Consider the following 143,337-nt stretch of genomic DNA (forward strand, 5'->3'; position numbering starts at 1 on the left):
CTGTTCCTACAGCTGATCAATGTTCCTCTCTCTCTGTTCCTACAGCTGATCAATGTTCCTCTCTCTCTGTTCCTACAGTTGATCAATGTTCCTCTCTCTGTTCCTGCAGCTGATCAATGTTCCTCTCTCTGTTCCTGCAGCTGATCAATGTTCCTCTCTCTCTGTTCCTACAGCTGATCAATGTTCCCCTCTCTCTGTTCCTACAGTTGATCAATGTTCCTCTCTCTGTTCCTGCAGCTGATCAATGTTCCTCTCTCTGTTCCTACAGCTGATCAATGTTCCTCTCTCTCTCTGTTCCTGCAGCTGATCAATGTTCCCCTCTCTCTGTTCCGACAGCTGTTCAATGTTCCCCTCTCTCTGTTCCTGCAGCTGATCAATGTTCGTCTCTCTCTGTTCCTACAGCTGATCAATGTTCCTCTCTCTCTCTGTTCCTACAGCTGATCAATGTTCCTCTCTCTGTTCCTACAGCTGATCAATGTTCCTCTCTCTCTCTGTTCCTACAGCTGATCAATGTTCCTCTCTCTGTTCCTACAGCTGATCAATGTTCCTCTCTCTCTCTGTTCCTACAGCTGATCAATGTTCCTCTCTCTGTTCCTACAGCTGATCAATGTTCCTCTCTCTCTCTGTTCCTACAGCTGATCAATGTTCCTCCCTCTCTCTGTTCCTACAGCTGATCAATGTTCCTCTCTCTGTTCCTACAGCTGATCAATGTTCCTCTCTCTCTGTTCCTACAGCTGATCAATGTTCCTCTCTCTCTGTTCCTGCAGCTGATCAATGTTCCTCTCCCTCTGTTCCTACAGCTGATCAATGTTCCTCTCTCTCTGTTCCTACAGCTGATCAATGTTCCTCTCTCTCTGTTGCTACAGCTGATCAATGTTCCTCTCTCTGTTCCTACAGCTGATCAATGTTCCTCTCTCTCTGTTCCTACAGCTGATCAATGTTCCTCTCTCTGTTCCTAGAGCTGATCAATGTTCCTCTCTCTCTGTTCCTACAGCTGATCAATGTTCCTCTCTCTGTTCCTACAGCTGATCAATGTTCCTCTCTCTCTGTTCCTACAGCTGATCAATGTTCCTCTCTCTCTGTTCCTGCAGCTGATCAATGTTCCAATCACTGTTCCTACAGCTGATCAATGTTCCTCTCTCTCTGTTCCTACAGCTTATCAATGTTCCTCTCTCTGTTCCTAAAGCTGATCAATGTTCCTCTCTCTGTTCCTACAGCTGATCAATGTTCCTCTCTCTCTCTGTTCCTACAGCTGATCAATGTTCCCCTCTCTCTGTTCCTACAGCTGATCAATGTTCCTCTCTCTCTGTTCCTACAGCTGATCAATGTTCCCCTCTCTCTGTTCCTACAGTTGATCCATGTTCCTCTCTCTGTTCCTGCAGCTGATCAATGTTCCTCTCTCTGTTCCTACAGCTGATCAATGTTCCTCTCTCTCTGTTCCTACAGCTGATCAATGTTCCTCTCTCTCTCTGTTCCTACAGCTGATCAATGTTCCTCTCTCTGTTCCTACAGCTGATCAATGTTCCTCTCTCTCTCTGTTCCTACAGCTTATCAAAATTCCTCTCTCTGTTCCTACAGCTGATCAATGTTCCTCTCACTGTTCCTACAGCTGATCAATGTTCCTCTCTCTCTGTTGCTGCAGCTAATCAATGTTCCTCTCACTGTTCCTACAGCTGATCAATGTTCCCCTCTCTCTGTTCCTACAGCTGATCAATGTTCCTCTCTCTCTGTTCCTACAGCTGATCAATGTTCCTCTCTCTGTTCCTACAGCTGATCAATGTTCCTCTCTCTCTCTGTTCCTACAGCTGATCAATGTTCCTCTCTCTGTTCCTACTTCTGATCAATGTTCCTCTCTCTCTCTGTTCCTACAGCTGATCAATGTTCCTCTCTCTGTTCCTACAGCTGATCAATGTTCCTCTCTCTCTCTGTTCCTACAGCTGATCAATGTTCCTCTCTCTGTTCCTACAGCTGATCAATGTTCCTGTCTCTCTCTGTTCCTACAGCTGATCAATGTTCCTCTCTCTCTCTGTTCCTACAGCTGATCAATGTTCCTCTCTCTGTTCCTACAGCTGATCAATGTTCCTCTCTCTCTGTTCCTACAGCTGATCAATGTTCCTCTCTCTCTGTTCCTGCAGCTGATCAATGTTCCTCTCCCTCTGTTCCTACAGCTGATCAATGTTCCTCTCTCTCTGTTCCTACAGCTGATCAATGTTCCTCTCTCTCTGTTGCTACAGCTGATCAATGTTCCTCTCTCTGTTCCTACAGCTGATCAATGTTCCTCTCTCTCTGTTCCTACAGCTGATCAATGTTCCTCTCTCTGTTCCTACAGCTGATCAATGTTCCTCTCTCTCTGTTCCTACAGCTGATCAATGTTCCTCTCTCTCTGTTCCTGCAGCTGATCAATGTTCCAATCACTGTTCCGACAGCTGATCAATGTTCCCCTCTCTCTGTTCCTACAGCTTATCAATGTTCCTCTCTCTGTTCCTAAAGCTGATCAATGTTCCTCTCTCTGTTCCTACAGCTGATCAATGTTCCTCGCTCTCTCTGTTCCTACAGCTGCTCAATGTTCCCCTCTCTCTGTTCCTACAGCTGATCAATGTTCCTCTCTCTCTGTTCCTACAGCTGATCAATGTTCCCCTCTCTCTGTTCCTACAGTTGATCCATGTTCCTCTCTCTGTTCCTGCAGCTGATCAATGTTCCTCTCTCTGTTCCTACAGCTGATCAATGTTCCTCTCTCTCTGTTCCTACAGCTGATCAATGTTCCTCTCTCTCTCTGTTCCTACAGCTGATCAATGTTCCTCTCTCTGTTCCTACAGCTGATCAATGTTCCTCTCTCTCTCTGTTCCTACAGCTTATCAAAATTCCTCTCTCTGTTCCTACAGCTGATCAATGTTCCTCTCACTGTTCCAACAGCTGATCAATGTTCCTCTCTCTCTGTTGCTGCAGCTAATCAATGTTCCTCTCACTGTTCCTACAGCTGATCAATGTTCCCCTCTCTCTGTTCCTACAGCTGATCAATGTTCCTCTCTCTGTTCCCACAGCTGATCAATGTTCCTCTCACTGTTCCTACAGCTGATCAATGTTCCTCTCTCTCTGTTCCTGCAGCTGATCAATGTTCCTCTCACTGTTCCTACAGCTGATCAATGTTCCTCTCTCTCTGTTCCTACAGCTGATCAATATTCCTCTCTCTCTGTTCCTGCTGCTGATCAATGTTCCTCTCTCTCTGTTCCTGCAGCTGATCAATGTTCCTCTCTCTGTTCCTACAGCTGATCAATGTTCCTCTCTCTCTCTGTTCCTACAGCTGATCAATGTTCCTCTCTCTCTGTTCCTACAGTTGATCAATGTTCCTCTCTCTGTTCCTGCAGCTGATCAATGTTCCTCTCTCTGTTCCTGCAGCTGATCAATGTTCCTCTCTCTCTGTTCCTCCAGCTGATCAATGTTCCCCTCTCTCTGTTCCTACAGTTGATCAATGTTCCTCTCTCTGTTCCTGCAGCTGATCAATGTTCCTCTCTCTGTTCCTACAGCTGATCAATGTTCCTCTCTCTCTCTGTTCCTACAGCTGATCAATGTTCCCCTCTCTCTGTTCCTACAGCTGATCAATGTTCCCCTCTCTCTGTTCCTACAGCTGATCAATGTTCCTCTCTCTCTGTTCCTAGAGTTGATCAATATTCCCCTCTCTCTGTTCCTACAGCTGATCAATGTTCCTCTCTCTCTGTTCCTACAGCTGATCAATGTTCCTCTCTCTGTTCCTACAGCTGATCAATGTTCCTCTCTCTCTCTGTTCCTACAGCTGATCAATGTTCCTCTCTCTGTTCCTACAGCTGATCAATGTTCCTCTCTCTCTCTGTTCCTACAGCTGATCAATGTTTCTCTCTCTCTCTGTTCCTACAGCTGATCAATGTTCCTCTCTCTGTTCCTACAGCTGATCAATGTTCCTCTCTCTGTTCCTACAGCTGATCAATGTTCCTCTCTCTGTTCCTACAGCTGATCAATGTTCCTCTCTCTCTCTGTTCCTACAGCTGATCAATGTTCCTCTCTCTCTCTGTTCCTACAGCTGATCAATGTTCCTCTCTCTGTTCCTGCAGCAGATCAATGTTCCTCTCTCTCTGTTCCTACAGCTGATCAATGTTCCTCTCTCTCTGTTCCTGCAGCTGATCAATGTTCCTCTCCCTCTGTTCCTGCAGCTGATCAATGTTCCTCTCTCTGTTCCTACAGCTGATCAATGTTCCTCTCTCTCTCTGTTCCTACAGCTGATCAATGTTCCTCTCTCTGTTCCTACAGCTGATCAATGTTCCTCTCTCTGGTCCTACAGCTGATCAATGTTCCTCTCTCTCTCTGTTCCTACAGCTGATCAATGTTCCCCTCTCTCTGTTCCTACAGCTGATCAATGTTCCTCTCTCTCTGTTCCTACAGCTGATCAATGTTCCCCTCTCTCTGTTCCTACAGTTGATCCATGTTCCTCTCTCTGTTCCTGCAGCTGATCAATGTTCCTCTCTCTGTTCCTACAGCTGATCAATGTTCCTCTCTCTCTGTTCCTACAGCTGATCAATGTTCCTCTCTCTCTCTGTTCCTACAGCTGATCAATGTTCCTCTCTCTGTTCCTACAGCTGATCAATGTTCCTCTCTCTCTCTGTTCCTACAGCTTATCAAAATTCCTCTCTCTGTTCCTACAGCTGATCAATGTTCCTCTCACTGTTCCTACAGCTGATCAATGTTCCTCTCTCTCTGTTGCTGCAGCTAATCAATGTTCCTCTCACTGTTCCTACAGCTGATCAATGTTCCCCTCTCTCTGTTCCTACAGCTGATCAATGTTCCTCTCTCTGTTCCCACAGCTGATCAATGTTCCTCTCACTGTTCCTACAGCTGATCAATGTTCCTCTCTCTCTGTTCCTGCAGCTGATCAATGTTCCTCTCACTGTTCCTACAGCTGATCAATGTTCCTCTCTCTCTGTTCCTACAGCTGATCAATGTTCCTCTCTCTCTGTTCCTGCAGCTGATCAATGTTCCTCTCTCTGTTCCTACAGCTGATCAATGTTCCTCTCTCTCTCTGTTCCTACAGCTGATCAATGTTCCTCTCTCTCTGTTCCTACAGTTGATCAATGTTCCTCTCTCTGTTCCTGCAGCTGAACAATGTTCCTCTCTCTGTTCCTGCAGCTGATCAATGTACCTCTCTCTCTGTTCCTACAGCTGATCAATGTTCCCCTCTCTCTGTTCCTACAGTTGATCAATGTTCCTCTGTCTGTTCCTGCAGCTGATCAATGTTCCTCTCTCTGTTCCTACAGCTGATCAATGTTCCTCTCTCTCTCTGTTCCTACAGCTTATCAAAATTCCTCTCTCTGTTCCTACAGCTGATCAATGTTCCTCTCACTGTTCCAACAGCTGATCAATGTTCCTCTCTCTCTGTTGCTGCAGCTAATCAATGTTCCTCTCACTGTTCCTACAGCTGATCAATGTTCCCCTCTCTCTGTTCCTACAGCTGATCAATGTTCCTCTCTCTGTTCCCACAGCTGATCAATGTTCCTCTCACTGTTCCTACAGCTGATCAATGTTCCTCTCTCTCTGTTCCTGCAGCTGATCAATGTTCCTCTCACTGTTCCTACAGCTGATCAATGTTCCTCTCTCTCTGTTCCTACAGCTGATCAATATTCCTCTCTCTCTGTTCCTGCTGCTGATCAATGTTCCTCTCTCTCTGTTCCTGCAGCTGATCAATGTTCCTCTCTCTGTTCCTACAGCTGATCAATGTTCCTCTCTCTCTCTGTTCCTACAGCTGATCAATGTTCCTCTCTCTCTGTTCCTACAGTTGATCAATGTTCCTCTCTCTGTTCCTGCAGCTGATCAATGTTCCTCTCTCTGTTCCTGCAGCTGATCAATGTTCCTCTCTCTCTGTTCCTCCAGCTGATCAATGTTCCCCTCTCTCTGTTCCTACAGTTGATCAATGTTCCTCTCTCTGTTCCGGCAGCTGATCAATGTTCCTCTCTCTGTTCCTACAGCTGATCAATGTTCCTCTCTCTCTCTGTTCCTACAGCTGATCAATGTTCCCCTCTCTCTGTTCCTACAGCTGATCAATGTTCCCCTCTCTCTGTTCCTACAGCTGATCAATGTTCCTCTCTCTCTGTTCCTAGAGTTGATCAATATTCCCCTCTCTCTGTTCCTACAGCTGATCAATGTTCCTCTCTCTCTGTTCCTACAGCTGATCAATGTTCCTCTCTCTGTTCCTACAGCTGATCAATGTTCCTCTCTCTCTCTGTTCCTACAGCTGATCAATGTTCCTCTCTCTGTTCCTACAGCTGATCAATGTTCCTCTCTCTCTCTGTTCCTACAGCTGATCAATGTTTCTCTCTCTCTCTGTTCCTACAGCTGATCAATGTTCCTCTCTCTGTTCCTACAGCTGATCAATGTTCCTCTCTCTCTCTGTTCCTACAGCTGATCAATGTTCCTCTCTCTGTTCCTACAGCTGATCAATGTTCCTCTCTCTCTCTGTTCCTACAGCTGATCAATGTTCCTCTCTCTCTCTGTTCCTACAGCTGATCAATGTTCCTCTCTCTGTTCCTGCAGCAGATCAATGTTCCTCTCTCTCTGTTCCTACAGCTGATCAATGTTCCTCTCTCTCTGTTCCTGCAGCTGATCAATGTTCCTCTCCCTCTGTTCCTGCAGCTGATCAATGTTCCTCTCTCTGTTCCTACAGCTGATCAATGTTCCTCTCTCTCTCTGTTCCTACAGCTGATCAATGTTCCTCTCTCTGTTCCTACAGCTGATCAATGTTCCTCTCTCTGGTCCTACAGCTGATCAATGTTCCTCTCTCTCTCTGTTCCTACAGCTGATCAATGTTCCCCTCTCTCTGTTCCTACAGCTGATCAATGTTCCTCTCTCTCTGTTCCTACAGCTGATCAATGTTCCCCTCTCTCTGTTCCTACAGTTGATCCATGTTCCTCTCTCTGTTCCTGCAGCTGATCAATGTTCCTCTCTCTGTTCCTACAGCTGATCAATGTTCCTCTCTCTCTGTTCCTACAGCTGATCAATGTTCCTCTCTCTCTCTGTTCCTACAGCTGATCAATGTTCCTCTCTCTGTTCCTACAGCTGATCAATGTTCCTCTCTCTCTCTGTTCCTACAGCTTATCAAAATTCCTCTCTCTGTTCCTACAGCTGATCAATGTTCCTCTCACTGTTCCTACAGCTGATCAATGTTCCTCTCTCTCTGTTGCTGCAGCTAATCAATGTTCCTCTCACTGTTCCTACAGCTGATCAATGTTCCCCTCTCTCTGTTCCTACAGCTGATCAATGTTCCTCTCTCTGTTCCCACAGCTGATCAATGTTCCTCTCACTGTTCCTACAGCTGATCAATGTTCCTCTCTCTCTGTTCCTGCAGCTGATCAATGTTCCTCTCACTGTTCCTACAGCTGATCAATGTTCCTCTCTCTCTGTTCCTACAGCTGATCAATGTTCCTCTCTCTCTGTTCCTGCAGCTGATCAATGTTCCTCTCTCTGTTCCTACAGCTGATCAATGTTCCTCTCTCTCTCTGTTCCTACAGCTGATCAATGTTCCTCTCTCTCTGTTCCTACAGTTGATCAATGTTCCTCTCTCTGTTCCTGCAGCTGAACAATGTTCCTCTCTCTGTTCCTGCAGCTGATCAATGTTCCTCTCTCTCTGTTCCTACAGCTGATCAATGTTCCCCTCTCTCTGTTCCTACAGTTGATCAATGTTCCTCTGTCTGTTCCTGCAGCTGATCAATGTTCCTCTCTCTGTTCCTACAGCTGATCAATGTTCCTCTCTCTCTCTCTTCCTACAGTTGATCAATGTTCCTCTCTCTGTTCCTGCAGCTGATCAATGTTCCTCTCTCTGTTCCTACAGTTGATCCATGTTCCTCTCTCTGTTCCTGCAGTTGATTAATGTTCCTCTCTCTGTTCCTGCAGCTGATCAATGTTCCCCTCTCTCTGTTCCTACAGCTGTTCAATGTTCCCCTCTCTCTGTTCCAACAGCTGATCAATGTTCCTCTCTCTCTGTTCCGACAGCTGATCAATGTTCCCCTCTCTCTGTTCCTACAGTTGATCAATGTTCCTCTCTCTGTTCCTGCAGCTGATCAATGTTCCTCTCTCTGTTCCTACAGCTGATCAATGTTCCTCTCTCTCTCTGTTCCTACAGCTGATCAATGTTCCCCTCTCTCTGTTCCTACAGCTGATCAATGTTTCCCTCTCTCTGTTCCTACAGCTGATCAATGTTCCTCTCTCTCTGTTCCTAGAGCTGATCAATATTCCCCTCTCTCTGTTCCTACAGCTGATCAATGTTTCCCTCTCTCTGTTCCTACAGTTGATCCATGTTCATCTCTCTCTGTTCCTACAGCTGATCAATGTTCCTCTCTCTCTCTGTTCCTACAGCTGATCAATGTTCCTCTCTCTGTTCCTACAGCTGATCAATGTACCTCTCTCTCTCTGTTCCTACAGCTTATCAAAATTCCTCTCTCTGTTCCTACAGCTGATCAATGCTCCTCTCACTGTTCCTACAGCTGATCAATGTTCCTCTCTCTCTGTTGCTGCAGCTAATCAATGTTCCTCTCACTGTTCCTACAGCTGATCAATGTTCCTCTCTCTCTGTTCCTACAGCTGATCAATGTTCCTCTCTCTCTCTGTTCCTACAGCTGATCAATGTTCCTCTCTCTGTTCCTACAGCTGATCAATGTTCCTCTCTCTCTCTGTTCCTACAGCTTATCAAAATTCCTCTCTCTGTTCCTACAGCTGATCAATGCTCCTCTCACTGTTCCTACAGCTGATCAATGTTCCTCTCACTATTCCTACAGCTGATCAATGTTCCCCTCTCTCTGTTCCTACAGCTGGTCAATGTTCCTCTCTCTGTTCCCACAGCTGATCAATGTTCCTCTCACTGTTCCTACAGCTGATCAATGTTCCTCTCTCTCTGTTCCTGCAGCTGATCAATGTTCCTCTCACTGTTCCTACAGCTGATCAATGTTCCTCTCTCTCTGTTCCTACAGCTGATCAATATTCCTCTCTCTCTGTTCCTGCAGCTGATCAATGTTCCTCTCTCTCTGTTCCTGCAGCTGATCAATGTTCCTCTCTCTGTTCCTACAGCTGATCAATGTTCCTCTCTCTCTCTGTTCCTACAGCTGATCAATGTTCCTCTCTCTCTGTTCCTACAGTTGATCAATGTTCCTCTCTCTGTTCCTGCAGCTGATCAATGTTCCTCTCTCTGTTCCTGCAGCTGATCAATGTTCCTCTCTCTCTGTTCCTACAGCTGATCAATGTTCCCCTCTCTCTGTTCCTACAGTTGATCAATGTTCCTCTCTCTGTTCCTGCAGCTGATCAATGTTCCTCTCTCTGTTCCTACAGCTGATCAATGTTCCTCTCTCTCTCTGTTCCTACAGCTGATCAATGTTCCCCTCTCTCTGTTCCTACAGCTGATCAATGTTCCCCTCTCTCTGTTCCTACAGCTGATCAATGTTCCTCTCTCTCAGTTCCTAGAGCTGATCAATATTCCCCTCTCTCTGTTCCTACAGCTGATCAATGTTCCTCTCTCTCTGTTCCTACAGCTGATCAATGTTCCTCTCTCTGTTCCTACAGCTGATCAATGTTCCTCTCTCTCTCTGTTCCTACAGCTGATCAATGTTCCTCTCTCTGTTCCTACAGCTGATCAATGTTCCTCTCTCTCTCTGTTCCTACAGCTGATCAATGTTTCTCTCTCTCTCTGTTCCTACAGCTGATCAATGTTCCTCTCTCTGTTCCTACAGCTGATCAATGTTCCTCTCTCTCTCTGTTCCTACAGCTGATCAATGTTCCTCTCTCTGTTCCTACAGCTGATCAATGTTCCTCTCTCTCTCTGTTCCTACAGCTGATCAATGTTCCTCTCTCTCTCTGTTCCTACAGCTGATCAATGTTCCTCTCTCTGTTCCTACAGCAGATCAATGTTCCTCTCTCTCTGTTCCTACAGCTGATCAATGTTCCTCTCTCTCTGTTCCTGCAGCTGATCAATGTTCCTCTCCCTCTGTTCCTGCAGCTGATCATTTCCTCTCTCTGTTCCTACAGCTGATCAATGTTCCTCTCTCTCTCTGTTCCTACAGCTGATCAATGTTCCTCTCTCTGTTCCTGCAGCTGATCAATGTTCCTCTCTCTGTTCCTACAGCTGATCAATGTTCCTCGCTCTCTCTGTTCCTACAGCTGATCAATGTTCCCCTCTCTCTGTTCCTACAGCTGATCAATGTTCCTCTCTCTCTGTTCCTACAGCTGATCAATGTTCCCCTCTCTCTGTTCCTACAGTTGATCCATGTTCCTCTCTCTGTTCCTGCAGCTGATCAATGTTCCTCTCTCTGTTCCTACAGCTGATCAATGTTCCTCTCTCTCTGTTCCTACAGCTGATCAATGTTCCTCTCTCTCTCTGTTCCTACAGCTGATCAATGTTCCTCTCTCTGTTCCTACAGCTGATCAATGTTCCTCTCTCTCTCTGTTCCTACAGCTTATCAAAATTCCTCTCTCTGTTCCTACAGCTGATCAATGTTCCTCTCACTGTTCCTACAGCTGATCAATGTTCCTCTCTCTCTGTTGCTGCAGCTAATCAATGTTCCTCTCACTGTTCCTACAGCTGATCAATGTTCCCCTCTCTCTGTTCCTACAGCTGATCAATGTTCCTCTCTCTGTTCCCACAGCTGATCAATGTTCCTCTCACTGTTCCTACAGCTGATCAATGTTCCTCTCTCTCTGTTCCTGCAGCTGATCAATGTTCCTCTCACTGTTCCTACAGCTGATCAATGTTCCTCTCTCTCTGTTCCTACAGCTGATCAATATTCCTCTCTCTCTGTTCCTGCAGCTGATCAATGTTCCTCTCTCTCTGTTTCTGCAGCTGATCAATGTTCCTCTCTCTGTTCCTACAGCTGATCAATGTTCCTCTCTCTCTCTGTTCCTACAGCTGATCAATGTTCCTCTCTCTCTGTTCCTACAGTTGATCAATGTTCCTCTCTCTGTTCCTGCAGCTGATCAATGTTCCTCTCTCTGTTCCTGCAGCTGATCAATGTTCCTCTCTCTCTGTTCCGACAGCTGATCAATGTTCCCCTCTCTCTGTTCCTACAGTTGATCAATGTTCCTCTCTCTGTTCCTGCAGCTGATCAATGTTCCTCTCTCTGTTCCTACAGCTGATCAATGTTCCTCTCTCTCTCTGTTCCTACAGCTGATCAATGTTCCCCTCTCTCTGTTCCTACAGCTGATCAATGTTTCCCTCTCTCTGTTCCTACAGCTGATCAATGTTCCTCTCTCTCTGTTCCTAGAGCTGATCAATGTTTCCCTCTCTCTGTTCCTACAGTTGATCCATGTTCATCTCTCTCTGTTCCTACAGCTGATCAATGTTCCTCTCTCTCTCTGTTCCTACAGCTGATCAATGTTCCTCTCTCTGTTCCTACAGCTGATCAATGTACCTCTCTCTCTCTGTTCCTACAGCTTATCAAAATTCCTCTCTCTGTTCCTACAGCTGATCAATGCTCCTCTCACTGTTCCTACAGCTGATCAATGTTCCTCTCTCTCTGTTGCTGCAGCTAATCAATGTTCCTCTCACTGTTCCTACAGCTGATCAATGTTCCTCTCTCTCTGTTCCTACAGCTGATCAATGTTCCTCTCTCTCTCTGTTCCTACAGCTGATCAATGTTCCTCTCTCTGTTCCTACAGCTGATCAATGTTCCTCTCTCTCTCTGTTCCTACAGCTTATCAAAATTCCTCTCTCTGTTCCTACAGCTGATCAATGCTCCTCTCACTGTTCCTACAGCTGATCAATGTTCCTCTCACTGTTCCTACAGCTGATCAATGTTCCCCTCTCTCTGTTCCTACAGCTGATCAATGTTCCTCTCTCTGTTCCCACAGCTGATCAATGTTCCTCTCACTGTTCCTACAGCTGATCAATGTTCCTCTCTCTCTGTTCCTGCAGCTGATCAATGTTCCTCTCACTGTTCCTACAGCTGATCAATGTTCCTCTCTCTCTGTTCCTACAGCTGATCAATATTCCTCTCTCTCTGTTCCTGCAGCTGATCAATGTTCCTCTCTCTCTGTTCCTGCAGCTGATCAATGTTCCTCTCTCTGTTCCTACAGCTGATCAATGTTCCTCTCTCTCTCTGTTCCTACAGCTGATCAATGTTCCTCTCTCTCTGTTCCTACAGTTGATCAATGTTCCTCTCTCTGTTCCTGCAGCTGATCAATGTTCCTCTCTCTGTTCCTGCAGCTGATCAATGTTCCTCTCTCTCTGTTCCTACAGCTGATCAATGTTCCCCTCTCTCTGTTCCTACAGTTGATCAATGTTCCTCTCTCTGTTCCTGCAGCTGATCAATGTTCCTCTCTCTGTTCCTACAGCTGATCAATGTTCCTCTCTCTCTCTGTTCCTACAGCTGATCAATGTTCCCCTCTCTCTGTTCCTACAGCTGATCAATGTTCCCCTCTCTCTGTTCCTACAGCTGATCAATGTTCCTCTCTCTCAGTTCCTAGAGCTGATCAATATTCCCCTCTCTCTGTTCCTACAGCTGATCAATGTTCCTCTCTCTCTGTTCCTACAGCTGATCAATGTTCCTCTCTCTGTTCCTACAGCTGATCAATGTTCCTCTCTCTCTCTGTTCCTACAGCTGATCAATGTTCCTCTCTCTGTTCCTACAGCTGATCAATGTTCCTCTCTCTCTCTGTTCCTACAGCTGATCAATGTTTCTCTCTCTCTCTGTTCCTACAGCTGATCAATGTTCCTCTCTCTGTTCCTACAGCTGATCAATGTTCCTCTCTCTCTCTGTTCCTACAGCTGATCAATGTTCCTCTCTCTGTTCCTACAGCTGATCAATGTTCCTCTCTCTCTCTGTTCCTACAGCTGATCAATGTTCCTCTCTCTCTCTGTTCCTACAGCTGATCAATGTTCCTCTCTCTGTTCCTACAGCAGATCAATGTTCCTCTCTCTCTGTTCCTACAGCTGATCAATGTTCCTCTCACTGTGTTCCTGCAGCTGATCAATGTTCCTCTCCCTCTGTTCCTGCAGCTGATCAATGTTCCTCTCTCTGTTCCTACAGCTGATCAATGTTCCTCTCTCTCTCTGTTCCTACAGCTGATCAATGTTCCTCTCTCTGTTCCTGCAGCTGATCAATGTTCCTCTCTCTGTTCCTACAGCTGATCAATGTTCCTCGCTCTCTCTGTTCCTACAGCTGATCAATGTTCCCCTCTCTCTGTTCCTACAGCTGATCAATGTTCCTCTCTCTCTGTTCCTACAGCTGATCAATGTTCCCCTCTCTCTGTTCCTACAGTTGATCCATGTTCCTCTCTCTGTTCCTGCAGCTGATCAATGTCCCTTCTCTGTTCCTACAGCTGATCAATGTTCCTCTCTCTCTGTTCCTACAGCTGATCAATGTTCCTCTCTCTCTCTGTTCCTACAGCTGATCAATGTTCCTCTCTCTGTTCCTACAGCTGATCAATGTTCCTCTCTCTCTCTGTTCCTACAGCTTATCAAAATTCCTCTCTCTGTTCCTACAGCTGATCAATGTTCCTCTCACTGTTCCTACAGCTGATCAATGTTCCTCTCTCTCTGTTGCTGCAGCTAATCAATGTTCCTCTCACTGTTCCTACAGCTGATCAATGTTCCCCTCTCTCTGTTCCTACAGCTGATCAATGTTCCTCTCTCTGTTCCCACAGCTGATCAATGTTCCTCTCACTGTTCCTACAGCTGATCAATGTTCCTCTCTCTCTGTTCCTGCAGCTGATCAATGTTCCTCTCACTGTTCCTACAGCTGATCAATGTTCCTCTCTCTCTGTTCCTACAGCTGATCAATATTCCTCTCTCTCTGTTCCTGCAGCTGATCAATGTTCCTCTCTCTCTGTTCCTGCAGCTGATCAATGTTTCCCTCTCTCTGTTCCTACAGCTGATCAATGTTCCTCTCTCTCTGTTCCTAGAGCTGATCAATATTCCCCTCTTTCTGTTCCTACAGCTGATCAATGTTCCTCTCTCTCTGTTCCTACAGCTGATCAATGTTCCTCTCTCTGTTCCTACAGCTGATCAATGTTCCTCTCTCTCTCTGTTCCTACAGCTGATCAATGTTCCTCTCTCTGTTCCTACAGCTGATCAATGTTCCTCTCTCTCTCTGTTCCTACAGCTGATCAATGTTTCTCTCTCTCTCTGTTCCTACAGCTGATCAATGTTCCTCTCTCTGTTCCTACAGCTGATCAATGTTCCTCTCTCTCTCTGTTCCTACAGCTGATCAATGTTCCTCTCTCTGTTCCTACAGCTGATCAATGTTCCTCTCTCTCTCTGTTCCTACAGCTGATCAATGTTCCTCTCTCTCTCTGTTCCTGCAGCTGATCAATGTTCCTCTCTCTGTTCCTACAGCAGATCAATGTTCCTCTCTCTCTGTTCCTACAGCTGATCAATGTTCCGCTCTCTCTGTTCCTGCAGCTGATCAATGTTCCTCTCCCTCTGTTCCTGCAGCTGATCAATGTTCCTCTCTCTCTGTTCCTTCAGCTGATCAATGATCCTCTCTCTCTGTTCCTACAGCTGATCAATGTTCCTCTCTCTCTGTTCCTACAGCTGATCAATGTTCCTCTCTCTCTCTGTTCCTACAGCTGATCAATGTTCCTCTCTCTCTCTGTTCCTACAGCTGATCAATGTTCCTCTCTCTGTTCCTACAGCTGATCAATGTTCCGCTCTCTCTGTTCCTGCAGCTGATCAATGTTCCTCTCCCTCTGTTCCTGCAGCTGATCAATGTTCCTCTCTCTCTGTTCCTTCAGCTGATCAATGATCCTCTCTCTCTGTTCCTACAGCTGATCAATGTTCCTCTCTCTCTGTTCCTACAGCTGATCAATGTTCCTCTCTCTCTCTGTTCCTACAGCTGATCAATGTTCCTCTCTCTCTCTGTTCCTACAGCTGATCAATGTTCCTCTCTCTGTTCCTACAGCTGATCAATGTTCCTCTCTCTCTGTTCCTACAGCTGATCAATGTTCCTCTCTCTCTGTTCCTACAGCTGATCAATGTTCCTCTCTCTGTTCCTACAGCTGATCAATGTTCCTCTCTCTCTGTTCCTACAGCTGATCAATGTTCCTCTCTCTGTTCCTACAGCTGATCAATGTTCCTCTCTCTCTGTTCCTACAGCTGATCAATGTTCCTCTCTCTCTGTTCCTGCAGCTGATCAATGTTCCAATCACTGTTCCTACAGCTGATCAATGTTCCCCTCTCTCTGTTCCTACAGCTTATCAATGTTCCTCTCTCTGTTCCTACAGCTGATCAATGTTCCTCTCTCTGTTCCTACAGCTGATCAATGTTCCTCTCTCTCTCTGATTCTACAGCTGATCAATGTTCCCCTCTCTCTGTTCCTACAGCTGATCAATGTTCCTCTCTCTCTGTTCCTACAGCTGATCAATGTTCCCCTCTCTCTGTTCCTACAGTTGATCAATGTTCCTCTCTCTGTTCCTGCAGCTGATCAATGTTCCTCTCTCTGTTCCTACAGCTGATCAATGTTCCTCTCTCTCTGTTCCTACAGCTGATCAATGTTCCTCTCTCTCTCTGTTCCTACAGCTGATCAATGTTCCTCTCTCTGTTCCTACAGCTGATCAATGTTCCTCTCTCTCTCTGTTCCTACAGCTGATCAATGTTCCTCTCTCTCTCTGTTCCTACAGCTGATCAATGTTCCTCTCTCTGTTCCGACAGCTGATCAATGTTCCTCTCTCTCTCTGTTCTTACAGCTGTTCAATGTTCCGCTCTCTCTGTTCCTACAGCTGATCAATTTTCCTCTCTCTCTCTGTTCCTACAGCTGATCAATGTTCCTCTCTCTCTCTGTTCCTACAGCTGATCATTGTTCCTCTCTCTGTTCCTACAGCTGATCAATGTTCCTCTCTCTCTGTTCCTACAGCTGATCAATGTTCCCCTCTCTCTGTTCCTACAGTTGATCAATGTTCCTCTCTCTGTTCCTGCAACTGATCAATGTTCCTCTCTCTCTGTTCCTACAGCTGATGAATGTTCCTCTCTCTCTGTTCCTACAGCTGATCAATGTTCCTCTCTCTGTTCCTACAGCTGATCAATGTTCCTCTCTCTCTGTTCCTGCAGCTGATCAATGTTCCTCTCTCTGTTCCTAGAGCTGATCAATGTTCCTCTCTCTCTGTTCCTACAGCTGATCAATGTTCCTCTCTCTGTTCCTACAGCTGATCAATGTTCCTCTCTCTCTGTTCCTGCAGCTGATCAATGTTCCTCTCTCTCTGTTCCTGCAGCTGATCAATGTTCCTCTCTCTCTGTTCCTACAGCTGATCAATGTTCCTCTCTCTGTTCCTACAGCTGATCAATGTTCCTCTCTCTCTCTGTTCCTACAGCTGATCAATGTTCCTCTCTCTGTTCCTACAGCTGATCAATGTTCCTCTCTCTCTGTTCCTACAGCTGATCAATGTTCCTCTCTCTCTGTTCCTACAGCTGATCAATGTTCCTCTCTCTGTTCCTACAGCTGATCAATGTTCCGCTGTCTCTCTGTTCCCACAGCTGATCAATGTTCCTCTCTCTCTCTGTTCCTACAGCTGATCAATGTTCCTCTCTCTGTTCCTACAGCTGATCAATGTTCCTCTCTCTCTGTTCCTACAGCTGATCAATGTTCCCCTCTCTCTGTTCCTACAGCTGATCAATGTTCCTCTCTCTGTTCCTGCAGCTGATCAATGTTCCTCTCTCTGTTCCGACAGCTGATCAATGTTCCTCTCTCTCTCTGTTCTTACAGCTGTTCAATGTTCCGCTCTCTATTCCTACAGCTGATCAATTTTCCTCTCTCTCTCTGTTCCTACAGCTGATCAATGTTCCTCTCTCTCTCTGTTCCTACAGCTGATCATTGTTCCTCTCTCTGTTCCTACAGCTGATCAATGTTCCTCTCTCTCTGTTCCTACAGCTGATCAATGTTCCCCTCTCTCTGTTCCTACAGTTGATCAATGTTCCTCTCTCTGTTCCTGCAGCTGATCAATGTTCCTCTCTCTCTGTTCCTACAGCTGATCAATGTTCCTCTCTCTCTGTTCCTACAGCTGATCAATGTTCCTCTCTCTGTTCCTACAGCTGATCAATGTTCCTCTCTCTCTGTTCCTGCAGCTGATCAATGTTCCTCTCTCTGTTCCTAGAGCTGATCAATGTTCCTCTCTCTCTGTTCCTACAGCTGATCAATGTTCCTCTCTCTGTTCCTACAGCTGATCAATGTTCCTCTCTCTCTGTTCCTGCAGCTGATCAATGTTCCTCTCTCTCTGTTCCTGCAGCTGATCAATGTTCCTCTCTCTCTGTTCCTACAGCTGATCAATGTTCCTCTCTCTGTTCCTACAGCTGATCAATGTTCCTCTCTCTCTCTGTTCCTACAGCTGATCAATGTTCCTCTCTCTGTTCCTACAGCTGATCAATGTTCCTCTCTCTCTGTTCCTGCAGCTGATCAATGTTCCTCTCTCTCTGTTCCTACAGCTGATCAATGTTCCTCTCTCTGTTCCTACAGCTGATCAATGTTCCGCTGTCTCTCTGTTCCCACAGCTGATCAATGTTCCTCTCTCTCTCTGTTCCTACAGCTGATCAATGTTCCTCTCTCTGTTCCTACAGCTGATCAATGTTCCTCTCTCTCTGTTCCTACAGCTGATCAATGTTCCCCTCTCTCTGTTCCTACAGCTGATCAATGTTCCTCTCTCTGTTCCTGCAGCTGATCAATGTTCCTCTCTCTCTGTTCCTTCAGCTGATCAATGTTCCTCTCTCTCTGTTCCTTCAGCTGATCAATGTTCCTCTCTCTCTGTTCCTGCAGCTGATCAATGTTCCTCTCTCTCTGTTCCTTCAGCTGATCAATGTTGCTCTCTCTGTTCCTACAGCTGATCAATGTTCCTCTCTCTCAATTCCTTCAGCTGATCAATGTTGCTCTCTCTGTTCCTACAGCTGATCAATGTTCCTCTCTCTGTTCCTGCAGCTGATCAATGTTCCTCTCTCTGTTCCTGCAGCTGATCAATGTTCCTCTCTCTCTGTTCCTTCAGCTGATCAATGTTGCTCTCTCTGTTCCTACAGCTGATCAATGTTCCTCTCTCTGTTCCTACAGCTGATCAATGTTCCTCTCTCTCTGTTCCTACAGCTGATCAATGTTGCTCTCTCTGTTCCTACAGCTGATCAATGTTCCTCTCTCTGTTCCTACAGCTGATCAATGTTCCTCTCTCTGTTCCTACAGCTGATCAATGTTCCTCTCTCTGTTCCTACAGTTGATCAATGTTCCTCTCTCTCTGTTCCTACAGTTGATCAATGTTCCTCTCTCTGTTCCTGCAGCTGATCAATGTTCCTCTCTCTGTTCCTGCAGCTGATCAATGTTCCTCTCTCTCTGTTCCTACAGCTGATCAATGTTCCCCTCTCTCTGTTCCTACAGTTGATCAATGTTCCTCTCTCTGTTCCTGCAGCTGATCAATGTTCCTCTCTCTGTTCCTACAGCTGATCAATGTTCCTCTCTCTCTCTGTTCCTACAGCTGATCAATGTTCCCCTCTCTCTGTTCCTACAGCTGATCAATGTTCCTCTCTCTCTGTTCCGAGAGCTGATCAATATTCCCCTCTTTCTGTTCCTACAGCTGATCAATGTTCCTCTCTCTCTGTTCCTACAGCTGATCAATGTTCCTCTCTCTGTTCCTACAGCTGATCAATGTTCCTCTCTCTCTCTGTTCCTACAGCTGATCAATGTTCCTCTCTCTGTTCCTACAGCTGATCAATGTTCCTCTCTCTCTCTGTTCCTACAGCTGATCAATGTTTCTCTCTCTCTCTCTGTTCCTACAGCTGATCAATGTTCCTCTCTCTGTTCCTACAGCTGATCAATGTTCCTCTCTCTCTCTGTTCCTACAGCTGATCAATGTTCCTCTCTCTGTTCCTACAGCTGATCAATGTTCCTCTCTCTCTCTGTTCCTACAGCTGATCAATGTTCCTCTCTCTCTCTGTTCCTGCAGCTGATCAATGTTCCTCTCTCTGTTCCTACAGCAGATCAATGTTCCTCTCTCTCTGTTCCTACAGCTGATCAATGTTCCGTTCTCTCTGTTCCTGCAGCTGATCAATGTTCCTCTCCCTCTGTTCCTGCAGCTGATCAATGTTCCTCTCTCTCTGTTCCTTCAGCTGATCAATGTTCCTCTCTCTCTGTTCCTACAGCTGATCAATGTTCCTCTCTCTCTGTTCCTACAGCTGATCAATGTTCCTCTCTCTCTCTGTTCCTACAGCTGATCAATGTTCCTCTCTCTCTCTGTTCCTACAGCTGATCAATGTTCCTCTCTCTGTTCCTACAGCTGATCAATGTTCCTCTCTCTCTGTTCCTACAGCTGATCAATGTTCCTCTCTCTCTGTTCCTACAGCTGATCAATGTTCCTCTCTCTGTTCCTACAGCTGATCAATGTTCCTCTCTCTCTGTTCCTACAGCTGATCAATGTTCCTCTCTCTGTTCCTACAGCTGATCAATGTTCCTCTCTCTCTGTTCCTACAGCTGATCAATGTTCCTCTCTCTCTGTTCCTGCAGCTGATCAATGTTCCAATCACTGTTCCTACAGCTGATCAATGTTCCCCTCTCTCTGTTCCTACAGCTTATCAATGTTCCTCTCTCTGTTCCTACAGCTGATCAATGTTCCTCTCTCTGTTCCTACAGCTGATCAATGTTCCTCTCTCTCTCTGATTCTACAGCTGATCAATGTTCCCCTCTCTCTGTTCCTACAGCTGATCAATGTTCCTCTCTCTCTGTTCCTACAGCTGATCAATGTTCCCCTCTCTCTGTTCCTACAGTTGATCAATGTTCCTCTCTCTGTTCCTGCAGCTGATCAATGTTCCTCTCTCTGTTCCTACAGCTGATCAATGTTCCTCTCTCTCTGATCCTACAGCTGATCAATGTTCCTCTCTCTCTCTGTTCCTACAGCTGATCAATTTTCCTCTCTCTGTTCCTACAGCTGATCAATGTTCCTCTCTCTCTCTGTTCCTACAGCTGATCAATGTTCCTCTCTCTCTCTGTTCCTACAGCTGATCAATGTTCCTCTCTCTGTTCCGACAGCTGATCAATGTTCCTCTCTCTCTCTGTTCTTACAGCTGTTCAATGTTCCGCTCTCTATTCCTACAGCTGATCAATTTTCCTCTCTCTCTCTGTTCCTACAGCTGATCAATGTTCCTCTCTCTCTCTGTTCCTACAGCTGATCATTGTTCCTCTCTCTGTTCCTACAGCTGATCAATGTTCCTCTCTCTCTGTTCCTACAGCTGATCAATGTTCCCCTCTCTCTGTTCCTACAGTTGATCAATGTTCCTCTCTCTGTTCCTGCAGCTGATAAATGTTCCTCTCTCTCTGTTCCTACAGCTGATCAATGTTCCTCTCTCTCTGTTCCTACAGCTGATCAATGTTCCTCTCTCTGTTCCTACAGCTGATCAATGTTCCTCTCTCTCTGTTCCTGCAGCTGATCAATGTTCCTCTCTCTGTTCCTAGAGCTGATCAATGTTCCTCTCTCTCTGTTCCTACAGCTGATCAATGTTCCTCTCTCTGTTCCTACAGCTGATCAATGTTCCTCTCTCTCTGTTCCTGCAGCTGATCAATGTTCCTCTCTCTCTGTTCCTGCAGCTGATCAATGTTCCTCTCTCTCTGTTCCTACAGCTGATCAATGTTCCTCTCTCTGTTCCTACAGCTGATCAATGTTCCTCTCTCTCTCTGTTCCTACAGCTGATCAATGTTCCTCTCTCTGTTCCTACAGCTGATCAATCTTCCTCTCTCTCTGTTCCTACAGCTGATCAATGTTCCTCTCTCTCTGTTCCTACAGCTGATCAATGTTCCTCTCTCTGTTCCTACAGCTGATCAATGTTCCTCTCTCTCTCTGTTCCTACAGCTGATCAATGTTCCTCTCTCTGTTCCTACAGCTGATCAATGTTCCTCTCTCTCTGTTCCTACAGCTGATCAATGTTCCTCTCTCTCTGTTCCTACAGCTGATCAATGTTCCTCTCTCTGTTCCTACAGCTGATCAATGTTCCGCTGTCTCTCTGTTCCCACAGCTGATCAATGTTCCTCTCTCTCTCTGTTCCTACAGCTGATCAATGTTCCTCTCTCTGTTCCTACAGCTGATCAATGTTCCTCTCTCTCTGTTCCTACAGCTGATCAATGTTCCCCTCTCTCTGTTCCTACAGCTGATCAATGTTCCTCTCTCTGTTCCTGCAGCTGATCAATGTTCCTCTCTCTGTTCCGACAGCTGATCAATGTTCCTCTCTCTCTCTGTTCTTACAGCTGTTCAATGTTCCGCTCTCTATTCCTACAGCTGATCAATTTTCCTCTCTCTCTCTGTTCCTACAGCTGATCAATGTTCCTCTCTCTCTCTGTTCCTACAGCTGATCATTGTTCCTCTCTCTGTTCCTACAGCTGATCAATGTTCCTCTCTCTCTGTTCCTACAGCTGATCAATGTTCCCCTCTCTCTGTTCCTACAGTTGATCAATGTTCCTCTCTCTGTTCCTGCAGCTGATCAATGTTCCTCTCTCTCTGTTCCTACAGCTGATCAATGTTCCTCTCTCTCTGTTCCTACAGCTGATCAATGTTCCTCTCTCTGTTCCTACAGCTGATCAATGTTCCTCTCTCTCTGTTCCTGCAGCTGATCAATGTTCCTCTCTCTGTTCCTAGAGCTGATCAATGTTCCTCTCTCTCTGTTCCTACAGCTGATCAATGTTCCTCTCTCTGTTCCTACAGCTGATCAATGTTCCTCTCTCTCTGTTCCTGCAGCTGATCAATGTTCCTCTCTCTCTGTTCCTGCAGCTGATCAATGTTCCTCTCTCTCTGTTCCTACAGCTGATCAATGTTCCTCTCTCTGTTCCTACAGCTGATCAATGTTCCTCTCTCTCTCTGTTCCTACAGCTGATCAATGTTCCTCTCTCTGTTCCTACAGCTGATCAATGTTCCTCTCTCTCTGTTCCTGCAGCTGATCAATGTTCCTCTCTCTCTGTTCCTACAGCTGATCAATGTTCCTCTCTCTGTTCCTACAGCTGATCAATGTTCCGCTGTCTCTCTGTTCCCACAGCTGATCAATGTTCCTCTCTCTCTCTGTTCCTACAGCTGATCAATGTTCCTCTCTCTGTTCCTACAGCTGATCAATGTTCCTCTCTCTCTGTTCCTACAGCTGATCAATGTTCCCCTCTCTCTGTTCCTACAGCTGATCAATGTTCCTCTCTCTGTTCCTGCAGCTGATCAATGTTCCTCTCTCTCTGTTCCTTCAGCTGATCAATGTTCCTCTCTCTCTGTTCCTTCAGCTGATCAATGTTCCTCTCTCTCTGTTCCTGCAGCTGATCAATGTTCCTCTCTCTCTGTTCCTTCAGCTGATCAATGTTGCTCTCTCTGTTCCTACAGCTGATCAATGTTCCTCTCTCTCAATTCCTTCAGCTGATCAATGTTGCTCTCTCTGTTCCTACAGCTGATCAATGTTCCTCTCTCTGTTCCTGCAGCTGATCAATGTTCCTCTCTCTGTTCCTGCAGCTGATCAATGTTCCTCTCTCTCTGTTCCTTCAGCTGATCAATGTTGCTCTCTCTGTTCCTACAGCTGATCAATGTTCCTCTCTCTGTTCCTACAGCTGATCAATGTTCCTCTCTCTCTGTTCCTACAGCTGATCAATGTTGCTCTCTCTGTTCCTACAGCTGATCAATGTTCCTCTCTCTGTTCCTACAGCTGATCAATGTTCCTCTCTCTGTTCCTACAGCTGATCAATGTTCCTCTCTCTGTTCCTACAGTTGATCAATGTTCCTCTCTCTCTGTTCCTACAGTTGATCAATGTTCCTCTCTCTGTTCCTGCAGCTGATCAATGTTCCTCTCTCTGTTCCTGCAGCTGATCAATGTTCCTCTCTCTCTGTTCCTACAGCTGATCAATGTTCCCCTCTCTCTGTTCCTACAGTTGATCAATGTTCCTCTCTCTGTTCCTGCAGCTGATCAATGTTCCTCTCTCTGTTCCTACAGCTGATCAATGTTCCTCTCTCTCTCTGTTCCTACAGCTGATCAATGTTCCCCTCTCTCTGTTCCTACAGCTGATCAATGTTCCTCTCTCTCTGTTCCGAGAGCTGATCAATATTCCCCTCTTTCTGTTCCTACAGCTGATCAATGTTCCTCTCTCTCTGTTCCTACAGCTGATCAATGTTCCTCTCTCTGTTCCTACAGCTGATCAATGTTCCTCTCTCTCTCTGTTCCTACAGCTGATCAATGTTCCTCTCTCTGTTCCTACAGCTGATCAATGTTCCTCTCTCTCTCTGTTCCTACAGCTGATCAATGTTTCTCTCTCTCTCTCTGTTCCTACAGCTGATCAATGTTCCTCTCTCTGTTCCTACAGCTGATCAATGTTCCTCTCTCTCTCTGTTCCTACAGCTGATCAATGTTCCTCTCTCTGTTCCTACAGCTGATCAATGTTCCTCTCTCTCTCTGTTCCTACAGCTGATCAATGTTCCTCTCTCTCTCTGTTCCTGCAGCTGATCAATGTTCCTCTCTCTGTTCCTACAGCAGATCAATGTTCCTCTCTCTCTGTTCCTACAGCTGATCAATGTTCCGTTCTCTCTGTTCCTGCAGCTGATCAATGTTCCTCTCCCTCTGTTCCTGCAGCTGATCAATGTTCCTCTCTCTCTGTTCCTTCAGCTGATCAATGTTCCTCTCTCTCTGTTCCTACAGCTGATCAATGTTCCTCTCTCTCTGTTCCTACAGCTGATCAATGTTCCTCTCTCTCTCTGTTCCTACAGCTGATCAATGTTCCTCTCTCTCTCTGTTCCTACAGCTGATCAATGTTCCTCTCTCTGTTCCTACAGCTGATCAATGTTCCTCTCTCTCTGTTCCTACAGCTGATCAATGTTCCTCTCTCTCTGTTCCTACAGCTGATCAATGTTCCTCTCTCTGTTCCTACAGCTGATCAATGTTCCTCTCTCTCTGTTCCTACAGCTGATCAATGTTCCTCTCTCTGTTCCTACAGCTGATCAATGTTCCTCTCTCTCTGTTCCTACAGCTGATCAATGTTCCTCTCTCTCTGTTCCTGCAGCTGATCAATGTTCCAATCACTGTTCCTACAGCTGATCAATGTTCCCCTCTCTCTGTTCCTACAGCTTATCAATGTTCCTCTCTCTGTTCCTACAGCTGATCAATGTTCCTCTCTCTGTTCCTACAGCTGATCAATGTTCCTCTCTCTCTCTGATTCTACAGCTGATCAATGTTCCCCTCTCTCTGTTCCTACAGCTGATCAATGTTCCTCTCTCTCTGTTCCTACAGCTGATCAATGTTCCCCTCTCTCTGTTCCTACAGTTGATCAATGTTCCTCTCTCTGTTCCTGCAGCTGATCAATGTTCCTCTCTCTGTTCCTACAGCTGATCAATGTTCCTCTCTCTCTGATCCTACAGCTGATCAATGTTCCTCTCTCTCTCTGTTCCTACAGCTGATCAATTTTCCTCTCTCTGTTCCTACAGCTGATCAATGTTCCTCTCTCTCTCTGTTCCTACAGCTGATCAATGTTCCTCTCTCTCTCTGTTCCTACAGCTGATCAATGTTCCTCTCTCTGTTCCGACAGCTGATCAATGTTCCTCTCTCTCTCTGTTCTTACAGCTGTTCAATGTTCCGCTCTCTATTCCTACAGCTGATCAATTTTCCTCTCTCTCTCTGTTCCTACAGCTGATCAATGTTCCTCTCTCTCTCTGTTCCTACAGCTGATCATTGTTCCTCTCTCTGTTCCTACAGCTGATCAATGTTCCTCTCTCTCTGTTCCTACAGCTGATCAATGTTCCCCTCTCTCTGTTCCTACAGTTGATCAATGTTCCTCTCTCTGTTCCTGCAGCTGATAAATGTTCCTCTCTCTCTGTTCCTACAGCTGATCAATGTTCCTCTCTCTCTGTTCCTACAGCTGATCAATGTTCCTCTCTCTGTTCCTACAGCTGATCAATGTTCCTCTCTCTCTGTTCCTGCAGCTGATCAATGTTCCTCTCTCTGTTCCTAGAGCTGATCAATGTTCCTCTCTCTCTGTTCCTACAGCTGATCAATGTTCCTCTCTCTGTTCCTACAGCTGATCAATGTTCCTCTCTCTCTGTTCCTGCAGCTGATCAATGTTCCTCTCTCTCTGTTCCTGCAGCTGATCAATGTTCCTCTCTCTCTGTTCCTACAGCTGATCAATGTTCCTCTCTCTGTTCCTACAGCTGATCAATGTTCCTCTCTCTCTCTGTTCCTACAGCTGATCAATGTTCCTCTCTCTGTTCCTACAGCTGATCAATCTTCCTCTCTCTCTGTTCCTACAGCTGATCAATGTTCCTCTCTCTCTGTTCCTACAGCTGATCAATGTTCCTCTCTCTGTTCCTACAGCTGATCAATGTTCCGCTGTCTCTCTGTTCCCACAGCTGATCAATGTTCCTCTCTCTCTCTGTTCCTACAGCTGATCAATGTTCCTCTCTCTGTTCCTACAGCTGATCAATGTTCCTCTCTCTCTGTTCCTACAGCTGATCAATCTTCCCCTCTCTCTGTTCCTACAGCTGATCAATGTTCCTCTCTCTGTTCCTACAGCTGATCAATGTTCCTCTCTCTCTCTGTTCCTACAGCTGTTCAATGTTCCTCTCTCTCTCTGTTCCTGCAGCTGATCAATGTTCCTCTCTCTGTTCCTACAGCAGATCAATGTTCCTCTCTCTCTGTTCCTACAGCTGATCAATGTTCCGTTCTCTCTGTTCCTGCAGCTGATCAATGTTCCTCTCCCTCTGTTCCTGCAGCTGATCAATGTTCCTCTCTCTCTGTTCCTTCAGCTGATCAATGTTCCTCTCTCTCTGTTCCTACAGCTGATCAATGTTCCTCTCTCTCTGTTCCTACAGCTGATCAATGTTCCTCTCTCTCTCTGTTCCTACAGCTGATCAATGTTCCTCTCTCTCTCTGTTCCTACAGCTGATCAATGTTCCTCTCTCTGTTCCTACAGCTGATCAATGTTCCTCTCTCTCTGTTCCTACAGCTGATCAATGTTCCTCTCTCTCTGTTCCTACAGCTGATCAATGTTCCTCTCTCTGTTCCTACAGCTGATCAATGTTCCTCTCTCTCTGTTCCTACAGCTGATCAATGTTCCTCTCTCTGTTCCTACAGCTGATCAATGTTCCTCTCTCTCTGTTCCTACAGCTGATCAATGTTCCTCTCTCTCTGTTCCTGCAGCTGATCAATGTTCCAATCACTGTTCCTACAGCTGATCAATGTTCCCCTCTCTCTGTTCCTACAGCTTATCAATGTTCCTCTCTCTGTTCCTACAGCTGATCAATGTTCCTCTCTCTGTTCCTACAGCTGATCAATGTTCCTCTCTCTCTCTGATTCTACAGCTGATCAATGTTCCCCTCTCTCTGTTCCTACAGCTGATCAATGTTCCTCTCTCTCTGTTCCTACAGCTGATCAATGTTCCCCTCTCTCTGTTCCTACAGTTGATCAATGTTCCTCTCTCTGTTCCTGCAGCTGATCAATGTTCCTCTCTCTGTTCCTACAGCTGATCAATGTTCCTCTCTCTCTGATCCTACAGCTGATCAATGTTCCTCTCTCTCTCTGTTCCTACAGCTGATCAATGTTCCTCTCTCTGTTCCTACAGCTGATCAATGTTCCTCTCTCTCTCTGTTCCTACAGCTGATCAATGTTCCTCTCTCTCTCTGTTCCTACAGCTGATCAATGTTCCTCTCTCTGTTCCGACAGCTGATCAATGTTCCTCTCTCTCTCTGTTCTTACAGCTGTTCAATGTTCCGCTCTCTATTCCTACAGCTGATCAATTTTCCTCTCTCTCTCTGTTCCTACAGCTGATCAATGTTCCTCTCTCTCTCTGTTCCTACAGCTGATCATTGTTCCTCTCTCTGTTCCTACAGCTGATCAATGTTCCTCTCTCTCTGTTCCTACAGCTGATCAATGTTCCCCTCTCTCTGTTCCTACAGTTGATCAATGTTCCTCTCTCTGTTCCTGCAGCTGATAAATGTTCCTCTCTCTCTGTTCCTACAGCTGATCAATGTTCCTCTCTCTCTGTTCCTACAGCTGATCAATGTTCCCCTCTCTGTTCCTACAGCTGATCAATGTTCCTCTCTCTCTGTTCCTGCAGCTGATCAATGTTCCTCTCTCTGTTCCTAGAGCTGATCAATGTTCCTCTCTCTCTGTTCCTACAGCTGATCAATGTTCCTCTCTCTGTTCCTACAGCTGATCAATGTTCCTCTCTCTCTGTTCCTGCAGCTGATCAATGTTCCTCTCTCTCTGTTCCTGCAGCTGATCAATGTTCCTCTCTCTCTGTTCCTACAGCTGATCAATGTTCCTCTCTCTGTTCCTACAGCTGATCAATGTTCCTCTCTCTCTCTGTTCCTACAGCTGATCAATGTTCCTCTCTCTGTTCCTACAGCTGATCAATCTTCCTCTCTCTCTGTTCCTACAGCTGATCAATGTTCCTCTCTCTCTGTTCCTACAGCTGATCAATGTTCCTCTCTCTGTTCCTACAGCTGATCAATGTTCCGCTGTCTCTCTGTTCCCACAGCTGATCAATGTTCCTCTCTCTCTCTGTTCCTACAGCTGATCAATGTTCCTCTCTCTGTTCCTACAGCTGATCAATGTTCCTCTCTCTCTGTTCCTACAGCTGATCAATCTTCCCCTCTCTCTGTTCCTACAGCTGATCAATGTTCCTCTCTCTGTTCCTGCAGCTGATCAATGTTCCTCTCTCTCTGTTCCTTCAGCTGATCAATGTTCCTCTCTCTCTGTTCCTTCAGCTGATCAATGTTCCTCTCTCTCTGTTCCTGTAGCTGATCAATGTTCCTCTCTCTCTGTTCCTTCAGCTGATCAATGTTGCTCTCTCTGTTCCTACAGCTGATCAATGTTCCTCTCTCTCTGTTCCTTCAGCTGATCAATGTTGCTCTCTCTGTTCCTACAGCTGATCAATGTTCCTCTCTCTGTTCCTGCAGCTGATCAATGTTCCTCTCTCTGTTCCTGCAGCTGATCAATGTTCCTCTCTCTCTGTTCCTTCAGCTGATCAATGTTGCTCTCTCTGTTCCTACAGCTGATCAATGTTCCTCTCTCTGTTCCTACAGCTGATCAATGTTCCTCTCTCTCTGTTCCTACAGCTGATCAATGTTGCTCTCTCTGTTCCTACAGCTGATCAATGTTCCTCTCTCTGTTCCTACAGCTGATCAATGTTCCTCTCTCTGTTCCTACAGCTGATCAATGTTCCTCTCTCTGTTCCTACAGTTGATCAATGTTCCTCTCTCTCTGTTCCTACAGCTGATCAATGTTCCTCTCTCTCTGTTCCTTCAGCTGATCAATGTTGCTCTCTCTGTTCCTACAGCTGATCAATGTTCCTCTCTCTGTTCCTACAGCTGATCAATGTTCCTCTCTCTGTTCCTGCAGCTGATCAATGTTCGTCTCTCTCTGTTCCTTCAGCTGATCAATGTTCCTCTCTCTGTTCCTGCAGCTGATCAATGTTCGTCTCTCTCTGTTCCTACGGCTGATCAATGTTCCTCTCTCTGTTCCTGCAGCTGATCAATGTTCCTCTCTCTCTGTTCCTTCAGCTGATCAATGTTCCTCTCTCTCTGTTCCTTCAGCTGATCAATGTACCTCTCTCTCTGTTCCTACAGCTGATCAATGTTCCTCTCTCTGTTCCTTCAGCTGATCAATGTTGCTCTCTCTGTTCCTACAGCTGATCAATGTTCCTCTCTCTGTTCCTACAGCTGATCAATGTTCCTCTCTCTGTTCCTACAGCTGATCAATGTTCCTCTCTCTGTTCCTGCAGCTGATCAGTCTTCGTCTCTCTCTGTTCCTTCAGCTGATCAATGTTCCTCTCTCTGTTCCTACAGCTGATCAATGTTCCTCTCTCTGTTCCTGCAGCTGATCAATGTTCCTCTCTCTGTTCCTACAGCTGATCAATGTTCCTCTCTCTCTCTGTTCCTACAGCTGATCAATGTTCCTCTCTCTGTTCCTGTAGCTGATCAGTGATCCTCTCTCTCTGTTCATTCAGCTGATCAATGTTCCTCTCTCTCTGTTCCTACAGCTGATCAATGTTCCTCTCTCTGTTCCTGCAGCTGATCAATGTTCCTCTCTCTCTATTCCTTCAGCTGATCAATGTTCCTCTCTCTCTGTTCCTACAGCTGATCAATGTTCCTCTCTCTGTTCCTGCAGCTGATCAATGTTCCTCTCTCTCTGTTCCTACAGTTGATCAATGTTCCTCTCTCTGTTCCTGCAGCTGATCAATGTTCCTCTCTCTCTGTTCCTACAGCTGATCAATGTGCCCCTCTCTCTGTTCCCACAGCTGATCAATGTTCCTCTCTCTCTGTTCCTACAGCAGATCAATGTTCCCCTCTCTCTGTTCCTACAGTTGATCAATGTTCCTCTCTCTGTTCCTGCAGCTGATCAATGTTCCTCTCTCTGTTCCTACAGCTGATCAATGTTCCTCTCTCTCTCTGTTCCTACAGCTGATCAATGTTCCTCTCGCTGTTCCTACAGCTGATCAATGTTCCTCTCTCTCTCTGTTCCTACAGCTGATCAATGTTCCTCTCTCTGTTCCGACCGCTGATCAATGTTCCTCTCTCTCTCTGTTCCTACAGCTGATCAATGTTCCTCTCTCTCTCTGTTCCTACAGCTGATCAATGTTCCTCTCTCTGTTCCTACAGCTGATCAATGTTCCTCTCTCTCTGTTCCTTCAGCTGATCAATGTTCCTCTCTCTCTGTTCCTTCAGCTGATCAATGTACCTCTCTCTCTGTTCCTACAGCTGATCAATGTTCCTCTCTCTGTTCCTTCAGCTGATCAATGTTGCTCTCTCTGTTCCTACAGCTGATCAATGTTCCTCTCTCTGTTCCTACAGCTGATCAATGTTCCTCTCTCTGTTCCTACAGCTGATCAATGTTCCTCTCTCTGTTCCTGCAGCTGATCAGTCTTCGTCTCTCTCTGTTCCTTCAGCTGATCAATGTTCCTCTCTCTGTTCCTACAGCTGATCAATGTTCCTCTCTCTGTTCCTGCAGCTGATCAATGTTCCTCTCTCTGTTCCTACAGCTGATCAATGTTCCTCTCTCTCTCTGTTCCTACAGCTGATCAATGTTCCTCTCTCTCTCTGTTCCTACAGCTGATCAATGTTCCTCTCTCTGTTCCTGTAGCTGATCAGTGTTCCTCTCTCTCTGTTCCTACAGCTGATCAATGTTCCTCTCTCTGTTCCTGCAGCTGATCAATGTTCCTCTCTCTCTGTTCCTTCAGCTGATCAATGTTCCTCTCTCTCTGTTCCTACAGCTGATCAATGTTCCTCTCTCTGTTCCTGCAGCTGATCAATGTTCCTCTCTCTCTGTTCCTGCAGCTGATCAATGTTCCTCTCTCTGTTCCTACAGCTGATCAATGTTCCTCTCTCTCTCTGTTCCTACAGCTGATCAATGTTCCTCTCTCTGTTCCTACAGCTGATCAATGTTCCTCTCTCTCTCTGTTCCTACAGCTGATCAATGTTCCTCTCTCTGTTCCGACAGCTGATCAATGTTCCTCTCTCTCTCTGTTCCTACAGCTGATCAATGTTCCTCTCACTCTCTGTTCCTACAGCTGATCAATGTTCCTCTCTCTGTTCCTACAGCTGATCAATGTTCCTCTCTCTCTCTGTTCCTACAGCTGATCAATGTTCCCCTCTCTCTGTTCCTACAGCTGATCAATGTACCTCTCTCTCTGTTCCTACAGCTGATCAATGTTCCCCTATCTCTGTTCCTACAGTTGATCAATGTTCCTCTCTCTGTTCCTGCAGCTGATCAATGTTCCTCTCTCTGTTCCTACAGCTGATCAATGTTCCTCTCTCTCTGTTCCTACAGCTGATCAATGTTCCTCTCTCGCTCTGTTCCTACAGCTGATCAATGTTCCTCTCTCTGTTCCTACAGCTGATCAATGTTCCTCTCTCTCTCTGTTCCTACAGCTGATCAATGTTCCTCTCTCTCTCTGTTCCTACAGCTGATCAATGTTCCTCTCTCTGTTCCTACAGCTCATCAATGTTCCTCTCACTCTCTGTTCCTACAGCTGATCAATGTTCCGCTCTCTCTCTGTTCCTACAGCTGATCAATGTTCCTCTCTCTGTTCCTACAGCTGATCAATGTTCCCCTCTCTCTGTTCCTACAGTTGATCAATGTTCCTCTCTCTGTTCCTGCAGCTGATCAATGTTCCTCTCTCTGTTCCTACAGCTGATCAATTTTCCTCTCTCTCTGTTCCTACAGCTGATCAATGTTCCTCTCTCTCTCTGTTCCTACAGCTGATCAATGTTCCTCTCTCTGTTCCTACAGCTGATCAATGTTCCTCTCTCTCTCTGTTCCTACAGCTGATCAATGTTCCTCTCTCTCTCTGTTCCTACAGCTGATCAATGTTCCTCTCTCTGTTCCTACAGCTGATCAATGTTCCTCTCTCTCTCTGTTCCTACAGCTGATCAAAGTTCCGCTCTCTGTTCCTACAGCTGATCAATGTGCCTCTCTCTCTCTGTTCCTACAGCTGATCCATGTTCTTCTCTCTATCTGTTCCTACAGCTGATCATTGTTCCTCTCTCTGTTCCTACAGCTGATCAATGTTCCTCTCTCTCTGTTCCTACAGCTGATCAATGCTCCCCTCTCTCTGTTCCTACAGTTGATCAATGTTCCTCTCTCTGTTCCTGCAGATGATCAATGTTCCTCTCTCTGTTCCTACAGCTAATCAATGTTCCTCTCTCCCTGTTCCTACAGCTGATCAATGTTCCTCTCTCTGTTCCTACAGCTGATCAATGTTCCTCTCTCTGTCTGTTCCTACAGCTGATCAATGTTCCTCTCTCTGTTCCCACAGCTGATCAATGTTCCTCTCTCTCTGTTCCTACAGCTGATCAATGTTCCTCTCTCTCTGTTCCTACAGCTGATCAATGTTCCTCTCTCTGTTCCTACAGCTGATCAATGTTCCTCTCTCTCTCTGTTCCCACAGCTGATCAATGTTCCTCTCTCTCTGTTCCTGCAGCTGATCAATGTTCCCCTCTCTCTGTTCCTACAGCTGATCAATGTTCCTCTCTCTGTTCCTGCAGCTGATCAATGTTCCTCTCTCTCTGTTCCTTCAGCTGATCAATGTTCCTCTCTCTCTGTTCCTTCAGCTGATCAATGTTCCTCTCTCTCTGTTCCTTCAGCTGATCAATGTTGCTCTCTCTGTTCCTACAGCTGATCAATGTTCCTCTCTCTGTTCCTGCAGCTGATCAATGTTCCTCTCTCTTTTCCTACAGCTGATCAATGTTCCTCTCTCTCTGTTCCTTCAGCTGATCAATGTTGCTCTCTCTGTTCCTACAGCTGATCAATGTTCCTCTCTCTGTTCCTACAGCTGATCAATGTTCCTCTCTCTGTGTTCCTTCAGCTGATCAATGTTGCTCTCTCTGTTCCGACAGCTGATCAATGTTCCTCTCTCCGTTCCTACAGCTGATCAATGTTCCTCTCTCTCTGTTCGTACAGCTGATCAATGTTGCTCTCTCTGTTCCTACAGCTGATCAATGTTCCTCTCTCTGCTCCTACAGCTGATCAATGTTCCTCTCTCTGTTCCTACAGCTGATCAATTTTCCTCTCTCTCTGTTCCTACAGCTGATCAATGTTCCTCTCTCTCTCTGTTCCTACAGCTGATCAATGTTCCTCTCTCTGTTCCTACAGCTGATCAATGTTCCTCTCTCTCTCTGTTCCTACAGCTGATCAATGTTCCTCTCTCTCTCTGTTCCTACAGCTGATCAATGTTCCTCTCTCTGTTCCTACAGCTGATCAATGTTCCTCTCTCTCTCTGTTCCTACAGCTGATCAAAGTTCCGCTCTCTGTTCCTACAGCTGATCAATGTGCCTCTCTCTCTCTGTTCCTACAGCTGATCCATGTTCTTCTCTCTATCTGTTCCTACAGCTGATCATTGTTCCTCTCTCTGTTCCTACAGCTGATCAATGTTCCTCTCTCTCTGTTCCTACAGCTGATCAATGCTCCCCTCTCTCTGTTCCTACAGTTGATCAATGTTCCTCTCTCTGTTCCTGCAGATGATCAATGTTCCTCTCTCTGTTCCTACAGCTAATCAATGTTCCTCTCTCCCTGTTCCTACAGCTGATCAATGTTCCTCTCTCTGTTCCTACAGCTGATCAATGTTCCTCTCTCTGTCTGTTCCTACAGCTGATCAATGTTCCTCTCTCTGTTCCCACAGCTGATCAATGTTCCTCTCTCTCTGTTCCTACAGCTGATCAATGTTCCTCTCTCTCTGTTCCTACAGCTGATCAATGTTCCTCTCTCTGTTCCTACAGCTGATCAATGTTCCTCTCTCTCTCTGTTCCCACAGCTGATCAATGTTCCTCTCTCTCTGTTCCTGCAGCTGATCAATGTTCCCCTCTCTCTGTTCCTACAGCTGATCAATGTTCCTCTCTCTGTTCCTGCAGCTGATCAATGTTCCTCTCTCTCTGTTCCTTCAGCTGATCAATGTTCCTCTCTCTCTGTTCCTTCAGCTGATCAATGTTCCTCTCTCTCTTTTCCTTCAGCTGATCAATGTTGCTCTCTCTGTTCCTACAGCTGATCAATGTTCCTCTCTCTGTTCCTGCAGCTGATCAATGTTCCTCTCTCTTTTCCTACAGCTGATCAATGTTCCTCTCTCTCTGTTCCTTCAGCTGATCAATGTTGCTCTCTCTGTTCCTACAGCTGATCAATGTTCCTCTCTCTGTTCCTACAGCTGATCAATGTTCCTCTCTCTGTGTTCCTTCAGCTGATCAATGTTGCTCTCTCTGTTCCGACAGCTGATCAATGTTCCTCTCTCCGTTCCTACAGCTGATCAATGTTCCTCTCTCTCTGTTCGTACAGCTGATCAATGTTGCTCTCTCTGTTCCTACAGCTGATCAATGTTCCTCTCTCTGCTCCTACAGCTGATCAATGTTCCTCTCTCTGTTCCTGCAGCTGATCAATGTTCCTCTCTCTCTGTTCCTTCAGCTGATCAATGTTCCTCTCTCTGTTCCTGCAGCTGATCAATGTTCCTCTCTCTCTGTTCCTTCAGCTGATCAATGTTCCTCTCTCTCTGTTCCTTCAGCTGATCAATGTTCCTCTCTCTCTGTTCCTACAGCTGATCAATGTTCCTCTCTCTGTTCCTTCAGCTGATCAATGTTGCTCTCTCTGTTCCTACAGCTGATCAATGTTCCTCTCTCTGTTCCTACAGCTGATCAATGTTCCTCTCTCTGTTCCTGCAGCTGATCAGTGTTCGTCTCTCTCTGTTCCTTCAGCTGATCAATGTTCCTCTCTCTCTGTTCCTGCAGCTGATCAATGTTCCTCTCTCTCTGTTCCTACAGCTGATCAATGTTCCTCTCTCTGTTCCTACAGCTGATCAATGTTCCTCTCTCTCTGTTCCTACAGCTGATCAATGCTCCCCTCTCTCTGTTCCTACAGTTGATCAATGTTCCTCTCTCTGTTCCTGCAGATGATCAATGTTCCTCTCTCTGTTCCTACAGCTAATCAATGTTCCTCTCTCCCTGTTCCTACAGCTGATCAATGTTCCTCTCTCTGTTCCTACAGCTGATCAATGTTCCTCTCTCTGTCTGTTCCTACAGCTGATCAATGTTCCTCTCTCTGTTCCCACAGCTGATCAATGTTCCTCTCTCTCTGTTCCTACAGCTGATCAATGTTCCTCTCTCTCTGTTCCTACAGCTGATCAATGTTCCTCTCTCTGTTCCTACAGCTGATCAATGTTCCTCTCTCTCTCTGTTCCCACAGCTGATCAATGTTCCTCTCTCTCTGTTCCTGCAGCTGATCAATGTTCCCCTCTCTCTGTTCCTACAGCTGATCAATGTTACTCTCTCTGTTCCTGCAGCTGATCAATGTTCCTCTCTCTCTGTTCCTTCAGCTGATCAATGTTCCTCTCTCTCTGTTCCTTCAGCTGATCAATGTTCCTCTCTCTCTGTTCCTTCAGCTGATCAATGTTGCTCTCTCTGTTCCTACAGCTGATCAATGTTCCTCTCTCTGTTCCTGCAGCTGATCAATGTTCCTCTCTCTTTTCCTACAGCTGATCAATGTTCCTCTCTCTCTGTTCCTTCAGCTGATCAATGTTGCTCTCTCTGTTCCTACAGCTGATCAATGTTCCTCTCTCTGTTCCTACAGCTGATCAATGTTCCTCTCTCTGTGTTCCTTCAGCTGATCAATGTTGCTCTCTCTGTTCCGACAGCTGATCAATGTTCCTCTCTCCGTTCCTACAGCTGATCAATGTTCCTCTCTCTCTGTTCGTACAGCTGATCAATGTTGCTCTCTCTGTTCCTACAGCTGATCAATGTTCCTCTCTCTGCTCCTACAGCTGATCAATGTTCCTCTCTCTGTTCCTGCAGCTGATCAATGTTCCTCTCTCTCTGTTCCTTCAGCTGATCAATGTTCCTCTCTCTGTTCCTGCAGCTGATCAATGTTCCTCTCTCTCTGTTCCTTCAGCTGATCAATGTTCCTCTCTCTCTGTTCCTTCAGCTGATCAATGTTCCTCTCTCTCTGTTCCTACAGCTGATCAATGTTCCTCTCTCTGTTCCTTCAGCTGATCAATGTTGCTCTCTCTGTTCCTACAGCTGATCAATGTTCCTCTCTCTGTTCCTACAGCTGATCAATGTTCCTCTCTCTGTTCCTGCAGCTGATCAGTGTTCGTCTCTCTCTGTTCCTTCAGCTGATCAATGTTCCTCTCTCTCTGTTCCTGCAGCTGATCAATGTTCCTCTCTCTCTGTTCCTACAGCTGATCAATGTTCCTCTCTCTCTGTTCCTACAGCTGATCTATGTTCCTCTCTCTGTTCCTGCAGCTGATCAATGTTCGTCTCTCTCTGTTCCTTCAGCTGATCAATGTTCCTCTCTCTGTTCCTGCAGTTGATCAATGTTCCTCTCTCACTGTTCCTACAGCTGATCAATGTTCCTCTCTCTGTTCCTACAGCTGATCAATGTTCCTCTCTCTCTGTTCCTACAGCTGATCAATATTCCTCTCTCTGTTCCTACAGATGATCAATGTTCCTCTCTCTCTGTTCCTACAGCTGATCAATGTTCCTCTCTCTGTTCCGACAGCTGATCAATGTTCCTCTCTCTGTTCCTACAGCTGATCAATGTTCCTCTCTCTGTTCCTGCAGCTGATCAATGTTCGTCTCTCTCTGTTCCTTCAGCTGATCAATGTTCCTCTCTCTGTTCCTGCAGCTGATCAATGTTCGTCTCTCTCTGTTCCTACAGCTGATCAATGTTCCTCTCTCTGTTCCTACAGCTGATCAATGTTCCTCTCTCTGTTCCTACAGCTGATCAATGTTCCTCTCTCTCTGTTCCTTCAGCTGATCAATGTTCCTCTCTCTGTTCCTGCAGCTGATCAATGTTCCTCCCTCTGTTCCTACAGCTGATCAAAGTTCCTCTATCTCTGTTCCTACAGCTGATCAATGTTCCTCTCTCGGTTCCTACAGCTGATCAATGTTCCTCTCTCTCTCTGTTCCTACAGCTGATCAATGTTCCTCTCTCTCTCTGTTCCTACAGCTGATCAATGTTCCTCTCTCTGTTCCTACAGCTGATCAATGTTCCGCTCTCTCTCCTTTCCTACAGCTGATCAATGTTCCTCTCTCTGTTCCTACAGCTGATCAATGTTCCTCTCTCTCTCTGTTCCTACAGCTGATCAATGTTCCTCTCTCTCTCTGTCCTACAGCTGATCAATGTCCCCTCTCTCTGTTCCTACAGCTGATCAATGTTCCTCTCTCTCTGTTCCTACAGCTGATCAATGTTCCCCTCTCTCTGTTCCTACAGTTGATCAATGTTCCTCTCTCTGTTCCTGCAGCTGATCAATGTTCCTCTCTCTGTTCCTACAGCTGATCAATTTTCCTCTCTCTCTGTTCCTACAGCTGATCAATGTTCCTCTCTCTCTCTGTTCCTACAGCTGATCAATGTTCCTCTCTCTGTTCCTACAGCTGATCAATGTTCCTCTCTCTCTCTGTTCCTACAGCTGATCAATGTTCCTCTCTCTCTCTGTTCCTACAGCTGATCAATGTTCCTCTCTCTGTTCCTACAGCTGATCAATGTTCCTCTCTCTCTCTGTTCCTACAGCTGATCAAAGTTCCGCTCTCTGTTCCTACAGCTGATCAATGTGCCTCTCTCTCTCTGTTCCTACAGCTGATTCATGTTCTTCTCTCTATCTGTTCCTACAGCTGATCATTGTTCCTCTCTCTGTTCCTACAGCTGATCAATGATCCTCTCTCTCTGTTCCTACAGCTGATCAATGCTCCCCTCTCTCTGTTCCGACAGTTGATCAATGTTCCTCTCTCTGTTCCTGCAGATGATCAATGTTCCTCTCTCTGTTCCTACAGCTAATCAATGTTCCTCTCTCCCTGTTCCTACAGCTGATCAATGTTCCTCTCTCTGTTCCTACAGCTGATCAATGTTCCTCTCTCTCTCTGTTCCTACAGCTGATCAATGTTCCTCTCTCTGTTCCCACAGCTGATCAATGTTCCTCTCTCTCTGTTCCTACAGCTGATCAATGTTCCTCTCTCTCTGTTCCTACAGCTGATCAATGTTCCTCTCTCTGTTCCTACAGCTGATCAATGTTCCTCTCTCTCTCTGTTCCCACAGCTGATCAATGTTCCTCTCTCTCTGTTCCTGCAGCTGATCAATGTTCCCCTCTCTCTGTTCCTACAGCTGATCAATGTTCCTCTCTCTGTTCCTGCAGCTGATCAATGTTCCTCTCTCTCTGTTCCTTCAGCTGATCAATGTTCCTCTCTCTCTGTTCCTTCAGCTGATCAATGTTCCTCTCTCTCTGTTCCTTCAGCTGATCAATGTTGCTCTCTCTGTTCCTACAGCTGATCAATGTTCCTCTCTCTGTTCCTGCAGCTGATCAATGTTCCTCTCTCTTTTCCTACAGCTGATCAATGTTCCTCTCTCTCTGTTCCTTCAGCTGATCAATGTTGCTCTCTCTGTTCCTACAGCTGATCAATGTTCCTCTCTCTGTTCCTACAGCTGATCAATGTTCCTCTCTCTGTGTTCCTTCAGCTGATCAATGTTGCTCTCTCTGTTCCGACAGCTGATCAATGTTCCTCTCTCCGTTCCTACAGCTGATCAATGTTCCTCTCTCTCTGTTCGTACAGCTGATCAATGTTGCTCTCTCTGTTCCTACAGCTGATCAGTGTTCCTCTCTCTGCTCCTACAGCTGATCAATGTTCCTCTCTCTGTTCCTGCAGCTGATCAATGTTCCTCTCTCTCTGTTCCTTCAGCTGATCAATGTTCCTCTCTCTGTTCCTGCAGCTGATCAATGTTCCTCTCTCTCTGTTCCTTCAGCTGATCAATGTTCCTCTCTCTCTGTTCCTTCAGCTGATCAATGTTCCTCTCTCTCTGTTCGTACAGCTGATCAATGTTCCTCTCTCTGTTCCTTTAGCTGATCAATGTTGCTCTCTCTGTTCCTACAGCTGATCAATGTTCCTCTCTCTGTTCCTACAGCTGATCAATGTTCCTCTCTCTGTTCCTGCAGCTGATCAGTGTTCGTCTCTCTCTGTTCCTTCAGCTGATCAATGTTCCTCTCTCTCTGTTCCTGCAGCTGATCAATGTTCCTCTCTCTCTGTTCCTGCAGCTGATCAATGTTCCTCTCTCTCTGTTCCTACAGCTGATCAATGTTCCTCTCTCTCTGTTCCTACAGCTGATCTATGTTCCTCTCTCTGTTCCTGCAGCTGATCAATGTTCGTCTCTCTCTGTTCCTTCAGCTGATCTATGTTCCTCTCTCTGTTCCTGCAGCTGATCAATGTTCGTCTCTCTCTGTTCCTTCAGCTGATCAATGTTCCTCTCTCTGTTCCTGCAGTTGATCAATGTTCCTCTCTCACTGTTCCTACAGCTGATCAATGTTCCTCTCTCTGTTCCTACAGCTGATCAATGTTCCTCTCTCTCTGTTCCTACAGCTGATCAATATTCCTCTCTCTGTTCATACAGATGATCAATGTTCCTCTCTCTCTGTTCCTACAGCTGATCAATGTTCCTCTCTCTGTTCCGACAGCTGATCAATGTTCCTCTCTCTGTTCCTACAGCTGATCAATGTTCCTCTCTCTGTTCCTGCAGCTGATCAATGTTCGTCTCTCTCTGTTCCTTCAGCTGATCAATGTTCCTCTCTCTGTTCCTGCAGCTGATCAATGTCCGTCTCTCTCTGTTCCTACAGCTGATCAATGTTCCTCTCTCTGTTCCTACAGCTGATCAATGTTCCTCTCTCTGTTCCTACAGCTGATCAATGTTCCTCTCTCTCTGTTCCTTCAGCTGATCAATGTTCCTCTCTCTGTTCCTGCAGCTGATCAATGTTCCTCCCTCTGTTCCTACAGCTGATCAAAGTTCCTCTCTCTCTGTTGCTACAGCTGATCAATGTTCCTCTCTCGGTTCCTACAGCTGAACAATGTTCCTCTCTCTCTCTGTTCCTACAGCTGATCAATGTTCCTCTCTCTCTCTGTTCCTACAGCTGATCAATGTTCCTCTCTCTGTTCCTACAGCTGATCAATGTTCCGCTCTCTCTCCTTTCCTACAGCTGATCAATGTTCCTCTCTCTGTTCCTACAGCTGATCAATGTTCCTCTCTCTCTCTGTTCCTACAGCTGATCAATGTTCCTCTCTCTCTCTGTCCTACAGCTGATCAATGTCCCCTCTCTCTGTTCCTACAGCTGATCAATGTTCCTCTCTCTCTGTTCCTACAGCTGATCAATGTTCCCCTCTCTCTGTTCCTACAGTTGATCAATGTTCCTCTCTCTGTTCCTGCAGCTGATCAATGTTCCTCTCTCTGTTCCTACAGCTGATCAATTTTCCTCTCTCTCTGTTCCTACAGCTGATCAATGTTCCTCTCTCTCTCTGTTCCTACAGCTGATCAATGTTCCTCTCTCTGTTCCTACAGCTGATCAATGTTCCTCTCTCTCTCTGTTCCTACAGCTGATCAATGTTCCTCTCTCTCTCTGTTCCTACAGCTGATCAATGTTCCTCTCTCTGTTCCTACAGCTGATCAATGTTCCTCTCTCTCTCTGTTCCTACAGCTGATCAAAGTTCCGCTCTCTGTTCCTACAGCTGATCAATGTGCCTCTCTCTCTCTGTTCCTACAGCTGATTCATGTTCTTCTCTCTATCTGTTCCTACAGCTGATCATTGTTCCTCTCTCTGTTCCTACAGCTGATCAATGATCCTCTCTCTCTGTTCCTACAGCTGATCAATGCTCCCCTCTCTCTGTTCCGACAGTTGATCAATGTTCCTCTCTCTGTTCCTGCAGATGATCAATGTTCCTCTCTCTGTTCCTACAGCTAATCAATGTTCCTCTCTCCCTGTTCCTACAGCTGATCAATGTTCCTCTCTCTGTTCCTACAGCTGATCAATGTTCCTCTCTCTCTCTGTTCCTACAGCTGATCAATGTTCCTCTCTCTGTTCCCACAGCTGATCAATGTTCCTCTCTCTCTGTTCCTACAGCTGATCAATGTTCCTCTCTCTCTGTTCCTACAGCTGATCAATGTTCCTCTCTCTGTTCCTACAGCTGATCAATGTTCCTCTCTCTCTCTGTTCCCACAGCTGATCAATGTTCCTCTCTCTCTGTTCCTGCAGCTGATCAATGTTCCCCTCTCTCTGTTCCTACAGCTGATCAATGTTCCTCTCTCTGTTCCTGCAGCTGATCAATGTTCCTCTCTCTCTGTTCCTTCAGCTGATCAATGTTCCTCTCTCTCTGTTCCTTCAGCTGATCAATGTTCCTCTCTCTCTGTTCCTTCAGCTGATCAATGTTGCTCTCTCTGTTCCTACAGCTGATCAATGTTCCTCTCTCTGTTCCTGCAGCTGATCAATGTTCCTCTCTCTTTTCCTACAGCTGATCAATGTTCCTCTCTCTCTGTTCCTTCAGCTGATCAATGTTGCTCTCTCTGTTCCTACAGCTGATCAATGTTCCTCTCTCTGTTCCTACAGCTGATCAATGTTCCTCTCTCTGTGTTCCTTCAGCTGATCAATGTTGCTCTCTCTGTTCCGACAGCTGATCAATGTTCCTCTCTCCGTTCCTACAGCTGATCAATGTTCCTCTCTCTCTGTTCGTACAGCTGATCAATGTTGCTCTCTCTGTTCCTACAGCTGATCAATGTTCCTCTCTCTGCTCCTACAGCTGATCAATGTTCCTCTCTCTGTTCCTGCAGCTGATCAATGTTCCTCTCTCTCTGTTCCTTCAGCTGATCAATGTTCCTCTCTCTGTTCCTGCAGCTGATCAATGTTCCTCTCTCTCTGTTCCTTCAGCTGATCAATGTTCCTCTCTCTCTGTTCCTTCAGCTGATCAATGTTCCTCTCTCTCTGTTCCTACAGCTGATCAATGTTCCTCTCTCTGTTCCTTCAGCTGATCAATGTTGCTCTCTCTGTTCCTACAGCTGATCAATGTTCCTCTCTCTGTTCCTACAGCTGATCAATGTTCCTCTCTCTGTTCCTGCAGCTGATCAGTGTTCGTCTCTCTCTGTTCCTTCAGCTGATCAATGTTCCTCTCTCTCTGTTCCTGCAGCTGATCAATGTTCCTCTCTCTCTGTTCCTGCAGCTGATCAATGTTCCTCTCTCTCTGTTCCTACAGCTGATCAATGTTCCTCTCTCTCTGTTCCTACAGCTGATCTATGTTCCTCTCTCTGTTCCTGCAGCTGATCAATGTTCGTCTCTCTCTGTTCCTTCAGCTGATCAATGTTCCTCTCTCTGTTCCTGCAGTTGATCAATGTTCCTCTCTCACTGTTCCTACAGCTGATCAATGTTCCTCTCTCTGTTCCTACAGCTGATCAATGTTCCTCTCTCTCTGTTCCTACAGCTGATCAATATTCCTCTCTCTGTTCCTACAGCTGATCAATGTTCCTCTCTCTCTGTTCCTACAGCTGATCAATGTTCCTCTCTCTGTTCCTACAGCTGATCAATGTTCCTCTCTCTGTTCCTACAGCTGATCAATGTTCCTCTCTCTGTTCCTGCAGCTGATCAATGTTCGTCTCTCTCTGTTCCTTCAGCTGATCAATGTTCCTCTCTCTGTTCCTGCAGCTGATCAATGTTCGTCTCTCTCTGTTCCTACAGCTGATCAATGTTCCTCTCTCTGTTCCTACAGCTGATCAATGTTCCTCTCTCTGTTCCTACAGCTGATCAATGTTCCTCTCTCTCTGTTCCTGCAGCTGATCAATGTTCCTCCCTCTGTTCCTACAGCTGATCAAAGTTCCTCTCTCTCTGTTCCTACAGCTGATCAATGTTCCTCTCTCTCTGTTCCTACAGCTGATCAATGTTCCTCTCTCTGTTCCTGCAGCTGATCAATGTTCGTCTCTCTCTGTTCCTACAGCTGATCAATGTTCCTCTCTCTGTTCCTTCAGCTGATCAATGTTCCTCTCTCTGTTCCTGCAGCTGATCAATGTTCCTCTCTCTCTGTTCCTACAGCTGATCAATGTTCCTCTCTCTGTTCCTACAGCTGATCAATGTTCCTCTCTCTCTGTTCCTACAGCTGATCAATGTTCCTCTCTCTGTTCCTACAGCTGATCAATGTTCCTCTCTCTCTGTTCCTACAGCTGATCAATGTTCCTCTCTCTGTTCCTGCAGCTGATCAATGTTCGTCTCTCTCTGTTCCTACAGCTGATCAATATTCCTCTCTCTGTTCCTTCAGCTGCTCAATGTTCCTCTCTCTGTTCCTGCAGCTGATCAATGTTCCTCTCTCTCTGTTCCTACAGCTGATCACATTTCCTCTCTCTGTTCCTACAGCTGATCAATGTTCCTCTCTCTCTGTTCCTACAGCTGATCAATGTTCCTCTCTCTGTTCCTACAGCTGATCAATGTTCCTCTCTCTCTGTTCCTTCAGCTGATCAATGTTCCTCTCTCTCTGTTCCTTCAGCTGATCAATGTTCCTCTCTCTCTGTTCCTACAGCTGATCAATGTTCCTCTCTCTGTTCCTTCAGCTGATCAATGTTGCTCTCTCTGTTCCTACAGCTGATCAATGTTCCTCTCTCTGTTCCTACAGCTGATCAATGTTCCTCTCTCTGTTCCTGCAGCTGATCAGTGTTCGTCTCTCTCTGTTCCTTCAGCTGATCAATGTTCCTCTCTCTGTTCCTACAGCTGATCAATGTTCCTCTCTCTGTTCCTGCAGCTGATCAATGTTCCTCTCTCTGTTCCTACAGCTGATCAATGTTCCTCTTTCTCTCTGTTCCTACAGCTGATCAATGTTCCTCTCTCTGTTCCTGCAGCTGATCAGTGTTCCTCTCTCTCTGTTCCTTCAGCTGATCAATGTTCCTCTCTCTCTGTTCCTACAGCTGATCAATGTTCCTCTCTCTGTTCCTGCAGCTGATCAATGTACCTCTCTCTCTGTTCCTTCAGCTGATCAATGTTCCTCTCTCTCTGTTCCTACAGCTGATCAATGTTCCTCTCTCTGTTCCTGCAGCTGATCAATGTTCCTCTCTCTCTGTTCCTACAGTTGATCAATGTTCCTCTCTCTGTTCCTGCAGCTGATCAATGTTCCTCTCTCTCTGTTCCTACAGCTGATGAATGTGCCCCTCTCTCTGTTCCTACAGCTGATCAATGTTCCTCTCTCTCTGTTCCTGCAGCAGATCAATGTTCCCCTCTCTCTGTTCCTACAGTTGATCAATGTTCCTCTCTCTGTTCCTGCAGCTGATCAATGTTCCACTCTCTGTTCCTACAGCTGATCAATGTTCCTCTCTCTCTCTGTTCCTACAGCTGATCAATGTTCCTCTCTCTCTCTGTTCCTACAGCTGATCAATGTTCCTCTCTCTCTGTTCCTACAGCTGATCAATATTCCTCTCTCTGTTCCTACAGCTGATCAATGTTCCTCTCTCTCTGTTCCTACAGCTGATCAATGTTGCTCTCTCTGTTCCGACAGCTGATCAATGTTCCTCTCTCCGTTCCTACAGCTGATCAATGTTCCTCTCTCTCTGTTCGTACAGCTGATCAATGTTGCTCTCTCTGTTCCTACAGCTGATCAATGTTCCTCTCTCTGCTCCTACAGCTGATCAATGTTCCTCTCTCTGTTCCTGCAGCTGATCAATGTTCCTCTCTCTCTGTTCCTTCAGCTGATCAATGTTCCTCTCTCTGTTCCTGCAGCTGATCAATGTTCCTCTCTCTCTGTTCCTTCAGCTGATCAATGTTCCTCTCTCTCTGTTCCTTCTGCTGATCAATGTTCCTCTCTCTCTGTTCCTACAGCTGATCAATGTTCCTCTCTCTGTTCCTTCAGCTGATCAATGTTGCTCTCTCTGTTCCTACAGCTGATCAATGTTCCTCTCTCTGTTCCTACAGCTGATCAATGTTCCTCTCTCTGTTCCTGCAGCTGATCAGTGTTCGTCTCTCTCTGTTCCTTCAGCTGATCAATGTTCCTCTCTCTCTGTTCCTGCAGCTGATCAATGTTCCTCTCTCTCTGTTCCTGCAGCTGATCAATGTTCCTCTCTCTCTGTTCCTACAGCTGATCTATGTTCCTCTCTCTGTTCCTACAGCTGATCAATGTTCCTCTCTCTGTTCCTGCAGTTGATCAATGTTCCTCTCTCACTGTTCCTACAGCTGATCAATGTTCCTCTCTCTGTTCCTACAGCTGATCAATGTTGCTCTCTCTGTTCCTACAGCTGATCAATGTTCCTCTCTCTGCTCCTACAGCTGATCAATGTTCCTCTCTCTGTTCCTGCAGCTGATCAATGTTCCTCTCTCTCTGTTCCTTCAGCTGATCAATGTTCCTCTCTCTGTTCCTGCAGCTGATCAATGTTCCTCTCTCTCTGTTCCTTCAGCTGATCAATGTTCCTCTCTCTCTGTTCCTTCTGCTGATCAATGTTCCTCTCTCTCTGTTCCTACAGCTGATCAATGTTCCTCTCTCTGTTCCTTCAGCTGATCAATGTTGCTCTCTCTGTTCCTACAGCTGATCAATGTTCCTCTCTCTGTTCCTACAGCTGATCAATGTTCCTCTCTCTGTTCCTGCAGCTGATCAGTGTTCGTCTCTCTCTGTTCCTTCAGCTGATCAATGTTCCTCTCTCTCTGTTCCTGCAGCTGATCAATGTTCCTCTCTCTCTGTTCCTGCAGCTGATCAATGTTCCTCTCTCTCTGTTCCTACAGCTGATCTATGTTCCTCTCTCTGTTCCTGCAGCTGATCAATGTTCCTCTCTCTGTTCCTGCAGTTGATCAATGTTCCTCTCTCACTGTTCCTACAGCTGATCAATGTTCCTCTCTCTGTTCCTACAGCTGATCAATGTTCCTCTCTCTCTGTTCCTACAGCTGATCAATATTCCTCTCTCTGTTCCTACAGCTGATCAATGTTCCTCTCTCTCTGTTCCTACAGCTGATCAATGTTCCTCTCTCTGTTCCTACAGCTGATCAATGTTCCTCTCTCTGTTCCTACAGCTGATCAATGTTCCTCTCTCTGTTCCTGCAGCTGATCAATGTTCGTCTCTCTCTGTTCCTTCAGCTGATCAATGTTCCTCTCTCTGTTCCTGCAGCTGATCAATGTTCGTCTCTCTCTGTTCCTACAGCTGATCAATGTTCCTCTCTCTGTTCCTACAGCTGATCAATGTTCCTCTCTCTGTTCCTACAGCTGATCAATGTTCCTCTCTCTCTGTTCCTTCAGCTGATCAATGTTCCTCTCTCTGTTCCTGCAGCTGATCAATGTTCCTCCCTCTGTTCCTACAGCTGATCAAAGTTCCTCTATCTCTGTTCCTACAGCTGATCAATGTTCCTCTCTCTCTGTTCCTACAGCTGATCAATGTTCCTCTCTCTGTTCCTGCAGCTGATCAATGTTCGTCTCTCTCTGTTCCTACAGCTGATCAATGTTCCTCTCTCTGTTCCTTCAGCTGATCAATGTTCCTCTCTCTGTTCCTGCAGCTGATCAATGTTCCTCTCTCTCTGTTCCTACAGCTGATCAATGTTCCTCTCTCTGTTCCTACAGCTGATCAATGTTCCTCTCTCTCTGTTCCTACAGCTGATCAATGTTCCTCTCTCTGTTCCTACAGCTGATCAATGTTCCTCTCTCTCTGTTCCTACAGCTGATCAATGTTCCTCTCTCTGTTCCTGCAGCTGATCAATGTTCGTCTCTCTCTGTTCCTACAGCTGATCAATATTCCTCTCTCTGTTCCTTCAGCTGATCAATGTTCCTCTCTCTGTTCCTGCAGCTGATCAATGTTCCTCTCTCTCTGTTCCTACAGCTGATCAATGTTCCTCTCTCTGTTCCTACAGCTGATCAATGTTCCTCTCTCTCTGTTCCTACAGCTGATCAATGTTCCTCTCTCTGTTCCTACAGCTGATCAATGTTCATCTCTCTCTGTTCCTTCAGCTGATCAATGTTCCTCTCTCTCTGTTCCTTCAGCTGATCAATGTTCCTCTCTCTCTGTTCCTACAGCTGATCAATGTTCCTCTCTCTGTTCCTTCAGCTGATCAATGTTGCTCTCTCTGTTCCTACAGCTGATCAATGTTCCTCTCTCTGTTCCTACAGCTGATCAATGTTCCTCTCTCTGTTCCTGCAGCTGATCAGTGTTCGTCTCTCTCTGTTCCTTCAGCTGATCAATGTTCCTCTCTCTGTTCCTACAGCTGATCAATGTTCCTCTCTCTGTTCCTGCAGCTGATCAATGTTCCTCTCTCTGTTCCTACAGCTGATCAATGTTCCTCTTTCTCTCTGTTCCTACAGCTGATCAATGTTCCTCTCTCTGTTCCTGCAGCTGATCAGTGTTCCTCTCTCTCTGTTCCTTCAGCTGATCAATGTTCCTCTCTCTCTGTTCCTACAGCTGATCAATGTTCCTCTCTCTGTTCCTGCAGCTGATCAATGTTCCTCTCTCTCTGTTCCTTCAGCTGATCAATGTTCCTCTCTCTCTGTTCCTACAGCTGATCAATGTTCCTCTCTCTGTTCCTGCAGCTGATCAATGTTCCTCTCTCTCTGTTCCTACAGTTGATCAATGTTCCTCTCTCTGTTCCTGCAGCTGATCAATGTTCCTCTCTCTCTGTTCCTACAGTTGATCAATGTTCCTCTCTCTGTTCCTGCAGCTGATCAATGTTCCTCTCTCTCTGTTCCTACAGCTGATGAATGTGCCCCTCTCTCTGTTCCTACAGCTGATCAATGTTCCTCTCTCTCTGTTCGTGCAGCAGATCAATGTTCCCCTCTCTCTGTTCCTACAGTTGATCAATGTTCCTCTCTCTGTTCCTGCAGCTGATCAATGTTCCACTCTCTGTTCCTACAGCTGATCAATGTTCCTCTCTCTCTCTGTTCCTACAGCTGATCAATGTTCCTCTCTCTCTGTTCCTACAGCTGATCAATATTCCTCTCTCTGTTCCTACAGCTGATCAATGTTCCTCTCTCTCTGTTCCTACAGCTGATCAATGTTCCTCTCTCTGTTCCTACAGCTGATCAATGTTCCTCTCTCTGTTCCTACAGCTGATCAATGTTCCTCTCTCTGTTCCTGCAGCTGATCAATGTTCGTCTCTCTCTGTTCCTTCAGCTGATCAATGTTCCTCTCTCTGTTCCTGCAGCTGATCAATGTTCGTCTCTCTCTGTTCCTACAGCTGATCAATGTTCCTCTCTCTGTTCCTACAGCTGATCAATGTTCCTCTCTCTGTTCCTACATTGATCAATGTTCCTCTCTCTCTGTTCCTTCAGCTGATCAATGTTCCTCTCTCTGTTCCTGCAGCTGATCAATGTTCCTCCCTCTGTTCCTACAGCTGATCAAAGTTCCTCTCTCTCTGTTCCTACAGCTGATCAATGTTCCTCTCTCTCTGTTCCTACAGCTGATCAATGTTCCTCTCTCTGTTCCTGCAGCTGATCAATGTTCCTCTCTCTCTGTTCCTTCAGCTGATCAATGTTCCTCTCTCTCTGTTCCTACAGCTGATCAATGTTCCTCTCTCTGTTCCTGCAGCTGATCAATGTTCCTCTCTCTCTGTTCCTACAGTTGATCAATGTTCCTCTCTCTGTTCCTGCAGCTGATCAATGTTCCTCTCTCTCTGTTCCTACAGCTGATGAATGTGCCCCTCTCTCTGTTCCTACAGCTGATCAATGTTCCTCTCTCTCTGTTCCTGCAGCAGATCAATGTTCCCCTCTCTCTGTTCCTACAGTTGATCAATGTTCCTCTCTCTGTTCCTGCAGCTGATCAATGTTCCACTCTCTGTTCCTACAGCTGATCAATGTTCCTCTCTCTCTCTGTTCCTACAGCTGATCAATGTTCCTCTCTCTGTTCCTACAGCTGATCAATGTTCCTCTCTCTCTCTGTTCCTACAGCTGATCAATGTTCCTCTCTCTGTTCCTACAGCTGATCAATGTTCCTCTCTCTGTTCCTACAGCTGATCAATGTTCCTCTCTCTCTCAGTTCCTACAGCTCATCAATGTTCCTCTCTCTGTTCCTACAGCTGATCAATGTTCCTCTCTCTCTCTGTTCCTACAGCTGATCAATGTTCCTCTCTCTCTCTGTTCCTACAGCTGATCAATGTTCCTCTCTCTGTTCCTACAGCTGATCAGTGTTCCTCTCTTTCTCTGTTCCTACAGCTGATCAATGTTCCCCTCTCTCTGTTCCTACAGCTGATCAATGTTCCTCTCTCTCTGTTCCTACAGCTGATCAATGTTCCCCTCTCTCTGTTCCTACAGTTGATCAATGTTCCTCTCTCTGTTCCTGCAGCTGATCAATGTTCCTCTCTCTGTTCCTACAGCTGATCAATGTTCCTCTCTCTCTGTTCCTACAGCTGATCAATGTTCCTCTCTCTCTCTGTTCCTACAGCTGATCAATGTTCCTCTCTCTGTTCCTACAGCTGATCAATGTTCCTCTCTCTCTCTGTTCCTACAGCTGATCAATGTTCCTCTCTCTCTCTGTTCCTACAGCTGATCAATGTTCCTCTCTCTGTTCCTACAGCTGATCAATGTTCCTCTCTCTCTCTGTTCCTACAGCTGATCAATGTTCCTCTCTCTGTTCCTACAGCTGATCAATGTTCCTCTCTCTCTCTGTTCCTACAGCTGATCAATGTTCCCCTCTCTCTGTTCCTACAGCTGATCAATGTTCCTCTCTCTCTGTTCCTACAGCTGATCAATGTTCCCCTCTCTCTGTTCCTACAGTTGATCAATGTTACTCTCTCTGTTCCTGCAGCTGATCAATGTTCCTCTCTCTGTTCCTACAGCTGATCAATGTTCCTCTCTCTCTGTTCCTACAGCTGATCAATGTTCCTCTCTCTCTCTGTTCCTACAGCTGATCAATGTTCCGCTCTCTGTTCCTACAGCTGATCAATGTTCCTCTCTCTCTCTGTTCCCACAGCTGATCAATGTTCCTCTCTCTCTCTCTGTTCCTACAGCTGATCAATGTTCCTCTCTCTGTTCCTTCAGCTGATCAATGTTGCTCTCTCTGTTCCTACAGCTGATCAATGTTCCTCTCTCTGTTCCTGCAGCTGATCAATGTTCCTCTCTCTCTGTTCCTACAGCTGATCAATGTGCCCCTCTCTCTGTTCCTACAGCTGATCAATGTTCCTCTCTCTCTGTTCCTACAGCAGATCAATGTTCCCCTCTCTCTGTTCCTACAGTTGATCAATGTTCCTCTCTCTGTTCCTGCAGCTGATCAATGTTCCACTCTCTGTTCCTACAGCTGATCAATGTTCCTCTCTCTGTTCCAACAGCTGATCAATGTTCCTCTCTCTCTCTGTTCCTACAGCTGATCAATGTTCCTCTCTCTCTCTGTTCCTACAGCTGATCAATGTTCCTCTCTCTGTTCCTACAGCTGATCAATGTTCCTCTCTCTCTCTGTTCCTACAGCTGATCAATGTTCCTCTCTCTGTTCCTACAGCTGATCAATGTTCCTCTCTCACTCTGTTCCTACAGCTGATCAATGTTCCTCTCTCTCTCTGTTCCTACAGCTGATCAATGTTCCTCTCTCTGTTCCTACAGCTGATCAATGTTCCTCTCTCTCTCTGTTCCTACAGCTGATCAATGTTCCCCTCTCTCTGTTCCTACAGCTGATCAATGTTCCTCTCTCTCTGTTCCTACAGCTGATCAATGTTCCCCTCTCTCTGTTCCAACAGTTGATCAATGTTCCTCTCTCTGTTCCTGCAGCTGATCAATGTTCCTCTCTCTGTTCCTACAGCTGATCAATGTTCCTCTCTCTCTGTTCCTACAGCTGATCAATGTTCCTCTCTCTCTCTGTTCCTACAGCTGATCAATGTTCCTCTCTCTGTTCCTACAGCTGATCAATGTTCCTCTCTCTCTCTGTTCCTACAGCTGATCAATGTTCCTCTCTCTCTCTGTTCCTACAGCTGATCAATGTTCCTCTCTCTGTTCCTACAGCTGATCAATGTTCCTCTCTCTCTCTGTTCCTACAGCTGATCAATGTTCCTCTCTCTGTTCCTACAGCTGATCAATGTTCCTCTCTCTCTCTGTTCCTACAGCTGATCAATGTTCCCCTCTCTCTGTTCCTACAGCTGATCAATGGTCCTCTCTCTCTGTTCCAACAGCTGATCAATGTTCCCCTCTCTCTGTTCCTACAGTTGATCAATGTTCCTCTCTCTGTTCCTGCAGCTGATCAATGTTCCTCTCTCTGTTCCTACAGCTGATCAATGTTCCTCTCTCTCTGTTCCCACAGCTGATCAATGTTCCTCTCTCTCTCTGTTCCTACAGCTGATCAATGTTCCTCTCTCTGTTCCTACAGCTGATAAATGTTCCTCTCTCTCTCTGTTCCTACAGCTGATCAATGTTCCTCTCTCTCTCTGTTCCTACAGCTGATCAATGTTCCTCTCTCTGTTCCTACAGCTGATCAATGTTCCTCTCTCTCTCTGTTCCTACAGCTGATCAATGTTCCGCTCTCTGTTCCTACAGCTGATCAATGTTCCTCTCTCTCTCTGTTCCTACAGCTGATCCATGTTCTTCTCTCTCTCTGTTGCTACAGCTGATCATTGTTCCTCTCTCTGTTCCTACAGTTGATCAATGTTCCTCTCTCTGTTCCTGCAGCTGATCAATGTTCCTCTCTCTGTTCCTACAGCTGATCAATGTTCCTCTCTCTCTGTTCCTACAGCTGATCAATGTTCCTCTCTCTGTTCCTACAGCTGATCAATGTTCCTCTCTCTCTCTGTTCCTACAGCTGATCAATATTCCTCTCTCTGTTCCCACAGCTGATCAATGTTCCTCTCTCTCTGTTCCTACAGCTGATCAATGTTCCTCTCTCTCTGTTCCTACAGCTGATCAATGTTTCTCTCTCTGTTCCTACAGCTGATCAATGTTCCTCTCTCTGTTCCTACAGCTGATCAATGTTCCTCTCTCTCTGTTCCTACAGCTGATCAATATTCCTCTCTCTGTTCCTACAGCTGATCAATGTTCCTCTCTCTCTGTTCCTACAGCTGATCAATGTTCCTCTCTCTGTTCCTACAGCTGATCAATGTTCCTCTCTCTGTTCCTACAGCTGATCAATGTTCCTCTCTCTGTTCCTGCAGCTGATCAATGTTCGTCTCTCTCTGTTCCTTCAGCTGATCAATGTTCCTCTCTCTGTTCCTGCAGTTGATCAATGTTCATCTCTCTCTGTTCCTACAGCTGATCAATGTTCCTCTCTCTGTTCCGACAGCTGATCAATGTTCCTCTCTCTGTTCCTACAGCTGATCAATGTTCCTCTCTCTCTGTTCCTTCAGCTGATCAATGTTCCTCTCTCTGTTCCTGCAGCTGATCAATGTTCCTCTCTCTGTTCCTACAGCTGATCAAAGTTCCTCTCTCTCTGTTCCTACAGCTGATCAATGTTCCTCTCTCTCTGTTCCTACAGCTGATCAATGTTCCTCTCTCTGTTCCTGCAGCTGATCAATGTTCGTCTCTCTCTGTTCCTACAGCTGATCAATGTTCCTCTCTCTGTTCCTTCAGCTGATCAATGTTCCTCTCTCTGTTCCTGCAGCTGATCAATGTTCTTCTCTCTCTGTTCCTACAGCTGATCAATGTTCCTCTCTCTGTTCCTACAGCTGATCAATGTTCCTCTCTCTCTGTTCCTACAGCTGATCAATGTTCCTCTCTCTGTTCCTACAGCTGATCAATGTTCCTCTCTCTCTGTTCCTACAGCTGATCAATGTTCCTCTCTCTGTTCCTGCAGCTGATCAATGTTCGTCTCTCTCTGTTCCTACAGCTGATCAATATTCCTCTCTCTGTTCCTTCAGCTGATCAATGTTCCTCTCTCTGTTCCTGCAGCTGATCAATGTTCCTCTCTCTCTGTTCCTACAGCTGATCAATGTTCCTCTCTCTGTGCCTACAGCTGATCAATGTTCCTCTCTCTCTGTTCCTACAGCTGATCAATGTTCCCATCTCTGTTCCTACAGCTGATCAATGTTCCTCTCTCTCTGTTCCTTCAGCTGATCAATGTTCCTCTCTCTCTGTTCCTACAGCTGATCAATGTTCCTCTCTCTGTTCCTTCAGCTGATCAATGTTGCTCTCTCTGTTCCTACAGCTGATCAATGTTCCTCTCTCTGTTCCTACAGCTGATCAATGTTCCTCTCTCTGTTCCTACAGCTGATCAATGTTCCTCTCTCTGTTCCTGCAGCTGATCAGTGTTCGGCTCTCTCTGTTCCTTCAGCTGATCAATGTTCCTCTCTCTGTTCCGACAGCTGATCAATGTTCCTCTCTCTGTTCCTGCAGCTGATCAATGTTCCTCTCTCTGTTCCTACAGCTGATCAATGTTCCTCTCTCTCTCTGTTCCTACAGCTGATCAATGTTCCTCTCTCTGTTCCTGCAGCTGATCAGTGTTCCTCTCTCTCTGTTCCTTCAGCTGATCAATGTTCCTCTCTCTCTGTTCCTACAGCTGATCAATGTTCCTCTCTCTGTTCCTGCAGCTGATCAATGTTCCTCTCTCTCTGTTCCTTCAGCTGATCAATGTTCCTCTCTCTCTGTTCCTACAGCTGATCAATGTTCCTCTCTCTGTTCCTGCAGCTGATCAATGTTCCTCTCTCTCTGTTCCTGCAGTTGATCAATGTTCCTCTCTCTGTTCCTGCAGCTGATCAATGTTCCTCTCTCTCTGTTCCTACAGCTGATCAATGTGCCCCTCTCTCTGTTCCTACAGCTGATCAATGTTCCTCTCTCTCTGTTCCTACAGCAGATCAATGTTCCCCTCTCTCTGTTCCTACAGTTGATCAATGTTCCTCTCTCTGTTCCTGCAGCTGATCAATGTTCCACTCTCTGTTCCTACAGCTGATCAATGTTCCTCTCTCTGTTCCTACAGCTGATCAATGTTCCTCTCTCTCTCTGTTCCTACAGCTGATCAATGTTCCTCCCTCTCTCTGTTTGTACAGCTGATCAATGTTCCTCTCTCTGTTCCTACAGCTGATCAGTGTTCCTCTCTTTCTCTGTTCCTACAGCTGATCAATGTTCCCCTCTCTCTGTTCCTACAGCTGATCAATGTTCCTCTCTCTCTGTTCCTACACCTGATCAATGTTCCCCTCTCTCTGTTCCTACAGTTGATCAATGTTCCTCTCTCTGTTCCTGCAGCTGATCAATGTTCCTCTCTCTGTTCCTATAGCTGATCAATGTTCCTCTCTCTCTGTTCCTACAGCTGATCAATGTTCCTCTCTCTCTCTGTTCCTACAGCTGATCAATGTTCCTCTCTCTGTTCCTACAGCTGATCAATGTTCCTCTCTCTCTCTGTTCCTACAGCTGATCAATGTTCCTCTCTCTCTCTGTTCCTACAGCTGATCAATGTTCCTCTCTCTGTTCCTACAGCTGATCAATGTTCCTCTCTCTCTCTGTTCCTACAGCTGATCAATGTTCCTCTCTCTGTTCCTTCAGCTGATCAATGTTCCTCTCTCTCTCTGTTCCTACAGCTGATCAATGTTCCCCTCTCTCTGTTCCTACAGCTGATCAATGTTCCTCTCTCTCTGTTCCTACAGCTGATCAATGTTCCCCTCTCTCTGTTCCTACAGTTGATCAATGTTCCTCTCTCTGTTCCTGCAGCTGATCAATGTTCCTCTCTCTGTTCCTACAGCTGATCAATGTTCCTCTCTCTCTGTTCCTACAGCTGATCAATGTTCCTCTCTCTCTCTGTTCCTACAGCTGATCAATGTTCCTCTCTCTGTTCCTACAGCTGATCAATGTTCCTCTCTCTCTCTGTTCCCACAGCTGATCAATGTTCCTCTCTCTCTCTGTTCCTACAGCTGATCAATGTTCCTCTCTCTGTTCCTTCAGCTGATCAATGTTGCTCTCTCTGTTCCTACAGCTGATCAATGTTCCTCTCTCTGTTCCTGCAGCTGATCAATGTTCCTCTCTCTCTGTTCCTACAGCTGATCAATGTGCCCCTCTCTCTGTTCCTACAGCTGATCAATGTTCCCCTCTCTCTGTTCCTACAGCAGATCAATGTTCCCCTCTCTCTGTTACTACAGTTGATCAATGTTCCTCTCTCTGTTCCTTCAGCTGATCAATGTTCCTCTCTCTCTGTTCCTACAGCTGATCAATGTTCCTCTCTCTGTTCCTGCAGCTGATCAATGTTCCTCTCTCTCTGTTCCTGCAGTTGATCAATGTTCCTCTCTCTGTTCCTGCAGCTGATCAATGTTCCTCTCTCTCTGTTCCTACAGCTGATCAATGTGCCCCTCTCTCTGTTCCTACAGCTGATCAATGTTCCCCTCTCTCTGTTCCTACAGTTGATCAATGTTCCTCTCTCTGTTCCTGCAGCTGATCAATGTTCCACTCTCTGTTCCTACAGCTGATCAATGTTCCTCTCTCTGTTCCTACAGCTGATCAATGTTCCTCACTCTCTCTGTTCCTACAGCTGATCAATGTTCCTCTCTCTCTCTGTTCCTACAGCTGATCAATGTTCCTCTCTCTGTTCCTACAGCTGATCAATGTTCCTCTCTCTCTCTGTTCCTACAGCTGATCAATGTTCCTCTCTCTGTTCCTACAGCTGATCAATGTTCCTCTCTCTCTCTGTTCCTACAGCTGATCAATGTTCCTCCCTCTCTCTGTTCGTACAGCTGATCAATGTTCCTCTCTCTGTTCCTACAGCTGATCAGTGTTCCTCTCTTTCTCTGTTCCTACAGCTGGTCAATGTTCCCCTCTCTCTGTTCCTACAGCTGATCAATGTTCCTCTCTCTCTGTTCCTACAGCTGATCAATGTTCCCCTCTCTCTGTTCCTACAGTTGATCAATATTCCTCTCTCTGTTCCTGCAGCTGATCAATGTTCCTCTCTCTGTTCCTACAGCTGATCAATGTTCCTCTCTCTCTGTTCCTACAGCTGATCAATGTTCCTCTCTCTCTCTGTTCCTACAGCTGATCAATGTTCCTCTCTCTGTTCCTACAGCTGATCAATGTTCCTCTCTCTCTCTGTTCCTACAGCTGATCAATGTTCCTCTCTCTGTTCCTACAGCTGATCAATGTTCCTCTCTCTCTCTGTTCCTACAGCTGATCAATGTTCCTCTCTCTGTTCCTACAGCTGATCAATGTTCCTCTCTCTCTCTGTTCCTACAGCTGATCAATGTTCCTCTCTCTGTTCCTACAGCTGATCAATGTTCCTCTCTCTCTCTGTTCCTACAGCTGATCAATGTTCCCCTCTCTCTGTTCCTACAGCTGATCAATGTTCCTCTCTCTCTGTTCCTACAGCTGATCAATGTTCCCCTCTCTCTGTTCCTACAGTTGATCAATGTTCCTCTCTCTGTTCCTGCAGCTGATCAATGTTCCTCTCTCTGTTCCTACAGCTGATCAATGTTCCTCTCTCTCTGTTCCTACAGCTGATCAATGTTCCTCTCTCTCTCTGTTCCTACAGCTGATCAATGTTCCTCTCTCTGTTCCTACAGCTGATCAATGTTCCTCTCTCTCTCTGTTCCCACAGCTGATCAATGTTCCTCTCTCTCTCTGTTCCTACAGCTGATCAATGTTCCTCTCTCTGTTCCTTCACCTGATCAATGTTGCTCTCTCTGTTCCTACAGCTGATCAATGTTCCTCTCTCTGTTCCTGCAGCTGATCAATGTTCCTCTCTCTCTGTTCCTACAGCTGATCAATGTGCCCCTCTCTCTGTTCCTACAGCAGATCAATGTTCCCCTCTCTCTGTTACTACAGTTGATCAATGTTCCTCTCTCTGTTCCTGCAGCTGATCAATGTTCCACTCTCTGTTCCTACAGCTGATCAATGTTCCTCTCTCTCTCTGTTCCTACAGCTGATCAATGTTCCTCTCTCTGTTCCTACAGCTGATCAATGTTCCTCTCTCTCTCTGTTCCTACAGCTGATCAATGTTCCTCTCTCTCTCTGTTCCTACAGCTGATCAATGTTCCTCTCTCAGTTCCTACAGCTGATCAATGTTCCTCTCTCTCTCTGTTCCTACAGCTGATCAATGTTCCTCTCTCTGTTCCTACAGCTGATCAATGTTCCTCTCTCTCTCTGTTCCTGCAGCTGATCAATGTTCCTCTCTCTCTCTGTTCCTACAGCTGATCAATGTTCCTCTCTCTGTTCCTACAGCTGATCAATGTTCCTCTCTCTCTCTGTTCCTACAGCTGATCAATGTTCCGCTCTCTGTTCCTACAGCTGATCAATGTTCCTCTCTCTCTCTGTTCCTACAGCTGATCCATGTTCTTCTCTCTCTCTGTTCCTACAGCTGATCATGGTTCCTCTCTCTGTTCCTACAGTTGATCAATGTTCCTCTCTCTGTTCCTGCAGCTGATCAATGTTCCTCTCTCTGTTCCTACAGCTGATCAATGTTCCTCTCTCTCTGTTCCTACAGCTGATCAATGTTCCTCTCTCTGTTCCTACAGCTGATCAATGTTCCTCTCTCTCTCTCTGTTCCTACAGCTGATCAATGTTCCTCTCTCTGTTCCTACAGCTGATCAATGTTCCTCTCTCTGTTCCTACAGCTGATCAATGTTCCTCTCTCTCTGTTCCTACAGCTGATCAATGTTCCTCTCTCTGTTCCTACAGCTGATCAATGTTCCTCTCTCTCTGTTCCTACAGCTGATCAATGTTCCTCTCTCTGTTCCTTCAGCTGATCAATGTTGCTCTCTCTGTTCCTACAGCTGATCAATGTTCCTCTCTCTGTTCCTACAGCTGATCAATGTTCCTCTCTCTGTTCCTACAGCTGATCAATGTTCCTCTCTCTGTTCCTGCAGCTGATCAGTGTTCGTCTCTCTCTGTTCCTTCAGCTGATCAATGTTCCTCTCTCTGTTCCTACAGCTGATCAATGTTCCTCTCTCTGTTCCTGCAGCTGATCAATGTTCCTCTCTCTGTTCCTACAGCTGATCAATGTTCCTCTCTCTCTCTGTTCCTACAGCTGATCAATGTTCCTCTCTCTGTTCCTGCAGCTGATCAGTGTTCCTCTCTCTCTGTTCCTTCAGCTGATCAATGTTCCTCTCTCTCTGTTCCTACAGCTGATCAATGTTCCTCTCTCTGTTCCTGCAGCTGATCAATGTTCCTCTCTCTCTGTTCCTGCAGTTGATCAATGTTCCTCTCTCTGTTCCTGCAGCTGATCAATGTTCCTCTCTCTCTGTTCCTACAGCTGATCAATGTGCCCCTCTCTCTGTTCCTACAGCTGATCAATGTTCCTCTCTCTCTGTTCCTACAGCAGATCAATGTTCCCCTCTCTCTGTTCCTACAGTTGATCAATGTTCCTCTCTCTGTTCCTGCAGCTGATCAATGTTCCACTCTCTGTTCCTACAGCTGATCAATGTTCCTCTCTCTGTTCCTACAGCTGATCAATGTTCCTCTCTCTCTCTGTTCCTACAGCTGATCAATGTTCCTCCCTCTCTCTGTTTGTACAGCTGATCAATGTTCCTCTCTCTGTTCCTACAGCTGATCAGTGTTCCTCTCTTTCTCTGTTCCTACAGCTGATCAATGTTCCCCTCTCTCTGTTCCTACAGCTGATCAATGTTCCTCTCTCTCTGTTCCTACACCTGATCAATGTTCCCCTCTCTCTGTTCCTACAGTTGATCAATGTTCCTCTCTCTGTTCCTGCAGCTGATCAATGTTCCTCTCTCTGTTCCTATAGCTGATCAATGTTCCTCTCTCTCTGTTCCTACAGCTGATCAATGTTCCTCTCTCTCTCTGTTCCTACAGCTGATCAATGTTCCTCTCTCTGTTCCTACAGCTGATCAATGTTCCTCTCTCTCTCTGTTCCTACAGCTGATCAATGTTCCTCTCTCTCTCTGTTCCTACAGCTGATCAATGTTCCTCTCTCTGTTCCTACAGCTGATCAATGTTCCTCTCTCTCTCTGTTCCTACAGCTGATCAATGTTCCTCTCTCTGTTCCTTCAGCTGATCAATGTTCCTCTCTCTCTCTGTTCCTACAGCTGATCAATGTTCCCCTCTCTCTGTTCCTACAGCTGATCAATGTTCCTCTCTCTCTGTTCCTACAGCTGATCAATGTTCCCCTCTCTCTGTTCCTACAGTTGATCAATGTTCCTCTCTCTGTTCCTGCAGCTGATCAATGTTCCTCTCTCTGTTCCTACAGCTGATCAATGTTCCTCTCTCTCTGTTCCTACAGCTGATCAATGTTCCTCTCTCTCTCTGTTCCTACAGCTGATCAATGTTCCTCTCTCTGTTCCTACAGCTGATCAATGTTCCTCTCTCTCTCTGTTCCCACAGCTGATCAATGTTCCTCTCTCTCTCTGTTCCTACAGCTGATCAATGTTCCTCTCTCTGTTCCTTCAGCTGATCAATGTTGCTCTCTCTGTTCCTACAGCTGATCAATGTTCCTCTCTCTGTTCCTGCAGCTGATCAATGTTCCTCTCTCTCTGTTCCTACAGCTGATCAATGTGCCCCTCTCTCTGTTCCTACAGCTGATCAATGTTCCCCTCTCTCTGTTCCTACAGCAGATCAATGTTCCCCTCTCTCTGTTACTACAGTTGATCAATGTTCCTCTCTCTGTTCCTTCAGCTGATCAATGTTCCTCTCTCTCTGTTCCTACAGCTGATCAATGTTCCTCTCTCTGTTCCTGCAGCTGATCAATGTTCCTCTCTCTCTGTTCCTGCAGTTGATCAATGTTCCTCTCTCTGTTCCTGCAGCTGATCAATGTTCCTCTCTCTCTGTTCCTACAGCTGATCAATGTGCCCCTCTCTCTGTTCCTACAGCTGATCAATGTTCCCCTCTCTCTGTTCCTACAGTTGATCAATGTTCCTCTCTCTGTTCCTGCAGCTGATCAATGTTCCACTCTCTGTTCCTACAGCTGATCAATGTTCCTCTCTCTGTTCCTACAGCTGATCAATGTTCCTCACTCTCTCTGTTCCTACAGCTGATCAATGTTCCTCTCTCTCTCTGTTCCTACAGCTGATCAATGTTCCTCTCTCTGTTCCTACAGCTGATCAATGTTCCTCTCTCTCTCTGTTCCTACAGCTGATCAATGTTCCTCTCTCTGTTCCTACAGCTGATCAATGTTCCTCTCTCTCTCTGTTCCTACAGCTGATCAATGTTCCTCCCTCTCTCTGTTCGTACAGCTGATCAATGTTCCTCTCTCTGTTCCTACAGCTGATCAGTGTTCCTCTCTTTCTCTGTTCCTACAGCTGGTCAATGTTCCCCTCTCTCTGTTCCTACAGCTGATCAATGTTCCTCTCTCTCTGTTCCTACAGCTGATCAATGTTCCCCTCTCTCTGTTCCTACAGTTGATCAATATTCCTCTCTCTGTTCCTGCAGCTGATCAATGTTCCTCTCTCTGTTCCTACAGCTGATCAATGTTCCTCTCTCTCTGTTCCTACAGCTGATCAATGTTCCTCTCTCTCTCTGTTCCTACAGCTGATCAATGTTCCTCTCTCTGTTCCTACAGCTGATCAATGTTCCTCTCTCTCTCTGTTCCTACAGCTGATCAATGTTCCTCTCTCTGTTCCTACAGCTGATCAATGTTCCTCTCTCTCTCTGTTCCTACAGCTGATCAATGTTCCTCTCTCTGTTCCTACAGCTGATCAATGTTCCTCTCTCTCTCTGTTCCTACAGCTGATCAATGTTCCTCTCTCTGTTCCTACAGCTGATCAATGTTCCTCTCTCTCTCTGTTCCTACAGCTGATCAATGTTCCCCTCTCTCTGTTCCTACAGCTGATCAATGTTCCTCTCTCTCTGTTCCTACAGCTGATCAATGTTCCCCTCTCTCTGTTCCTACAGTTGATCAATGTTCCTCTCTCTGTTCCTGCAGCTGATCAATGTTCCTCTCTCTGTTCCTACAGCTGATCAATGTTCCTCTCTCTCTGTTCCTACAGCTGATCAATGTTCCTCTCTCTCTCTGTTCCTACAGCTGATCAATGTTCCTCTCTCTGTTCCTACAGCTGATCAATGTTCCTCTCTCTCTCTGTTCCCACAGCTGATCAATGTTCCTCTCTCTCTCTGTTCCTACAGCTGATCAATGTTCCTCTCTCTGTTCCTTCACCTGATCAATGTTGCTCTCTCTGTTCCTACAGCTGATCAATGTTCCTCTCTCTGTTCCTGCAGCTGATCAATGTTCCTCTCTCTCTGTTCCTACAGCTGATCAATGTGCCCCTCTCTCTGTTCCTACAGCAGATCAATGTTCCCCTCTCTCTGTTACTACAGTTGATCAATGTTCCTCTCTCTGTTCCTGCAGCTGATCAATGTTCCACTCTCTGTTCCTACAGCTGATCAATGTTCCTCTCTCTCTCTGTTCCTACAGCTGATCAATGTTCCTCTCTCTGTTCCTACAGCTGATCAATGTTCCTCTCTCTCTCTGTTCCTACAGCTGATCAATGTTCCTCTCTCTCTCTGTTCCTACAGCTGATCAATGTTCCTCTCTCTGTTCCTACAGCTGATCAATGTTCCTCTCTCTCTCTGTTCCTACAGCTGATCAATGTTCCTCTCTCTGTTCCTACAGCTGATCAATGTTCCTCTCTCTCTCTGTTCCTGCAGCTGATCAATGTTCCTCTCTCTCTCTGTTCCTACAGCTGATCAATGTTCCTCTCTCTGTTCCTACAGCTGATCAATGTTCCTCTCTCTCTCTGTTCCTACAGCTGATCAATGTTCCGCTCTCTGTTCCTACAGCTGATCAATGTTCCTCTCTCTCTCTGTTCCTACAGCTGATCCATGTTCTTCTCTCTCTCTGTTCCTACAGCTGATCATGGTTCCTCTCTCTGTTCCTACAGTTGATCAATGTTCCTCTCTCTGTTCCTGCAGCTGATCAATGTTCCTCTCTCTGTTCCTACAGCTGATCAATGTTCCTCTCTCTCTGTTCCTACAGCTGATCAATGTTCCTCTCTCTGTTCCTACAGCTGATCAATGTTCCTCTCTCTCTCTCTGTTCCTACAGCTGATCAATGTTCCTCTCTCTGTTCCTACAGCTGATCAATGTTCCTCTCTCTGTTCCTACAGCTGATCAATGTTCCTCTCTCTCTGTTCCTACAGCTGATCAATGTTCCTCTCTCTGTTCCTACAGCTGATCAATGTTCCTCTCTCTCTGTTCCTACAGCTGATCAATGTTCCTCTCTCTGTTCCTTCAGCTGATCAATGTTGCTCTCTCTGTTCCTACAGCTGATCAATGTTCCTCTCTCTGTTCCTACAGCTGATCAATGTTCCTCTCTCTGTTCCTACAGCTGATCAATGTTCCTCTCTCTGTTCCTGCAGCTGATCAGTGTTCGTCTCTCTCTGTTCCTTCAGCTGATCAATGTTCCTCTCTCTGTTCCTACAGCTGATCAATGTTCCTCTCTCTGTTCCTGCAGCTGATCAATGTTCCTCTCTCTGTTCCTACAGCTGATCAATGTTCCTCTCTCTCTCTGTTCCTACAGCTGATCAATGTTCCTCTCTCTGTTCCTGCAGCTGATCAGTGTTCCTCTCTCTCTGTTCCTTCAGCTGATCAATGTTCCTCTCTCTCTGTTCCTACAGCTGATCAATGTTCCTCTCTCTGTTCCTGCAGCTGATCAATGTTCCTCTCTCTCTGTTCCTTCAGCTGATCAATGTTCCTCTCTCTCTGTTCCTACAGCTGATCAATGTTCCTCTCTCTGTTCCTGCAGCTGATCAATGTTCCTCTCTCTCTGTTCCTGCAGTTGATCAATGTTCCTCTCTCTGTTCCTGCAGCTGATCAATGTTCCTCTCTCTCTGTTCCTACAGCTGATCAATGTGCCCCTCTCTCTGTTCCTACAGCTGATCAATGTTCCTCTCTCTCTGTTCCTACAGCTGATCAATGTTCCTCTCTCTGTTCCTACAGCTGATCAATGTTCCTCTCTCTCTGTTCCTTCAGCTGATCAATGTTCCTCTCTCTCTGTTCCTACAGCTGATCAATGTTCCTCTCTCTGTTCCTGCAGCTGATCAATGTTCCTCTCTCTCTGTTCCTGCAGTTGATCAATGTTCCTCTCTCTGTTCCTGCAGCTGATCAATGTTCCTCTCTCTCTGTTCCTACAGTTGATCAATGTTCCTCTCTCTGTTCCTGCAGCTGATCAATGTTCCACTCTCTGTTCCTACAGCTGATCAATGTTCCTCTCTCTGTTCCTACAGCTGATCAATGTTCCTCTCTCTCTCTGTTCCTACAGCTGATCAATGTTCCTCTCTCTCTCTGTTCCTACAGCTGATCAATGTTCCTCTCTCTGTTCCTACAGCTGATCAATGTTCCTCTCTCTCTCTGTTCCTACAGCTGATCAATGTTCCTCTCTCTGTTCCTACAGCTGATCAATGTTCCTCTCTCTCTCTGTTCCTACAGCTGATCAATGTTCCTCCCTCTCTCTGTTCGTACAGCTGATCAATGTTCCTCTCTCTGTTCCTACAGCTGATCAGTGTTCCTCTCTTTCTCTGTTCCTACAGCTGATCAATGTTCCCCTCTCTCTGTTCCTACAGCTGATCAATGTTCCTCTCTCTCTGTTCCTACAGCTGATCAATGTTCCCCTCTCTCTGTTCCTACAGTTGATCAATGTTCCTCTCTCTGTTCCTGCAGCTGATCAATGTTCCTCTCTCTGTTCCTACAGCTGATCAATGTTCCTCTCTCTCTGTTCCTACAGCTGATCAATGTTCCTCTCTCTCTCTGTTCCTACAGCTGATCAATGTTCCTCTCTCTGTTCCTACAGCTGATCAATGTTCCTCTCTCTCTCTGTTCCTACATCTGATCAATGTTCCTCTCTCTCTCTGTTCCTACAGCTGATCAATGTTCCTCTCTCTGTTCCTACAGCTGATCAATGTTCCTCTCTCTCTCTGTTCCTACAGCTGATCAATGTTCCTCTCTCTGTTCCTACAGCTGATCAATGTTCCTCTCTCTCTCTGTTCCTACAGCTGATCAATGTTCCCCTCTCTCTGTTCCTACAGCTGATCAATGTTCCTCTCTCTCTGTTCCTACAGCTGATCTATGTTCCCCTCTCTCTGTTCCTACAGCTGATCAATGTTCCTCTCTCTGTTCCTGCAGCTGATCAATGTTCCTCTCTCTCTGTTCCTACAGCTGATCAATGTGCCCCTCTCTCTGTTCCTACAGCTGATCAATGTTCCCCTCTCTCTGTTCCTACAGCAGATCAATGTTCCCCTCTCTCTGTTACTACAGTTGATCAATGTTCCTCTCTCTGTTCCTGCAGCTGATCAATGTTCCACTCTCTGTTCCTACAGCTGATCAATGTTCCTCTCTCTCTCTGTTCCTACAGCTGATCAATGTTCCTCTCTCTGTTCCTACAGCTGATCAATGTTCCTCTCTCTCTCTGTTCCTACAGCTGATCAATGTTCCTCTCTCTCTCTGTTCCTACAGCTGATCAATGTTCCTCTCTCTGTTCCTACAGCTGATCAATGTTCCTCTCACTCTCTGTTCCTACAGCTGATCAATGTTCCTCTCTCTGTTCCTACAGCTGATCAATGTTCCTCTCTCTCTCTGTTCCTGCAGCTGATCAATGTTCCTCTCTCTCTCTGTTCCTACAGCTGATCAATGTTCCTCTCTCTGTTCCTACAGCTGATCAATGTTCCTCTCTCTCTCTGTTCCTACAGCTGATCAATGTTTCCCTCTCTCTGTTCCTACAGCTGATCAATGTTCCTCTCTCTCTGTTCCTACAGCTGATCAATGTTCCCTTCTCTCTGTTCCAACAGTTGATCAATGTTCCTCTCTCTGTTCCTGCAGCTGATCAATGTTCCTCTCTCTGTTCCTACAGCTGATCAATGTTCCTCTCTCTCTGTTCCTACAGCTGATCAATGTTCCTCTCTCTCTCTGTTCCTACAGCTGATCAATGTTCCTCTCTCTGTTCCTACAGCTGATCAATGTTCCTCTCTCTCTCTGTTCCTACAGCTGATCAATGTTCCCCTTTCTCTGTTCCTACAGCTGACCAATGTTCCTCTCTCTCTGTTCCTACAGCTGATCAATGTTCCCCTCTCTCTGTTCCTACAGTTGATCAATGTTCCTCTCTCTGTTCCTGCAGCTGATCAATGTTCCTCTCTCTGTTCCTACAGCTGATCAATGTTCCTCTCTCTCTGTTCCTACAGCTGATCAATGTTCCTCTCTCTCTCTGTTCCTACAGCTGATCAATGTTCCTCTCTCTGTTCCTACAGCTGATCAATGTTCCTCTCTCTCTCTGTTCCTACAGCTGATCAATGTTCCTCTCTCTCTCTGTTCCTACAGCTGATCAATGTTCCTCTCTCTGTTCCTACTGCTGATCAATGTTCCTCTCTCTCTCTGTTCCTACAGCTGATCAATGTTCCGCTCTCTGTTCCTACAGCTGATCAATGTTCCTCTCTCTCTCTGTTCCTACAGCTGATCCATGTTCTTCTCTCTCTCTGTTCCTACAGCTGATCATGGTTCCTCTCTCTGTTCCTACAGTTGATCAATGTTCCTCTCTCTGTTCCTGCAGCTGATCAATGTTCCTCTCTCTGTTCCTACAGCTGATCAATGTTCCTCTCTCTCTGTTCCTACAGCTGATCAATGTTCCTCTCTCTGTTCCTACAGCTGATCAATGTTCCTCTCTCTCTCTGTTCCTACAGCTGATCAATGTTCCTCTCTCTGTTCCCACAGCTGATCAATGTTCCTCTCTCTCTGTTCCTACAGCTGATCAATGTTCCTCTCTCTCTGTTCCTACAGCTGATCAATGTTCCTCTCTCTGTTCCTACATCTGATCAATGTTCCTCTCTCTCTCTGTTCCCACAGCTGATCATTGTTCCTCTCTCTCTGTTCCTACAGCTGATCAATGTTCCCCTCTCTCTGTTCCTACAGCTGATCAATGTTCCTCTCTCTGTTCCTGCAGCTGATCAATGTTCCTCTCTCTCTGTTCCTTCAGCTGATCAATATTCCTCTCTCTCTGTTCCTGCAGCTGATCAATGTTCCTCTCTCTCTGTTCCTTCAGCTGATCAATATTCCTCTCTCTCTGTTCCTTCAGCTGATCAATGTTGCTCTCTCTGTTCCTACAGCTGATCAATGTTCCTCTCTCTGTTCCTGCAGCTGATCAATGTTCCTCTCTCTGTTCCTACAGCTGATCAATGTTTCTCTCTCTCTGTTCCTTCAGCTGATCAATGTTGCTCTCTCTGTTCCTACAGCTGATCAATGTTCCTCTCTCTGTGTTCATTCAGCTGATCAATTTTGCTCTCTCTGTTCCTACAGCTGATCAATGTTCCTCTCTCTGTTCCTACAGCTGATCAATGTTCCTCTCTCTCTGTTCCTACAGCTGATCAATGTTCCTCTCTCTCTGTTCCTTCAGCTGATCAATGTTGCTCTCCCTGTTCCTACAGCTGATCAATGTTCCTCTCTCTGTTCCTACAGCTGATCAATGTTCCTCTCTCTGTTCCTGCAGCTGATCAATGTTCCTCTCTCTCTGTTCCTTCAGCTGATCAATGTTCCTCTCTCTGTTCCTGCAGCTGATCAATGTTCCTCTCTCTCTGTTCCTACAGCTGATCAATGTTCCTCTCGCTGTTCCTGCAGCTGATCAATGTTCCTCTCTCTCTGTTCCTTCAGCTGATCAATGTTCCTCTCTCTCTGTTCCTTCAGCTGATCAATGTTCCTCTCTCTCTGTTCCTACAGCTGATCAATGTTCCTCTCTCTCTGTTCCTACAGCTGATCAATGTTCCCCTCTCTCTGTTCCTACAGTTGATCAATGTTCCTCTCTCTTTTCCTGCAGCTGATCAATGTTCCTCTCTCTGTTCCTACAGCTGATCAATGTTCCTCTCTCTCTGTTCCTACAGCTGATCAATGTTCCTCTCTCTCTCTGTTCCTACAGCTGATCAATGTTCCTCTCTCTGTTCCTACAGCTGATCAATGTTCCTCTCTCTCTGTTCCTACAGCTGATCAATGTTCCCCTCTCTCTGTTCCTACAGTTGATCAATGTTCCTCTCTCTGTTCCTGCAGCTGATCAATGTTCCTCTCTCTCTGTTCCTTCAGCTGATCAATGTTGCTCTCCCTGTTCCTACAGCTGATCAATGTTCCTCTCTCTGTTCCTACAGCTGCTCAATGTTCCTCTCTCTGTTCCTGCAGCTGATCAATGTTCCTCTCTCTCTGTTCTTTCAGCTGATCAATGTTCCTCTCTCTGTTCCTGCAGCTGATCAATGTTCCTCTCTCTCTGTTCCTACAGCTGATCAATGTTCCTCTCGCTGTTCCTGCAGCTGATCAATGTTCCTCTCTCTCTGTGCCTTCAGCTGATCAATGTTCCTCTCTCTCTGTTCCTTCAGCTGATCAATGTTCCTCTCTCTCTGTTCCTACAGCTGATCAATGTTCCTCTCTCTGTTCCTTCAGCTGATCAATGTTGCTCTCTCTGTTCCTACAGCTGATCAATGTTCCTCTCTCTGTTCCTACAGCTGATCAATGTTCCTCTCTCTGTTCCTGCAGCTGATCAGTGTTCGTCTCTCTCTGTTCCTTCAGCTGATCAATGTTCCTCTCTCTCTGTTCCTGCAGCTGATCAATGTTCCTCTCTCTCTGTTCCTACAGCTGATCAATGTTCCTCTCTCTCTGTTCCTACAGCTGATCAATGTTCCTCTCTCTCTGTTCCTACAGCTGATCAATGTTCCTCTCTCTGTTCCTGCAGCTGATCAATGTTCGTCTCTCTCTGTTCCTTCAGCTGATCATAGTTCCTCTCTCTGTTCCTGCAGCTGATCAATGTTCCTCTCTCTCTGTTCCTACAGCTGATCAATGTTCCTCTCTCTGTTCCTACAGCTGATCAATGTTCCTCTCTCTCTGTTCCTACAGCTGATCAATGTTCCTCTCTCTCTGTTCCTACAGCTGATCAATGTTCCTCTCTCTGTTCCTTCAGCTGATCAATGTTGCTCTCTCTGTTCCTACAGCTGATCAATGTTCCTCTCTCTGTTCCTACAGCTGATCAATGTTCCTCTCTCTGTTCCTGCAGCTGATCAATGTTCGTCTCTCTCTGTTCCTTCAGCTGATCAATGTTCCTCACTCTGTTCCTGCAGCTGATCAATGTTCCTCTCTCTCTGTTCCTACAGCTGATCAATGTTCCTCTCTCTCTGTTCCTACAGCTGATCAATGTTCCTCTCTCTGTTCCTTCAGCTGATCAATGTTGCTCTCTCTTTTCCTACAGCTGATCAATGTTCCTCTCTCTGTTCCTGCAGCTGATCAATGTTCGTCTCTCTCTGTTCCTACAGCTGATCAATGTTCCTCTCTCTGTTCCTTCAGCTGATCAATGTTCCTCTCTCTGTTCCTGCAGCTGATCAATGTTCCTCTCTCTCTGTTCCTACAGCTGATCTATGTTCCTCTCTCTGTTCCTACAGCTGATCAATGTTCCTCTCTCTCTGTTCCTACAGCTGTTCAAAGTTCCTCTCTCTCTTCCTACAGCTGACCAATGTTCCTCTCTCTCTGTTCCTGCAGCTGATCAATGTTCCTCTCTCTCTGTTCCTACAGCTGATCAATGTTCCTCTCTCTGTTCCTACAGCTGATCAATGTTCCTCTCTCTCTGTTCCTACAGCTGATCAATGTTCCTCTCTCTCTGTTCCTACAGCTGATCAATGTTCCTCTCTCTCTGTTCCTGCAGCTGATCAATGTTCCTCTCACTGTTCCTACAGCTGATCAATGTTCCTCTCTCTCTGTTCCTACAGCTGATCAATGTTGCTCTCTCTGTTCCTACAGCTGATCAATGTTCCTCTCTCTGTTCCTACAGCTGATCAATGTTCCTCTCTCTGTTCCTACAGCTGATCAATGTTCCTCTCTCTCTGTTCCTACAGCTGATCAATGTTCCTCTCTCTGTTCCTACAGCTGATCAATGTTCCTCTCTCTCTGATCCTTCAGCTGATCAATGTTCCTCTCTCTGTTCCTACAGCTGATCAATGTTCCTCTCTCTGTTCCTACAGCTGATCAATGTTCCTCTCTCTGTTCCTACAGCTGATCAATGTTCCTCTCTCTCTGTTCCTACAGCTGAACAATGTTCCTCTCTCTCTGTTCCTTCAGCTGATCAATGTTGCTCTCTCTGTTCCTACAGCTGATCAATGTTCCTCTCTCTGTTCCTGCAGCTGATCAATGTTCCTCTCTCTCTCTGTTCCTACAGCTGATCAATGTTCCGCTCTCTGTTCCTACAGCTGATCAATGTTCCTCTCTCTCTCTGTTCCTACAGCTGATCCATGTTCTTCTCTCTCTCTGTTCCTACAGCTGATCATTGTTCCTGTCTCTGTTCCTACAGTTGATCAATGTTCCTCTTTCTGTTCCTGCAGCTGATCAATGTTCCTCTCTCTGTTCCTACAGCTGATCAATGTTCCTCTCTCTCTGTTCCTACAGCTGATCAATGTTCCTCTCTCTGTTCCTACAGCTGATCAATGTTCCTCTCTCTCTCTGTTCCTACAGCTGATCAATGTTCCTCTCTCTGTTCCCACAGCTGATCAATGTTCCTCTCTCTGTTCCTACATCTGATCAATGTTCCTCTCTCTCTCTGTTCCCACAGCTGATCAATGTTCCTCTCTCTCTGTTCCTACAGCTGATCAATGTTCCCCTCTCTCTGTTCCTACAGCTGATCAATGTTCCTCTCTCTCTGTTCCTTCAGCTGATCAATGTTGCTCTCTCTGTTCCTACAGCTGATCAATGTTCCTCTCTCTGTGTTCATTCAGCTGATCAATGTTGCTCTCTCTGTTCCTACAGCTGATCAATGTTCCTCTCGCTGTTCCTACAGCTGATCAATGTTCCTCTCTCTCTGTTCCTACAGCTGATCAATGTTCCTCTCTCTCTGTTCCTTCAGCTGATCAATGTTGCTCTCCCTGTTCCTACAGCTGATCAATGTTCCTCTCTCTGTTCCTACAGCTGCTCAATGTTCCTCTCTCTGTTCCTGCAGCTGATCAATGTTCCTCTCTCTCTGTTCCTTCAGCTGATCAATGTTCCTCTCTCTGTTCCTGCAGCTGATCAATGTTCCTCTCTCTCTGTTCCTACAGCTGATCAATGTTCCTCTCGCTGTTCCTGCAGCTGATCAATGTTCCTCTCTCTCTGTGCCTTCAGCTGATCAATGTTCCTCTCTCTCTGTTCCTTCAGCTGATCAATGTTCCTCTCTCTCTGTTCCTACAGCTGATCAATGTTCCTCTCTCTGTTCCTTCAGCTGATCAATGTTGCTCTCTCTGTTCCTACAGCTGATCAATGTTCCTCTCTCTGTTCCTACAGCTGATCAATGTTCCTCTCTCTGTTCCTGCAGCTGATCAGTGTTCGTCTCTCTCTGTTCCTTCAGCTGATCAATGTTCCTCTCTCTCTGTTCCTGCAGCTGATCAATGTTCCTCTCTCTCTGTTCCTACAGCTGATCAATGTTCCTCTCTCTCTGTTCCTACAGCTGATCAATGTTCCTCTCTCTCTGTTCCTACAGCTGATCAATGTTCCTCTCTCTGTTCCTGCAGCTGATCAATGTTCGTCTCTCTCTGTTCCTTCAGCTGATCATAGTTCCTCTCTCTGTTCCTGCAGCTGATCAATGTTCCTCTCTCTCTGTTCCTACAGCTGATCAATGTTCCTCTCTCTGTTCCTACAGCTGATCAATGTTCCTCTCTCTCTGTTCCTACAGCTGATCAATATTCCTCTCTCTGTTCCTACAGCTGATCAATGTTCCTCTCTCTCTGTTCCTACAGCTGATCAATGTTCCTCTCTCTGTTCCTACAGCTGATCAATGTTCCTCTCTCTGTTCCTGCAGCTGATCAATGTTCGTCTCTCTCTGTTCCTTCAGCTGATCAATGTTCCTCTCTCTGTTCCTGCAGCTGATCAATGTTCGTCTCTCTCTGTTCCTACAGCTGATCAATGTTCCTCTCTCTGTTCCTACAGCTGATCAATGTTCCTCTCTCTCTGTTCCTACAGCTGATCAATGTTCCTCTCTCTCTTTTCCTACAGCTGATCAATGTTCCTCTCTCTGTTCCTGCAGCTGATCAATGTTCGTCTCTCTCTGTTCCTACAGCTGATCAATGTTCCTCTCTCTGTTCCTTCAGCTGATCAATGTTCCTCTCTCTGTTCCTGCAGCTGATCAATGTTCCTCTCTCTCTGTTCCTACAGCTGATCAATGTTCCTCTCTCTGTTCCTACAGCTGATCAATGTTCCTCTCTCTCTGTTCCTACAGCTGATCAATGTTCCTCTCTCTCTCTGTTCCTACAGCTGATCAATGTTCCTCTCTCTCTGTTCCTACAGCTGATCAATGTTCCTCTCTCTGTTCCTGCAGCTGATCAATGTTCGTCTCTCTCTGTTCCTACAGCTGATCAATATTCCTCTCTCTGTTCCTTCAGCTGATCAATGTTCCTCTCTCTGTTCCAGCAGCTGATCAATGTTCCTCTCTCTCTGTTCCTACAGCTGATCAATGTTCCTCTCTCTGTTCCTACAGCTGATCAATGTTCCTCTCTCTCTGTTCCTACAGCTGATCAATGTTCCTCTCTCTCTGTTCCTACAGCTGATCAATGTTCCTCTCTCTCTGTTCCTGCAGCTGATCAATGTTCCTCTCACTGTTCCTACAGCTGATCAATGTTCCTCTCTCTCTGTTCCTACAGCTGATCAATGTTGCTCTCTCTGTTCCTACAGCTGATCAATGTTCCTCTCTCTGTTCCTACAGCTGATCAATGTTCCTCTCTCTGTTCCTACAGCTGATCAATGTTCCTCTCTCTCTGTTCCTACAGCTGATCAATGTTCCTCTCTCTGTTCCTACAGCTGATCAATGTTCCTCTCTCTCTGTTCCTTCAGCTGATCAATGTTCCTCTCTCTGTTCCTACAGCTGATCAATGTTCCTCTCTCTGTTCCTACAGCTGATCAATGTTCCTCTCTCTGTTCCTACAGCTGATCAATGTTCCTCTCTCTCTGTTCCTACAGCTGAACAATGTTCCTCTCTCTCTGTTCCTTCAGCTGATCAATGTTGCTCTCTCTGTTCCTACAGCTGATCAATGTTCCTCTCTCTGTTCCTGCAGCTGATCAATGTTCCTCTCTCTGTTCCTACAGCTGATCAATGTTCATCTCTCTGTTCCTGCAGCTGATCAATGTTCGTCTCTCTCTGTTCCTTCAGCTGATCAATGTTCCTCTCTCTGTTCCTGCAGCTGATCAATGTTCGTTTCTCTCTGTTCCTACAGCTGATCAATGTTCCTCTCTCTGTTCCTGCAGCTGATCAATGTTCCTCTCTCTCTGTTCTTTCAGCAGATCAATGTTCCTCTCTCTCTGTTCCTTCAGCTGATCCATGTTCCTCTCTCTCTGTTCCTACAGCTGATCTATGTTCCTCTCTCTGTTCCTTCAGCTGATCAATGTTGCTCTCTCTGTTCCTACAGCTGATCAATGTTCCTCTCTCTCTGTTCCTACAGCTGATCAATGTTCCTCTCTCTGTTCCTTCAGCTGATCAATGTTGCTCTCTCTGTTCCTACAGCTGATCAATGTTCCTCTCTCTGTTCCTACAGCTGATCAATGTTCCTCTCTCTGTTCCTGCAGCTGATCAGTGTTCGTCTCTCTCTGTTCCTTCAGCTGATCAATGTTCCTCTCTCTGTTCCTGCAGCTGATCAATGTTCGTCTCTCTCTGTTCCTACAGCTGATCAATGTTCCTCTCTCTGTTCCTACAGCTGATCAATGTTCCTCTCTCTCTGTTCCTACAGCTGATCAATGTTCCTCTCTCTGTTCCTGCAGCTGATCAATGTTCCTCTCTCTGTTCCTACAGCTGATCAATGTTCCTCTCTCTCTGTTCCTGCAGCTGATCAATGTTCCCCTCTCTCTGTTCCTACAGCTGATCAATGTTCCTCTCTCTCTCTCTGTTCCTACAGCTGATCAATGTTCCTCTCTCTGTTCCTACAGCTGATCAATGTTCCTCTCTCTCTGTTCCTACAGCTGTTCAAAGTTCCTCTCTCTGTTCCTACAGCTGATCAATGTTCCTCTCTCTCTGTTCCTGCAGCTGATCAATGTTCCTCTCTCTCTGTTCCTACAGCTGATCAATGTTCCTCCCTCTGTTCCTACAGCTGATCAATGTTCCTCTCTCTCTGTTCCTACAGCTGATCAATGTTCCTCTCTCTCTGTTCCGACAGCTGATCAATGTTCCCCTCTCTCTGTTCCTACAGTTGATCAATGTTCCTCTCTCTGTTCCTACAGCTGATCAATGTTCCTCTCTCTGTTCCTACAGCTGATCAATGTTCCTCTCTCTCTCTGTTCCTACAGCTGATCAATGTTCCTCTCTCTGTTCCTACAGCTGATCAATGTGCCTCTCTCTCTGTTCCTACAGCTGTTCAAAGTTCCTCTCTCTGTTCCTACAGCTGATCAATGTTCCTCTCTCTCTGTTCCTGCAGCTGATCAATGTTCCTCTCTCTCTGTTCCTACAGCTGATCAATGTTCCTCTCTCTGTTCCTACAGCTGATCAATGTTCCTCTCTCTCTCTGTTCCTACAGCTGATCAATGTTCCTCTCTCTGTTCCTACAGCTGATCAATGTTCCTCTCTCTCTGTTCCTACAGCTGATAAATGTTCCTCTCTCTGTTCCTACAGCTGATCAATGTTGCTCTCTCTCTGTTCCTGCAGCTGATCAATGTTCCTCTCTCTCTGTTCCTACAGCTGATCAATGTTCCTCTCTCTCTGTTCCTGCAGCTGATCAATGTTCCTCTCTCTCTGTTCCTACAGCTGATCAATGTTCCTCTCTCTGTTCCTACAGCTGATCAATGTTCCTCTCTCTGTTCCTACAGCTGATCAATGTTCCTCTCTCTCTGTTCCTACAACTGATCAATGTTCCTCTCTCTGTTCCTACAGCTGATCAATGTTCCTCTCTGTTCCTCCAGCTGATCAATGTTCCTCTCTCTCTGTTCCTACAGCTGATCAATGTTCCTCTCGCTCTGTTCCTACAGCTGATCAATGTTCCTCTCTCTCTGTTCCTACAGCTGATCAATGTTCCTCTCTCTCTGTTCCTACAGCTGATCAATGTTCCTCTCTCTCTGTTCCTACAGCTGATCAATGTTACCCTCTCTCTGTTCCTACAGCTGATCAATGTTCCTCTCTCTGTTCCTACAGCTGATCAATGTTCCTCTCTCTCTGTTCCTACAGCTGATCAATGTTCCTCTCTCTGTTCCTACAGCTGATCAATGTTCCTCCCTCTCTGTTCCTTCAGCTGATCAATGTTCCTCTCTCTGTTCCTGCAGCTGATCAATGTTCGTCTCCCTCTGTTCCTACAGCTGATCAATGTTCCTCTCTCTGTTCCTGCAGCTGATCAATATTCCTCTCTCTCTGTTCCTTCAGCTGATCAATGTTCCTCTCTCTCTGTTCCTTCAGCTGATCAATGTTCCTCTCTCTCTGTTCCTACAGCTGATCAATGTTCCTCTCTCTGTTCCTTCAGCTGATCAATGTTGCTCTCTCTGTTCCTACAGCTGATCAATGTTCCTCTCTCTGTTCCTACAGCTGATCAATGTTCCTCTCTCTGTTCCTGCAGCTGATCAGTGTTCGTCTCTCTCTGTTCCTTCAGCTGATCAATGTTCCTCTCTCTCTGTTCCTGCAGCTGATCAATGTTCCTCTCTCTCTGTTCCTACAGCTGATCAATGTTCCTCTCTCTCTGTTCCTACAGCTGATCAATGTTCCTCTCTCTCTGTTCCTACAGCTGATCAATGTTCCTCTCTCTGTTCCTGCAGCTGATCAATGTTCGTCTCTCTCTGTTCCTTCAGCTGATCAATGTTCCTCTCTCTGTTCCTGCAGCTGATCAATGTTCCTCTCTCTCTGTTCCTACAGCTGATCAATGTTCCTCTCTCTGTTCCTACAGCTGATCAATGTTCCTCTCTCTCTGTTCCTACAGCTGATCAATATTCCTCTCTCTGTTCCTACAGCTGATCAATGTTCCTCTCTCTCTGTTCCTACAGCTGATCAATGTTCCTCTCTCTGTTCCTTCAGCTGATCAATGTTGCTCTCTCTGTTCCTACAGCTGATCAATGTTCCTCTCTCTGTTCCGACAGCTGATCAATGTTCCTCTCTCTGTTCCTGCAGCTGATCAATGTTCGTCTCTCTCTGTTCCTTCAGCTGATCAATGTTCCTCTCTCTGTTCCTGCAGCTGATCAATGTTCTTCTCTCTCTGTTCCTACAGCTGATCAATGTTCCTCTCTCTGTTCCTACAGCTGATCAATGTTCCTCTCTCTGTTCCTACAGCTGATCAATGTTCCTCTCTCTCTGTTCCTGCAGCTGATCAATGTTCCTCTCACTGTTCCTACAGCTGATCAATGTTCCTCTCTCTCTGTTCCTACAGCTGATCAATGTTGCTCTCTCTGTTCCTACAGCTGATCAATGTTCCTCTCTCTGTTCCTACAGCTGATCAATGTTCCTCTCTCTGTTCCTACAGCTGATCAATGTTCCTCTCTCTCTGTTCCTACAGCTGATCAATGTTCCTCTCTCTGTTCCTACAGCTGATCAATGTTCCTCTCTCTCTGTTCCTTCAGCTGATCAATGTTGCTCTCTCTGTTCCTGCAGCTGATCAATGTTCCTCTCTCTGTTCCTACAGCTGATCAATGTTCCTCTCTCTGTTCCTACAGCTGATCAATGTTCCTCTCTCTGTTCCTACAGCTGATCAATGTTCCTCTCTCTCTGTTCCTACAGCTGAACAATGTTCCTCTCTCTCTGTTCCTTCAGCTGATCAATGTTGCTCTCTCTGTTCCTACAGCTGATCAATGTTCCTCTCTCTGTTCCTGCAGCTGATCAATGTTCCTCTCTCTGTTCCTACAGCTGATCAATGTTCATCTCTCTGTTCCTGCAGCTGATCAATGTTCGTCTCTCTCTGTTCCTTCAGCTGATCAATGTTCCTCTCTCTGTTCCTGCAGCTGATCAATGTTCGTTTCTCTCTGTTCCTACAGCTGATCAATGTTCCTCTCTCTGTTCCTGCAGCTGATCAATGTTCCCCTCTCTCTGTTCCTTCAGCTGATCAATGTTCCTCTCTCTCTGTTCCTTCAGCTGATCCATGTTCCTCTCTCTCTGTTCCTACAGCTGATCAATGTTCCTCTCTCTCTGTTCCTACAGCTGATCAATGTTCCTCTCTCTGTTCCTTCAGCTGATCAATGTTGCTCTCTCTGTTCCTACAGCTGTTCAATGTTCCTCTCTCTGTTCCTACAGCTGATCAATGTTCCTCTCTCTGTTCCTGCAGCTGATCAGTGTTCGTCTCTCTCTGTTCCTACAGCTGATCAATGTTCCTCTCTCTGTTCCTTCAGCTGATCAATGTTGCTCTCTCTGTTCCTACAGCTGATCAATGTTCCTCTCTCTGTTCCTTCAGCTGATCAATGTTCCTCTCTCTGTTCCTGCAGCTGATCAATGTTCCTCTCTCTCTGTTCCTACAGCTGATCAATGTTCCTCTCTCTGTTCCTACAGCTGATCAATGTTCCTCTCTCTCTGTTCCTACAGCTGATCAATGTTCCTCTCTCTGTTCCTGCAGCTGATCAATGTTCCTCTCTCTGTTCCTACAGCTGATCAATGTTCCTCTCTCTCTGTTCCTGCAGCTGATCAATGTTCCCCTCTTTCTGTTCCTACAGCTGATCAATGTTCCTCTCTCTCTCTCTGTTCCTACAGCTGATCTATGTTCCTCTCTCTGTTCCTACAGCTGATCAATGTTCCTCTCTCTCTGTTCCTACAGCTGTTCAAAGTTCCTCTCTCTGTTCCAACAGCTGATCAATGTTCCTCTCTCTCTGTTCCTGCAGCTGATCAATGTTCCTCTCTCTCTGTTCCTACAGCTGATCAATGTTCCTACCTCTGTTCCTACAGCTGATCAATGTTCCTCTCTCTCTGTTCCTACAGCTGATCAATGTTCCTCTCTCTCTGTTCCTACAGCTGATCAATGTTCCCCTCTCTCTGTTCCTACAGTTGATCAATGTTCCTCCCTCTGTTCCTACAGCTGATCAATGTTCCTCTCTCTCTGTTCCTACAGCTGTTCAAAGTTCCTCTCTCTCTTCCTATAGCTGATCAATGTTCCTCTCTCTCTGTTCCTGCAGCTGATCAATGTTCCTCTCTCTCTGTTCCTACAGCTGATCAATGTTCCTCTCTCTGTTCCTACAGCTGATCAATGTTCCTCTCTCTCTGTTCCTACAGCTGATCAATGTTCCTACCTCTGTTCCTACAGCTGATCAATGTTCCTCTCTCTCTGTTCCTACAGCTGATCAATGTTCCTCTCTCTCTGTTCCTACAGCTGATCAATGTTCCCCTCTCTCTGTTCCTACAGTTGATCAATGTTCCTCCCTCTGTTCCTACAGCTGATCAATGTTCCTCTCTCTCTGTTCCTACAGCTGTTCAAAGTTCCTCTCTCTCTTCCTATAGCTGATCAATGTTCCTCTCTCTCTGTTCCTGCAGCTGATCAATGTTCCTCTCTCTCTGTTCCTACAGCTGATCAATGTTCCTCTCTCTCTCTGTTCCTACAGCTGATCAATGTTCCTCTCTCTGTTCCTGCAGCTGATCAATGTTCCTCTCTCTGTTCCTACAGCTGATCAATGTTCATCTCTCTGTTCCTGCAGCTGATCAATGTTCGTCTCTCTCTGTTCCTTCAGCTGATCAATGTTCCTCTCTCTGTTCCTACAGCTGATCAATGTTCCTCTCTCTCTCTGTTCCTACAGCTGATCAATGTTCCTCTCTCTGTTCCTGCAGCTGATCAATGTTCCTCTCTCTGTTCCTACAGCTGATCAATGTTCCTCTCTCTGTTCCTACAGCTGATCAATGTTCCTCTCTCTCTGTTCCTACAGCTGATCAATGTTCCTACCTCTGTTCCTACAGCTGATCAATGTTCCTCTCAGTCTGTTCCTACAGCTGATCAATGTTCCTCTCTCTCTGTTCCTACAGCTGATCAATGTTCCCCTCTCTCTGTTCCTACAGTTGATCAATGTTCCTCCCTCTGTTCCTACAGCTGATCAATGTTCCTCTCTCTCTGTTCCTACAGCTGTTCAAAGTTCCTCTCTCTCTTCCTATAGCTGATCAATGTTCCTCTCTCTCTGTTCCTGCAGCTGATCAATGTTCCTCTCTCTCTGTTCCTACAGCTGATCAATGTTCCTCTCTCTCTCTGTTCCTACAGCTGATCAATGTTCCTCTCTCTGTTCCTGCAGCTGATCAATGTTCCTCTCTCTGTTCCTACAGCTGATCAATGTTCATCTCTCTGTTCCTGCAGCTGATCAATGTTCGTCTCTCTCTGTTCCTTCAGCTGATCAATGTTCCTCTCTCTGTTCCTACAGCTGATCAATGTTCCTCTCTCTCTCTGTTCCTACAGCTGATCAATGTTCCTCTCTCTGTTCCTGCAGCTGATCAATGTTCCTCTCTCTGTTCCTACAGCTGATCAATGTTCATCTCTCTGTTCCTGCAGCTGATCAATGTTCGTCTCTCTCTGTTCCTTCAGCTGATCAATGTTCCTCTCTCTGTTCCTGCAGCTGATCAATGTTCGTTTCTCTCTGTTCCTACAGCTGATCAATGTTCCTCTCTCTGTTCCTGCAGCTGATCAATGTTCCCCTCTCTCTGTTCCTTCAGCTGATCAATGTTCCTCTCTCTCTGTTCCTTCAGCTGATCCATGTTCCTCTCTCTCTGTTCCTACAGCTGATCAATGTTCCTCTCTCTGTTCCTTCAGCTGATCAATGTTGCTCTCTCTGTTCCTACAGCTGATCAATGTTCCTCTCTCTCTGTTCCTACAGCTGATCAATGTTCCTCTCTCTGTTCCTTCAGCTGATCAATGTTGCTCTCTCTGTTCCTACAGCTGTTCAATGTTCCTCTCTCTGTTCCTACAGCTGATCAATGTTCCTCTCTCTGTTCCTGCAGCTGATCAGTGTTCGTCTCTCTCTGTTCCTACAGCTGATCAATGTTCCTCTCTCTGTTCCTTCAGCTGATCAATGTTGCTCTCTCTTATCCTACAGCTGATCAATGTTCCTCTCTCTGTTCCTTCAGCTGATCAATGTTCCTCTCTCTGTTCCTGCAGCTGATCAATGTTCCTCTCTCTCTGTTCCTACAGCTGATCAATGTTCCTCTCTCTGTTCCTACAGCTGATCAATATTCCTCTCTCTCTGTTCCTACAGCTGATCAATGTTCCTCTCTCTGTTCCTACAGCTGATCAATGTTCCTCTCTCTCTGTTCCTGCAGCTGATCAATGTTCCCCTCTTTCTGTTCCTACAGCTGATCAATGTTCCTCTCTCTCTCTCTGTTCCTACAGCTGATCAATGTTCCTCTCTCTGTTCCTACAGCTGATCAATGTTCCTCTCTCTCTGTTCCTACAGCTGTTCAAAGTTCCTCTCTCTGTTCCAACAGCTGATCAATGTTCCTCTCTCTCTGTTCCTGCAGCTGATCAATGTTCCTCTCTCTCTGTTCCTACAGCTGATCAATGTTCCTACCTCTGTTCCTACAGCTGATCAATGTTCCTCTCTCTCTGTTCCTACAGCTGATCAATGTTCCTCTCTCTCTGTTCCTACAGCTGATCAATGTTCCCCTCTCTCTGTTCCGACAGTTGATCAATGTTCCTCTCTCTGTTCCTACAGCTGATCAATGTTCCTCTCTCTCTGTTCCTACAGCTGTTCAAAGTTCCTCTCTCTCTTCCTACAGCTGATCAATCTTCCTCTCTCTCTGTTCCTGCAGCTGATCAATGTTCCTCTCTCTCTGTTCCTACAGCTGATCAATGTTCCTCTCTCTGTTCCTACAGCTGATCAATGTTCCTCTCTCTCTCTGTTCCTACAGCTGATCAATGTTCCTCTCTCTGTTCCTACAGCTGATCAATGTTCCTCTCTCTCTGTTCCTACAGCTGATAAAAGTTCCTCTCTCTGTTCCTACAGCTGATCAATGTTCCTCTCTCTCTGTTCCTGCAGCTGATCAATGTTCCTCTCTCTCTGTTCCTACAGCTGATCAATGTTCCTCTCTCTCTCTGTTCCTGCAGCTGATCAATGTTCCTCTCTCTCTGTTCCTACAGCTGATCAATGTTCCTCTCTCTGTTCCTACAGCTGATCAATGTTCCTCTCTCTGTTCCTGCAGCTGATCAATGTTCCTCTCTCTCTGTTCCTACAACTGATCAATGTTCCTCTCTCTGTTCCTACAGCTGATCAATGTTCCTCTCTGTTCCTACAGCTGATCAATGTTCCTCTCTCTGTTCCTACAGCTGATCAATGTTCCTCTCGCTCTGTTCCTACAGCTGATCAATGTTCCTCTCTCTCTGTTCCTACAGCTGATCAATGTTCCTCTCTCTCTGTTCCTACAGCTGATCAATGTTCCTCTCTCTCTGTTCCTACAGCTGATCAATGTTACCCTCTCTCTGTTCCTACAGCTGATCAATGTTCCTCTCTCTGTTCCTACAGCTGATCAATGTTCCTCTCTCTCTGTTCCTACAGCTGATCAATGTTCCTCTCTCTGTTCCTACAGCTGATCAATGTTCCCCTCTCTCTGTTCCTACAGCTGATCAATGTTCCTCTCTCTGTTCCTACAGCTGATCAATGTTCCTCTCTCTCTGTTCCGACAGCTGATCAATGTTCCTCTCTCTGTTCCTACAGCTGATCAATGTTCCTCTCTCTCTGTTCCTTCAGCTGATCAATGTTCCTCTCTCTCTGTTCCTACAGCTGATCAATGTTCCTCTCTCTCTGTTCCTACAGCTGATCAGAGTTCCTCTCTCTCTGTTCCTACAGCTGATCAATGTTCCTCTCTCTCTGTTCCTACAGCTGATCAGAGTTCCTCTCTCTCTGTTGCTACAGCTGATCAATGTTCCTCTCTCTGTTCCTGCAGCTGATCAATGTTCCTCTCTCTCTGTTCCTTCAGCTGATCAATGTTCCTCTCTCTCTGTTCCTTCAGCTGATCAATGTTCCTCTCTCTCTGTTCCTGTAGCTGATCAATGTTCCTCTCTCTCTGTTCCTACAGCTGATCAATGTTCCTCTCTCTGTTCCTACAGCTGATCAATGTTCCTCTCTCTCTGTTCCTACAGCTGATCAATGTTCCTCTCTCTGTTCCTGCAGCTGATCAATGTTCCTCTCTCTATTCCTACAGCTGATCAATGTTCCCCTCTCTCTGTTCCTGCAGCTGATCAATGTTCCCCTCTTTCTGTTCCTACAGCTGATCAATGTTCCTCTCTCTCTCTCTGTTCCTACAGCTGATCAATGTTCCTCTCTCTGTTCCTACAGCTGATCAATGTTCCTCTCTCTCTGTTCCTACAGCTGTTCAAAGTTCCTCTCTCTGTTCCTACAGCTGATCAATGTTCCTCTCTCTCTGTTCCTGCAGCTGATCAATGTTCCTCTCTCTCTGTTCCTACAGCTGATCAATGTTCCTACCTCTGTTCCTACAGCTGATCAATGTTCCTCTCTCTCTGTTCCTACAGCTGATCAATGTTCCTCTCTCTCTGTTCCTACAGCTGATCAATGTTCCCCTCTCTCTGTTCCTACAGTTGATCAATGTTCCTCCCTCTGTTCCTACAGCTGATCAATGTTCCTCTCTCTGTTCCTACAGCTGATCAATGTTCCTCTCTCTCTCTGTTCCTACAGCTGATCTATGTTCCTCTCTCTGTTCCTACAGCTGATCAATGTTCCTCTCTCTCTGTTCCTACAGCTGTTCAAAGTTCCTCTCTCTCTTCCTACAGCTGATCAATGTTCCTCTCTCTCTGTTCCTGCAGCTGATCAATGTTCCTCTCTCTCTGTTCCTACAGCTGATCAATGTTCCTCTCTCTGTTCCTACAGCTGATCAATGTTCCTCTCTCTCTCTGTTCCTACAGCTGATCAATGTTCCTCTCTCTGTTCCTACAGCTGATCAATGTTCCTCTCTCTCTGTTCCTACAGCTGATAAAAGTTCCTCTCTCTTTTCCTACAGCTGATCAATGTTCCTCTCTCTCTGTTCCTGCAGCTGATCAATGTTCCTCTCTCTCTGTTCCTACAGCTGATCAATGTTCCTCTCTCTCTCTGTTCCTGCAGCTGATCAATGTTCCTCTCTCTCTGTTCCTACAGCTGATCAATGTTCCTCTCTCTGTTCCTACAGCTGATCAATGTTCCTCTCTCTGTTCCTACAGCTGATCAATGTTCCTCTCTCTCTGTTCCTACAACTGATCAATGTTCCTCTCTCTGTTCCTACAGCTGATCAATGTTCCTCTCTGTTCCTACAGCTGATCAATGTTCCTCTCGCTCTGTTCCTACAGCTGATCAATGTTCCTCTCTCTCTGTTCCTACAGCTGATCAATGTTCCTCTCTCTCTGTTCCTACAGCTGATCAATGTTCCTCTCTCTGTTCCTACAGCTGATCAATGTTCCTCTCTCTCTGTTCCTGCAGCTGATCAATGTTCCCCTCTTTCTGTTCCTACAGCTGATCAATGTTCCTCTCTCTCTCTCTGTTCCTACAGCTGATCAATGTTCCTCTCTCTGTTCCTACAGCTGATCAATGTTCCTCTCTCTCTGTTCCTACAGCTGTTCAAAGTTCCTCTCTCTGTTCCTACAGCTGATCAATGTTCCTCTCTCTCTGTTCCTGCAGCTGATCAATGTTCCTCTCTCTCTGTTCCTACAGCTGATCAATGTTCCTACCTCTGTTCCTACAGCTGATCAATGTTCCTCTCTCTCTGTTCCTACAGCTGATCAATGTTCCTCTCTCTCTGTTCCTACAGCTGATCAATGTTCCCCTCTCTCTGTTCCTACAGTTGATCAATGTTCCTCCCTCTGTTCCTACAGCTGATCAATGTTCCTCTCTCTGTTCCTACAGCTGATCAATGTTCCTCTCTCTCTCTGTTCCTACAGCTGATCTATGTTCCTCTCTCTGTTCCTACAGCTGATCAATGTTCCTCTCTCTCTGTTCCTACAGCTGTTCAAAGTTCCTCTCTCTCTTCCTACAGCTGATCAATGTTCCTCTCTCTCTGTTCCTGCAGCTGATCAATGTTCCTCTCTCTCTGTTCCTACAGCTGATCAATGTTCCTCTCTCTGTTCCTACAGCTGATCAATGTTCCTCTCTCTCTCTGTTCCTACAGCTGATCAATGTTCCTCTCTCTGTTCCTACAGCTGATCAATGTTCCTCTCTCTCTGTTCCTACAGCTGATAAAAGTTCCTCTCTCTTTTCCTACAGCTGATCAATGTTCCTCTCTCTCTGTTCCTGCAGCTGATCAATGTTCCTCTCTCTCTGTTCCTACAGCTGATCAATGTTCCTCTCTCTCTCTGTTCCTGCAGCTGATCAATGTTCCTCTCTCTCTGTTCCTACAGCTGATCAATGTTCCTCTCTCTGTTCCTACAGCTGATCAATGTTCCTCTCTCTGTTCCTACAGCTGATCAATGTTCCTCTCTCTCTGTTCCTACAACTGATCAATGTTCCTCTCTCTGTTCCTACAGCTGATCAATGTTCCTCTCTGTTCCTACAGCTGATCAATGTTCCTCTCGCTCTGTTCCTACAGCTGATCAATGTTCCTCTCTCTCTGTTCCTACAGCTGATCAATGTTCCTCTCTCTCTGTTCCTACAGCTGATCAATGTTCCTCTCTCTCTGTTCCTACAGCTGATCAATGTTACCCTCTCTCTGTTCCTACAGCTGATCAATGTTCCTCTCTCTGTTCCTACAGCTGATCAATGTTCCTCTCTCTCTGTTCCTACAGCTGATCAATGTTCCTCTCTCTGTTCCTACAGCTGATCAATGTTCCCCTCTCTCTGTTCCTACAGCTGATCAATGTTCCTCTCTCTGTTCCTACAGCTGATCAATGTTCCTCTCTCTCTGTTCCGACAGATGATCAATGTTCCTCTCTCTCTTCCGACAGCTGATCAATGTTCCTCTCTCTCTGTTCCTTCAGCTGATCAATGTTCCTCTCTCTCTGTTCCTACAGCTGATCAATGTTCCTCTCTCTCTGTTCCTACAGCTGATCAGAGTTCCTCTCTCTCTGTTCCTACAGCTGATCAATGTTCCTCTCTCTCTGTTCCTACAGCTGATCAGAGTTCCTCTCTCTCTGTTCCTACAGCTGATCAATTTTGCTCTCTCTGTTCCTACAGCTGATCAATGTTCCTCTCTCTGTTCCTACAGCTGATCAATGTTCCTCTCTCTGTTCCTACAGCTGATCAATGTTCCTTTCTTTCTGTTCCTACAGCTGATCAATGTTCCTCTCTCTGTTCCTACAGCTGATCAATGTTCCTCTCTCTCTGTTCCTTCAGCTTATCAATGTTGCTCTCTCTGTTCCTACAGCTGATCAATGTTCCTCTCTCTGTTCCTACAGCTGATCAATGTTCCTCTCTCTGTTCCTACAGCTGATCAATGTTCCTCTCTCTGTTCCTACAGCTGATCAATGTTCCTCTCTCTCTGTTCCTACAGCTGAACAATGTTCCTCTCTCTCTGTTCCTTCAGCTGATCAATGTTGCTCTCTCTGTTCCTACAGCTGATCAATGTTCCTCTCTCTGTTCCTGCAGCTGATCAATGTTCCTCTCTCTGTTCCTACAGCTGATCAATGTTCATCTCTCTGTTCCTGCAGCTCATCAATGTTCGTCTCTCTCTGTTCCTTCAGCTGATCAATATTCCTCTCTCTGTTCCTGCAGCTGATCAATGTTCGTTTCTCTCTGTTCCTACAGCTGATCAATGTTCCTCTCTCTGTTCCTGCAGCTGATCAATGTTCCCCTCTCTCTGTTCCTTCAGCTGATCAATGTTCCTCTCTCTCTGTTCCTTCAGCTGATCCATGTTCCTCTCCCTCTGTTCCTACAGCTGATCAATGTTCCTCTCTCTGTTCCTTCAGCTGATCAATGTTGCTCTCTCTGTTCCTACAGCTGATCAATGTTCCTCTCTCTCTGTTCCTACAGCTGATCAATGTTCCTCTCTCTGTTCCTTCAGCTGATCAATGTTGCTCTCTCTGTTCCTACAGCTGATCAATGTTCCTCTCTCTGTTCCTACAGCTGATCAATGTTCCTCTCTCTGTTCCTGCAGCTGATCAGTGTTCGTCTCTCTCTGTTCCTACAGCTGATCAATGTTCCTCTCTCTGTTCCTTCAGCTGATCAATGTTGCTCTCTCTGTTCCTACAGCTGATCAATGTTCCTCTCTCTGTTCCTACAGCTGATCAATGTTCCTCTCTCTGTTCCTGCAGCTGATCAATGTTCGTCTCTCTCTGTTCCTACAGCTGATCAATGTTCCTCTCTCTGTTCCTGCAGCTGATCAATGTTCCTCTCTCTCTGTTCCTACAGCTGATCAATGTTCCTCTCTCTGTTCCTGCAGCTGATCAATGTTCCTCTCTCTGTTCCTACAGCTGATCAATGTTCCTCTCTCTCTGTTCCTGCAGCTGATCAATGTTCCCCTCTCTCTGTTCCTACAGCTGATCAATGTTCCTCTCTCTCTCTCTGTTCCGACAGCTGATCAATGTTCCTCTCTCTGTTCCTACAGCTGATCAATGTTCCTCTCTCTGTTCCTACAGCTGTTCAAAGTTCCTCTCTCTGTTCCTACAGCTGATCAATGTTCCTCTCTCTCTGTTCCTGCAGCTGGTCAATGTTCCTCTCTCTCTGTTCCTACAGCTGATCAATGTTCCTCCCTCTGTTCCTACAGCTGATCAATGTTCCTCTCTCTCTGTTCCTACAGCTGATCAATGTTCCTCTCTCTCTGTTCCTACAGCTGATCAATGTTCCCCTCTCTCTGTTCCTACAGTTGATCAATGTTCCTCTCTCTGTTCCTACAGCTGTTCAATGTTCCTCTCTCTGTTCCTACAGCTGATCAATGTTCCTCTCTGTTCCTACAGCTGATCAATGTTCCTCTCTCTGTTCCTACAGCTGATCAATTTTCCCCTCTCTCTGTTCCTACAGCTGATCAATGTTCCTCTCTCTGTTCCTACAGCTGATCAATGTTCCTCTCTCTCTGTTCCGACAGCTGATCAATGTTCCTCTCTCTGTTCCTACAGCTGATCAATGTTCCTCTCTCTCTGTTCCTTCAGCTGATCAATGTTCCTCTCTCTCTGTTCCTGCAGCTGATCAGAGTTCCTCTCTCTCTGTTCCTACAGCTGATCAATGTTCCTCTCTCTCTGTTCCTACAGCTGATCAGAGTTCCTCTCTCTCTGTTCCTACAGCTGATCAATGTTCCTCTCTCTGTTCCTGCAGCTGATCAATGTTCCTCTCTCTCTGTTCCTGCAGCTGATCAATGTTCCCCTCTCTCTGTTCCTACAGCTGATCAGAGTTCCTCTCTCTCTGTTCCTACAGCTGATCAATGTTCCTCTCTCTGTTCCTACAGCTGATCAATGTTCCTCTCTCTCTGTTCCTGCAGCTGATCAATGTTCCCCTCTCTCTGTTCCTACAGCTGATCAATGTTCCTCTCTCTCTGTTCCTGCAGCTGATCAATGTTCCTCTCTCTCTGTTCCTACAGCTGATCAATGTTCCTCTCTCTCTGTTCCTCCAGCTGATCAATGTTCCTCTCTCTCTGTTCCTGCAGCTGATCAATGTTCCTCTCTCTCTGTTCCTGCAGCTGATCAATGTTCCTCTCTCTCTGTTCCTACAGCTGATCAATGTTCCTCTCTCTCTGTTCCTACAGCTGATCAGAGTTCCTCTCTCTCTGTTCCTACAGCTGATCAATGTTCCCCTCTCTCTGTTCCTACAGCTGATCAATGTTCCTCTCTCTATTCCTGCAGCTGATCAAATCTCTCTCTCTGTTTCTACAGATAGAAACAGAAACTAATAGCTGTAGTCAGTCATTTGGCCCTTCAGACCTGCTCCACCATTCAAAAAAGATCATGGCTGATCGCCCAATTCCGTACCCTGTTCCCACTTTCTTCCCATATCAATTGGCATTGAGAAATATATCTGTCTCCTTCTTGAATATATTTAATGACTTGGCCTTTACTGCCTTCTGCGGTAGAGAAATCCACACGTTCAGCACCCTCTGATGGAAGAATTTTCTCCTCATCTCAGTTCTAAATGACATAGCCCATAACCTGAGACTGTGAGCCCTGGTTCTGGACTCCCCAGCCATCGGGAACCTCCTCCCTGCATCTCGCCTGTTTAGTCCTGTTAAAATTTTAGGAGTTTCTATGAGATCCCCTCTCATTCTTCGAAACTTCAGCGAGTATACATCAATCCTGCCATCCCAGGAATCAGCCTGGTAATATCTTTTTGCACTCCCTTTATGGAAAGAACATCCTTCTTCAGATAAGGAGACCTGCACACAATACTCCAGCTGTGGTCTCACCAAGGCCCTGTAATAACTGCAGTAAGACATCCTTGCTTCTGTATTCAAATCTCATTGCAATGTCGGTCAATGGACCATTCACCTTCCTAACTGCTTACTGCACCGAAACGCTTGCTTTCAGCGACTGGTTTACAAGAACACCCAGGTCTCATTGCACCTCCCCCTTTCCCAATCTGTCACCATTCAGATAATAATCTGCCTTTCTGTTTTTACTACTAAAGTTCATAACCTCACATTTATCTCCGTTATACTGCATCTGCCATGCATTTGCCCACTCATCCAACTTGTCCAATTCACATTGGAGCTTCTTTCATCCTCCTTACAGCTCACAGTCCCCCCCAGCTTTGTGTCATCTGCAAACTTGGAAATGTTACATTTAGTTCCCTCATCCAAATCATTAATATATCTTGTGAATAGCTGGGGTCCAAGCACTGATCCCTGCGGTACCCCACTAGGCACTGCCTGCCACCCGGAAAGACCAGTTTATTCCGCCTCTCTGTTTCCTGTCTGTCAACCATTTCTCTATCTATATTATACCCCATCCCATGTGCTTTAATTTTGCACACTGACCTCTTATGTGGGACCTTATCAATAACCTTCTGAAAATCCGAAAACACCACATCCACTGGTTCACCCTTATCTATTCTAATAGTTACATCCTCAAAAAACTCCAGTAGATTTGTTAAGCATGATATCCCCTTCGTAAACTCATACTGACTCTGTCCAGTCCTGTTTATGTTTTCCAGGTGTTCTGCTATCACATCCTGTATAATAGACTCCAGCATTTTCCCCACCACTAATGTAAGGATAACTGGTCTGTAATTCCCTGTTTTTTCTCTCCCTCTTTTTTTAAATCGTGGGGTTACATTTGCCACCCTCCAATCTGTTGGAGCTGCTCCAGAGTCTATAGAATTTTGGAAGATGACCACCAATGCATTCACTATTTTAAGGGCCACTTGCTATACTCTGGGATGTACCTGATCAATGTTCCTTCAATCATAAGGTCAGAAGTGGGGATGTTTGCTGATGATTGCACAATGTTCAGCACCATTTGTGACTCCTCAGGTACTGAAGCAGTCTGTGGAGAAATGCAGCAAGACCTGGACAATATCCAGGCTTGGGCTGATAAGTGGCAAGTAACATTCGCGCCACACAAGTGCCAGGCAATGACCATCTCCAACAAGAGAGAATGTAACCATCTCCCCTTGAACTGGAGTAGCCATAGAAATACCGCGGCTACAAGAGCAGGTCAGAAGCTTGAAATCCTGATGCGAGTAACTCACCTCCTGACTCCCCAAAGCCTGTCCACAAGGCACAAGTCAGGAGTGTGGTGGAATACTCTCCACTTGCCTGGATGGGTGCAGCTTCAACAACACTCAAGAAGCTCGACACCATCCAGGACAAAGCAGCCCGCTTGATTGGCACCCCATCTACAAACATTCACTCCCTCCATCACCGACGCACAGTGGCAGCATTGTGTACCATCTGCAAGATGCACTGCAGCAATGCACCAAGGCTCCTGAGACAGCACCTTCCAAACCCGCGCCCTCTACCAAGAGCAGCAGATGCATGGGAACACCACCACTTGCAAGTTCCCCTCCAAGTCACACACCATCCTGACTTGGAACTAGATCGCCGTTCCTTCACTGTTGCTGGGTCAATATCCTGGAAATTCCTTCCTAACAGCACTGTGGGTGTACCTACTCCACATGGACTGCAGCGGTTCAAGAAGGCAGCTCACCACCACCTTCTCTAGGGCAATTAGGGATGGGCAATAAATGTTGGCCTGGCCAGTGACATCCACATCCCATGAATGAATAAAAAAAAAGATTATCAGGCCCTGGAGATTTGTCAGCCTTTAATCCCATTAATTTCTCTAGCACTATTTTTTTACTGATACTGGTTTCCTTCTGTTCCTCCTCTCTTTGGACTCATGGTTCCCTAATATTTCTGGGAGGTAATTTGTGTCCTCATTTATGAAGACAGAACCAAAGTATGTGTTTAGTTGTTCTGACATTTCTTTGTTCCCCATTAAATATTCCCCCATTCCTGACTGTAAGTGACTTACACTTTCTTCACTCTCACATATTTATAGAAGCTTTTACAATCAGTTTTTATGTTCCCTGCAAGTTTACTCTCATACTCTATTTTCCCCTTCTTCGTCAAACTCTTTGTCCTCCTTTGCTGAATTCTGAACTGCTCCCAATCCTCAGACTTGCTGCTTTTTCTGGTCAACCCCTTTAGTAAAGTTCCCCAATCTACCAAAGCCAACTCGCTCCTCCGACCTTTGTAGTTTCCTTTATTTAGATTCAGGACCTTAGTTTCGTATTCAATTACTTCACTCTCCATCTTAATGAAGAATTCTCTCATGTTATGCTCGCTCCTCCCAAGGGACCTCACATAACAAGATTGTTAATTAATCCTTTCTCATTGCACAATACTCAGTCTAGGATAGCCTGTTGTCTAGTTGGTTCCTCAACGTATTGGTCTAAAAAAAAACACACACATCTTTTTGAACAATAAAGGAATTAAGGGATACGGTGAGAGAGCGGGTAAGTGGATCTGAGTCCACGAAAAGATCAGCGATGATCTTATTGAATGGGGGAGCAGGCTCGAGGGGCCGGACGGCCTACTCCTGCTCCTAGTTCTTATTAAGGGCCTTAATTGGCAGCAGGGCAGTGGAAACCCACTTGGAATATGCAAAACCTACCTCTGCAGATTATGCAACCTGTCGCCTCTCCATGAACACTTCCTCATTTTACAGAGAACAGGCGGCAGTCACGTGCTGTCCACGATTAGTAAAGTCAGCGGGTCATCAGAAGTAGAAGGTTTCGCTACGGAATGTAAGTTTGAATATTCAGGAATTCTCACTCTGCACACTGGAAGGGAGAAGGGATGGGGAATTACAGGGGTCTCACTCTGCATAATGGAAGGGAGAAGGGATGGGGATTACAGGGGTCTCACTCTGCATACTGGAAGGGAGGAGGGAGGGGGATTACAGGGTCTCACTCTGCAAACTGGAAGAGAGGAGGGAGGGGGATTACAGGGGTCTCACTGCAGACTGGAAAGGAGGAGGGAGGGGGATTACAGGGGTCTCATTCTGCATACTGGATGGGAGAAGAGAGGGAGATTACAGGGGTCTCACTCTGCATACTGGAAGGGAGAAGAGAGGGGGATTACCGGGGTCTCAGTCTGCCTAATGGAAGGGAGAAGGGAGGGGGATTACAGGAGTCTCACGTCGCATACTGAACGGGAGGAGGGAGGGGGATTACTGGGGTCTCACTCTGCGTACTGGAAGGGAGAAGGGAGGGGAAATTACAGGAGTCTCATTCTGCAAAGTGGAAGAGGTACAGGGAGGTACAGATCCTGCTGAAAACCAGGGATTATCTGTCACAGGACGATAAGTGGTGACACATCGCACTGGGCGCCTTCAAAGAGTCATTGTTCAAATTATTGTGAACAGTGAATTTAAAATAACATCTGGAAAATTGGAATGAAAACCTCACTGTTGTTGTGAACATAGCTGATTAACTCTGAATTCTGAAGAAGCACAGTGACGCAGTGGTTAGCACCGCAGCCTCACAGCTCCAGGGACCCAGGTTCAATTCTGGGTTCTGTCTGTGTGGAGTTTGCAAGTTCTCCCTGTGTCTGTGTGGGTTTCCTCCGGGTGCTCCGGTTTCCTCCCACCGCCAAAAGACTTGCAGGTGATAGGTAAATTGGCTGTTACAAATTGCCCCTAGTGTAGGTAGGTGGTAGGGCATATGGGATTACTGTAGGGTTAATATAAATGGGTGGTTGTTGGTCGGCACAGACTCGGTGGGCCGAAGGGCCTGTTTCAGTGCTGTATCTCTAAATAAAAAATAAATAAAAAAAACAATGCAGCAGTGTGAGACAAAACTACCAACTGCCAGTAGAGGGCAGGATTTACAAACACAAGAACACAAGATATAGCAGAATTTGACCATGTGGTCCGTGGAGCCTGTTCCACACAGGATCACCATGATCAGGGATCTGGAGATGGGACTTTGAGAGAATTATTCAATATCCCAAACAGGGGTAAATCCAATGTGTACTAGATGAGAGATCCAATTTGAAGATTATGAATAGAGTTAGGCCGATCTCATTGTTAATGTTTGCAAAGGTCGAAGAATTTTTTAGCTATATGTTCTGTTACAACTTTTCAAAAAGATAACTGGCATTAGCTCATAATTATTTTATAAAAGTATATAAGCCACGTCTTATTAAGGGATGGATTGCCATTTTCCAAGTCCTTCATGAATTCCGTGACTATTCGAGCAATGTTTCCATTGTCAATCTTGAAAGTCCTGAAAACGACTAAGAATAAAAAGACTTTTATTTCATTTGCTTCTGTCAAAACCTGTTAAAAAAACCAACAAATTGAAAGGAAGATGGTCTCATAATTCCTTGCGGCCTTGCTCATGGGATTACAGAATTCTCTCCGAGGAATGAAAATCAAAGGCTGTTTATCATTTCCCCCACTACAATAATCCTGATGGCCCTCCCCTCATCAGGAATCAAGGCTGACAACCCTGCTTTTTAAAATTTGTTCTTGGGGTATGGGCATCACTGGTAAGGCCAGCATTTATTGTCCATCCCTAATTGCCATTGAGAAGGTGGTGGTGAGCTGCCTGCTTAAACCCCAGCAGTCTGTGTACTGAACGGCTGCAAAGCACACTGAGGGGGGAGGGTAAACAGCCAGCAGTCGTGGTCCACCTTGGTACTAACATTGGCAGGGAGAGAGATGTGGTCCTGCAGTCTGAGTTAAGTGAGCTAGGTAAGAAATGAACAAGAAGGATCTCAAAAGTAGTAATCTCTGGATTACTCCCAGTACCGTGCACAAAAGGAAAAGGAAGAATAGTGCAGATGAATGTGTGGTGGGAAAGATGGTGCAGGAGGGAGGGCTTTAGAGTCCTGAGATTGTCGGACTAGTTCTGGAGAAGGTGGGACCTGTACAGGCCACATGGGTTGCACCTGAACAGAGTTGGGACAAATTGGACAAAAGAGGAGGAAATAGCAAACTATTAGGTGGGGTCAGAGTTGGAGAGTTGGACAGCACTAGAAGAGGGAGTAGTTCTGTATTCGCTGGAAGTGGACAGAAGGATTATGAGGAAAGAAAAGACACAGTTCTAATGTATGTGTGTAAACACACAAAGTACAGTGAATAAGGTTGGTGAGCTACAAACACAAATAGCAGGATGGGAATAGGATGCAGCGGCAATAATGGAAACGTGGTTGAAGAATGGCAAGGACTGGGTGCTTAAGATATAAGGAAGAGATAGAGAATGAATAAAGGGAGTTTGGATAGCAATCCTGATTAGGGAAGACATTGCAGTGTTGGAAAGGGAGGATGTCCTTGAAGAGGAAAGGACAGAATCCATTTGATTAGAATTGAGGAACTAAAAGGGTATTATCACATTAGTAGGGGTATTCTATCGGCCTCCAAAGAGTGAGAGAGAGATAGAGGAGTAAAACTGCAGGGAAATTACAGAGATTTGCAAGAATTGTAGAGTGGTGATATTGGGGGGATTTTAATGACCCAAGTTTTGACTGGGATAATTTTATAGTAAAGGGTAAGGAGGGGGTGGAATTTCTGAAATGTGTTCAGGAGAACTTCCTTTATCAGTATGTTCTCAGCCTAATTAGAAAGGACACATTGCTGGATCTGAAGCTGGGAATGAGGTGGACCAATTGGACCAAGTGTCTGTCGGGGTGCACTTAGATAAGAGTGATCATCAGATCATAAGGTTTAGATTCATAATGTGGAAACACAGGGAACAAGATAAGGTCGAATGTTTAGATTGGAAGAGGGTTAATTTCAACACGATGAGAAGGGATCTGGCCAGGGTAGAGTGAAAGCAAAGACTGGCAGGAAGATCTGTAGCGGAACAATGGGTTATTTTTAAAGAGATGCTTTAATTACAGGCTAGGAACGTTCAACAAGGGTAAAATGTAGGGGAACCAAGAACAGAGCTTCTTAGATGATGAGGGAGATAGAGATCATGATGAATGTTAGATGGATTCATCACGGGTGAACCAGTCCATATGCAATAAGTTGAGAGGGCAGGTGAAGTGGAAAATAAGACTGGCAAAGAGAGAATATGAGAATAGAATGGCAGTTAACATGAAAAGGAACCCAAAGTTCTTCCATCTGCCTACAAATATTAAATGAGCAGGAAGCGGTGGAATCAGGCCTTATAGGGACAGAGAGGGTAATAGATGCTGAGAGATGCAGGGCAAGGCAAATTTACTTAATGAGTACTTTGTATCAGTGTTTACTATAGAAGTGGAATCTGACAAAATATCAGAAGAAATGGAGAGATTAGAGGCAATGGATAGGATAAAAATTGAGAGGGGGGAGGTACTAAAATGACTGGCTATGCTTAGGGTTGATAAGTCACCTGGGTGGATGGCTTGTATCCCAGATTGTTAAAGGAAATTGGAATGGAGATAGCCAAAGGGGTTGTCATAATCTTCCAATCTTCCCTGGATATGTGGCAGGTGCCAGAGGATTGGAGTGTGGCAAATGTAGCACCCTTATTCACAAAAGGGTGTAAGGACAGTCCTAGCAACTGCAGGCCAGTTAGTTTAACATCAGTGGTGGGTAAAATTTTGAAAGCAATAATCAGGGAATATATCAATGGACACTTAGAGATGACCAGCATGGATTTGTAAAAGGCAGATCATTCTTGATTAATCTAATTGAATTTTTTGATGAAGTAGCAGAGACGGTTGATGAAGGAAATGTGGTGGATCATGTTTTATGCATTTTAAGAAAGCTTTTGCTTTGTTACCCAATAAAAGGCTGTATAACAAAATTGAAGCTCATGAAATAGGAGGGTCAGTGTCCAATTGGATTAAATAATTAACTTAAGGACAGAAAACAGGGAGTCATAGTAAATGATTTAGTTTCAGACTGGAGGATGGTACAGTGGTGTTCCCAGGTCAACAGCCACCTGATGTGAGTGTGAACATGGAGCTGTGAGACCCCTGTGCTGGTGTCATGTCCTTGCTGCTTCATACACAACCCATTAATTGCCAACATGAACAGCACAGTGACATCTTAACATGGCCCAGAGAAACAATAACTTATATTTATATGGCGGCTTTAATATAGTAAAATAGCCTAAGGCCTTTCACAGGAATGATATCAAACAAAATTTGACATCGAGCCACATAATGAGATATTGAGAGGGATGACATAAAGCTTGGCCATAGAGGTAGGTTTTAAGGAGCATCTTAAAGGAGGAAAGACAGGTAATGAGGGAGAGAGGTTTAGGAAGGGATTTCCAGAGCTTAGTCCTAGGCCTGCTGAGATCCAACAGCGGGCCCATGATCAACGGTTTGAGCGACAACGCTCAGGTTTTTCAGCCAGATGCCCTTCGCAATCAGAGGAACTGCACCACTGTTATGAAAGGCCACAGTCAGGGGATCAGCATCAAGGGAGGCAGGGAAATCAAGCTGCCAATCCTGATCTCAAAGATCTTCAAAGGTCTGGCAGCTGATAAGACCGAGGCTCTATATGTGGGGGACACCATTGTAACACCCAAGATACCAGCTTCCCAGCTCCCCTCTCGCAACCCCCTTCCCCTCTCACCCCACGCACCCCCCCCCCCCACACCTCCTTCCCCCCAACTCCTCCCATTGGCATCCATCTATCCCTGAGCAGGGGCCCTAGCAACCCCACTGCCTTATGGGCGTCTCGGGAGAGACCAAGGGTAAGGGAGTAAACCCTAACAGAAAATCCGGAGTGGAACCCTAAACGCGGTCATGTGTCATCTCTGGCATGTTTCCGGCTGTTCCTGCAGCCATACCAGTGCCAAACGTCGTGCTCTGCACTTCCTCGAACCTCACCAAAAAGGCCGAGAGTGGGGTTTTGACGCTTGGGCAACTCACAGCCTCCATACATCCGCCCAGACGTCACTCCATAGCTGCCTCACAGCGACCAAAACAACACAGAAAGCAGCAGTTACAGGTTATAAGTCCAGTTCAGTTGGCGTAGAGACTGGGCGCCACGGGTTGTCTTTGTCGGTGGGAGAGGTCATCGCATCTCACTGGGCAGCTACCACCCGCCTCAAACCAGGCAGCCTCCTCCGGTCAGTAAGGTTCTGTCCCGCCTCAGTCCACCCGCTTCAATGGTTTTGCAAGCTAGAACGTCAGAACTTTGTGTCCTGGCCTGTCGGAAAACCCTACACAAATCAACGATTCTCGGAAGACCGCCATCATGAACAACAAGCTCAGTAGACTCAATGTGGACATTGCAGCACTTCAGGAGACACACCTCCCTGCGAGCGAATCTCAAAGAGAGCAAGACTACACGTTCTTCTGGCAGGGTAGGGATTCTGAAGAACCAAGACAGCATGGAGTGGGCTTCGCCATCAGAAACTCCTTGCTCAGTATGATAGAACCACTTTCAAATGGTTCAGAACGCATACTGTTCATCTGACTGCTCGCCGCCTCTGGTCCAGTACACTTACTCAGCATCTATGCTCCAACACTCTGCTCCCCACCTGAAGTTAAAGCCCAGTTTTACGAGGAACTCCATAATATCATTAGTAGCATCCCAAAACCGAACATCTGTTCCTGCTGGGGGACTTTAATGCCAGCATTGGGGTCGAGCATGACTCATAGCCCTCCTGCCTTGGGCGCTATGGCATTGGAAGGATGAATGAGAATGGACAGAGACTGCTTGAGATGTGTACCTATCACAACCTCTGCATCACCAACTCGTTCTTTCAGACTAAACCCTGTCACCAGGTTTCTTGGAGGCACCCAAGATCACGTCATTGACACCAGCTGGACCTCGTCACAAGGCGAGCCTCTTTAAACAGCATTCAAATCACACACAGCTTCCACAGTGCGGGCTGTGACATTGACCACTCCCTGGTGTGCAGCAAGGTTAGACTCAAACCAAAGAAGCTGCGTCACTCCAAGCAGAAGGGCTGCCCGCACATCAACACGAGCAGAATTTCTTATCCACAGCTATTACATAAGTTTCTAAACTCACTTGAAAAAGCCCTTCAAAACACTCCCACAGGGGATGCAGAGACTAAGTGGGCCCACATCAGAGGCACCATCTATGACTCAGCAATGACCACCTCTGACAAACGTGTGAAGCAGAACGCAAATTGGTTTCAATCTCATTTTGAAGAGCTGGAACCTGTCATAGCTGCTAAACGCATTGCACTGTTGAACTGCAAGAAAGCCCCCAGCGAGTTAACATCTGAAGCACTTAAAGCAGCCAGAAGCGCTGCACAAGGAACAGCCAGGCGCTGCGCAAATGACTACTGGCAACACCTATGCAGTCATATTCAGCTGGCCTCCGACACCGGAAATATCAGAGGAATGGATGATGGCATGAAGAGAGCTTTTGGGCCAACCATCAGGAAGCTCGCCCCCCTCAAGTCTAAATCAGGGGACACAATCAATGACCAACACAAGTAAATGGACTGCTGACTGGGGCACCACCTAGAACTGTACTCCAGGGAAAATGTTGTCACTGAGACCGCCCTCAATGCAGCCCAGTCTCTGCCTGTCATGGATGAGGGCCTGTTTCAGTGCTGTATCTCAAAATAAATAAGAAAAAAAGGTGTAGTTCAGTGAGCACAGGGGTGATGGGTCAATGAGACTTGGCGCAAGTTAGGACATGGGCAGCAGAGTTATGCATGATCTCAAGTCCATGGAGGCTGGTAGGTGTGAGACTAGCTAAGAGTGCATTGGTATAGACAAATAAAGAGGGAACAAAGGTATGGATGAGGGTTTCAGCAGCAGATGAGCTGAGGTGGGGCAGAGTTGGGTGATATTCCGCAGGTGGAAACAGGCAGACTTAGTAATTGTGCAGATACATGATCAGAAGATGATCTTGGGGACAAATATGAAACCAAAGTTCTGAATATTCTGGTTCAGCCTCGGACAGTTGCCAGGGAGAGGGATGGAGTCAGTAACTAGGAGTAGAGCTTGTATCGAGGACCAAAGTCATTGGCTTCAATCATCCCAATATTTGGTTGAAGGAAATTTCTGCTCATGCAGTACTGGATGTCAGACAAGCAGTCTGGCAAGTTAGAGACATTGGAAGAGTCAAGAGAGGTGGTGGTGTGGGAGAGTTCAGTGTCAGTGTACATGTGAAAATGTGAAAAGTACTCCTGTGTTTTTGGATGATGTCACTCAGGGAGGGGTCAAGGATAGGTTCTTGGGGTCTCCAGAAGTAATGACACCAGAGCAAGACCAGAAAGCATTGCAAGTGATTTTCTGGTTACAACAGGATAGATAAGAATGGAAGCAGACGAGTGCAGTCCCACGCAGCTGGATAATAGTGGAGAGGCTGGGGAGGAAAATGGTGTGGTGAACCGTGAAAAGACCGCAGACATGTCACAAAGGATGAAGAGGGATAGGTTACCTTTGTCACACTCACATAGGATGTCATTTGTGACTTTGGGAAGAGCGTTTTTGTACTGTGGCAGGGACAGAAACCTGATTGGAGGGATTCAAACACGGAGTTCTGAGAAAGATAAACACAGATTTGGGAGGCGACAATATGTTCAAAAAATTTAGAGAGATAAGGGAGGTTGGAGATGTGGTGATCGTTTGCAAGGATGGAGGTGTCAAGTGTTGCTTTTTTGAGGAGAGGGAGAATGAAAGCAGATTTGAAGAACAGTAGCCACGACCTGATGAGAGAGAAGCATTAACAATATCGGCCAACACGGGGGTCAGTGAGGGAAGTTGGGTGGTCAGTAGCTTAGTGGGAAAAGGGTTGAGGGAACAGGAGGTGGGTTTCATGAACCAAGATGAGCTCAGAGAGGGGAGGTCGGAAAGTAACTGGAGAAAAATGCAAATCCAGTGCTATGATGGGGGGAGGATGTGAGGCTTAATGAGCTAGGGGAAGGAAGTAAAGCCGCAGAGGCAACTGATTGGCTGGTCTGAAACTTAGTGAAAAAGAAACTCCTCACACTCATTGTTGGATGTGAGGGTGTAAGGAGACTTCAATTAGGAGAAGGTATCGTCAACTCTCAGCCACAAGGCCAAGATGTCAATGCAATCATCTCCAATCAGCTCATGGATGTCAAGGGCCTTGTTTACATGAATGGACAATCTAGTGGGAGGTGCAGAGAGGAACAGTGAGAGCTGATCATTGGCAGAGTTCACAGGGTCAGCATTGGTGGCAGTGACTGGGAAGGGAAGGAATTTGGAAAAATTAGTCTTCAACTGGTGCCCTGGGAGGGAAGTTCGGTGAGAGAGTAGACTAGGGCAGTTGGAGTTGCTGATTGTTACGAGACAGTGACGAGTGCCTCAATGGACCCTTTAGAAGATGTGAAGAGAGGCACCAAGGGAAGCTGTAGGATTATCTAAGGGGGAATCAAGATTGGGATGGCAGCAGGACAGTAGGAAGGTCGAAGTTGCTGTAGGAATGGGGTAGAATCAGAATAGAATGACCGTGTCTGGGTATTTAAAGGTTTCAGCTGTTGACAAAGTGCTCTGTGGTTCCCCTCCGTGATTCTGCACCATGTGAAGAGCAATGAAGAAGCTTGGAGAGACAACCTCTGAAAGTGGTCTCACTAATTTACACATTTACATTCACAGAAATCAAAGAATAACAATAACAACATTTATTTATATTCTCCCTTGGGACATTTTACTGCATTAAAAGCATTTTGTTTTTTATTCTTTCATGGGATGTGAGCATCACTGGCAAAGTCAGCATTTATTGCCCATCCTTAATTGCCCTTGAGAAGGTGGTCGTGAACCGCTTTCTAGAACCATTGCAGTCCATCTGGTGTAGGTACATCCACAGTGCTGTTAGGAAGGGAGTTCCAGGATTTTAACCCAGTGACGATGAAGGAATGGTGATATAGTTCCAAGTCAGGATGTTGTATGGCTGGGAGGGGAACTTGCAGGAGGTGGTGTTCCCATGTGTCTACTGCCCTTTCCCTTCTCGGTGGTAGAGCGTAGGTTTGGAAGTTGCTGTTAAAGGATGGTGTTGAGCTTCTTGGGTGTTGTTGGCTTGAACTCATCCAGGCAAGTGGAGATTATTCATTACACTCCTGATTTGTAGACGATTGAAGGTTTTGGGGAGTCAGGAAGTGAGTTACTCACTGCAGAATTCCCAGCCTCTGACATCCTTTTGTTCCACAGTATTGATATGGCTGCTTTAGTTAAGTTTCTGGTCAATGGTAACCCCCAGGATGTTGATAGTGAGGGATTCAGCGATGGTAATTCCATTGAATTTCAAGGGGAGTTGGTCATACTCCATCTTGTTGGAGATGGTCATTGCCTGGCTTGTGTGGTGCGAATGTTACTTGCCTATTATCAGCCCAAAGCTGAATGTTGTCCAGCTCTTTCTGCATGTCGACACAGACTGCTTCAGTATCTGAGGAGTTGTGAATGGTACTGAACACTATGCATTCATCAGAAAACATCCCCACTTCTGACATTATGACTGAGGAAATGTTTCATGGTTATTGGCATCATGATAATGTTATTGGGCGACAAATCCAACTAATGCTTGAGGGATATGGGTTGAAATCCCACCACGGCAGCTGGTGGAAATTAAGTTCAATAATTATGTTTTAAAAATCTGTAATTAAAAGCTAGTCTCAGTAAAGGTGTCCATGAAATTAGTGCATTGTCATAAAAACCCATCTGGTTCACTAATGTCCTTTAGGGAAGGAAATCTACTGTCTCACCTGAAATAAAAACAAGAATTGTTGGAAATACTCAGCAGGTCTGGCTGCAGCTATGGAGAGAGAAGCAGAGTTCATGTTTAAGGTCAGTGACCCTTCCTCAGAACTCCTGACATAATAGCAATGTGGGTGTGCTTTCCCCACATGGTCAGTTCAAGATGAGGGTCAACTACCATCTTCTGAAGAGCACGTAGAGATGGGCAATGAACACCAGCCTTGCCAGCGATTGCAACATCCCAAATAGGCATTAAAAATGCAGTGGGAACACAATATACAGTGATTCAGACAAATATGTTCCTGGTTAAAGTTTGTACAACTTCATTTTTGTTCCGTGTCTGAAGATCACTTGAACAAGTTATGAATATAAAAATCAGCTTTACCTATTGCTCTGAAATGCAGGCTCTGTAATTTTTTAAAATTCATTCATGGTATGTGGGCATGACTGCCCAGGCCAGCACTTATTGCCCATCCCTAATTGCGCTTGAGAAGGTGATGGCGAGCTGCCTTCTTGAACCGCTGCAGTCCATATGGGGTAGGTACACCCACAGTGCTGTTAGGAATGGAGTTCCAGTATTTTGACTCAGCGACAGTGAAGTAACGGCGATATAGTTCCAAGTCAGGATGGTGTGTGACTTGGAGGGGAACTTGCAGGTGGTGATGTTCCCATGCATTTGCTGCACTTGTCCTTCTAGGTGGTAGAGGTCACGGGTTTGGAAGGTGCTGTCTAAGGGGCCTTGGTGCGTTGCTGCAGTGCATTTTGTAGATGGTACACACTGCTGCCAACGTGCGTCGGTGCTGGAGGGAGTGAGTGCTTGTAGATGCGATACCAATCAAGTGGGCTGCTTTGTCCTGGATGGTGTCGAGCTTCTTCAGTGTTGTTGGAGCTGCACCCATCCAGGCAAGTGGACAGTATTCCATCACACTCCTGACTTGTGCCTTGTAGATGATGGTGAGGCTTGGGGTGTCAGGAGGTGAATTACTCGCCACAGGATTCCTAGCCTCTGACCTGCTCTTGTAGCCACGGTATTTATTTGGCTACTCCAGTTCAGTTTCTGGTCAATGGTAGCCCCTAAGATGTTGATAGTGGGGGATTCAGTGATGGTAATGCCATTGAATGTCAAGGGGAGATGGTTAGATTCTCTCTTGTTGGAGATGGTCATTGCCTGGCACTTGTGTGACGCGAATGTTACTTGCCACCTATCAACCCAAGCCTGGATATTGTCCAGGGATCCAGGTCGGCAATTATAAATTTGAGATTGTTAGATTTTTGTTAATCTGAGGTATTAATGGATATGGGACAAAGGCAGGTATGTAGATTTACGTCATGGATCAGTCATGATCTCATTGAATGACGCGGAACAGGCTCAGGGGTTGAAATAGCCTAAATCTCTTCCTATGTAGCTATTTCCCCAGCTACTAATTCTGTTTTAATAGAATTTATGGTCTTTGCATCAATACCGCGTTGTGACAGAGCTATTCAGAGACATTCAGAGAAACTGAATTGGAAGAGAAATTCAACTCAAGGCCATCTGTTTTGATGGTGAGGGAGAGGTCAATTGGGAGAGGGGGCTGGGCCCGATTCGGAGGAGGAGAGGTGAGTGGAAAGCGGGGGAAATAATTATGAGGGAGGTTGAGCATAAGAGAGGATGGAAATTACTGCAAAGGATGATAAAGTGATTGGAAAGGAGGTAAAGGGCCAAATGGAGGCCGGCAATGGACTTCATCCCTGCGGTGGTGCCGGAAGAAGATCTCCTGCTCCTTCTGGTTCCACATTCAGGTATGTATTTTAAAAAGCTTGGGCGTGCTATTCAATTGCATTGTGCCACTGCTGGTGGCACTACCCAGACATGCCTTCATTGTAGAAGCATGGGAAGTGTTGTTGGCTGCTTTCCCCGTGACATGAGATAACTCGAATGCATTGTGCAGTGTGTCCCCTGGAAGGGTGAGATCATGAGGGCTGATGCACTCACGAATGTAAATATGGCCAACAATTTGCAGGAACGCATTCCTTATTCACTGCTGAACTAACAAGCATTAATAAACAAGGTGGACTCTGTGCTGGGGCCATTTAAAGGGCCATTTAACACGTTGCATCTTGAGGTGCTTTTGACTTACCATGCTCAGGCAAAGTTGGTGGAAGCACTGTGGTGAGTTGCTGGAGGAGTCGAAAGGTTTCTGCTGACCACAGAAAGGCAGAAAATAACATAGCCTTGTATAGGTATGGGGCAGTGCCACTTGCTGTGTAATATGAGCAGGGCTTAGAGAGAGGAGGAAAAGAAGGGAACCTCTGTGAGGAGGGAGGAGAAGTCGTGCTTTTCTTCTGCATAGCTGGGTCCTTCCAGGCAGGAGATGGTGACATTAGCAACATGTCACAGTTCACTGTCCAGAGAAGCATCAGGGAGGGACAGGGGTGCTCTACAGGAGGAGAGGGAACTCCATCCTCTTCCCCCTGAGCAGGGAAGATCAGGTTCAGAGGGCACGTGAGTTCACTGGGAGAGTGGGCTTCCTGTTGGGGTAGGGTCCTGTTGACTGCACGTAAACAGCTCTGCAGGCCCCCTCACATCAACAGGAAGTGATACTGCAAGGGCTACCACTCTCTCAGTGTGCAGTAGGTGTGCAAACACAGCAAGAAATTCATCTCAGCAAACACCCACTTCAGGCCTCAAAGACAGACAGGTTTGCAATTATGTCGACCCAGCCACTACCTCCTGGGATCTGGAGAACACCTCAGAAGGGGGAGGAGAGGGAGAGGGAGGAAAAGAAAGAAGAGGAGGTGGAAGGAGTAAAGCTCTGCTTCAGTTAAAAGAAACTTCCCCATCCCTAACATGGACCCACCATCCCCTTTTAATACATCCATTTCAGACTCTCCATCACTAAATCCCTTCGGCCTAAACCACTCAATAAAGGCCAGCAGAAATAACCTTCAAAGAACAGCTTTATCCAGTAATACATCAATAAGGCAATAAACAGAACTAAAATAAAAGCAAAATACTGCTGATGCTGGAAATCTGAAATAAAAACAAAAATGCTGGAATCACTCAGCAGGTCTGGCAGCATCTGTGGAAAGAGAAGCAGAGTTAACGTTTCGGGTCAGTGACCCTTCATCGGAACTGACAAATATTAGAAAAGTCACAGATTATAAGCAAGTGAGGTGGGGATGGGGCAAGAGATAACAAAGGAGAAGGTGTAGATTAGACCAGGCCACATAGCTGACCAAAAGGTCACGGAGCAAAGGCAAACAATATGTTAATGGTGTGTTGAAAGACAAAGCATTAGTACAGATTAGGTGTAAATACACTGAATATTGAACAGCAGCAAGTGCAAACCTGAAAAAAAACAGTGGGTAAGCAAACTGAACAAACTAAGATGAAATGAAATAAATGCAAAAAAAAGATTGTAAAAAATGTAAAAAAGAATGTAGAAAAAAGGAAGAAAAAATAACTAAAAATGAAAGTAAAATGGGGGGCTGTCATGCTCTGAAATTATTGAACTCAATGTTCAGTCCGGCAGGCTGTAGTGTGCCTAATCGGTAGATGAGATGCTGTTCCTCGAGCTTGCGTTGATGTTCACTGGAACACTGCAGCAATCTCAGGACAGAGATGTGAGCATGAGAGCAGGGGGGAGTGTTGAAATGGCAAGCAACCGGAAGCTCAGGGTCCTGCTTGCGGACTGAGCGGAGATGTTCCGCAAAGCGGTCACCCAGTCTGCGCTTGGTCTCCCCAATGTAGAGGAGACCACACTGTGAGCAGCGAATACAGTATACTACATTGAAAGAAGTACAAGTAAATCGCTGCTTCACCTGAAAGGAGTGTTTGGGGCCTGGGATAGTGAGGAGAGAGGAGGTAAATGGGCAGGTATTACACCTCCTGCAATTGCAGGGGAAGGTGCCCTAGGACGGGGACGAGGTGGTGGGGGTAATGGAGGCGTGGACCAGGGTGTTGCGGAGGGAACGATCCCTTCGGAATGCTGACAGGGGAAGGGAGGGGAAGATGCGACTGGTAGTGGCATCACGCTGGAGGTGGCGAAAATGGCGGAGGATGATCCTTTGGATATGGAGGCTGGTGGGATGAAAAGTGAGGACAAGGGGAACCCTGTCACGGTTCTGGGAGGGTGGGGAAGGGGTGAGGGTAGAGGTGCGGGGAATGGGTCAGACACGGTTGAGGGCCCTGTCAACCACAGTGGGGGGAACTCCTCGGTTGAGGAAAAAGGAGGTCATATTAGAAGCACCGTCATGGAAGGTAGCATCATCAGAGCAGATGCGTCGGAGACGGAGAAACTGGGAGAATGGAATGAAGTCCTTACAGGAGGTAGGGTGTGAAGAAGTGTAGTCGAGGTAGCTGTGGGAGTCTGTGGGGTTACAATGGATATTGGTAGACAACCTATCCCCAGAGATGGAGACAGAGAAGTCGAGGAAGGCAAGGGAAGTGTGAGAGATGGACCATGTAAAGGTGAGAGAAGGGTGGAAATTGGAAGCAAAGTTGATAAAGTTTTCTAGTTCGGGGCGGGAGCAGGAAACGGCACCGATACAGTCATCAATGTACCGGAAAAAGAGTTGGGGGAGGGGGCCTGAGTCGGACTGGAACAAAGAATGCTCGACATATCCCACAAAAAGACAGGCATAACTAGGACCCACGCGGGTACCCATAGCGACACCTTTTACTTGAAGGAAGTGCGTGGAGTTGAAGGAGAAGTTGTTCAATGTGAGAACAAGTTCAGCCAGGCGGAGGAGGGTGGTGGTGGATGGGGACTGGTTGGGCCTCTGTTCCAGGAAGAAGCGGAGAGCCCTCAAACCATCCTGGTGGGGGATGGAGGTGTAGAGCGATTGGACGTCCATAGTGAAGAGGAGGCGGTTGGGACCAGGAAACTGGAAATTGTCAAAATGACGTAGGGCGTCAGAAGAGTCACGGATGTAGGTGGGAAGAGACTGGACCAGCGGAGAAAAGATAGAGTCTAGATAGGAAGAAATAAGTTCAGTGGGGCAGGAGCAGGCTGACACACTGGGTCTGCCGGGACAGTCCCGTTTGTGGATTTTGGGAAGGAGGTAGAAGCGGGCTTTCCGGGGTTGTGGGACTATGAGGTTGGAAGCTGTAGAGGGAAGATCTCCAGAGGAGATGAGGTCAGTGACAGTCCTTTGGACGGTGGCTTGATGTTCTGTGGTCGGGTCATGGTCCAGAGGGAGGGAGGAAGAGGTGTCTGTGAGTTGGCATTGAGCTTCTGCAAGGTAGAGGTCGGTACGCCATACAACAACAGCACCACCCTTGTCTGCAGGTTTGATGACCATGTCGGGGTTAGACCTGACAGAACGGAGTGCCTCAAGTTCAGAGGGGGACAGGTTAGAATGAGTGAGGGGGGCAGAGAAATTGAGTTGACCAATGTCTCGCCGACAGTTTTCAATGAAGAGATCAAGAGCGGGTAAGAGGCCAGGGGGAGGGGTCCAGGTAGAGGGAGAATGCTGGAGGCGGGTGAATGGGTCTGCTGGTCGGGGGGAGGACTCCTGGTCGAAGAAGTGAGCCCGGAGGCGGAGGCGACGGAAGAAGAGCTCAACGTCATGTCGAGCGCGAAATTCATTGAGGTGGGGGGTGCAAGGGGATAAAACTGAGACCTTTGCTGAGTACAGAACATTCAGCATCAGAGAGGGAGAGGTCAGAGGGTATAGTGAATACATGGCAAGGGGTCAGATCAGAAGGGGTGGGGTCACCGTCCAAAGGACTGTCACTGACCTCATCTCCTCTGGAGATCTTCCCTCTACAGCTTCCAACCTCATAGTCCCACAACCCCGGACAGCCCGCTTCTACCACCTTCCCAAAATCCACAAACGGGACTGTCCCGGCAGACCCATTGTGTCAGCCTGCTCCTGCCCCACTGAACTTATTTCTTCCTATCTAGACTATCTTTTCTCCGCTGGTCCAGTCTCTTCCCACCGACATCTGTGACTCTTCTGACGCCCTACGTCATTTTGACAATTTCCAGTTTCCTGGTCCCAACCGCCTCCTCTTTACTATGGACATCCAATCGCTCTACACCTCCATCCCCCACCAGGATGGTTTGAGGGTTCTCCGCTTCTTCCTGGAACAGAGGCCCAACCAGTCCCCATCCACCACCACCCTCCTCCGCCTGGCTGAACTTGTTCTCACATTGAACAACTTCTCCTTCAATTCCACACACTTCCTTCAAGTAAAAGGTGTCGCTATGGGTACCCGCATGGGTCCTAGTTATGCCTGTCTTTTTGTGGGATATGTCGAGCATTCTTTGTTCCAGTCCTACTCAGGCCGCCTCCCCCAACTCTATTTCCGGTACATTGATGACTGTATCGGTGCTGTTTCCTGCTCCTGCCCCGAACTACTAAACTTTATCAACTTTGCTTCCAATTTCCACCCTTCTCTCACCTTTACATGGTCCATCTCTGACACTTCCCTTCCCTTCCTCGACTTCTCTGTCTCCATCTCTGGGGATAGGTTGTCTACCAATATCCATTATAAGCCCACCGACTCCCACAGCTACCTCGACTACACTTCTTCACACCCTACCTCCTGTGAGGACTCCATTCCATTCTCCCAGTTTCTCCGCCTCCGACGCATCTGCTCTGATGATGCTACCTTCCATGACGGTGCTTCTGATATGACCTCCTTTTTCCTCAACCGAGGATTTCCCCCCACTGTGGTTGACAGGGCCCTCAACCGTGTCCGACCCATTCCCCGCACCTCTACCCTCACCCCTTCCCCTCCCTCCCAGAACCGTGACAGGGTTCCCCTTGTCCTCACTTTTCATCCCACCAGCCTCCATATCCAAAGGATCATCCTCCGCCATTTTCGCCACCTCCAGCGTGATGCCACTACCAGTCGCATCTTCCCCTCCCTTCACCTGTCAGCATTCCGAAGGGATCATTCCCTCCGCGACACCCTGGTCCACTCCTCCATTACCCCCACCACCTCGTCCCCGTCCCAGGGCACCTTCCCCTGCAATTGCAGGAGGTGTAATACCTGCCCTCTCTCCTCACTCTCCCAGGCCCCAAACACTCCTTTCAGGTGAAGCAGCGATTTACTTGTACTTCTTTCAATGTAGTATACTGTATTCGCTGCTCACAGTGTGGTCTCCTCTACATTGGGGAGACCAAGCGCAGACTGGGTGACCGCTTTGCGGAACATCTCCGCTCAGTCCGCAAGCAGGACCCTGAGCTTCCGGTTGCTTGCCATTTCAACACTCCCCCCTGCTCTCATGCTCACATCTCTGTCCTGGGATTGTTGCAGTGTTCCAGTGAACATCAACGCAAGCTCGAGGAACAGCATCTCATCTACCGATTAGGCACACTACAGCCTGCCGGACTGAACATTGAGTTCAATAATTTCAGAGCATGACAGCCCCCCATTTTACTTTCATTTTTAGTTATTTTTTCTTCCTTTTTTCTACATTCTTTTTTACATTTTTTACAATTTTTTTTTGCATTTATTTCATTTCATCTTAGTTTGTTCAGTTTGCTTACCCACTGTTTTTTTTCAGGTTTGCACTTGCTGCTGTTCAATATTCAGTGTATTTACACCTAATCTGTACTAATGCTTTGTCTTTCAACACACCATTAACATATTGTTTGCCTTTGCTCCGTGACCTTTTGGTCAGCTATGTGGCCTGGTCCAATCTACACCTTCTCCTTTGTTATCTCTTGCCCCACCCCCACCTCACTTGCTTATAATCTGTGACTTTTCTAATATTTGTCAGTTCCGAAGAATAACTCTGCTTCTCTTTCCAATAAACAGAACTATTCGCCCTTTTGCATTCCCTCAGCACGTGTCGTGTGGGTGTCTTGCCTGGTCGAGTACTCCTACACAGTGCTATCCCAGTGGCTACAGCATGGCTGGTTGAAAGCTGCTGACTTTCACTGCTAGAGACTACAGCTAACCTTGGAGGACACCCTCGAGTAGTCTGGGCCTTGAAGGCCTGGCTTTGGACTGCAACACCTTGGTAACACATCGAAGATCGCGGTGGGTCTGGAAGATTGAAGGTAAATTCATTTAAATGTATTCATGTCATTAATTTAAATATTGAAATCCAGGTCCTGTCGCCCAGTGGCAGGTGTCCACCACAGAGCCTCGCTGCCACCGGGAGGATCAGGCTGGGCCCTCCCGGTGTCGGCCTCCGTGGCGGATCACTGCCGGCCCCATCTGTCGACCACTCCCGCCACGGAACCTAATGTCGAGGTTTGGTAAAATGCACCCCCATTGATGTCAGAGACTTGCGGGGAGATGGTGTAGTTTGTAAAAGTAAAAATTAATGGAGAAAAAAAATGGACAAAGATTTGGGGGGAAAGGTTTGAAAGGGTTAAAGTCTGGGACAGTGTGAGTAACACCTCCCACTGGGATGTAAGACATGACATGAGAGAGAGACTTGAAGAGAAGAGAAGCAGCATGGCTTCAGTGGAGTTAGGCATGCTTCGGTAAAGTTGTATAAGAGTTCTTTAATATGAAATCAACTAGTTATCATTAAAGATTACCAAAGACTCAGTAATCACTCCCAGCGAGACTAAACAACATATAACATGCGGTGGCAGTGAGAGGTCTGTGTACAGCTGGTATGCTTTGAAAGTGTGAGTGTGGATGAAGTGTAGTGTAAGGACGTTAGAGGTGAGTCCTGAGTGTCAGGGTGTGGTGTTGTGTGTGTGAGAGAGGTGTGGTGCATTTAGCAGTGTAAGAGGTGTGTGTTGTCGTGGGTGCGAGATGTGATGTGCTGATGCATTCACTCACCTTGAACACCTGAGTGAGATCATTAAACCTTTTGAGGCACTGCTGCCAGGTCCATGGTTCCACACTCTGGGCATTCACTAACCTCGCCACATGCTCCCACTCTCTTCTCAGGGTCACTCTTGAAGGCTTCTTGCCCCTCTGCCACCACAAACATGGGCACTTTTCCAGTTTCAGTCTCTTGGCAGAGTGAGTCAGGCCGGTGTCACTAAGGCTTGGATTTTATATAGGAGGCAGGGCTCCTGGCGCTGAGCTGAAAAGTCAGGCGGCGGGGGGTGTCCAACCTCTGCATTTCTTCTGACCCTCGGAGCGATCCTCCGGTCTTTTGGGGTCAAAGTTTACGGAGGCAGGATCCCCATCCCTTTAAAGACTTAACATGAGAATCCCACCCTAAAAGCTGCTGGCCAATCACGAGCAGTCTGCTCGCAGTATTGGCAGCGCCATCAGGAGTGGTGGCCACTGCCAGTACTGCAGAGGTCTCAGACCCCAGCCCAGCAGTGGAACCCCGGATCTCGGGTAAGTGAGGCGGGGTCACTGGGACCTGTTTGGACTGCCCCACTGAGGGGCATATGTGTGTGGGCATTTAGACCAGGGGAGGGAGGTCCCAGGGGATACATTTGTTCTTGGTGGGAGTCCTCTGTTGGCCATAAATTGTCCACAAAGGAAGCCCCCCACCCCCGCAAGCCCGCAGGGAGTGTGCCTTGTTTTCCAAGGTGTCCTCCCTGCTGGCAGAAGCCCCTCCACCCCCACCCCTATTGCTGGTCAGATCCCAGCGGCGGTGGGAAGAGGCACACATTTGGTCTCTGGGCAGAAAGGTCACCCCAGGAGAATCGCAACTGGGATTCCCGGCGTCGGGTTCCAGGGCGGGCGATTCTGCCCTGTTTCTCTGGCCCCTCCCACCTCGAAACCCACCATTGGAAGGAGCACAAAATCTGGCCATAATTCTGTGACACGACCTCTCTGTAAGTGGCTAAAAGCAATCATCCAGCAGCCTGAAGTGCATTGCTGCAACTCCCCATTTACATGGTCTGTGCCTTTAATACGGTAAGGCTGCCTGGAAACCATGCTTTCGAATGAGCACTTCTCAGTCCCCTGGAGTGTGCAAAGGACACCTGCATTAAAATGGAGACTGGGGCTGTGGGGGGTGGGAGCGCTCGTGGCCATTCTACAATCATGGAAATGAGGTGGGGAGATGAATTTTATACTTTAACCACTTGTTTCAAATGGGCACAGACACACCGTGAACCTCAGCCCCTCGTATCCAAAAATCAGGCAAATGAATTTTGCACCCATAACTTTTTGGTTCCGGCCTCCAGTAGTTCCTATAATCACCACCAGCTCGGATGCGGGTAAACCACGTTTTCCAGAGGTTAGGCTGAAACTTTATAAAATCATTGGTTCAACCTCAACTGGAGAATTATGTCCAATTCTGGGCACTGCACATTAGGATGTATATTGAGGCTTTGGAGAGAGTACAGTGGAAATTTATCAGTATCTGGGATGGGGGACTTTAGTTATGGGTCGAGAGAAGCTGAGATTGTTACCCTGAGAGAAGAGAAGGTGAAGGGGAGATTTAATAAAGGTATTCAAAATTATGGGGATTTTAACAAAGTTGATAAGGCCAATCTGTTTCCACTGGCAGGGATTCGGTAATCAGAGGACACAGAGGGAAGTCAACTTCCAAAAGATACTGAGAGGAGTTGTGGAGAATTTTTATTAACCTGTTTGTCACTGTCAAGTTGACAACTACCCTGAAATGTTTTTATTCAGTCTCAATCAAGAGGGGGCACTGAAAATGTTTGCAGCATCAATCTGTCAGCAATGCAGCAGATCATTGAGCACATGATGGTGGCCTTGAACACTTCTATCAGGTTCATGTCCCAGAGTCATAGAGTTATAGAGTTATACAGCACAGAAACAAGCCCTTCTGTGCTGGCCATCAAGCACCTATCTATTCTAATCCCATTTTCTAGCACTTGACCACAGCCTGTTATACTATGGCATTTTGTGCTCATCTAAATACTTCTTAAGTGTTGTGAGGGTTCCTGCCTCGACCACCTCTTCGGGCAGTACGTTCCTTATATTTTCCTCAAATCCCCTCTGAACCTCCTGCCCCTCACCTTAAATCTATGCCCCCTGGTTATTGAGCCCTCCGCTAAGGGAAAAGGTTTCTTCCTATTTAACCTATCAATGTCCCTCATAACTTTGTTTACCTCGATCAGGTCCCCCCTCAGCCTTCTCCACTCTGAGGAAAACAACCCTAGCCTTTTCAGTCTCTCTTCATAGCTGAAATGCTCCAGCCCAGGTAACATCCTGGTGAATCTCCAGTGCAATCACATCCTTCCTATAGTGTGGTGCCCAGAACTGTACACAGTATTTCAGCTGTGGCCTAATTAGCATTTTATATAGCTCCATCATAACCTCCCTGCTCTTGTATTCTATGCCTTGGCGAATAAAGGCAAGTATCCCATCTGCCTTCGAACCAACTTATCGACTTGTTGTCCTGTTTGTCTGAGCCTGAAATTCCAGAATCAGGACACCAATAAATGGGAGAATTTGGGGAGGCATCTATAAATGGGGGAATTAGGGGACGGCAACAGAGATTGGGGGAATTAGGGGAGGGCACGGGAAGACAGTCAGAGAAGTCGAAGAAGTGAGAGACCTTGAAGTACATGTTCACAGGTCCCTGAAGGTGGCAAGACAGGTAGATAGAGTGGTGAAGAAGGCATATTGAATGCGTTCCTTTATTGACCAGGGTACAGAATATTAAAGCAGTAATGCTGGAACTGTATAAAACACTAGTTAGGCCACAGCTGGAGTATTGTGTACAGTTAGCGTCATAGAGTCGTAGAGTTATACAGCACAGAAACCTGCCCTTCGGCCCAACATGTCTGTGCCGGCCATCAAACACCTAACTATTCTAATTCCATTTTCCAGCACTTGGCCCATAGCCTTCGATGCTATGGCATTTCAAGTGCTTATCTAAATACTTCTTAAATGTTGTGAGGGTTCCTGCCTCTACCACCACTTCAGGCAGTGTGTTCCATATTCCAATCATCTCTGGGTGATAAAATGTTTCCTCAAATTCCCTCTAAACCTCCTGCACCTTCTATTAAATCTATACCCCCTGGTTATTAAACCCTCCGCGAAGGGAAAAAGTTTCTTCCTATCTAACCAATCAATGTCCCTCATAATTTTGTACACCTCAATCATATCTTCCCTCAATCTTCTCTACTCAAAGGAAAACAACCTTTTCAGTCTCTCTTCATAGCTGAAATGCTCCAGCCCAGGCAACATCCTGGTGAATCTCCTCTGCACCCTCTCCAGTGCAATCACATCCTTCCTATAGTGTGGTGCCCAGAATTCAACACAGTACTCCAGCTGTGGCCTGATTCGCATTTATGCAGCTCCATCATAACCTCCCTGCTTTTATATTCTATGCCTCGGCTAATAATGGCAAGTATCCATATGCCTTCCGAACCACCTTATCTACCTGTGCTGTTGCCTTCAGTGATCTATGGACAAGTACACCAAGGTCCCTCTGATCCTCTGTACTTCCTAGGGTCCTACCATCCATTGGATATTCCCTTGCCTTGTTAGTCCTCCCAAAATGCATCACATCACACTTTTCAGTACTAAATTCCATTTGCCACAGCTCCGCCCATCTTACCAACCCATCTATATCATCCTGTAATCTAAGGCTTTCCTCCTTACTATTTACGACACCACCAATTTTTGTGTCATCTGTGAACTTACTGATCATACCTCCTATATTCACGTCTAAATCATTAATGTACACTACAAACAGCAAGGGTCCCAGCACCGATCCCTGCGGTACACCACTAGTCACAGGCTTCTACTCGCAAAAACAACCCTCGACCTTTACCCTGTGCCTCCTGCCACTAAGCCAATTTTGGATCCAAATTGCCATGGATCCTATGGGGTCTTACCTTCTTAACCAATTTACGAAGCGGCTCCTTTTGAAAAGCCTTACTGAAGTCCAGGTAGACGACATCAACCAGCCTCATCTACACACCTAGTCACCTCCTTGAAAAATTCAATCAAGTTAGTTAGACAAGATCTCCCCCTGACAAAGCCATGCTGACTATCCCTGATTAATCCCTACCTCTCCAAATGGAGGTTAATCCTGTCCTTCAGAATTTTTTTCCAATAGTTTCCCAACCACTGATGTGAGACTCACCGGCCTGTAATTACTTGGTCTATCTCTGCTACCCGTCCTAAATAATGGTACCACATTTGCTGTCCTCCAATCCTCTGGTACCTCTCCTGTGGCCAGAGAGGATTTGAAAATTTGTGTCAGAGCCCCTGCTATCTCCTCCTTTGCCTCACATAACAGCCTGAACTACATCTCTTCTGGGCCTGGGGATTTATCCACTTTTAAGCCCGCTAAAACAGCTCATACTTCCTCCCTTTCAATGCTAATATGTTCAAGTATATAACAATCCCCCTCTCTGATCTCTACACCTACATTGTCCTTTTCCATAGTGAACACAGATGAAAAGTTCTGGTCACTACATTACAGGAAGGACATAATTACTCTTGGGAGAATGCAGAGGAGATTTATAAGAATGTTGCCAGGGCTTGAAAGTTGCAGCTATGAGGAAAGATTGGATCGGCCAGGGTTGTTTTCCCTAGAAAAGTGGAGGCTGAGGTGACTTAATTGAGATGTACAAAATTATGATGGGCTTAGATAGAGTCGTCAGGAAGGACCTGCTTCCCCTTGCAGAGAGGTCAACTACCGGGGGGCACAGATTTAAGGTGATTGGTAGAAGGATTAGAGGGGACTTGAGGAAAAACTTTTTCACCCAGAGCGCGGTGGGTGTCTGGAATTCACTGCCAGGTGGAGGCAGAAACCCTCAATTCTTTTAAAACTTACCTGGACAAGTACCTGCAAGGCTACGGACCAGGTGTTAGAAGGTGGGATTAGATAGCGGCTAGTTTGTTTGGCCAGCTCGGACATGACGGGCTGAATGACCTCCTTCTGTGCTGTAATTTTTCTTTGGTTCTGTGACACCAGTAAATTGGGAAATTTGGAGAGGGCACCAATAAATGGGGGAATTAGGGGAGGGGCATCAGTAAAAGAGGGAATTAGGGAAGGGCATCAGTAAATGGGGGAATTAGGGAAGGATATTAGTAAATGGAGGAATGGGGTGGGCACCAGTGATTGGAGGAATTAGGGGAGGGCAAAATATGATGCCCTCCTCTTCCAGTGGATGTCCTGTGTGGTTGCCAACTCTGGACAATTTCCTGGAGGTTTCATCAAATGACCTGCAAGTGCCCCATGAAGTCAGTGTGGAATTAGTGTGAAATATTGAAGACACTTCCCTGATGAGATCAGGGTTGAGGACAGGAAGCATGGGAGATTGGGGATCTGGAGATTGGCCATCGGGACTGGGAGAGTTGAAGATTGTGGAATGAGAAATCGGGGATTGGGGAATCGTGGATTTGGAGATTGGTTTCAGGACTGGGATTGGGGAGATCGGGGGGCTGGGAGATGGAGTTCCAAGACTGGGAACATCATAAGGTCATTGACCTGAAATGTTAAGGCTGCTTCTGTCTCCACAGATGCTGGGAGACCAGCTGGGTATTTCCAGCATTTTCTGCTTTTAATTTAGTTTACTTTATAGCAGCTTCTGCTGTTAATGAGGGGACCTCGAACTGACACTTAGACAGCACCTCATGCTCTGTGTCTGCTGACCCAGGAATGACCCTGTTGGAGGCTATACTGTAAACATAATTATCAGAAACTCAGCACTAAACCTCGGAGAGTAATCCTCAAATTCCATGGCTGCCTCCTAGGGCAGTATTGTCACGGAGCAGAACATCCACCTGAATCATGGATCCTGCTGACCCTGCCTATAATCCCAGGATCAGGGACATGAGAATATATTGGATGTGTGACTGTGATTTTATCACAAACTGGATTATCAACCTGAGTGGGGTTTGAAGTGTGTCATTTTGCTGCAATGAAAGTGGAGCCATTTGGCTGGAACAAAGATCCTTAAAAACATAAATACGAACATACAAACAAACGGGTTAGGAGCAGAAGTAGGCCACTCGGCCCCTCAAGCCTGTTCCACCATTCAACAAGACCATGGCCAATCTGATTGTAACTTCAACTCCACATTCCCACCTACTCCCGATAACCTTTTATCCCTTGCTTATCAAGAATCTATCTACCTCTGACTTAAAAATATTTAAAGACTCTGCTTCCATCATCTTTTGAGGAAGAGAGTTCCAAAGACTCGTGAACCTCTGCGAGAAAAAATTCTCCTCATCTCTGTCTTAAATGGGCAACCCCTTATTTTTAAACAGTGACCTGTAGTTCTAGATTCTCCCACAAGAGGAAACATCCTTTCCATATCCACCCTGTCAAGACCCCTCAGAATCTTATATATTTCAATCAAGTCTCCTCTTATTCTTCTAAACTCCAGCAGATACAAGCCGAGCCTACCCAACCATTTCCTCATAAGACAACCTGCCCATTCCAGGTATTAGTCCAGTAAATCTTCTAACAGCACCTGATTTTAAATGTTCTGTTTTTGCAGTCGGGAAAGTGACCTTTAGATGGAAAGTAGGTCTCACTTCTGCCAGGATTAGGCCCTGGAATGCTAGTGTCCCAGTTTCCTGCAAGTAAAAGCAGATTCCACACAATGGAGGTGGAAGTGGCAGGAATTCCAATCGACGACATCATCCTGCCAGTGCCGAAATTTGAAGGAGTGAAGAAAAGGGATGGAGACCCGGATTAACCAAGTCCCATCCCAGATTCCTCCCCTACCCCCCCAGATTGGGACATTTTCCAACAGAATAATTTGACAACAGCAGATCCATGATTGATCCATGAATTTCATTGCAGCAGCTTATTCGGGAGCAGATAGTGCGAACGAGTGAGCAGCTGGGAAGGTCAGTTTCAGCTTAAAACGTAATTTCCTTTTGTTTTCAGCGGACCAAAGGGCTGCTGGGGAAGTAAAACTCTATATATTTGGGCCGTTTAAAATAACTTGCCTTTCATTGCAGCAGCTTATTCGGGAGCCGAGAGTGCGAGCGAGTGAGCAGCTGGGAAGGTCAGTTTCAGCTTAAACTTAATTTCCTTTTGTTTTCGGCGGACCAAAGGGCTGCTGGGTAAGTAAAACCCTATATATTTGGGCCGTTTCTGAACCTGAGACACTACACGGGTAGTGTCTCCCACCCGCCTTCCTCCTCTAACCAAAAAAAAAGGACTCGGTGGTGTGTGGATTAGGTAAGGCTTTTTCTACTTTGTTTTTTATCGTGTGATTGGTAAAAACTTTTCGTTCCTTTTTCATTTATCTAAGTTTCAGACTAAGTTAAGCTTAAGATTAAAAATGGCAGGAGATCTCAGACCCGTGTTATGCTCCTCTTGCTCAATGTGGGAGCTCAGGGACACGGCTGATGTCCCTGACTCCTTCACGTGCTGGAAATGTGTCCAACTGCAGCTCTTGTTAGACTGCATGACGGCTCTGGAGCTGCGGATGGACTCACTTTGGAGCATCCGCGATGCTGAGGAGGTCGTGGATAGCACGTTTAGCGAATTGGTCACACTGCAGATTAGGATTGCTGAGGGAGAAAGGGAATGGGTGACCAGAAGGCAGAGAAAGAGCAGGAAGACAGCGCAGGTGTCCCCTGCGGTCATCTCCCTCCACAACAGATATACCGTTTTGGATACTGTTGAGGGAGATGGCTCACCAGGGGATGGCAGCAGTAGCCAGGTTCATGGCACCGTGGCTGGCTCTGCTGTTCAGAAGGGCGGGAAAAAGAGTGGAAGGGCTAAGGTCATAGGGGATTCGATTGTAAGGGGAGTAGATAGGCGGTTCTGTGGTCGAAAACGAGACTCCCGAATGGTATGTTGCCTCCCAGGTGCACGGGTCAGGGATGTCTCAGATCGGCTGCAGAACATTCTGAAGGGGGAGGGTGAACAGCCAGTTGTCGTTGTGCACATAGGCACCAATGACATAGGTAAAAAACGGGATGAGGTCCTGGAAGCAGAATTTAGGGATTAGGAGCCAAGTTAAAAAGTAGGACCTCAGAGGTAGTAATCTCAGGATTGCTACCAGTGCCACGTGATAGTCAGAGTAGAAATGAAAGAATAGTCAGGATGAATGCGTGGCTTGAGAGATGGTGCAGGAGGGAGGGGTTCAGATTTTTGGGACATTGGGACCGGTTCTGGGGGAGGTGGGACTATTACAAATTGGACGGTCTACACCTGGGCCGGACTGGAACCAATGTCCTTGGGGGTGCTTTTGCTAACGCTGTTGGGGAGGGTTTAAACTAATGTGGCAGGGGGATGGGAACCAAATGAGGCCAGTGGACAGTAATGAGGTCGTAACTAAAGCCTGTAAGGAACTAGATAATGAAGTCAGCGTGACTAAGGGAAAGAGTAGGCAGGGAGCAGATGATGAAAGCAAAGGGACTGGTGGTTTGAGGTGCATTTGTTTTAATGCAAGAAGTGTAGTAGGTAAGGCAGATGAACTTAGGGCTTGGATTAGTACCTGGGAGTATGATGTTATTGCTATTACTGAGACTTGGTTGAGGGATGGGCATGATTGGCAACTAAATATCCCAGGATACCGATGCTTCAGGCGGGATAGAGAGGGAGGTAAAAGGGGTGGAGGAGTTGCATTACTGGTCAAAGAGGATATCACAGCTGTGCTGAAGGAAGGCACTGTGGAGGACTCGAGCTGTGAGGCAATATGGGCAGAACTCAGAAATAGGAAGGGTACGGTAACAATGTTGGGGCTGTACTGCAGGCCTCCCAACAGCGAGCGTGAGATAGAGGTACAAATATGTAAACAGATTATGGAAAGATGTAGGAGCAACAGGGTGGTGGTGATAGGAGATTTTAATTTTCCCAACATTGACTGGGATTCACTTAGTGTTAGAGGTCTAGATGGAGCAGAATTTGTAAGGAGCATCCAGGAGGGTTTTCTAGAGCAGTATGTAAATCGTCCAACTCGGGAAGGGGCCATACTGGACCTGTTGTTGGGGAATGAGCCCGGCCAGGTGGTTGAAGTTTCAGTAGGGAACTACTTTGGGAATAGTGATCACAATTCCGTAAGTTTTAGAATATTCATGGTCAAAGACGAGAGTGGTCCTAAAGGAAGAGTGCTAAATTGGGGGAAGGCCAACTATACCAAAATTCGGCAGGAGCTGGGGAATGTAGATTGGGAGCAGCTGTTTGAAGGTAAATCCACATTTGATATGTGGGAGGCTTTGAAAGAGAGGTTGATTAGCGTGCAGGAGAGACATGTTCCTGTGAAAATGAGGGATAGAAATGGCAAGATGAGGGAACCATGGATGACAGGTGAAATTGTGAGACTAGCTAAGAGGAAAAAGGAAGCATACATAAGGTCTAGGCGGCTGAAGAAAGACGAAGCTTGGAAAGAATATCGGGATTGTAGGCACAATCTGAAACGAGGAATTAAGAGCGTGAAAAGGGGTCATGAAATACCTTTAGCAAACAGGGTGAAGGAAAATCCCAAAGCCTTTTATTCATATATAAGGAGCAAGAGGGTAACTAGAGAAAGGATTGGCCCACTCAAGGATAAAGGAGGAAAGTTATGCGTGGAGTCAGAGAAAATGGGTGAGATTCTAAACGAGTACTTTGCATCAGTATTCACTGAGGAGAGGGACATGACGGATGTTGAGGTTAGGGACAGATGTTTGATTACTCTCGGTCAAGTTGGCATAAGGAGGGAGGAAGTGTTGGGTATTCTAAAAGGCATTAAGGTGGACAAGTCCCCAGGTCCGGATGGGATCGATCCCAGGTTACTGTGGGAAGCAAGAGAGGAAATAGCTGGGGCCTTAACAGATATCTTTGCAACATCCTTAAAAATGGGTGAGGTCCCGGAGGACTGGAGAATTGCTAATGTTGTCCCCTTGTTTAAGAAGGGTAGCAGGGAAAATCCAGGTAATTATAGACCGGTGAGTCTGACGTCAGTGGTAGGGAAGCTGCTGGAGAAGATACTGAGGGATAGGATCTATTCCCATTTGGAAGAAAATGAGCTTATCAGTGATAGGCAACATGGTTTTGTGCAGGGAAGGTCATGTCTTACCAACTTAATAGAATTCTTTGAGGAAGTGACAAAGTTGATTGATGAGGGAAGGGCTGTAGATGTCATATACATGGACTTCAGTAAGGCATTTGATAAGGTTCCCCATGGTAGGCTGATGGCGAAAGTGAAGTCGCATGGGGTCCAGGGTGTACTAGCTAGATGGATAAAGAACTGGCTGGGCAACAGGAGACAGAGAGTAGCAGTGGAAGGGAGTTTCTCAAAATTGAGACGTGTAACCAGTGGTGTTCCACAGGGATCCGTGCTGGGACCACTGTTGTTTGTGATATACATAAATGATTTGGAGGAAAGTATAGGTGGTCTGATTAGCAAGTTTGCAGACGACACTAAGATTGGTGGAGTAGCAGATTGTGAAGGGGAGTGTCAGAGAATACAGCAGAATATAGATAGATTGGAGAGTTGGGCAGAGAAATGGCAGATGGAGTTCAATCAGGGCAAATGCGAGGTGATGCATTTTGGAAGATCCAATTCAAGAGTGAACGATACAGTAAATGGAAAAGTCCTGGGGAAAATTGATGTCCAGAGAGATTTGGGTGTTCAGGTCCATTGTTCCCTGAAGGTGGCAACGCAGGTAAATAGAGTGGTCAAGAAGGCATACGGCATGCTTTCCTTCATCGGATGGCGTATTGAGTACAAGAGTTGGCAGGTCATGTTACAGTTGCATAAGACTTTGGTTCGGCCACATTTGGAATACTGCGTGCTGTTCTGGTTGCCACATTACCAAAAGGATGTGGATGCTTTGGAGAGGGTGCAGAGGAGGTTCACCAGGATGTTGCCTGGTATGGAGAGCGCTAGCTATGAAGAGAGGTTGAGCAGATTAGGATTATTTTCATTAGAAAGACGAAGGTTGAGGGGGGACCTGATTGAGGTGTACAAAATCATGAGAGGTATAGACAGGGTGGATAGCAAGAGGCTTTTTCCCAGAGTGGGGGATTCAATTACTCGGGGTCACGAGTTCAAAGTGAGAGGAAAAGTTCAGGGGGGATATGCGTGAAAAGTTCTTTACGCAGAGGGTGGTGGGTACCTGGAACGCCTTGTCAGCGGAGGTGGTCGACGCGGGCACGATAACGTCTTTTAAGATGTATCTAGACAGATGCATGAATGGGCAGGAAGCAAAGAGATACAGACCCTTAGAAAATAGGCGACATGTTTAGATAGAGGATCTGGATCGGCGCAGGCTTGGAGGGCCGAAGGGCCTGTTCCTGTGCTGTAATTTTCTTTGTTCTTTGTTCTTATCCTCCATTGAGGGTTTCTTGCCTATGAGCCTGTCCATAATTTTAATTTAGTTCTTAACCTAAAGTCCTGCCATGGTCACCGATTCTGGAAGAGGTTCCGTTCCTGTACCCCTTTACTACAGTTCTTGGACTTTATGAATTACAGGAACAAAATTGCACACGGTACAGCGTTTGGCTTAACTATGAATTGTTCTTTCATTGAATCTAAGACTATCCCTAATACTGACACCTCTATGGTTAGTTGAAACAGAAAGAAAACAAAATTGTCCTCAGTTCAAGGCCTCCTGCAGTAAAGTAAAATTGACACCCCAATTCCCAGCTGAACCCTTCAGCGATTTGACCATTGTTCCCAATTATCCAAAACAAAGTCACTGCGACTTGGCTCCTCACTTCCCAGTTCCCCAACAAATTTCAGGCAAAAACACTCCGCTTGTCCCAAACCCTCAGTCCAATATCAATACGAATTGGCTGGAAACACTTACAATCACCCACACGGCCAGTCGGTCCCGGTGTTGATTGTAGGTCCTGAGTCAAGATGACCAACTTTGACCCTTCTTCCGACTGCAGCCCCCACAGTACAAACCCCTTCAAGATTTGACTGAAAAACTTACAATCACCCACACGGCTGGTCATTATCAATGTTGATTATAGGCCTGGACCTGAGATGACCAGTCCCCGTCCTTCGTCACATCACTACAAGCCAAACCTTTCGATCTTGTCCTTTTTATGATGATCCTTATCGAAATATCATGAACACATCTCCTGAAGCCATCCTGCTGAATGGTCAGCACTTAGCACCTTTTCATCTCTTTCCTTTGTTACCTGCCTGGTCCAGACAGATCCATTCAATGCTGATGTAATTTCCCTGACTGAGAACAATGAACTCCACCAAGGTGAGGTAACCCAGGCTCCAGAGCTGATATTCATGACAATGGTTTCTCTCCTGCCTTGACAGGAGTGAATGCTGTGATCTGGGGCCAGTTAGTTGCAACAATGGCCTCCCCAATCACTTAACATGATGGAGTTATCCTGTGTCACTGTTATGATAATGTCCCAAATTCCAGTCCTTTCACAGTATCAGTTCTGTTGTGATGTTGGAATGTTTGAAAATTAACCCATCGGAATGCAGCTTGCCTCTGTGTGCTTTGTATTGAGGTTTGGCGCTCATTCACAGTACTATTGTCTGTGGGGTTGGGGTTCCTTCCCCATACACCACAAAGTCCAGTTTTACAGCCCAGTTGGGGAGGAGGAATTCCAATCCCACACCGGATATGCACATCATCGTCAGCTGGATCTGCCTGCATCCTCTTGATGAAACTTAACAATCTTCCTGCAAAAGCCATAGGGCTCTTGTGTGGGCTTTGTGAAATTCCTGCAAAACCTCTGTCATGTCTAACTGTTCTAAGCCTTTTGTAGTCCCTTTTTAAACACCTTCTACAGCACCACACTATTCACTATCTCCTGGGGAAGTGCATCCCACACGTCACTCTTCCACGCTGCCAGGGTGACTCACTTTATGCCGTCATCAGTCAACCGGGGATTATGATTTTTAAAGGTCAGTAAACACTGTGCGAATTCTAAGGGACAAGTTTTAGTTGTAACCAGGCCCAATTGATCAGTTAATGCTTTGAAATCGCCATAGCTAAGGGGCACAGAATTGGTGGACTCAGTAGCCTCCCTCCTCAGGAGGAACGGGCAGTTCTGGTACCCCTTCCCCCTCTTCTCTCGGCTCTACCCGCCTGCTCCATGTTGATAACTTAGCAGGACAGACAGGAAAAGGCTCTCCTATTCTATCGTCATCCTGTTCCGAGGACTCCTGTCCTGTCTCAGTTTCTGCTACATGATATTTCTGCTTTAGTGACATCCGCCTGTTACTTTCCCAATTGTTCCGCAGCCACTTAATGGTAGAATTGCACTGTACATGGTCTGCCTTTCGGTGGAGTTGCTCCTGTAGCTCCCGAAGGGCACCTGCGAGTCCTCTAATTTCTGGGTCAATTGGGAATTTTGTTGTGTGAGAGTGGCAATATGCCTCTCTGTCAACTTTAACCGCTGCTGATAAAAACAAGAAATGCTGGAACCACTCAGCATGTCTGGCAGCATCTGTGAATGTCACAGGTTATAAGCAAGTGAGGTAGGGGTTGGGCAAGAGATAACAAAGGAGAAGGTGTAGATTGGACAAGGCCACATAGCTGACCAATAGGTCATGGAACAAAGGCAAACAACATGCTAATGTTGTGTTGAAAGACAAAGCATTAGTACAGATAGGGTGTTAACGGACTGAAAATTGAACAGCATCAAGTGCAAACATGAAAAAAAAACAGTGGGTAAGCAAACTGAACAAACTAAGATGAAATGAAATAAATGCAAAAAAAGGAGATTGTAAAAAATGGAAAAGTAAAAACGAAAAAAGAAAAAATAACTAAAAATGAAAGTAAAATGGGGGGCTGTCATGCTCTGAAATTATTGAACTTAATATTCAGTCCAGCAGGCTGTATTGTGCCTAATCGGTAGATGAGATGCTGTCCCTCGAGCTTGCGTTGATGTTCACTGGAACACTGCAGCAATCCCAGGACAGAGATGTGAGCACGAGAGCAGGGGGGAGTGTTGAAATGGCAAGCAACCGGAAGCTCAGGGTCCTGCTTGCGGACTGAGCGGAGGTGTTCCGCAAAGCGGTCACCCAGTCTGCGCTTGGTCTCCCCAATGTAAAGGAGACCACATTGTGAGCAGCAGATACAGTATACTACATTGAAAGAAGTACAAGTAAATCGCTGCTTCACCTGAAAGGAGTGTTTGGGGCCTGGGATAGTGAGGAGAGAGGAGGTAAATGGGCAGGTATTACACCTCTTGCGATTAGGTTAGAAGTCTGAATGTTTGCTGATGATTCGTGACTCCTCAGACATTGAAGCACTCTGTGTCCACATGCAGCAAGGCCTGGACAGCATTCAGGCAATGACCATCTCCAAAAAGAGAGAATCTAACCATCTCCCCTTGATGTTCAATGTCATTACCATTGAGGCATTCCCCACTATTAAGAGCCTGGGGGTTACTATTAACCATAAACTGAACTGGACCAGTCATATAAATTCTGTGGCTACAAGAGCAGGTCAGAGGCTGGGAATCCTGTGGCAAGTAACTCATCTCCTAACTCCCCAAAGCCAGTCCACCATCTACAAGGCACAAGTCAGGAATGTGATGGAATATTCTCCACTTGCCTGGATGGGTGCAGCTCCAACAACACTCAAGAAGCTCGACAAACTCCAGGCCAAAGTAGCCTGCTTGATTGGCACCCCATCTATCACCTTCAGCATTCACTCCATTCACCACCGGTGCACAATGGCAGCTGTGTGTACCATCTACCATTAAGCCTTTCCAAACCCATGATCACTTTTAGTTTCGGTGACTGCAGCTTTGATAGTAACGGAGTTTCGGTGACTGCAGCTTTGATAGTAACGGAGGTGCGTGAACGGGCTGACAGCTGTGAAGTCAATTTCTGTGTAAGTTTAAAAGTGAATTCCCTTTTGTTTTCGGAGGACCAGGGGACTGCTGGGTAAGGAAAAAGTATATATTTGTGTGGTGGCTGTACCCGAGACACTACACGTGTAGTGTCTCCCACCCACCGTCCTCCTCTAACCAAAAAAAAAAGGACTCTGGTGTGTTGATAAGGTAAGCTTTTTATTTAAGAAGTTCTGTCCGTTGGATTGCTAACCTAACAAGTTTTGACTTTTTGTTTTTGGTTTTTCAGTAGATTTGTTGGGAATTTGGAATAGTGGGAATGGAAGTTAAGGCAGTTGTATGTTCCTCCTGCAGAATGTGGGAGGTAAGGGTCGCCAAGAGTGGCCCTGCTGACTGCATCTGTGGGAAGTGCACCCAACTCCAGCTCCTCGAGAACCGCGTTAGGGAACTGGAGCTGGAGCTGGATGAACTTCGGATCATTCGGGAGGCGGAGGAGGTTATTGAGAGGAGTTATGGGGAGGTAGTCACACCTCAGGTAAAAGAAGTAGGTAGATGGGTTACCGTCAGGGGAAGGAGAGGGAACCAGCAGGCAGTGCAGGGATCCCCTGTGGCCGTTTCCCTCAACAACAGGAAGACCGTTTTGGATACTGTTGCGGGGGACGACTTACCAGGGGTAAGCAATGGGGTACAGGTATCTGGCACAGAGTCTGTCCCTGTTGCTCAGAAGGGAAGGGGGAAGAGGAGCAGAACATTAGTCATTGGGGACTCCATAGTTAGGGGAACAGATAGGAGGTTCTGTGGGAACGAGAGAGACTCACGGTTGGTATGTTGCCTCCCAGGTGCCAGGGTTCGTGATGTCTCGGATCGTGTTTATGGAATCCTTAAGGGGGAGGGGGAGCAGCCCCAAGTCGTGGTCCACATAGGCACCAACGACATAGGTAGGAAGAGAGATGGGGATTTAAGACAGAAATTCAGGGAGCTAGGGTGGAAGCTTAGAGCGAGAACAAGCAGAGTTGTTATCTCTGGGTTGTTGCCCGTGCCACGTGATAGCGAAGCGAGGAATAGGGAGAGAGAGGAGTTGAACACGTGGCTGCAGGGATGGTGCAGGAGGGAGGGTTTTGGTTTCCTGGATAATTGGGGCTCTTTCTGGGGTAGGTGGGACCTCTACAAACAGGATGGTCTTCACCTGAACCAGAGGGGTACCAATATCCTGGGGGGGAGGTTTGCTAGTGCTCTTCGGGGGGGTTTAAACTAATTCAGCAGGGGAATGGGAACCTAAATTGTAGTGCCAGTGTACAGGATGTTGAGAGCAGTGAGGTCAGGGATATGGTTACAAGGACGCAAGAGGGCACTGGCAAGCAAGAACCTGGTTTAAGGTGTGTCTATTTCAACGCCAGGAGCATCCGGAATAAGGTGGGTGAGCTTGCAGTATGGGTTGGTACCTGGGATCTCGATGTAGTGGCCATTTCGGAGACATGGGTAGAGCAGGGGCAGGAATGGATGTTGCAGATTCCGGGATTTAGATGTTTCAGTAAGAACAGAGAAGATGGTAAAAGAGGGGGGGGTGTGGCATTGTTAATCAAGGAGAGTATTACAGCGACAGAAAGGACGTTTGAGGACTCGTCTACTGAGGTAGTATGGGCCGAGGTTAGAAACAGGAGAGGTGAGGTTACCCTGTTGGGAGTCTTTTATAGACCTCCAAATAGTTCCAGAGATGTAGAGGAAAGGATAGCGAAGATGATTCTCGACAGGGGTGAGAGTAACAGGGTAGTTGTTATGGGGGACTTTAACTTTCCAAATATCGACTGGAAATACTATAGTTCGAGTACTTTAGATGGGTCAGTTTTTGTCCCATGTGTGCAGGAGGGTTTTCTGACACAGTATGTAGACAGGCCAACCAGGGGCGATGCCACATTGGATTTGGTACTGGGAAATGAACCCGGCCAGGTGTTAGATTTAGATGTAGGTGAGCACTTTGGTGATAGTGATCACAATTCGGTTAGGTTTACCTTAGCGATGGGCAGGGACAGGTATATACCGCAGGGCAAGAATTATAGCTGGGGGAAAGGAAATTATGATGCGATTAGGCAAGATTTAGGATGCGTAGGATGGGGAAGGAAACTGCAGGGGATGGGAACAATCGAAATGTGGAGCTTATTCAAGGAGCAGCTACTGCGTGTCCTTGATAAGTATGTACCTGTGAGGCAGGGAGGAAGTTGTCGTGCGAGGGAGCCGTGGTTTACTAAAGAAGTTGAAGCGCTTGTCAAGAGGAAGAAGAAGGCTTATGTTAGGATGAGACGTGAAGGCTCAGTTAGGGCGCTTGAGAGCTACAAGCTAGCCAGGAAGGATCTAAAGGGAGAGCTAAGAAGAGCAAGGAGAGGACACGAGAAGTCATTGGTGGATAGGATCAGGAAAAACCCTAAGGCTTTCTATAGGTATATCAGAAATAAAAGAATGACTAGATTTAGATTAGGGCCAATCAAGGATAGTAGTGGGAAGTTGTGTGTGGAATCAGAGGAGATAGGGGAAGTGTTGAATGAATATTTTGCGTCAGTATTTACAGTAGAGAAAGAAAATGTTGTTGAGAATACTGAGATTCAGGCTACCAGGCTAGATGGGATTGAGGTTCACAAGGAGGAGGTGTTAGCAATTTTGGAAAGTGTGAAAATAGATAAGTCCCCTGGGCCAGATGGGATTTATCCTAGGATTCTCTGGGAAGCTAGGGAGGAGATTGCAGAGCCTTTGTCCTTGATCTTTATGTCGTCATTGTCGACAGGTATAGTGCCGGAAGACTGGAGGATAGCAAATGATGTCCCCTTGTTCAAGAAGGGGAGTAGAGACAGCCCTGGTAATTATAGACCTGTGAGCCTTACTTCGGTTGTGGGTAAAATGTTGGAAAAGGTTATAAGAGACAGGATTTATAATCATCTTGAAAAGAATAAGTTCATTAGAGATAGTCAGCACGGTTTTGTGACGGGTGGGTCGTGCCTCACAAACCTTATTGAGTTTTTCGAGAAGGTGACCAAACAGGTGGATGAGGGTAAAGCAGTGGATGTGGTGCATATGGATTTCAGTAAGGTGTTTGATAAGGTTCCCCACGGTAGGCTATTGCAGAAAATACGGAACTATGGGGTTGAAGGTGATTTAGAGCTTTGGATCAGAAATTGGCTAGCTGAAAGAAGACAGAGGGTGGTGGTTGATGGCAAATGTTCATCCTGGAGTTTAGTTACGAGTGGTGTACCGCAAGGATCTGTTTTGGGGCCACTGCTGTTTGTCATTTTTATAAATGACCTGGAAGAGGGTGTAGAAGGGTGGGTTAGTAAATTTGCAGATGACACTAAGGTCAGTGGAGTTGTGGATAGTGCCGAAGGATGTTGTAGGGTACAGAGGGACATAGATAGGCTGCAGAGCTGGGCTGAGAGATGGCAAATGGAGTTTAATGCGGAAAAGTGTGAGGTGATTCACTTTGGAAGGAGTAACAGGAATGCAGAGTACTGGGCTAATGGGAAGATTCTTGGTAGTGTAGATGAACAGAGAGATTTTGGTGTCCAGGTGCATAAATCCCTGAAGGTTGCTAACCAGGTTAATAGGGCTGTTAAGAAGGCATATGGTGTGTTAGCTTTTATTAGTAGGGGGATCGAGTTTCGGAGCCAAGAGGTCATGCTGCAGCTGTACAAAACTCTGGTGAGACCGCACCTGGAGTATTGCGTGCAGTTCTGGTCACCGCATTATAGGAAGGATGTGGAAGCTATGGAAAGGGTGCAGAGGAGATTTACTAGGATGTTGCCTGGTATGGAGGGAAGGTCTTACGAGGAAAGGCTGAGGGACTTCAGGTTGTTTTCGTTGGAGAGAAGGAGGAGGAGAGGTGACTTAATAGAGACATATAAGATAATCAGAGGGTTAGATAGGGTGGATAGTGAGAGTCTTTTTCCTCGGATGGTGATGGCAAACACGAGGGGACATAGCTTCAAGTTGAGGGGTGATAGATATAGGACAGATGTGAGAGGTAGTTTCTTTACTCAGAGAGTAGTAAGGGCGTGGAACGCCCTGCCTGCAGCAGTAGTAGATTCGCCAACTTTAAGGGCATTTAAGTGGTCATTGGATAGATATATGGATGAAAATGGAATAGTGTAGGTCAGATGGTTTCACAGGTCGGAGCAACATCGAGGGCCGAAGGGCCTGTACTGCGCTGTAATGTTCTAATTCTAATTCTAATTCTAATTCTTCCACCAAGAAGGACAAAGGCAGCAAATGCATGGGGACACCACCACCTGCAAGTTCCCCTCCAAACCACACAACATCCTGACTTGGAACTAGATCATCATTCCTTCACTGTGGCTGGGTCAGAAACCTGGAACTCTCTCCATAACAGCACTTGGACTGCAGCGGTTCAAGACGATGGCTTCACTACCTTCTCAAGGATAATTGGGGATGGACAATAATTTCTGACCTTGCCAGTGACACCCACATCCCATGAAGTTATTAAAAAAATTCCTTGTTTTTTTAACTCTCTCCTCCATTTATAATACCAAGGCTCCCACATGCTTTTCTGCACAGCTTCAAAGATTTTACATAAACTCCTCAGGTCTCTCTCTACCTGCAGATCCTTTAAATTTTTAACATTTTATTTTTTATGGCCTCTCCTCATTTTTACTTCCAAAATGCATCACTTCAGACTGGCTGTGTCATTCATAATGAAGAAGAAAGCTGTACACTGCAGGAAGATATCAACGGGCTGGTCGGGTGGTCGGAACAGTGGCAAATGGAGTTCAGTCTGGCGAACTGTGATGTAATGCATTTGGGAAAGGTGAACAAGGCAAAGGAATGCACAATAAATGGTAGGATACTGAGAAGTGAAGAGGAATCACTGAAGGTGGCTCATCACGGAGATAAGATGGTCAAGAAGGTATATGGGATATTTGCCTTTATTGCCGAGGTATAGAATATAAAAGCTGGGAGGTTATGCTGGAACTGTATAAAACACTGTTCAGGCCACAGCTGGAGTACCATATGCAGTTCTGGTCACTGCACTATAGGAAAGATGTGATTGTTGTAGACAGGGGACAGAGGAGACTTACGAGGATGTTGCCTAGACTGAAGAATTTTAGTTTTGAGGAAAGATTGGATAGGCTAGGGTTGTTTTCTGTGGTAACATAAGAGCAAAATACTACAGAAGCTGGAATTCTGAAATGAGAACAGAAAATGCCGGAAATATTCAGCAGGTCTGGCAGCATGTGTGGAGAGAGAAACACAGTTAACGTTTCAGGTCTGCGACCCTTCATCAGAACTGGCAAAAGTGAGAAATGTCTTTGAGCAAGTGAAAGGGGGGAGGAGGAAGAAGAAGAAGAAGGAAGGACTGTGATAGGATGAAGGGGGGAGAGATTAAATGACAGATGTCATGGAACAAAATGCAAATGAGTACTAAATAGTTATATTGAAAGACAAAGCACGAGTCCAGAGAGGGTGCTAATGGCAGAATAATGAACAGCTCTGAACGAAAGCAAACACAAGAAAAATAAGTTTAAGATTAGCACATGATTAAAAAATAAATAAATACAAAAGAAGAATATATATATAAAATAAAAATAAAAAATTAACAAAAAATAATAGGGCTCATGTTCTGAAATTATTGAACTCAATATTGAGTCCAAAAGGGTGTAAAGTGCCTAATCGGAAAGTGAGGTGCATTCCTCGAGCTTGCATTGATGTTCACTGGAAATGTGGGCAAGAGAGCAGGATGGTGAATTAAAATGGCAAGCATCCAGAAGCTCCGGATCATGCATGCGGACCGAGCGGAGGTGTTCAGCAAAGCGATCACCCAACCTGTGTTTGATCTCCCCAATGTAGAGGAGCCCGCACTGTGAGCATTGAATACAGTATACTAAACTGAAAGAAGTTCAAGTGAATCACTGCTTCACCTGAAAAGAGCATTTGGAGCCTTGGATAGTGAGGAGAGAGGAGGCAAAATGTCAGCTATTACATCTCCTGCGATTGCGTGGGAAGGTGCAGTGGGGAAGGGAAGAGGTGTCGGGGTGATGAGGAGAAGAGCAGAGTGTCGCGGAGGGAATGGTCCCTTTGGAATACTGACAGGAGTTTCCAGGGATGAGGGGTTTGTCTTATGAAGAGAGATTGAGCAGTTTAGGCCTTTACTCTCGAGAGTTTAGAAGAATGAGAGGAGATACAATTAAGGTATATAAGATGATTAAGGGGATTGGCAAAGCAGACAAAGAGAGGTTGTTTCCTCTTGTGGGGCAATCTAGAACGAGAGGTCATAGTTTTAGAATAAGGGGTAGCAGATTTAAAACAGAGATGAGGAGAAATTACCTCTCTCAAAGGGTCCTGAGTCTGTGGAATTCACTACCTGAGAGAGCGGTGGATGCCACGATGTTGAGTAAATTTCAGGAGGAGATAGACAAATTTTTAATTAGTAAAGGGTTGAAAGGTTATGGAGAATGGGCAGGAAAGTGGAGTTGAGACCGAGATGCGATCAGCCATGATTGTATTGAATAGCGGAGCAGGCTCGAGGGGTGGAATTGCCGTCTCCTGCTCCTAGTTCTTATGATCTTTTGACCTTATGTGTTTGGTGGTAGTATCACACTGGAGGTGGCGGAAATGATGGAGGATGATCCTTTGGATGTGGAGGCTGGTGGGGTGGAAAGTGAGGATAAGGGGAAACCTGTCGCAGTTCTGGGAAGCAGGGGAAGGCGTGACGGCAGAAGTGTGGGAAATGGGGAAATGGGTCAGACAAGGTCGAGAGCCCTGTCAAATACAGTGGAGGGAAATCCTCGGTTACAACAGAGGAGGCTGAGGGGAAACCTAATTGAGCTGGATAAAATTATCAGGAGCCCACACAGAGTAGATAGAAAGGTTCTATTACCCTTGGTTGAGGGATCCCTAACCCTGGGGTAGTAGATTTAACAAGAGTTAGGAGGTTTAGAGGGGATTCGTGGGGAAATCTTTTCACCCAGAGGACGGTCTGGAACTCACTGCCTGAAAGGGTGGTAGAGACAGAAACCCTCTTAATATTTAAAAAGTACTTGGATATGTACTTGACGAGCAGTAACCTACAAGGCGACCAAGAGCTGGAAAGTGGGATTAGGCTGGATGCCTCGTTGGCCAACGTAGACATGATGGGCTGAATGGCCTCGTTCTGTGCTGTAAATTTCTATCATTTCTACTCACATAATCTTACATTTCTGCCAATGTCCTAGACACCTCCATCACCATCCCTGGGTATGTCCTGATCCAGAGGTGGCAGCACAGTGGTATTCAGACTGGAGAGAGTGGCCCTGGGAGTCCTCAACATTGTCCACACCCCATGAAATCTCATGGCATCAGGTCAAAAATAGGCAAGAATTTCTCCTGCTGATTCCCACCTACCACCCTCCCTCAGCTGATTAATCAGTGCTCCTCAATGCTGAACACCACTTGGAGGAAGCAAAGTCACAGAATGTACTCTGGTATTGGGCACTGAGGAACATAGGAGCAAGAGTAGGCCATTCTGCTCATCGAGCCTGCCCCGCCATTCAATATGATCATGGCTGATCATCCACTTCAAAGACTTTTTCCCACACAGTCCTCATATCCTCTTATGTCATTTCTATTCAGAAATCTGTCAATCTCTGCTTTAAACATACTCAATGACTGAGCTTCTACAGCCCTCTGAGGTAGACAATTCCAAAGATTCACAACCCTCTGAGTAAAGACATTTCTCCTCATCTCTGTCCCAAGTGATTTACCCTTATTTTGAAATTGTGTCCCCCGGTTCTAGACTCCACAACCAGGGGAATCATCTTAGCTGCATCTACCCTGTCTATCCAATGTCCATCACCAAGAGTGGCTCGGTAGCATCACTACTGATCAAGCTGGCCAAGTTCTGAGGACAAAACTGCCAGATGGGCCTCCAGCAGGTGATTAGAGAACTAACAAGATGGAAAAACCTATGTGACCTCGTCCTCACCAATCTACTGTCCTAAATGCATCTGTGACAGTATTGGGAGGAGTGACCACTGTACACTCCTTGGGGAGATGAAGTCCCATCTCCACAATGAGGATACCCTCCATGTGTTGTGTGGCAGTACCAGCGTACTAAATGGGATAGATTCCAGATCCAGCAGCTCAAAGCTGGGCATCCACGAAGCACTGTTGGCCATCAGCAGCAGAACTGTATTCAACCACAATCTACAGCCTCATGGCCAGGCATATCCCCCACTTTACCATTAACATCAAGCTGTGAGACCAACATGTTCATAAGTAATATAGGAGAGCATGCCAGGAATAGCACCAGGTACACCTAAAAATGAGATACCAACCTGGTGAAGCTGCAATCGAGAACTACGTGCATGTGAAACAGTGGAATCATCAGACGGAGCTCAGCGATCTCATGACCAATGAATCAGATCAAAGCTCTGTAATCCTGTCCAGTTGTGAATGGAGATGGATAATTAAACATCTAACCTGAGGAGGAGGTTCCACAAACATCCCCATCCTCATTGCTGGCAGAGCCCAGTATGTCAGTGCAAAAGACAAGGCTGAAGCATTTGCAATCATCTTTAGCCAGAAGTGCCGAGTGGATGATCTATCTCGGCCTCCTCCTGAGATCCCCACCATCACAGATGCCAGTCTTCAGCCAATTTGATTCACTCTATGATGTATCAACAAACAGCTGAACGTACTGGATACAGTAAAGGTTATGGGCCCCAACAATATCCCGCTATAATGTTGAAGACTTGTGTTCCAGAGCTTTCCGTGCCTCTAGCCAAGCTGTTCCAGTACAACTACAGCATTGACATCTACCCAACAATGAAGTAAATTGCCCAGGTATGTCCAGTCCACAAAAAGCAGGACAAATCCAATTCAACCAATTACAGCCACACAATCTACTCTCAATCAACAGCAATGTGATAGAAGGGTCATCAACAGTGCTATCAAGCAACACATACAGAGCAATAACCTGCTCCCTGATGCTCAGTTTGGTTCCACCATGGCCACTCGGCTCCAGACCTCATTACAGCCTTGGTCCAAACACGGACAGATGAGCTGATATCCAGAGGTGAGGTGAGAGTGACTGCCTTTACCATGGCTTGCGACATCCTGCACAACTTTACTATCATAAAAGCGCAGACCTATCCCCCAGATAAAAGGTGAATAGCTGAGCAGGAGGAAAAGGAGGAGGAAGCAGAGGAGAATGAGGTGGAAGGAGGAGAAGACCAACACATCCCTTTTATGGCCGGGCTATGCATGATCGGCTTAGCCTCCTGTGGCACAAGTGAATGCAACAAAATCCCCCATTCAACAACACTGTCATACCTTACCATCCCTCTGTTAGACACCATCACAGCCTCTTGACCACAATGGTGAAATAAAAGCCAGCAGAAGAGAAACATTACAAAACAATATTATTAAACATACCATCCAATATTCCATACAAAAGTCAACTAATCGCCCTTGTGTACCTCCTTAGTGTTTGTCTTCCATTTGTCTTTGTCCGGCCTAGTAGGTTTATGCCCCCAGTGTTTGCAGCTTGGCTGGGAGAAGGCTGCTGACTTTCAGTGGGAGAAACTGGAGATGGCCTTGTAGGATGACCTCACGGAGCTCTGGCCCTAGAAGGCCCAGCTTTAGACTGCAGCACTGCTGAATGGGCAGCAGCAGTCTGACTGGCTGGCTGACCAACAACAGCAAGGTCACTGGCAGAGTGTCAGTGCTGGGAGGACTAATACTATCATCCTGAGAGGACAGCAGGTTCGTGCTGCACAGAGCCACTGCCACTGCCCCCTGGCTGCCACCTCAGCAATCCTAGCAATCTGTTGGAACACAATAAGCTCTATTGAACACAGGTGTCTGCAGCCATGTTGCCAGCAGTCTGACACCAGTGTCTGAACAGGTGACATTTGTTGTGTATCTGAAAGGAGAAAGGCATGAAGGCAGGGCTGTGGGTGAGGGGAGGTGCAAGCTTAGAAGAGATTGTGGAATGTGAGAAGGAGGATTAGGTATAAACTTACTGTCATCTTCAATAGTTTCAGCCCCATGTTGACCATTCCCTCAGTCATGGCCAATCCAGTGATGACAAGCTTCATCATAGTAAGGGTGTGCAGCCGCGTCTGTCCCAACTAGTTAGCTCCTGATATCTCCTGCAAGAGAGAGAAGGAAGTGTATCAGTGAGTCTGGTGCAATGTGTTTGCATGATGTGGCAGGATGGTTGAATAGCTGGAAGTGTGCAAGCTGTGAGACTTGTGTCTGTGTAAAATGTGTGAGGGTCAGGTGAAACAATGAATGCGAGGTATGAATCATTGTTGATAGAGATGTTGGTAGGTTAGTGAGGTGGTGTGATGAATAGAGCAGTGTATGAAGCTAGTAGTTCAGTTGTAAGGATATGGCATTTGAGGAAATTTCACTGACCTTGACCACTCATGTGAGGTCATTATACTTCTTCCTGCACTGCATCAGCGTCCTCAGGGCTAAACTGCTTGCAATGACAGTTATAGTTATCTGGTCTCACTGCTTTTGCAACTGTTGTCTGGAGGGTGTTCTGGAGGTACAGGGAATCTCTCCTCCTCTCCACCTCTTGCACCAAGGCCTCCGGTGCTGCATCAGAAAATCTTGGATCACACTCTCTGCCCTGTACTGCCACAGTCACTGTTACTGCAGGTCCAAAACTCATCTCCAGCCACTGCCAGCACCTGCTGCAGCCAGAATGTATCTCCCTTTGAGATGTGCAGGCTGTCTTTAAGTAATGCAGGCAAGCTTTTAAGTGGTGTTAGCATATCGCAAACCTAGGCCCCCAGCAGCCATTCAGCAATGCTTTTAGTGCTGGGCTGCACATTACTCTCATTTAAAGCAGCAGGCAGCATGAAAGTTGTGTGCTGCCTCTATCTGAAGGAATGAAAATGGGTTAATACTGCACAATGATTCCTGCAACCTCTTTCAGGGGAAATCAAATCTTTCCCCCTGGAGTGTTACGTTGAGAGTGTGAATATTGTTGAGCTGAAATTATTGTCACATACTTTCAGATGGTGTCCCCAGTAATAGGATATTTAAAGAAAACTAACCTTTTAGGAAAAACTGGACATTTTAAATTAACGATGCTGTTATGGATTTATTATGACTGAAGTTTTTCCTATAGCACTGTAGAAATGCACAGATTTTTTTAAGAGAATAAAAAGCAGCTTTGGAGAATTACAAAGTTACAGTTTAAACAGCAAGTCTGAAACTGCTGTTGTGTTGGTGACTCATCCACCCCCAAGGGCTTTTCAAAATGAACAACCATTTAACCCCTTCCTTCTATTTGTTGCATTGAATTGTGAATATAAAGACATGCTGTCTTAGTGTTTTAAATATCAGCTCAAACTGATGCCACCATGCTCACTACTGCAAAAGTTCTTGTAAAACAAGTTCTTTTTAAATGGGGAGTTTGATAATGGAGAATGATTGGTGTTCGGTCATCAAAGAAATATGCACAATGTTCAGGATGGAACAGAATTTTCACATCTCACAGCAGCCACAAGTGTCATGTTTGATGGAAAGAACATATAGAATCATAGAAACGCAGAAAGTCTAAGGCACAGAAAAGGCCACTTGGCCCATTGTGTCTGTGCTGGCTGAAAAACAATCCACCTATTCTAATCCCACCTTCCAGCATTTGGTCCACAGCCCTGCAGACCACAGCACTTGAGGTACATATCCAGACTCCTTTTGAATGAGGTAACCAGAACCGCACACAATACTCAAGTTGTGGCCCAACCAATGAGTTATACAGTTCCAGCATAACCTCCCTGTTCTTATATTCTCTACCTCAGCTAATAAAGGAAAGGATTCCATATGCCTTCTTAACCACCTTATCGACCTGTCCTGTTACCTTCAGGGATCTGTGGACATTCACTCCAAGGTCCCTCACTTCCTCTACACTTTTCAGTATTTTACTATTTATCGTGTATTCCTTTGCCTTGTTCCTTTACCTGTGGAATTTGCTGCCACAGAAAGCAGTTGAGGCCAAAACATAGTATGTTTTCAAGAAGGAGATAAATATGGCTCTTGGGTCTAAAGGGATCAAAGGGTTTGGGCGAAAGCGGGAACAGGTTACTGAGTTGGATGATCAGCCATGATCATAATGAATGGGCGGAGCAGGCTCGAAGGGCCGAATGGCCTACTCCTGCTCCTATTTTCTATGTTTCTATGTTTGACCTTCCCCAAATGCATCACCTCACACTTCTCTGGGTTGAATTCTATTTGGTACTTTTCTACCCATCTGACCAGACCATCAATATCTTCCTGCAGCCTACTGCTATCCTCCTTGCTATCCATTACACGGCCAATCGTCGTGCTGTCTGCAAACTTCTCGATCATGCCCCCAAATCGTTAATATATACCACAAAAATCAGGAGACCCAGTACTGAGCACTGCGGAACGCCACTGGAAACGGCCCTGCAGTCGCAAAAACAGCCATCAATAATTACCCTGTCTCCTGCCATTGAGCCAATTTTGTATCCACCTTGCTGCATTTCCCTGGATCCCATGGGATTTTATTTTTTAACCAGTCTGCCATGTGGGACCTTGCCAAAAGCCTTGATAAAATCCATGTAGACCACATCAACTGCACTACCTTCATCTGTTTTCCTTGTTACCTCTTCAAAAAATTCAATCAAGTAGGTCAGACGAGATCTTCCCTTAACAATTCCATGCTGACTGTCCTTGTTTGACCTGTTCCTTTCTAATTGACAGTTTATCCTGTCTCTTGGAATAGATTTCAATAATTTGCCCACTCCTGAAGTTGGACTAACTGGTCTGTAATTATTCAGTCTATCCTTCGTTCCCTTTTAAACAGTGGTACAATGTTAGCAGTTCTCCAATCATCTGGCACCAAACCTGTATCCAGTAAGGACTGGGAAATGATGGTCAGACCGTCTGCTATTTCCTCTCCTGCTTCTTTGAACAGCCTAGGGTACATTACATCTGGCTGGACTGATTTATTGGGCTGAATTTTACCAGCCCGTCGACGCCACAAGTCTCGCCGCAGGAGCTGGTAAAATGCAGTGGGGAGAGGCCTGCCTCCACCCGCGACGTCGAGACGGTCCCGCTGCATTTTACCGGCGGTGGCGGGACCTCGGTGTGGCCCCCCCGCTGCACGGCTGTGGCACCACAATTAGCATATGGTAATGCTTACTTACCGATGCTGATCATGCAGCCTGTTGCCTCGCCACCGATACTGCTGGATTTTTCATTGAGCGGGCTGCTGTCACGTGATGTCCCGTTTACGATCTGAAAAGCCGTCAGGTCCTCAATCTGCATTACGGAAGGGAGGAGAGGAATATACACAGGGATCTAACTCTGCATTCTTAAAGGGAGGAGGGGGGGGGAATACACAGGGATCTAACTCTGCATTCTTAAAGAAAGGAGGGGGCGGAATACACAGGGGTCTAACTCTTCATTCTTAAAGGGAGGAGCGGGGGGAATACACAGGGGTCTAACCCTGCATTCATAAAGGGAGGAGGGAGGGGGAATACACAGGGGTCTAACTCTTCATTCTTAAAGGGAGGAGGGAGGGGGAATACACAGGGGTCTAACTCTGCATTCTTAAAGGGAGGAGGGAGCGGGAATACACAGGGGTCTAACTCTGCATTCTGAAAGAGAGGAGGGGGGGGAATACACAGGGGTCTAACTCTTCATTCTTAAAGGGAGGAGGGAGGGGAAATACACAGGGGTCTAACTCTTCATTCGTAAAGGGAGGAGGGAGGGCGAATACACAGGGGTCTAACTCTACATTTTTAAAGGGAGGAGGGAGGGGGAATACACAGGGGTCTAACTCTGCATTCTTAAAGGGAGGAGGGAGGGGGAATACACAGGTGTCTAACTCTGCATTCTTAAAGGGAGGAGGGAGGGGGAATACACAGGGGTCTAACTCTTCATTCTTAAAGGGAGGAGGGAGGGGGAATACACAGGGGTCTAACTCTGCATTCTGAAAGAGAGGAGGGGGGGGAATACACAGGGGTCTAACTCTTCATTCTTAAAGGGAGGAGGGAGGGCGAATACACAGGGGTCTCACTCTGCATTCTTAAAGGGAGGAGGGAGGGGGAATACACAAGGGTCTAACTCTGCATTCTTAAAGGGAGGAGGGAGGGCGAATACACAGGGGTCTAACTCTGCATTCTTAAAGGGAGGAGGGAGGGGGAATACACAGGGGTCTAACTCTACATTTTTAAAGGGAGAAGGGAGGGGGAATACACAGGGGTCTAACTCTTCATAAAGGGAGGAGGGAGGGGTAATACACAGGGGTCTAACTCTGCATTCTTAAAGGGAGGAGGGAGGGGGAATACACAGGGGTCTAACTCTACATTTTTAATGGGAGGAGGGAGGGGGAATACACAGGGGTCTAACTCTTCATTCGTAAAGGGAGGAGGGAGGGGGAATACACAAGGGTCTAACTCTGCATTCTTAAAGGGAGGAGGGAGGGGGAATACACAGGGGTCTAACTCTACATTTTTAAAGGGAGGAGGGAGGGGGAATACACAGGGGTCTAACTCTGCATTCTTAAAGAGAGGAGGGGGGGAATACACAGGGGTCTAACTCTACATTTTTAAAGGGAGGAGGGAGGGGGAATACACAGGGGTCTAACTGCATTCTTAAAGGGAGGAGGGAGGGGGAATACACAGGGGTCTAACTCTTCATTTTTAAAGGGAGGAGGGAGGGGGAATACACAGGTGTCTAACCCTTCATTCTTAAAGGGAGGAGGGAGGGGGAATACACAGGGGTCTAACTCTTCATTCTTAAAGGAAGGGGGTCTTGGATTATTGGAGTGCAAACTGTGCTGGCATGAAGGGCGGTACCGTGTACCATCCCTCCATTAACAGTGCACGCTCTGTGTTTGTGAGCGGGCAATGGCACACTAGTCACCCTGTATATGGGGAGGGTGCCAAAAAGTGCAGAAACATTCAGGTTTTATGGATGGTGGGGGCAATCTATTCAGCTGATAGGATCTTGATGTGGTCATGCTGTGTCACTCTGAGTGTTGGTCAGGATGGGAAATGCCATGGCATGTCACAAAGTTGATCCAGGAAAGCAGCTGATGTACCCGTCAACACCAATCCATGCCCTGTTAGGAACCTTCGAATACATGCAGGGTTCAACTTTATTTATCACATGGAAATAGGTATGGCTCATCCGACATTGTGTGATCCTCTGCACGTGAGGAACCGTATGCGCCAGAGGCAATATCAACAGGCAGGTATGATCCACATTGAGGCCCCCGGTCATGAGTAGCAGCCCCCCAAGGGGAGCTCACCATTACATTTGATGTGCATCTACAGGACCCACATGACATGCCGTTGGACGTCAGAGCACCAGTGTCAGAGGAGACTGCACATATAGAGAGGTGGTGACATGTCTCTGTGCCCTGCTCAAGGATGACCTGCAGCCCATGGGCTCCAGTGGATATCCCACGCCATTCTTCCTCATAGTGGCAGAGGTTCTCAAGCCTGATGCCTCTACAGCCTTTTAGGGGCCCAACAGAGACCTTTGTGGGGTCTCACAGTCAGCAGTGCACCGCTGCATCAGGGATGTCACCAATGCCCTGCCCTGGAGGGCCAGTGAGTATGTCCACTCCTGGACTGACTGGCACAGCCAGGCCCAGAGGGCCATTGGATCTGGTACCATTGCCGGAGGACAATAGGTTGTAATGTTTATAAACTGCACTCATGTGGATAGGAGGCCTACTGCCAGGCTGCTACCTGCAGACGTCACCAGCAAAGGAGCCCTCTGAATCTAGGTGAAGCTGGTATGTGAACACCGCAGATGCTTGCAGTGAATATGTGACTGCTCTTTAGGCAGCTGCCATGACACCTGGGACTTGCGCCAGTCCCGGCTGCTACCGCTGTTCACTGAACTGGCTCAGGTGGAGGGGCAGATTCTTGGAGATGAAGGCTATCTTTTGCAGACGTGGCTCCTGACACCGGTGAGAGACTCCACCACTGCTGCAGAGGAGAGGTACAACGGCAGCCACTGAGCTACATGAGCCACCATTGAGCAGGAGATCGGCATGCTGAAAGAACACTTCCAATGCCTGTATGGATAGGGTGATGCTCTGTACTATGGGCCAAAAAGGCCAACTCCTTTCTTTGCTACTCTGCACAACTACACACCCAATAGGGGCCAGGTCCAGCATGATGAGGAGAGACATCAACAGGATTCCTCCTTGGACGATAGAACGCTGAAGACCAACAACATTAAAGATGCAAGGGAGTGCAGATGGTACCCAGGCTCTGCACACAGGGCTAGCAGTGAGGTAGGGATGCTTATCAGACAAAAGCTGTCTGCTCCATAGGAACCGACATGAGCTCTGCAAGCCACACATCACGGTGGCGTAGTGGTATGATCACTGGACTAGTAACCCAGAGACCCAGGGTATTCCTCTGGGGACATGGGTTCGAATCCCACCACAGCAGAAGGTGGAATTTGAATTTAATTAATAAATCTGGAGTTAAAACTAGCCTAATGATGGCCATGAAACCAATGCCGATTGTTGTAAAAACCTATCTGGTTCACTAATGTCCTGTAGGGAAGGAAATCTGCTGTCCTTCCCTGGTCTGGCCTACATGTGACTCCAGACCCACAGCAATGTGGTTAACTCTTACATGCCCTCTGAAATGGCCTAGCAAGCCACTCAGTTGTACCTAACTGCTACAAAGTCTATAAAAAGGAATGAAACCGGATGGACCACCCGGCAACGACATCGGCACCGGAAACGACAATGGCAAACCCAGCCCTGTCGACCCTGAAAAGTCCTCCTTACTAACATGTGGGGGCTTGTGCCAAAGTTGGGAGAGCTGTCCCACAGACTAGTCATGCAACAGCCTGACATAATCATACTCACGGAATCATTCCTTACAGACAATGTCCCAGACACTGCCATCATCATCCCTGGGTACGTCCTGTCCCACCGGGAGGACAGACCCAGCAGAGGTGGTGGCACAGTAGGGAGGGATTTGCCCCGGGGGTTCTCAACATCGACTCCAGACCCCATGAAGTCTCATGACATCAGATCAAACATGGGTAAAGTAACCTCCCGCCCTTTCTCAGCTGATGACTCAGTACTCCTCCATGTTGAACAGCACTTGGAGAAAGCTCTGAGGGTGGCAAGGGCACAAAATGTACTCTGGGTGGGGGACTTCAATGTCTATCACCAAGAGAGGATCGGTAGCACCACTACTAACCGAGCTGGCCAAGTCCTAAAGGGCATGGTTGTTAGACTGGGTCTGTGGAAGATGGTGGGAGAACCAACACGAGGGAAGAACATACTCGACCTCGTCCTCACCAATCTGCCTGCCGCAGATGCATCTGTCCATGACAGTATTGGTAGGAGTGACCACCGCACAGTCCTTGTGGAGACTAAATCCTGCCTTCGCATTGAGGATACTGTCCATTGTGTTGTGTGGCACTATCACCGTGCTGAATGGGATAGATTTTGAACAGATCTAGCAATGCAAAACTGGGCATCCATGAGGCGCTGTGGGCCATCAGCAGCTGCAGAATTGTACTCAACCACAATCTGTAACCTCATGGCCCGGCATATCCCCCACTCTACCATTACCATCAAGCCAGGAGACCAACCCTGGTTCAATGAAGAGTGCAGGTGGGCATGCCAGGAGCAGCACCAGGCATACCTCAAAATGAGGTGTTAACCTCATGAAGCTACAACATAGGACTATCTGCATGCCAAACTGCGTAAACAGCATGCGATAGACAGAGCTAAGTGATCCCATAACTAACGGATCAGATCTAAGCTCTGCAGTCCTGCCACATCCAGCCGAGAATGGTGGTGGACAATTAAACAACTAACTGGAGGAGGTGGCTCCACAAATAGCCTCATCCTCAATGATGGGGGAGCCCAGCACATCAGTGCGAAAGATAAGGCTGAAGCATTTGCAACAATCTTCAGCCAGAAGTGCTGAGTTGATGATCCATCTCAGCCTCCTCCTGAAGTCCCCAGCATCACAGATGCCAGACTTCAGCCAATTCGATTCACTCCACGTGATATCAAGAAACGACTGAAGGCACCGGATACTGCAAAAGCTACGGGCCGTGACAATATTCCGGCAATAGTACTGTAGACCTGTGCTCCAGAACTTGTCACGCCCCGAGCCAAGCTGTTCCAGTACAGCTACAGCACAGGCATCTACCCTGCAATGTGGAAAATTGCCCAGGTATGTCCTGTACACAAAAAGCAGGACAAATCCAACCCGGCCAATTACCACCCCATCAGCCTACTCTCAATCATCAGTAAAGTGATGGAAGGGGTCATCAACAGTGCCATCAAGCGGCACTTGCTTAGCAACAACCTGCTCAGTGACGCTCAGTTTGGGTTCTGCCAGGGCCACTCAGCTACTGACCTCATTACAGCCTGCATTCAGATATGGACAAAAGAGCTGAACTCAAGAGGTGAGGTGAGAGTGACTGCCCTTGACATCAAGGCAGCATTTGACCGAGTATGGCATCAAGGAGCCCTCACAAAACTGAGGTCAAGGGGAATCAGGGAGAAAACCTCCACTGTTGCTGGGTTAAAATCCTAGAACTCCCTTCCTAACAGCACTGTGGGTGTACCTACCCCACATGGACTGCAGCGGTTCAAGAAGGCAGCTCACCACCACCTTCTCAAGGGCAATTAGGGATGGGCAATAAATGCTGGCCTGGCCAGTGATGCCCACATCCCATGAATGAATTTTAAAAAAACCTCACTCACCTGCTATGCACCAGTCCACATCTACAGCACCCCTGTGTAAACCATTACAGGTAGCAGCGAGCTGTGCCAATGTCCATGTCACTGAGTCCATGGAGACGCTCATGAGTAATGGTGGCATGGCAATGATGTTATTGCATATGTTGACTCTCCTGAAGGGCCAACGGTGCAAAAGGTTGTGACATTGGCCCTACATGCTGGCACACATCGTTCCCACAGAGAAAAGGACACAAATGTCGGTGAGGAACATTTAGTGAAAGACGTAGTTACATTGCTGTGACACTCATGCATCCCCATTTGTGTCAGTGTGATCTCTGTAAATCTCTGTCATACATTTTATGGTATATTTAAGTCTGATGTCCTGGAATATGCAAAATTAAGATTATTCACCCAGGTGCAGCATCTACAAGAAGGAATGTTACACTTGAGTGGGAGAAGAGGACACTGGGACACAGCAGGATAAGTATGTGGCAGCAAAGCAGAAAGTGCTGGGGTAACTCAGCAGGTCAGGCAGCATCTGTGGAGAGAAAAGCAGAGTTAACTTTCAGGTCTGTGAACTTGGACAAGTAAAGTCTGCTTCTCTCTCCACAGATGCAGCCTGACCTGTTGGATTTTTTAAGGACTTCTGCTTTGCAGCCAGATTGACAGCAGCCCCACTCTTCAACAGTCAGGTCAGTATTTATTTGACAGCTGTCAGGAAGCAGGTGCTAAGACGCTTAAAATAGGGCCCCAGCACCTGCTGCACAGCTGTCAAAGACTCTCTCACTGCGCTGAGTGTCCTGCTTCACCCTGTGTATTATGGGGAGGGCGGCTAGGTGCCATGATCCTAATGAACCCTGGTGATTCAACATCAGTCCTAAACGTCGAGGGCTTGGTAAAATCTAGCCTGATGTGTGGGCTTGTTAATGGAAACTGCCTTTTACACTGAGAATAAGGAAAGAGATTGAGGACTGATGTTAAATTATAACATGGAGAACAAGCCACTCCTGACACTTCATCAATATTATTTCTGTATTACAGAGGAATTTATCAGGCCTTGCAGTTTGAGAGCTGGAATAATCTAAAACATCGCTACCCCGGGTGTTCAGTATTTCCTGGAGCCGACACTCAGGGAGTTAATGATTTCTAAAGTATAGTCAGGAGGCCACTGTTTGCTGCCATGTCTGTGCCAGATCATTTTACTTTTGTCACTAAGAGACAGAAAGACATTTTGCCCGAGCTAGTTTGATGATCATGTTTGATTCTGTGTCTTGTGGAACATTTGAATCATATTTTACAAAGGGAAAGAATGCCTGCTTTAAGAAATTATATTAAAATCTACCTCATATTCCAAAAATGTTCTTTCATTTAACTATTCAAAACATTCCTGTTTGTCTATTAAAGGAGAGAATTGATACAGTCCCAACATTAAATAATCCCGGCAATAATTCCTATAATATGTGATGTGTGTCAGGAAATGGAAGTTTTATTGCATACAAAATAATGTCCCTTCACTTGCAGGGCTCTCTGACAAAATACATCAATCCAAATCTTCACACCTTACATCAAACTATATTCCCATTTAATTTCTGGATTTTAATTTTGCCTCATGAAACATTTGGGAATCAATCATTTAACCTCTTTATGATATTAATTTTAAAAAGCCTCCATAAATGCAACATGTTAATTGCCTTTGAAATCAATTGTTCCTTAAAGACTTTGTTTATTCCTTTAAACAGGCACTTGAATTACTTGCCCATATTTTATGATGTGACAATATTCTCTTTATCTCAATTCACCTGATTTTCTTCCCGAATTGCATTTTGTAAAATTGTGTACCATTTCTCTGAGCACTGCATGATGAAATTCTACATACTTATGATTATATAAATTGGAAAGCAAAGATACAAAAGAAAAATTTAACATAGTTGGAAAATTTGCATTCCATCAATATTTTTAAACACAGTTCCTCCAATTGCCATTAAAATCAGGGGTATTTTAACCCCTCAATATCACTACTTTCTCCAAAATAGTTTTAACTATTCCTTCTTTTGGGCCTCCTTATCTCGAGAGACAATGGATACGCGCCTGGAGGTGGTCAGTGGTTTGTGAAGCAGCGCCTGGAGTGGCTATAAAGGCCAATTCTGGAGTAACAGGCTCTTCCACAGGTGCTGCAGAGAAATTTGTTTGTTGGGGCTGTTGCACAGTTGGCTCTCCCCTTGCGCCTCTGTCTTTTTTCCTGCCAACTACTAAGTCTCTTCGACTCGCCACAATTTAGCCCTGTCTTTATGGCTGCCCGCCAGCTCTGGCGAATGCTGGCAACTGACTCCCACGACTTGTGATCAATGTCA

The sequence above is a fragment of the Heterodontus francisci genome, chromosome 3, assembly GCF_036365525.1.
Source record: "Heterodontus francisci isolate sHetFra1 chromosome 3, sHetFra1.hap1, whole genome shotgun sequence".
NCBI classification, from domain to species: Eukaryota; Metazoa; Chordata; class Chondrichthyes; order Heterodontiformes; family Heterodontidae; genus Heterodontus; species Heterodontus francisci.